This window comes from Pimephales promelas, chromosome 8 (assembly GCF_988280905.1).
Source record: "Pimephales promelas chromosome 8, fPimPro1.hap1.1, whole genome shotgun sequence".
Lineage (NCBI taxonomy): Eukaryota > Metazoa > Chordata > Actinopteri > Cypriniformes > Leuciscidae > Pimephales > Pimephales promelas.
The window spans coordinates 985,980-1,129,034 of record NC_142776.1 but is presented as its reverse complement, the minus strand read 5'-3'; the positions used below and the strand labels follow the sequence as shown (position 1 = coordinate 1,129,034).

General features: G+C 38.7%; 10 protein-coding genes across 19 annotated transcripts in view; 4 read left to right on the top strand and 6 right to left on the bottom strand.

Annotated features, from left to right (window-relative positions):
• Window positions 1-22,085: 22,085 nt before the first annotated feature.
• On the bottom strand, window positions 22,086-31,194 carry LOC120467916 (GTPase IMAP family member 8). The gene is made up of 6 exons (XM_089133688.1): window positions 30,837-31,194; window positions 29,085-29,632; window positions 27,581-27,857; window positions 27,279-27,347; window positions 25,848-26,083; window positions 22,086-24,363 (listed from the first exon to the last, which is right to left on the bottom strand). Exons 1-6 carry the CDS (start codon window positions 30,853-30,855, stop codon window positions 23,584-23,586), a joined length of 1,929 nt encoding a protein of 642 aa, XP_088989814.1. The 5' UTR covers window positions 30,856-31,194; the 3' UTR covers window positions 22,086-23,583.
• A 964-nt stretch (window positions 31,195-32,158) lies between these two features.
• On the bottom strand, window positions 32,159-44,712 carry hmgxb4b (HMG box domain containing 4b). Its single transcript, XM_039656596.2, has 12 exons — window positions 43,711-44,712; window positions 43,021-43,149; window positions 42,863-42,935; window positions 41,217-41,552; window positions 40,265-40,462; window positions 39,669-39,772; window positions 39,502-39,580; window positions 38,215-38,279; window positions 38,028-38,145; window positions 36,445-36,656; window positions 34,547-34,669; window positions 32,159-32,425 (listed from the first exon to the last, which is right to left on the bottom strand). Exons 1-12 carry the CDS (start codon window positions 43,714-43,716, stop codon window positions 32,381-32,383), a joined length of 1,488 nt encoding a protein of 495 aa, XP_039512530.2. The 5' UTR covers window positions 43,717-44,712; the 3' UTR covers window positions 32,159-32,380.
• Window positions 44,713-44,953: 241 nt separating this feature from the next.
• Window positions 44,954-50,370, top strand: hmox1b (heme oxygenase 1b). Its single transcript, XM_039656609.2, has 7 exons — window positions 44,954-45,052; window positions 45,968-46,012; window positions 46,171-46,282; window positions 47,209-47,424; window positions 48,440-48,712; window positions 49,900-50,002; window positions 50,081-50,370. Exons 2-7 carry the CDS (start codon window positions 45,972-45,974, stop codon window positions 50,191-50,193), a joined length of 858 nt encoding a protein of 285 aa, XP_039512543.2. The 5' UTR covers window positions 44,954-45,052; window positions 45,968-45,971; the 3' UTR covers window positions 50,194-50,370.
• A 374-nt stretch (window positions 50,371-50,744) lies between these two features.
• On the bottom strand, window positions 50,745-66,244 carry LOC120467960 (target of Myb1 membrane trafficking protein). Of its 5 annotated transcripts, none has more exons than XM_039656584.2 (16): window positions 66,092-66,244; window positions 64,467-64,551; window positions 62,290-62,368; window positions 61,725-61,874; window positions 60,490-60,624; window positions 59,631-59,762; window positions 58,387-58,503; window positions 58,163-58,296; window positions 56,190-56,244; window positions 55,818-55,935; window positions 55,657-55,726; window positions 55,492-55,567; window positions 55,355-55,408; window positions 52,548-52,607; window positions 51,427-51,463; window positions 50,745-51,335 (listed from the first exon to the last, which is right to left on the bottom strand). In XM_039656584.2, exons 1-16 carry the CDS (start codon window positions 66,198-66,200, stop codon window positions 51,193-51,195), a joined length of 1,554 nt encoding a protein of 517 aa, XP_039512518.2. In that variant the 5' UTR covers window positions 66,201-66,244; the 3' UTR covers window positions 50,745-51,192. The 5 variants fall into 5 exon arrangements, with proteins under 5 accessions (XP_039512518.2, XP_088989811.1, XP_039512519.2 ...); XM_089133685.1 differs by having other exon boundaries at window positions 55,504-55,567; XM_039656585.2 differs by having other exon boundaries at window positions 59,631-59,738.
• Window positions 66,245-66,344: 100 nt separating this feature from the next.
• On the bottom strand, window positions 66,345-72,315 carry bglapl (bone gamma-carboxyglutamate (gla) protein, like). The gene is made up of 6 exons (XM_089133683.1): window positions 72,247-72,315; window positions 72,027-72,127; window positions 67,688-67,912; window positions 67,396-67,608; window positions 67,204-67,312; window positions 66,345-67,086 (listed from the first exon to the last, which is right to left on the bottom strand). Exons 3-6 carry the CDS (start codon window positions 67,746-67,748, stop codon window positions 66,984-66,986), a joined length of 486 nt encoding a protein of 161 aa, XP_088989809.1. The 5' UTR covers window positions 67,749-67,912; window positions 72,027-72,127; window positions 72,247-72,315; the 3' UTR covers window positions 66,345-66,983.
• A 3,535-nt stretch (window positions 72,316-75,850) lies between these two features.
• On the bottom strand, window positions 75,851-82,863 carry erp27 (endoplasmic reticulum protein 27). 2 transcript variants are annotated; one of them, XM_039656610.2, is made up of 7 exons: window positions 82,759-82,863; window positions 81,072-81,157; window positions 79,809-79,946; window positions 77,758-77,874; window positions 76,788-76,913; window positions 76,011-76,208; window positions 75,851-75,934 (listed from the first exon to the last, which is right to left on the bottom strand). In XM_039656610.2, exons 1-7 carry the CDS (start codon window positions 82,814-82,816, stop codon window positions 75,893-75,895), a joined length of 765 nt encoding a protein of 254 aa, XP_039512544.2. In that variant the 5' UTR covers window positions 82,817-82,863; the 3' UTR covers window positions 75,851-75,892. The 2 variants fall into 2 exon arrangements, with proteins under 2 accessions (XP_039512544.2, XP_088989808.1); XM_089133682.1 differs by having other exon boundaries at window positions 75,851-75,937; window positions 82,759-82,831.
• A 3,312-nt stretch (window positions 82,864-86,175) lies between these two features.
• On the top strand, window positions 86,176-87,966 carry LOC120467979 (retinal cone rhodopsin-sensitive cGMP 3',5'-cyclic phosphodiesterase subunit gamma-like). Its single transcript, XM_039656617.2, has 3 exons — window positions 86,176-86,581; window positions 87,283-87,436; window positions 87,530-87,966. Exons 2-3 carry the CDS (start codon window positions 87,295-87,297, stop codon window positions 87,604-87,606), a joined length of 219 nt encoding a protein of 72 aa, XP_039512551.1. The 5' UTR covers window positions 86,176-86,581; window positions 87,283-87,294; the 3' UTR covers window positions 87,607-87,966.
• A 6,048-nt stretch (window positions 87,967-94,014) lies between these two features.
• LOC120467980 (retinal cone rhodopsin-sensitive cGMP 3',5'-cyclic phosphodiesterase subunit gamma) lies at window positions 94,015-94,646 on the top strand. Its single transcript, XM_039656618.2, has 2 exons — window positions 94,015-94,165; window positions 94,259-94,646. Exons 1-2 carry the CDS (start codon window positions 94,024-94,026, stop codon window positions 94,333-94,335), a joined length of 219 nt encoding a protein of 72 aa, XP_039512552.1. The 5' UTR covers window positions 94,015-94,023; the 3' UTR covers window positions 94,336-94,646.
• A 2,444-nt stretch (window positions 94,647-97,090) lies between these two features.
• Window positions 97,091-138,861, bottom strand: rbfox2 (RNA binding fox-1 homolog 2). Of its 4 annotated transcripts, none has more exons than XM_039656598.2 (12): window positions 137,919-138,861; window positions 118,525-118,719; window positions 116,070-116,222; window positions 115,705-115,758; window positions 113,787-113,879; window positions 105,305-105,392; window positions 105,152-105,208; window positions 103,401-103,554; window positions 102,544-102,586; window positions 99,327-99,418; window positions 97,581-97,671; window positions 97,091-97,292 (listed from the first exon to the last, which is right to left on the bottom strand). In XM_039656598.2, exons 1-12 carry the CDS (start codon window positions 138,123-138,125, stop codon window positions 97,248-97,250), a joined length of 1,272 nt encoding a protein of 423 aa, XP_039512532.1. In that variant the 5' UTR covers window positions 138,126-138,861; the 3' UTR covers window positions 97,091-97,247. The 4 variants fall into 4 exon arrangements, 3 of the variants coding, with proteins under 3 accessions (XP_039512532.1, XP_039512531.1, XP_039512535.1); XM_039656597.2 differs by lacking the exon at window positions 102,544-102,586 and adding an exon at window positions 102,869-102,911 and having other exon boundaries at window positions 137,919-138,853; XR_016169419.1 differs by lacking the exon at window positions 97,091-97,292 and adding an exon at window positions 102,869-102,911 and having other exon boundaries at window positions 97,653-97,671; window positions 137,919-138,858.
• A 1,980-nt stretch (window positions 138,862-140,841) lies between these two features.
• LOC120467969 (G protein-coupled receptor 35) overlaps window positions 140,842-143,055 on the top strand; it is a 7,131-nt gene continuing 4,917 nt past the window's right edge. Inside the window, exons 1-2 of one of the 2 annotated variants that reach the window (XM_039656607.2) lie at window positions 140,842-141,165; window positions 141,296-141,368. The gene's annotated coding sequence lies outside the window, so the exon portion shown is untranslated. Of the gene's footprint in view, window positions 141,166-141,295; window positions 141,379-143,055 lie in introns of both variants that reach the window. The other variant, XM_039656606.2, reaches the window with a different exon arrangement.

The following is a 143,055-nucleotide window of genomic DNA, read 5'->3' as shown; positions in this document are numbered from 1 at the left end:
CAAATTTCGACCCGAAAAAAAAACGACAGTGTTACCCCTTTCGTTTTTTTTCATTTTTGGGCGAAAAATTAAGTTTCTCCAATCTTCTCAAAACTCTGGATTATGATAGAGGGCCACGAGACTTTGACCTGAGTGCAAAAATGGAGGCTCTAGACCCTTCCAGAGCTGAGATATCAAAATTCAAAATTTCGACCCGAAAAAAAAACGACAGTGTTACCCCTTTCGTTTTTTTTCATTTTTGGGCGAAAAATTAAGTTTCTCCAATCTTCTCAAAACTCTGGATTATGATAGAGGGCCACGAGACTTTGACCTGAGTGCAAAAATGGAGGCTCTAGACCCTTCCAGAGCTGAGATATCAAAATTCAAAATTTCGACCCGAAAAAAAAACGACAGTGTTACCCCTTTCGTTTTTTTTCATTTTTGGGCGAAAAATTAAGTTTCTCCAATCTTCTCAAAACTCTGGATTATGATAGAGGGCCACGAGACTTTGACCTGAGTGCAAAAATGGAGGCTCTAGACCCTTCCAGAGCTGAGATATCAAAATTCAAAATTTCGACCCGAAAAAAAAACGACAGTGTTACCCCTTTCGTTTTTTTTCATTTTTGGGCGAAAAATTAAGTTTCTCCAATCTTCTCAAAACTCTTGATTATGATAGAGGGCCACGAGACTTTGACCTGAGTGCAAAAATGGAGGCTCTAGACCCTTCCAGAGCTGAGATATCAAAATTCAAAATTTCGACCCCAAAAAAAAAAACGACAGTGTTACCCCTTTCGTTTTTTTTCGTTTTCGGCCGAAAAATTAAGTTTCTCCAATCTTCTCAAAACTCTGGATTATGATAGAGGGCTGTGAGACTTTGACCTGAGTGCAAAAATGGAGGCTCTAGACCCTTCCAGAGCTGAGATATCGAAACTCAAAATTTCGACCCGAAAAAAAAACGACAGTGTTACCCCTTTCGTTTTTTTTCATTTTTGGGCGAAAAATTAAGTTTCTCCAATCTTCTCAAAACTCTGGATTATGATAGAGGGCCACGAGACTTTGACCTGAGTGCAAAAATTGAGGCTCTAGACCCTTCCAGAGCTGAGATATCAAAATTCCAAATTTCGACCCGAAAAAAAAAACACAGTGTTACCCCTTTCGTTTTTTTTCATTTTTGGGCGAAAAATTAAGTTTCTCCAATCTTCTCAAAACTCTGGATTATGATAGAGGGCCACGAGACTTTGACCTGAGTGCAAAAACGGAGGCTCTAGACCCTTCCAGAGCTGAGATATCAAAATTCAAAATTTCGACCCGAAAAAAAACGACAATGTTACCCCTTTCGTTTTTTTTCATTTTTGGGCGAAAAATTAAGTTTCTCCAATCTTCTCAAAACTCTGGATTATGATAGAGGGCCACGAGACTTTGACCTGAGTGCAAAAATGGAGGCTCTAGACCCTTCCAGAGCTGAGATATCAAAATTCAAAATTTCGACCCGAAAAAAAAAACGACAGTGTTACCCCTTTCGTTTTTTTTCATTTTTGGGAGAAAAATTAAGTTTCTCCAATCTTCTCAAAACTCTGGATTCTGATAGAGGGCTGTGAGACTTTGACCTGAGTGCAAAAATGGAGGCTCTAGACCCTTCCAGAGCTGAGATATCAAAATTCAAAATTTCGACCCGAAAAAAAAAACGACAGTGTTACCCCTTTCGTTTTTTTTCATTTTTGGGCGAAAAATTAAGTTTCTCCAATCTTCTCAAAACTCTGGATTATGATAGAGGGCCACGAGACTTTGACCTGAGTGCAAAAATGGAGGCTCTAGACCCTTCCAGAGCTGAGATATCAAAATTCAAAATTTCGACCCGAAAAAAAAACGACAGTGTTACCCCCTTGCGTTTTTTTTCATTTTTGGGCGAAAAATTAAGTTTCTCCAATCTTCTCAAAACTCTGGATTATGATAGAGGGCCACGAGACTTTGACCTGAGTGCAAAAATGGAGGCTCTAGACCCTTCCAGAGCTGAGATATCAAAATTCAAAATTTCGACCCGAAAAAAAAAACGACAGTGTTACCCCTTTCGTTTTTTTTCATTTTTGGGCGAAAAATTAAGTTTCTCCAATCTTCTCAAAACTCTGGATTATGATAGAGGGCTGTGAGACTTTGACCTGAGTGCAAAAATGGAGGCTCTAGACCCTTCCAGAGCTGAGATATCAAAATTCCAAATTTCGACCCGAAAAAAAAAACGACAGTGTTACCCCTTTCGTTTTTTTTCATTTTTGGGCGAAAAATTAAGTTTCTCCAATCTTCTCAAAACTCTGGATTATGATAGAGGGCCACGAGACTTTGACCTGAGTGCAAAAATGGAGGCTCTAGACCCTTCCAGAGCTGAGATATCAAAATTCAAAATTTCGACCCGAAAAAAAAACGACAGTGTTACCCCTTTCGTTTTTTTTTCATTTTTGGGCGCAAAATTAAGTTTCTCCAATCTTCTCAAAACTCTGGATTATGATAGAGGGCCACGAGACTTTGACCTGAGTGCAAAAATGGAGGCTCTAGACCCTTCCAGAGCTGAGATATCAAAATTCAAAATTTCGACCCGAAAAAAAAAACGACAGTGTTACCCCTCCCGTTTTTTTTCATTTTTGGGCGAAAAATTAAGTTTCTCCAATCTTCTCAAAACTCTGGATTCTGATAGAGGGCTGTGAGACTTTGACCTGAGTGAAAAAATGGAGGCTCTAGACCCTTCCAGAGCTGAGATATCAAAATTCAAAATTTCGACCCGAAAAAAAAAACGACAGTGTTACCCCTTTCGTTTTTTTTCATTTTTGGGCGAAAAATTAAGTTTCTCCAATCTTCTCAAAACTCTGGATTATGATAGAGGGCCACGAGACTTTGACCTGAGTGCAAAAATGGAGGCTCTAGACCCTTCCAGAGCTGAGATATCAAAATTCAAAATTTCGACCCGAAAAAAAAACGACAGTGTTACCCCTTTCGTTTTTTTTCATTTTTGGGCGAAAAATTAAGTTTCTCCAATCTTCTCAAAACTCTGGATTATGATAGAGGGCTGTGAGACTTTGACCTGAGTGCAAAAATGGAGGCTCTAGACCCTTCCAGAGCTGAGATATCAAAATTCAAAATTTCGACCCGAAAAAAAAAACGACAGTGTTACCCCTTTCGTTTTTTTTCATTTTTGGGCGAAAAATTAAGTTTCTCCAATCTTCTCAAAACTCTGGATTATGATAGAGGGCCACGAGACTTTGACCTGAGTGCAAAAATGGAGGCTCTAGACCCTTCCAGAGCTGAGATATCAAAATTCAAAATTTCGACCCGAAAAAAAAACGACAATGTTACCCCTTTCGTTTTTTTTCATTTTTGGGCGAAAAATTAAGTTTCTCCAATCTTCTCAAAACTCTGGATTATGATAGAGGGCCACGAGACTTTGACCTGAGTGCAAAAATGGAGGCTCTAGACCCTTCCAGAGCTGAGATATCAAAATTCAAAATTTCGACCCGAAAAAAAAACGACAGTGTTACCCCTTTCGTTTTTTTTCATTTTTGGGCGAAAAATTAAGTTTCTCCAATCTTCTCAAAACTCTTGATTATGATAGAGGGCCACGAGACTTTGACCTGAGTGCAAAAATGGAGGCTCTAGACCCTTCCAGAGCTGAGATATCAAAATTCAAAATTTCGACCCAAAAAAAAAAACGACAGTGTTACCCCTTTCGTTTTTTTTCGTTTTCGGCCGAAAAATTAAGTTTCTCCAATCTTCTCAAAACTCTGGATTATGATAGAGGGCTGTGAGACTTTGACCTGAGTGCAAAAATGGAGGCTCTAGACCCTTCCAGAGCTGAGATATCAAAATTCAAAATTTCGACCCGAAAAAAAAACGACAGTGTTACCCCTTTCGTTTTTTTTCATTTTTGGGCGAAAAATTAAGTTTCTCCAATCTTCTCAAAACTTTGGATTATGATAGAGGGCCACGAGACTTTGACCTGAGTGCAAAAATGGAGGCTCTAGACCCTTCCAGAGCTGAGATATCAAAATTCCAAATTTCGACCCGAAAAAAAACCGACAGTGTTACCCCTTTCGTTTTTTTTCATTTTTGGGCGAAAAATTAAGTTTCTCCAATCTTCTCAAAACTCTGGATTATGATAGAGGGCCACGAGACTTTGACCTGAGTGCAAAAACGGAGGCTCTAGACCCTTCCAGAGCTGAGATATCAAAATTCAAAATTTCGACCCGAAAAAAAAAACGACAATGTTACCCCTTTCGTTTTTTTTCATTTTTGGGCGAAAAATTAAGTTTCTCCAATCTTCTCAAAACTCTGGATTATGATAGAGGGCCACGAGACTTTGACCTGAGTGCAAAAATGGAGGCTCTAGACCCTTCCAGAGCTGAGATATCAAAATTCAAAATTTCGACCCGAAAAAAAAAACGACAGTGTTACCCCTTTCGTTTTTTTTCATTTTTGGGCGAAAAATTAAGTTTCTCCAATCTTCTCAAAACTCTGGATTATGATAGAGGGCTGTGAGACTTTGACCTGAGTGCAAAAATGGAGGCTCTAGACCCTTCCAGAGCTGAGATATCAAAATTCAAAATTTCGACCCGAAAAAAAAAACGACAGTGTTACCCCTTTCGTTTTTTTTCATTTTTGGGCGAAAAATTAAGTTTCTCCAATCTTCTCAAAACTCTGGATTATGATAGAGGGCCACAAGACTTTGACCTGAGTGCAAAAATGGAGGCTCTAGACCCTTCCAGAGCTGAGATATCAAAATTCAAAATTTCGACCCGAAAAAAAAACGACAGTGTTACCCCTTTCGTTTTTTTTCATTTTTGGGCGAAAAATTAAGTTTCTCCAATCTTCGCAAAACTCTGGATTATGATAGAGGGCCACGAGACTTTGACCTGAGTGCAAAAATGGAGGCTCTAGACACTTCCAGAGCTGAGATATCACAATTCAAAATTTCGACCCGAAAAAAAAACGACAGTGTTACCCCTTTCGTTTTTTTTCATTTTTGGGCGAAAAATTAAGTTTCTCCAATCTTCTCAAAACTCTTGATTATGATAGAGGGCCACGAGACTTTGACCTGAGTGCAAAAATGGAGGCTCTAGACCCTTCCAGAGCTGAGATATCAAAATTCAAAATTTCGACCCAAAAAAAAAAAAAACGACAGTGTTACCCCTTTCGTTTTTTTTCGTTTTCGGCCGAAAAATTAAGTTTCTCCAATCTTCTCAAAACTCTGGATTATGATAGAGGGCCACGAGACTTTGACCTGAGTGCAAAAATTGAGGCTCTAGACCCTTCCAGAGCTGAGATATCAAAATTCCAAATTTCGACCCGAAAAAAAAACGACAGTGTTACCCCTTTCGTTTTTTTTCATTTTTGGGCGAAAAATTAAGTTTCTCCAATCTTCTCAAAACTCTGGATTATGATAGAGGGCCACGAGACTTTGACCTGAGTGCAAAAACGGAGGCTCTAGACCCTTCCAGAGCTGAGATATCAAAATTCCAAATTTCGACCCGAAAAAAAAACGACAATGTTACCCCTTTCGTTTTTTTTCATTTTTGGGCGAAAAATTAAGTTTCTCCAATCTTCTTAAAACTCTGGATTATGATAGAGGGCCACGAGACTTTGACCTGAGTGCAAAAACGGAGGCTCTAGACCCTTCCAGAGCTGAGATATCAAAATTCAAAATTTCGACCCGAAAAAAAAAACGACAATGTTACCCCTTTCGTTTTTTTTCATTTTTGGGCGAAAAATTAAGTTTCTCCAATCTTCTCAAAACTCTGGATTATGATAGAGGGCCACGAGACTTTGACCTGAGTGCAAAAATGGAGGCTCTAGACCCTTCCAGAGCTGAGATATCAAAATTCAAAATTTCGACCCGAAAAAAAAAACGACAGTGTTACCCCTTTCGTTTTTTTTCATTTTTGGGCGAAAAATTAAGTTTCTCCAATCTTCTCAAAACTCTGGATTATGATAGAGGGCTGTGAGACTTTGACCTGAGTGCAAAAATGGAGGCTCTAGACCCTTCCAGAGCTGAGATATCAAAATTCAAAATTTCGACCCGAAAAAAAAACGACAATGTTACCCCTTTCGTTTTTTTTTTTCATTTTTGGGCGAAAAATTAAGTTTCTCCAATCTTCTCAAAACTCTGGATTATGATAGAGGGCCACGAGACTTTGACCTGAGTGCAAAAATGGAGGCTCTAGACCCTTCCAGAGCTGAGATATCAAAATTCAAAATTTCGACCCGAAAAAAAAAACGACAGTGTTACCCCTTTCGTTTTTTTTCATTTTTGGGCGAAAAATTAAGTTTCTCCAATCTTCTCAAAACTCTGGATTATGATAGAGGGCTGTGAGACTTTGACCTGAGTGCAAAAATGGAGGCTCTAGACCCTTCCAGAGCTGAGATATCAAAATTCAAAATTTCGACCCGAAAAAAAAAACGACAGTGTTACCCGTTTCGTTTTTTTTCATTTTTGGGCGAAAAATTAAGTTTCTCCAATCTTCTCAAAACTCTGGATTATGATAGAGGGCCACGAGACTTTGACCTGAGTGCAAAAATGGAGGCTCTAGACCCTTCCAGAGCTGAGATATCAAAATTCAAAATTTCGACCCGAAAAAAAAACGACAGTGTTACCCCTTTCGTTTTTTTTCATTTTTGGGCGAAAAATTAAGTTTCTCCAATCTTCTCAAAACTCTGGATTATGATAGAGGGCCACGAGACTTTGACCTGAGTGCAAAAATGGAGGCTCTAGACCCTTCCAGAGCTGAGATATCAAAATTCAAAATTTCGACCCAAAAAAAAAAAAACGACAGTGTTACCCCTTTCGTTTTTTTTCGTTTTCGGCCGAAAAATTAAGTTTCTCCAATCTTCTCAAAACTCTGGATTATGATAGAGGGCTGTGAGACTTTGACCTGAGTGCAAAAATGGAGGCTCTAGACCCTTCCAGAGCTGAGATATCGAAACTCAAAATTTCGACCCGAAAAAAAAACGACAGTGTTACCCCTTTCGTTTTTTTTTCATTTTTGGGCGAAAAATTAAGTTTCTCCAATCTTCTTAAAACTCTGGATTATGATAGAGGGCCACGAGACTTTGACCTGAGTGCAAAAATGGAGGCTCTAGACCCTTCCAGAGCTGAGATATCGAAACTCAAAATTTCGACCCGAAAAAAAAACGACAGTGTTACCCCTTTCGTTTTTTTTCATTTTTGGGCGAAAAATTAAGTTTCTCCAATCTTCTCAAAACTCTGGATTATGATAGAGGGCCACGAGACTTTGACCTGAGTGCAAAAATTGAGGCTCTAGACCCTTCCAGAGCTGAGATATCAAAATTCCAAATTTCGACCCCAAAAAAAAACGACAGTGTTACCCCTTTCGTTTTTTTTCATTTTTGGGCGAAAAATTAAGTTTCTCCAATCTTCTCAAAACTCTGGATTATGATAGAGGGCCACGAGACTTTGACCTGAGTGCAAAAACGGAGGCTCTAGACCCTTCCAGAGCTGAGATATCAAAATTCAAAATTTCGACCCGAAAAAAAAACGACAATGTTACCCCTTTCGTTTTTTTTCATTTTTGGGCGAAAAATTAAGTTTCTCCAATCTTCTCAAAACTCTGGATTATGATAGAGGGCCACGAGACTTTGACCTGAGTGCAAAAATGGAGGCTCTAGACCCTTCCAGAGCTGAGATATCAAAATTCAAAATTTCGACCCGAAAAAAAAAACGACAGTGTTACCCCTTTCGTTTTTTTTTCATTTTTGGGCGAAAAATTAAGTTTCTCCAATCTTCTCAAAACTCTGGATTACGATAGAGGGCCACGAGACTTTGACCTGAGTGCAAAAATGGAGGCTCTAGACCCTTCCAGAGCTGAGATATCAAAATTCAAAATTTCGACCCGAAAAAAAAACGACAGTGTTACCCCTTTCGTTTTTTTTCATTTTTGGGCGAAAAATTAAGTTTCTCCAATCTTCTCAAAACTCTGGATTATGATAGAGGGCCACGAGACTTTGACCTGAGTGCAAAAATGGAGGCTCTAGACCCTTCCAGAGCTGAGATATCAAAATTCAAAATTTCGACCCGAAAAAAAAACGACAGTGTTACCCCTTTCGTTTTTTTTCATTTTTGGGCGAAAAATTAAGTTTCTCCAATCTTCTCAAAACTCTTGATTATGATAGAGGGCCACGAGACTTTGACCTGAGTGCAAAAATGGAGGCTCTAGACCCTTCCAGAGCTGAGATATCAAAATTCAAAATTTCGACCCAAAAAAAAAAAAACGACAGTGTTACCCCTTTCGTTTTTTTTCGTTTTCGGCCGAAAAATTAAGTTTCTCCAATCTTCTCAAAACTCTGGATTATGATAGAGGGCTGTGAGACTTTGACCTGAGTGCAAAAATGGAGGCTCTAGACCCTTCCAGAGCTGAGATATCGAAACTCAAAATTTCGACCCGAAAAAAAAACGACAGTGTTACCCCTTTCGTTTTTTTTCATTTTTGGGCGAAAAATTAAGTTTCTCCAATCTTCTCAAAACTCTGGATTATGATAGAGGGCCACGAGACTTTGACCTGAGTGCAAAAATTGAGGCTCTAGACCCTTCCAGAGCTGAGATATCAAAATTCCAAATTTCGACCCGAAAAAAAAACGACAGTGTTACCCCTTTCGTTTTTTTTCATTTTTGGGCGAAAAATTAAGTTTCTCCAATCTTCTCAAAACTCTGGATTATGATAGAGGGCCACGAGACTTTGACCTGAGTGCAAAAATGGAGGCTCTAGACCCTTCCAGAGCTGAGATATCAAAATTCAAAATTTCGACCCGAAAAAAAAACGACAGTGTTACCCCTTTCGTTTTTTTTCATTTTTGGGCGAAAAATTAAGTTTCTCCAATCTTCTCAAAACTCTGGATTATGATAGAGGGCCACGAGACTTTGACCTGAGTGCAAAAATGGAGGCTCTAGACCCTTCCAGAGCTGAGATATCAAAATTCAAAATTTCGACCCGAAAAAAAAACGACAGTGTTACCCCTTTCGTTTTTTTTCATTTTTGGGCGAAAAATTAAGTTTCTCCAATCTTCTCAAAACTCTGGATTATGATAGAGGGCCACGAGACTTTGACCTGAGTGCAAAAATGGAGGCTCTAGACCCTTCCAGAGCTGAGATATCAAAATTCAAAATTTCGACCCGAAAAAAAAACGACAGTGTTACCCCTTTCGTTTTTTTTCATTTTTGGGCGAAAAATTAAGTTTCTCCAATCTTCTCAAAACTCTTGATTATGATAGAGGGCCACGAGACTTTGACCTGAGTGCAAAAATGGAGGCTCTAGACCCTTCCAGAGCTGAGATATCAAAATTCAAAATTTCGACCCCAAAAAAAAAAAACGACAGTGTTACCCCTTTCGTTTTTTTTCGTTTTCGGCCGAAAAATTAAGTTTCTCCAATCTTCTCAAAACTCTGGATTATGATAGAGGGCTGTGAGACTTTGACCTGAGTGCAAAAATGGAGGCTCTAGACCCTTCCAGAGCTGAGATATCGAAACTCAAAATTTCGACCCGAAAAAAAAACGACAGTGTTACCCCTTTCGTTTTTTTTCATTTTTGGGCGAAAAATTAAGTTTCTCCAATCTTCTCAAAACTCTGGATTATGATAGAGGGCCACGAGACTTTGACCTGAGTGCAAAAATTGAGGCTCTAGACCCTTCCAGAGCTGAGATATCAAAATTCCAAATTTCGACCCGAAAAAAAAACCACAGTGTTACCCCTTTCGTTTTTTTTCATTTTTGGGCGAAAAATTAAGTTTCTCCAATCTTCTCAAAACTCTGGATTATGATAGAGGGCCACGAGACTTTGACCTGAGTGCAAAAACGGAGGCTCTAGACCCTTCCAGAGCTGAGATATCAAAATTCAAAATTTCGACCCGAAAAAAAACGACAATGTTACCCCTTTCGTTTTTTTTCATTTTTGGGCGAAAAATTAAGTTTCTCCAATCTTCTCAAAACTCTGGATTATGATAGAGGGCCACGAGACTTTGACCTGAGTGCAAAAATGGAGGCTCTAGACCCTTCCAGAGCTGAGATATCAAAATTCAAAATTTCGACCCGAAAAAAAAAACGACAGTGTTACCCCTTTCGTTTTTTTTCATTTTTGGGAGAAAAATTAAGTTTCTCCAATCTTCTCAAAACTCTGGATTCTGATAGAGGGCTGTGAGACTTTGACCTGAGTGCAAAAATGGAGGCTCTAGACCCTTCCAGAGCTGAGATATCAAAATTCAAAATTTCGACCCGAAAAAAAAAACGACAGTGTTACCCCTTTCGTTTTTTTTCATTTTTGGGCGAAAAATTAAGTTTCTCCAATCTTCTCAAAACTCTGGATTATGATAGAGGGCCACGAGACTTTGACCTGAGTGCAAAAATGGAGGCTCTAGACCCTTCCAGAGCTGAGATATCAAAATTCAAAATTTCGACCCGAAAAAAAAACGACAGTGTTACCCCCTTGCGTTTTTTTTCATTTTTGGGCGAAAAATTAAGTTTCTCCAATCTTCTCAAAACTCTGGATTATGATAGAGGGCCACGAGACTTTGACCTGAGTGCAAAAATGGAGGCTCTAGACCCTTCCAGAGCTGAGATATCAAAATTCAAAATTTCGACCCGAAAAAAAAAACGACAGTGTTACCCCTTTCGTTTTTTTTCATTTTTGGGCGAAAAATTAAGTTTCTCCAATCTTCTCAAAACTCTGGATTATGATAGAGGGCTGTGAGACTTTGACCTGAGTGCAAAAATGGAGGCTCTAGACCCTTCCAGAGCTGAGATATCAAAATTCCAAATTTCGACCCGAAAAAAAAAACGACAGTGTTACCCCTTTCGTTTTTTTTCATTTTTGGGCGAAAAATTAAGTTTCTCCAATCTTCTCAAAACTCTGGATTATGATAGAGGGCCACGAGACTTTGACCTGAGTGCAAAAATGGAGGCTCTAGACCCTTCCAGAGCTGAGATATCAAAATTCAAAATTTCGACCCGAAAAAAAAACGACAGTGTTACCCCTTTCGTTTTTTTTTCATTTTTGGGCGCAAAATTAAGTTTCTCCAATCTTCTCAAAACTCTGGATTATGATAGAGGGCCACGAGACTTTGACCTGAGTGCAAAAATGGAGGCTCTAGACCCTTCCAGAGCTGAGATATCAAAATTCAAAATTTCGACCCGAAAAAAAAAACGACAGTGTTACCCCTTTCGTTTTTTTTCATTTTTGGGCGAAAAATTAAGTTTCTCCAATCTTCTCAAAACTCTGGATTATGATAGAGGGCCACGAGACTTTGACCTGAGTGCAAAAATGGAGGCTCTAGACCCTTCCAGAGCTGAGATATCAAAATTCTAAATTTCGACCCGAAAAAAAAAAACGACAGTGTTACCCCTTTCGTTTTTTTTCATTTTCGGGCGAAAAATTAAGTTTCTCCAATCTTCTCAAAACTCTGGATTCTGATAGAAGGCCATGAGACTTTCACCTGAGTGCAAAAATGGAGGCTCTAGACCCTTCCAGCGCTGAGATATCAAAATTCAAAATTTCGACCCGAAAAAAAAAACGACAGTGTTACCCCTTTCGTTTTTTTTTTTCATTTTTGGGCGAAAAATTAAGTTTCTCCAATCTTCTCAAAACTCTGGATTATGATAGAGGGCCACGAGACTTTGACCTGAGTGCAAAAATGGAGGCTCTAGACCCTTCCAGAGCTGAGATATCAAAATTCAAAATTTCGACCCGAAAAAAAAAAAACGACAGTGTTACCCCTTTCGTTTTTTTTCATTTTCGGGCGAAAAATGAAGTTTCCCCAATCTTCTCAAAACTCTGGATTCTGATAGAAGGCCATGAGACTTTCACCTGAGTGCAAAAATGGAGGCTCTAGACCCTTCCAGAGCTGAGATATCAAAATTCAAAATTTCGACCCGAAAAAAAAAACGACAGTGTTACCCCTTTCGTTTTTTTTCATTTTTGGGCGAAAAATTAAGTTTCTCCAATCTTCTCAAAACTTTGGATTATGATAGAGGGCCACGAGACTTTGACCTGAGTGCAAAAATGGAGGCTCTAGACCCTTCCAGAGCTGAGATATCAAAATTCCAAATTTCGACCCGAAAAAAAACCGACAGTGTTACCCCTTTCGTTTTTTTTTCATTTTTGGGCGAAAAATTAAGTTTCTCCAATCTTCTCAAAACTCTGGATTATGATAGAGGGCCACGAGACTTTGACCTGAGTGCAAAAACGGAGGCTCTAGACCCTTCCAGAGCTGAGATATCAAAATTCAAAATTTCGACCCGAAAAAAAAAACGACAATGTTACCCCTTTCGTTTTTTTTCATTTTTGGGCGAAAAATTAAGTTTCTCCAATCTTCTCAAAACTCTGGATTATGATAGAGGGCCACGAGACTTTGACCTGAGTGCAAAAATGGAGGCTCTAGACCCTTCCAGAGCTGAGATATCAAAATTCAAAATTTCGACCCGAAAAAAAAAACGACAGTGTTACCCCTTTCGTTTTTTTTCATTTTTGGGCGAAAAATTAAGTTTCTCCAATCTTCTCAAAACTCTGGATTATGATAGAGGGCTGTGAGACTTTGACCTGAGTGCAAAAATGGAGGCTCTAGACCCTTCCAGAGCTGAGATATCAAAATTCAAAATTTCGACCCGAAAAAAAAAACGACAGTGTTACCCCTTTCGTTTTTTTTCATTTTTGGGCGAAAAATTAAGTTTCTCCAATCTTCTCAAAACTCTGGATTATGATAGAGGGCCACAAGACTTTGACCTGAGTGCAAAAATGGAGGCTCTAGACCCTTCCAGAGCTGAGATATCAAAATTCAAAATTTCGACCCGAAAAAAAAACGACAGTGTTACCCCTTTCGTTTTTTTTCATTTTTGGGCGAAAAATTAAGTTTCTCCAATCTTCGCAAAACTCTGGATTATGATAGAGGGCCACGAGACTTTGACCTGAGTGCAAAAATGGAGGCTCTAGACACTTCCAGAGCTGAGATATCACAATTCAAAATTTCGACCCGAAAAAAAAACGACAGTGTTACCCCTTTCGTTTTTTTTCATTTTTGGGCGAAAAATTAAGTTTCTCCAATCTTCTCAAAACTCTTGATTATGATAGAGGGCCACGAGACTTTGACCTGAGTGCAAAAATGGAGGCTCTAGACCCTTCCAGAGCTGAGATATCAAAATTCAAAATTTCGACCCAAAAAAAAAAAAACGACAGTGTTACCCCTTTCGTTTTTTTTCGTTTTCGGCCGAAAAATTAAGTTTCTCCAATCTTCTCAAAACTCTGGATTATGATAGAGGGCCACGAGACTTTGACCTGAGTGCAAAAATTGAGGCTCTAGACCCTTCCAGAGCTGAGATATCAAAATTCCAAATTTCGACCCGAAAAAAAAACGACAGTGTTACCCCTTTCGTTTTTTTTCATTTTTGGGCGAAAAATTAAGTTTCTCCAATCTTCTCAAAACTCTGGATTATGATAGAGGGCCACGAGACTTTGACCTGAGTGCAAAAACGGAGGCTCTAGACCCTTCCAGAGCTGAGATATCAAAATTCCAAATTTCGACCCGAAAAAAAAACGACAATGTTACCCCTTTCGTTTTTTTTCATTTTTGGGCGAAAAATTAAGTTTCTCCAATCTTCTTAAAACTCTGGATTATGATAGAGGGCCACGAGACTTTGACCTGAGTGCAAAAACGGAGGCTCTAGACCCTTCCAGAGCTGAGATATCAAAATTCAAAATTTCGACCCGAAAAAAAAAACGACAATGTTACCCCTTTCGTTTTTTTTCATTTTTGGGCGAAAAATTAAGTTTCTCCAATCTTCTCAAAACTCTGGATTATGATAGAGGGCCACGAGACTTTGACCTGAGTGCAAAAATGGAGGCTCTAGACCCTTCCAGAGCTGAGATATCAAAATTCAAAATTTCGACCCGAAAAAAAAAACGACAGTGTTACCCCTTTCGTTTTTTTTCATTTTTGGGCGAAAAATTAAGTTTCTCCAATCTTCTCAAAACTCTGGATTATGATAGAGGGCTGTGAGACTTTGACCTGAGTGCAAAAATGGAGGCTCTAGACCCTTCCAGAGCTGAGATATCAAAATTCAAAATTTCGACCCGAAAAAAAAACGACAATGTTACCCCTTTCGTTTTTTTTTTTCATTTTTGGGCGAAAAATTAAGTTTCTCCAATCTTCTCAAAACTCTGGATTATGATAGAGGGCCACGAGACTTTGACCTGAGTGCAAAAATGGAGGCTCTAGACCCTTCCAGAGCTGAGATATCAAAATTCAAAATTTCGACCCGAAAAAAAAAACGACAGTGTTACCCCTTTCGTTTTTTTTCATTTTTGGGCGAAAAATTAAGTTTCTCCAATCTTCTCAAAACTCTGGATTATGATAGAGGGCTGTGAGACTTTGACCTGAGTGCAAAAATGGAGGCTCTAGACCCTTCCAGAGCTGAGATATCAAAATTCAAAATTTCGACCCGAAAAAAAAAACGACAGTGTTACCCGTTTCGTTTTTTTTCATTTTTGGGCGAAAAATTAAGTTTCTCCAATCTTCTCAAAACTCTGGATTATGATAGAGGGCCACGAGACTTTGACCTGAGTGCAAAAATGGAGGCTCTAGACCCTTCCAGAGCTGAGATATCAAAATTCAAAATTTCGACCCGAAAAAAAAACGACAGTGTTACCCCTTTCGTTTTTTTTCATTTTTGGGCGAAAAATTAAGTTTCTCCAATCTTCTCAAAACTCTGGATTATGATAGAGGGCCACGAGACTTTGACCTGAGTGCAAAAATGGAGGCTCTAGACCCTTCCAGAGCTGAGATATCAAAATTCAAAATTTCGACCCAAAAAAAAAAAACGACAGTGTTACCCCTTTCGTTTTTTTTCGTTTTCGGCCGAAAAATTAAGTTTCTCCAATCTTCTCAAAACTCTGGATTATGATAGAGGGCTGTGAGACTTTGACCTGAGTGCAAAAATGGAGGCTCTAGACCCTTCCAGAGCTGAGATATCGAAACTCAAAATTTCGACCCGAAAAAAAAACGACAGTGTTACCCCTTTCGTTTTTTTTTCATTTTTGGGCGAAAAATTAAGTTTCTCCAATCTTCTTAAAACTCTGGATTATGATAGAGGGCCACGAGACTTTGACCTGAGTGCAAAAATGGAGGCTCTAGACCCTTCCAGAGCTGAGATATCGAAACTCAAAATTTCGACCCGAAAAAAAAACGACAGTGTTACCCCTTTCGTTTTTTTTCATTTTTGGGCGAAAAATTAAGTTTCTCCAATCTTCTCAAAACTCTGGATTATGATAGAGGGCCACGAGACTTTGACCTGAGTGCAAAAATTGAGGCTCTAGACCCTTCCAGAGCTGAGATATCAAAATTCAAAATTTCGACCCGAAAAAAAAACGACAGTGTTACCCCTTTCGTTTTTTTTCATTTTTGGGCGAAAAATTAAGTTTCTCCAATCTTCTCAAAACTCTGGATTATGATAGAGGGCCACGAGACTTTGACCTGAGTGCAAAAATGGAGGCTCTAGACCCTTCCAGAGCTGAGATATCAAAATTCAAAATTTCGACCCAAAAAAAAAAAAACGACAGTGTTACCCCTTTCGTTTTTTTTCGTTTTCGGCCGAAAAATTAAGTTTCTCCAATCTTCTCAAAACTCTGGATTATGATAGAGGGCTGTGAGACTTTGACCTGAGTGCAAAAATGGAGGCTCTAGACCCTTCCAGAGCTGAGATATCGAAACTCAAAATTTCGACCCGAAAAAAAAACGACAGTGTTACCCCTTTCGTTTTTTTTTCATTTTTGGGCGAAAAATTAAGTTTCTCCAATCTTCTTAAAACTCTGGATTATGATAGAGGGCCACGAGACTTTGACCTGAGTGCAAAAATGGAGGCTCTAGACCCTTCCAGAGCTGAGATATCGAAACTCAAAATTTCGACCCGAAAAAAAAACGACAGTGTTACCCCTTTCGTTTTTTTTCATTTTTGGGCGAAAAATTAAGTTTCTCCAATCTTCTCAAAACTCTGGATTATGATAGAGGGCCACGAGACTTTGACCTGAGTGCAAAAATTGAGGCTCTAGACCCTTCCAGAGCTGAGATATCAAAATTCCAAATTTCGACCCCAAAAAAAAACGACAGTGTTACCCCTTTCGTTTTTTTTCATTTTTGGGCGAAAAATTAAGTTTCTCCAATCTTCTCAAAACTCTGGATTATGATAGAGGGCCACGAGACTTTGACCTGAGTGCAAAAACGGAGGCTCTAGACCCTTCCAGAGCTGAGATATCAAAATTCAAAATTTCGACCCGAAAAAAAAACGACAATGTTACCCCTTTCGTTTTTTTTCATTTTTGGGCGAAAAATTAAGTTTCTCCAATCTTCTCAAAACTCTGGATTATGATAGAGGGCCACGAGACTTTGACCTGAGTGCAAAAATGGAGGCTCTAGACCCTTCCAGAGCTGAGATATCAAAATTCAAAATTTCGACCCGAAAAAAAAAACGACAGTGTTACCCCTTTCGTTTTTTTTTTCATTTTTGGGCGAAAAATTAAGTTTCTCCAATCTTCTCAAAACTCTGGATTACGATAGAGGGCCACGAGACTTTGACCTGAGTGCAAAAATGGAGGCTCTAGACCCTTCCAGAGCTGAGATATCAAAATTCAAAATTTCGACCCGAAAAAAAAACGACAGTGTTACCCCTTTCGTTTTTTTTCATTTTTGGGCGAAAAATTAAGTTTCTCCAATCTTCTCAAAACTCTGGATTATGATAGAGGGCCACGAGACTTTGACCTGAGTGCAAAAATGGAGGCTCTAGACCCTTCCAGAGCTGAGATATCAAAATTCAAAATTTCGACCCGAAAAAAAAACGACAGTGTTACCCCTTTCGTTTTTTTTCATTTTTGGGCGAAAAATTAAGTTTCTCCAATCTTCTCAAAACTCTTGATTATGATAGAGGGCCACGAGACTTTGACCTGAGTGCAAAAATGGAGGCTCTAGACCCTTCCAGAGCTGAGATATCAAAATTCAAAATTTCGACCCAAAAAAAAAAAACGACAGTGTTACCCCTTTCGTTTTTTTTCGTTTTCGGCCGAAAAATTAAGTTTCTCCAATCTTCTCAAAACTCTGGATTATGATAGAGGGCTGTGAGACTTTGACCTGAGTGCAAAAATGGAGGCTCTAGACCCTTCCAGAGCTGAGATATCGAAACTCAAAATTTCGACCCGAAAAAAAAACGACAGTGTTACCCCTTTCGTTTTTTTTCATTTTTGGGCGAAAAATTAAGTTTCTCCAATCTTCTCAAAACTCTGGATTATGATAGAGGGCCACGAGACTTTGACCTGAGTGCAAAAATTGAGGCTCTAGACCCTTCCAGAGCTGAGATATCAAAATTCCAAATTTCGACCCGAAAAAAAAACGACAGTGTTACCCCTTTCGTTTTTTTTCATTTTTGGGCGAAAAATTAAGTTTCTCCAATCTTCTCAAAACTCTGGATTATGATAGAGGGCCACGAGACTTTGACCTGAGTGCAAAAATGGAGGCTCTAGACCCTTCCAGAGCTGAGATATCAAAATTCAAAATTTCGACCCGAAAAAAAAACGACAGTGTTACCCCTTTCGTTTTTTTTCATTTTTGGGCGAAAAATTAAGTTTCTCCAATCTTCTCAAAACTCTGGATTATGATAGAGGGCCACGAGACTTTGACCTGAGTGCAAAAATGGAGGCTCTAGACCCTTCCAGAGCTGAGATATCAAAATTCAAAATTTCGACCCGAAAAAAAAACGACAGTGTTACCCCTTTCGTTTTTTTTCATTTTTGGGCGAAAAATTAAGTTTCTCCAATCTTCTCAAAACTCTGGATTATGATAGAGGGCCACGAGACTTTGACCTGAGTGCAAAAATGGAGGCTCTAGACCCTTCCAGAGCTGAGATATCAAAATTCAAAATTTCGACCCGAAAAAAAAACGACAGTGTTACCCCTTTCGTTTTTTTTCATTTTTGGGCGAAAAATTAAGTTTCTCCAATCTTCTCAAAACTCTTGATTATGATAGAGGGCCACGAGACTTTGACCTGAGTGCAAAAATGGAGGCTCTAGACCCTTCCAGAGCTGAGATATCAAAATTCAAAATTTCGACCCCAAAAAAAAAAAACGACAGTGTTACCCCTTTCGTTTTTTTTCGTTTTCGGCCGAAAAATTAAGTTTCTCCAATCTTCTCAAAACTCTGGATTATGATAGAGGGCTGTGAGACTTTGACCTGAGTGCAAAAATGGAGGCTCTAGACCCTTCCAGAGCTGAGATATCGAAACTCAAAATTTCGACCCGAAAAAAAAACGACAGTGTTACCCCTTTCGTTTTTTTTCATTTTTGGGCGAAAAATTAAGTTTCTCCAATCTTCTCAAAACTCTGGATTATGATAGAGGGCCACGAGACTTTGACCTGAGTGCAAAAATTGAGGCTCTAGACCCTTCCAGAGCTGAGATATCAAAATTCCAAATTTCGACCCGAAAAAAAAACCACAGTGTTACCCCTTTCGTTTTTTTTCATTTTTGGGCGAAAAATTAAGTTTCTCCAATCTTCTCAAAACTCTGGATTATGATAGAGGGCCACGAGACTTTGACCTGAGTGCAAAAACGGAGGCTCTAGACCCTTCCAGAGCTGAGATATCAAAATTCAAAATTTCGACCCGAAAAAAAACGACAATGTTACCCCTTTCGTTTTTTTTCATTTTTGGGCGAAAAATTAAGTTTCTCCAATCTTCTCAAAACTCTGGATTATGATAGAGGGCCACGAGACTTTGACCTGAGTGCAAAAATGGAGGCTCTAGACCCTTCCAGAGCTGAGATATCAAAATTCAAAATTTCGACCCGAAAAAAAAAACGACAGTGTTACCCCTTTCGTTTTTTTTCATTTTTGGGAGAAAAATTAAGTTTCTCCAATCTTCTCAAAACTCTGGATTCTGATAGAGGGCTGTGAGACTTTGACCTGAGTGCAAAAATGGAGGCTCTAGACCCTTCCAGAGCTGAGATATCAAAATTCAAAATTTCGACCCGAAAAAAAAAACGACAGTGTTACCCCTTTCGTTTTTTTTCATTTTTGGGCGAAAAATTAAGTTTCTCCAATCTTCTCAAAACTCTGGATTATGATAGAGGGCCACGAGACTTTGACCTGAGTGCAAAAATGGAGGCTCTAGACCCTTCCAGAGCTGAGATATCAAAATTCAAAATTTCGACCCGAAAAAAAAACGACAGTGTTACCCCCTTGCGTTTTTTTTCATTTTTGGGCGAAAAATTAAGTTTCTCCAATCTTCTCAAAACTCTGGATTATGATAGAGGGCCACGAGACTTTGACCTGAGTGCAAAAATGGAGGCTCTAGACCCTTCCAGAGCTGAGATATCAAAATTCAAAATTTCGACCCGAAAAAAAAAACGACAGTGTTACCCCTTTCGTTTTTTTTCATTTTTGGGCGAAAAATTAAGTTTCTCCAATCTTCTCAAAACTCTGGATTATGATAGAGGGCTGTGAGACTTTGACCTGAGTGCAAAAATGGAGGCTCTAGACCCTTCCAGAGCTGAGATATCAAAATTCCAAATTTCGACCCGAAAAAAAAAACGACAGTGTTACCCCTTTCGTTTTTTTTCATTTTTGGGCGAAAAATTAAGTTTCTCCAATCTTCTCAAAACTCTGGATTATGATAGAGGGCCACGAGACTTTGACCTGAGTGCAAAAATGGAGGCTCTAGACCCTTCCAGAGCTGAGATATCAAAATTCAAAATTTCGACCCGAAAAAAAAACGACAGTGTTACCCCTTTCGTTTTTTTTTCATTTTTGGGCGCAAAATTAAGTTTCTCCAATCTTCTCAAAACTCTGGATTATGATAGAGGGCCACGAGACTTTGACCTGAGTGCAAAAATGGAGGCTCTAGACCCTTCCAGAGCTGAGATATCAAAATTCAAAATTTCGACCCGAAAAAAAAAACGACAGTGTTACCCCTTTCGTTTTTTTTCATTTTTGGGCGAAAAATTAAGTTTCTCCAATCTTCTCAAAACTCTGGATTATGATAGAGGGCCACGAGACTTTGACCTGAGTGCAAAAATGGAGGCTCTAGACCCTTCCAGAGCTGAGATATCAAAATTCTAAATTTCGACCCGAAAAAAAAAAACGACAGTGTTACCCCTTTCGTTTTTTTTCATTTTCGGGCGAAAAATTAAGTTTCTCCAATCTTCTCAAAACTCTGGATTCTGATAGAAGGCCATGAGACTTTCACCTGAGTGCAAAAATGGAGGCTCTAGACCCTTCCAGAGCTGAGATATCAAAATTCAAAATTTCGACCCGAAAAAAAAAACGACAGTGTTACCCCTTTCGTTTTTTTTTTTCATTTTTGGGCGAAAAATTAAGTTTCTCCAATCTTCTCAAAACTCTGGATTATGATAGAGGGCCACGAGACTTTGACCTGAGTGCAAAAATGGAGGCTCTAGACCCTTCCAGAGCTGAGATATCAAAATTCAAAATTTCGACCCGAAAAAAAAAAAACGACAGTGTTACCCCTTTCGTTTTTTTTCATTTTCGGGCGAAAAATGAAGTTTCCCCAATCTTCTCAAAACTCTGGATTCTGATAGAGGGCCATGAGACTTAGACCTGAGTGCAAAAACGGAGGCTCTAGACCCTTCCAGAGCTGAGATATCGAAACTCAAAATTTCGACCAGAAAAAAAACGACAGTGTTACCCCTTACGTTTTTTTTTGGTGGGCTAAAAATTAAGTTTCCCCAATCTTCTCAAAACTCTGGATTCTGATAGAGGCCTGTGAGACTTTGACCTGAGTGCAAAAATGGAGGCTCTAGACCCTTCCAGAGCTGAGATATCAAAATTCAAAATTTCGACCCGAAAAAAAACGACAGTGTTACCCCTTTCGTTTTTTTTTTCATTTTCGGGCGAAAAATTAACTTTCTCCAATCTTCTCAAAACTATGGATTATGATAGAGGGCCACGAGACTTTCACCTGAGTGCAAAAATTGAGGCTCTAGACCCTTCCAGAGCTGAGATATCGAAATTCAAAATTTCGACCCGAAAAAAAAACGACAGTGTTACCCCTTTCGTTTTCGGGCGAAAAATTACGTTTCTCCAATCTTCTCAAAACTCTGGATTCTGATAGAGGGCCATGAGACTTAGACCTGAGTGCAAAAATGGAGGCTCTAGACCCTTCCAGAGCTGGGATATTGAGATATTTATAATGGCATAAATGTTACGTGGGATGTCAATATCTCAGCTCTGGAAGGGTCTAGAGCCTCCATTTTGGCACTCAGGTCTAAGTCCCATGGCCCTCTATCAGAATCCAGAGTTTCAAGAAGATTGGAGAAACTTATTTTTTCGCACAAAAAAAATAATGAAAGGGGTAAACTGTCGTTTTTTTTTTTCAGGTCAAAATTTTGAGTTTCTCTAATCTTCTTGAAACTCTGGATTCTGATAGAGGGCCTTGAGACTTAGACCTGAGTGCAAAAAAGGAGGCTTTATACCCTTCCAGAGCTGAGATATTGAGACCCGTCCACCTGCCTCGCCGCCTTGCCCCTTTTGGCGAGGCCCAGGGGCGCCATCGGCCGGTCCCCCAAAAATTTCGGAGGGCCGCCGCGCTCGTCCGCCAACCCACATCCGTTTGCCTATGGCCCAAGGACGGAATGGACCTTTTTTTCGGCCTTGGACTAGTTAGAGTAACTGGAAATCGATATACAGTGACTTTCTGGCAACCGTCCTGCCAGTACTGTAAAACTAAAAGAAAACACAGGATGCACACATGAAATGACTCTAACATGAATGCATTGATTGATTCCTAGGTTTATTTTGTTATGAATAAACAAATGTGCAATATAAAGGAAAAACCTTACGATTAAAGTTATAATGTTATAATGTTTAAGTTTTTGTTCTAAAAAAAGAAAGATGCACACAGAAAATGACTCTAATATGACCAGATTGATTGATTTGAATATATTTAGTTCGTTACAAACAATGTGCAATCTGTAAAACGAAAACCTAAAATTATAGTTGAAATGGTATACTGCTGGAATTTTGTTGACCTTGAGAAAAAGCCTAAAGTATAGACCAAAAAATTATTAATTATTAGTTTATTAATTTATTTCATTTTGGTACATCTTTGGGAAGTACACCTGTTTTGACCTGATGTCCATTGGAACGGACAAAAAAAAAATCACAATGAAAGGAATTATATATATATATAAAAAAATTTCATTTGTTTTCATTTATAGAAATCTCATGAGCTTGGAAAATGTACTTTTATATTTTTCAGAAACTTGAAACATAATTCAGGTCTGAGGGGGTTAATCTGCACGTTCACACACACCAGCGACATTGGGTTCAGCGAGCGCCAACAGAGACCAGTTCTAACGCACTGGAGAAGATCCACTTTTTTTTCTTCTCTATTCCCAGTCTGTCTGAAACGCTCTGACTCCTACAAAGCCCCGCCTTCTGACGAGCCCACAGTGCTCTGATTGGCCAGCTGACCCCAGTGTGCTGTGATTGGCCACAACTCAAGTGTGTCGGAAATGTAACGCTCCTTACAATAATCAGTTTTCAAGGCTTCTAAAGCAAGCGTAAACACAGTTACAATACACCAGACATTGTTTGGATATCGAGGCTGAATGTCATGATTATAAAAACCTTTGACTGAAATCACACTGAGGATTAGTTTCTGAGACAAATGAAAATAATTGTACTTGCATGAGAGTCGCATTAGAAAACTAAAATTTTTATTTTTTTAAATCAGAAACAGCTGAGCATCATTGGAATGCAAAGTTGAGAGAACATCCATCCATCAGAAGACACTCAAATATAAAGTTTTATGTATAATTTTATTTTTTGGTCACTACATAATTTCCAAAATGACTGTTTTTTTATATAAATAATATTATTACTGCAAGACCCAGAAGCATATGAATGATGTTGTTTTAAAATAAATGTCCTCCTTTTATCAGGACACAGAAATGTTTCTTTAACATATGCTTATATTCCTGTTCATTATATATTTTAATAGTGTGATCAGCTGGTTCAGGCGAAGGGAAAGATCTACATGTGCATGTGAGCATAAATTAAGTTTTATGACAATATAAATATTGCTTTGTTAGGTTGGAACACATTTAGCGATATATTAGTGTCCTTTCAAGAAACAGACATTTAATTTTTAGTGCACATAAATTTATGGTTAGAGATCTGAAAAAAAAGTTTTTGCAGTACATATGTTTTGTTCTTGTGTTCATAAAAATGTTGTTACAGATTCACCTGAATTTGAGTGGTACGGAAACATTTAAAGGTGCAGTGTGTAATTTTTACCAGCATCTAGTGGTGAGTTTATGAACTGCACCCAACAGAAGTTATTGTGGCTGACAGGAAGTGATGTAGCCAGTTAAACAATGAGATTAGCAGCTTCTTATCATGAAGAACAACATATGTATATCATATTGCATATCCTCCTAAAAATGACACAATGCACCTTTAAAACTCAAAATGCTATTGCGTTTGTGCAGATTTGACTGATGCAAGAAACCACGAATTTGTGGAATGATTTTACAGTTCACAGAGCAGATCAAACCGTCTATTTCCGGAATCACTGTGTTTTCTGTTTGACGAATCTCCGTCTCCCGACCTCAGTGGCCGCAGTCCCCAGCACGGCACCGACAGCGCCCCCTACAGCGCCCGAGAGGAACAGGCCTAGCGCCGCGCCGGCCAGCGCTCCGGCGTACAGCAGCTTCGGCACACGGCTCGCTCCCGACCTCGCCGTCTCCCACGCGGAGCGCAGCAGCGAGCGATCGGGAACAGACGAATCCAAGCGGATGCTCTTCTCCACCGTCATCAGCTCCTCCTCTTCCTCAGTCTCTCGCACGGCGTCCAGAGAAGGAGACGAGTGGCTCAGTCGGTCTCTCCTCACGCTCTTCGTCTGGTTCTCCTGGAAAAGCGAGACGCTGTAGAAAGTCCCTCCGCTCTCCTTGACCGTCTGCTTCACCTTCTCCAGGAGCTCGGGCACGTTCTCCGGTGCGGCGGTGAGGATGTGGTAGCGGTCTCCGCATCTCTGCACCAGCTCCAGCATCTCGGGCCGCCGGGAGCTGATGTGGTCCTCCACCGCCTCCACGCCGGACGGGCCCTTGGGAAGCAGGTCGGAGCGCGTGAAGAGGACGATGGTGTGCCGGCGGACGCTCTCGGGTCCGAACGCTCCCTCGAGGGCCTTCAGCGCCGGGAGCTCGCAGCGAGTGGGCCGGTCCACGGGGACACAGAGCAGGAACACGTGAGGGCCCGGGGCCGACAGGGCCACACATGAGGACATCTGAGCTTTCACCTCCTCGGGAGATCTCTCCGACTCAAACCAGTCCGGCGTGTCGACCACAGACACCTGAAGGAGACAGAAGAGGTTCAAACAGCTTCAGAACGTGAAGTTCACATTTCAAATAATCCAGGGTCAGTCCTCGGCTGGTATTAAGACGCGTTTTGGTGGATCGGTTGGAAAAGGGACAAATCTTTCACACAGTACACACAGAAAAACCTAAAAATGCTCAAATTTCAAGCTAAAAATCCCAAATGTCAAGCTAAAATACGTGTATCTGAATGCATACTGAAGTGAAATCACTTTAGGACCCAGCAGATCAGCTCATTTGCTCCATATAGAGCTGTAACGCCATCTAGTGGCAAGAGTCATGATAGATCATGTTATACTATTATTTTTCCACAAGAGGTCGACAGAGACACCCAATGTAAGATATTTTGAGCTGAATTAAAAGGTTTATTAAAAGGAATGTGCTTAAATGACTATTTAGTGATTAAATCTAGTAATTTAAAGGAAAATAAAAAAAGAAAATCTCCTAAAAAAATATCAAAATGAAATAAATTAAGCTTTCTAGACAAAAAAAGAAAAGAAATTAAGTATAATTTTAGGGTTTCGGGTCATTTTGACCCACGAGGGAAAGATTTGTTCCAGGACGCGAGGGTCGCTAATTGTGTTTTGGAGTTTCCTAAAATAGTTTTAAACGCACACCCAAAAAAGCTCTAAAACACTTTAGTTTCCTCATAATCTTTTCTCTCAGTGTCTGAAACGCTTTGATCGAAGATTAATTCTCTCTAAGCCCCGCCTCTCTGAGAGCTGCTCTGCTCTGATTGGTCAGATGCCCTAGTTTGCTGCGATTGGTCCACCGCTTACAGCTAGTGCCGGAAATCAAGTTTTCATTATCATATCTAAGTTTTAACCTTTCTATTCCAGCATGAGTCAAAGTTGTGAACTGAATTTAAAGGCTCTGTTTCCTGCTGGCATTAAGATCAGATCACGAGCACCTGGTGTTTTAATCCGTCTCTTTCGTCCACTGTCACACACTTCTGTCCTGATTTCTTCAAGGGAGGGTCTATGGGCGGGAAAATGCGTTTTCTCAGATCTTTCGATCTAATGGACGAATAAGCTCACGCAATTTACATATGAACACGACCAGAGACGACGGAAAAACACACAGAGCATCAGCTTCAGTTTCTGCTCCGACACACACAAGACCCGGCGGACGTTGCTGGGAATGATCTGAGAACATTGAGCTCGGTCCGTGTTTCATCTTCTAACCAAACTTGGGTCTCGATCGGACAGATTAAATCCCGTCTGGTTAGTGCTCTTCCCATAATGTTAGCAATAGATCAGTAGTCGTTGTGTAGAGGCTGTTAAAACACATTCGTCACATGACATGAGCGTTTACACTACGATCCGGTCGAATGCGGTTTCGACTCCCTCTGGAAGTGGTGAAAGTGGACGAACTCGAAGCGTTTAGACCCCGTTTAACCAAAACGCTTCCAGGTGTAAACAACTGCAATAATCCGAGTAAGGACTGAGATGTTGGCACTGACCCGCGTGTCGCCCACGAGCGCTCCGGCCTTCACACACTCCTGATGCGCCGCTCCGACACGATCCTCTCCATGAAGCTCGAACTCCTCTCGGCCCAGAATGATGTTCCCGGCCGCACTCTTCCCAGAACCACGACGGCCCAGCAGAACCATCCTCAGCTCGACCAGAGGAGAGTCCAGACGGTCCGAGGACGACACCGGAGAGAGAGTCTGCGAGACCTTCTGGAAACTGTGATGGACTTCAGTGAGAAACAGAAGCAAATATATCAGCATTAGGACCAACGGAAACTGAAACTAAAACGATTGGTCAAAAAACATTTTCATAAACTCAAATAAGATAAAAAATTCAGGTTACACTTTGTTTTACAGTGTCCTTGTTACGTACATATGTTTCAAGTACTTACAATAGTAATAACAGTAAATTATTACGTGCAACTAACCCTAAACCAAACCCTAACCGTATAATAAGTACACGTAGTTGCTTAATATTATTCAGTTCTTAAATACATAATTAATGACACCTTAAAATAAAGTGTAACCCTGTATTATAAGCTGTCATGGTTACAGTGTAATTATTTAAGTTCTGAGAATAATTAACTACATTAACTGGTTGGATGTAATTATGCATAATTAATACTATGGTAAGTACATGTAACAAGGACACTGTAAATAAAGTGTTACCAAAAAACTAAATATAACTAACAGCAGCTACTGAAATAAAATAATAATTAGCACAAATAAATAATCGGTTTCGTAATTGTATATAACGCTTCAGGCGATCAACCGCTGATGTTTTCATCATTTTTACTTTTAAGTTGCATTATTTGGTGCTTTGTTCAATCTCAAACCATGAACTTATTATTATTACGAAGAGTTAACTAATCTGTGCAAACATTAAACTCTCCTGAGATCAACCGTCATGCTTTGGTCAGCTCTGCTAAACTAAACAGAAATGTGTCCACAAAATATAAAAAATAGAGTAAAACTAACTAATTAAACATTAACTAACCTTGATTAAGACACAGATTTCACGAACTGACTAAGTTGTGCATCGTCAGCAATCGAGCTTAAGACACGCACGAGTCCTCAAATGTGTGTGTGTTGAGGAGAGTGCAACTTTCCTAAGTGGTCAGATGAAGCGTTTTCATCTTTTGAACCATTAAACAGGAGCAAAAATCCCAGCGATGCGCATTCAAGGAGGCCAAACACTCATAATTATGAGTCTTTATATCAACAGAATGATCAATTGAGTTGTTTTATGTATGTGCGTAGCATATATGCGCTGGTGCTTGCAACGCTAAGGTCACGGGTTCGATTCCCAGGGAAAGCAAGAACTGATAAAAATTCAAAATGCAATGATAAAAGTGTCTGCAAAATGCATAAATGTACACTTAAATGTGTGTAGTATGCATTAAAAAGTGATAATGAACCTACTAGTGTTGATGAAGCTCTGGCTGTGCTGAAGCTCCGCCTCCTCCATCATCTGACTGAGAAGAGCGCCCTCTAGAGTCACACACCAGCACATCTCAAACAAACAGTTCTCTTGTCATCAAAATATATTTACTTTTACATTTACATCGTGTTAATGCTCCTAAATTATCCCGATATCTCATCTGTGGCGACATCCAAAACTAAAAACATATCTATTTGACATGTATTTTGGATAATGTGACTGTAATGTGTGAGTAAATGTATTGTAATGTACAAGATGGATTAGTTCTGGTTTATTTCAGCACCTTTGTTGAGTTTGTAGCTCGGGCTTCTCTCCAGAAGTGCATGTGTGCGGTGTGTGTGTTCATCCTCTCGCTGCTGTGACTGAACCCCATTGATCAGGTGTCTCTCGATCACTCCATCACTCGCGGTTTCCTCTGTTTGTTTGTCAGATTTGTTGATTTGTGTTAGTTTTCCTCCGTTCCACATCGTGTCTCTCGCTGCACTGAGCTTCATCTCCGTTTTCTCCTCCTCTTCCTCGAGCAGGTGAAATCCTCCGTTCCTCTGCACCATCTGCTCCACCTGACACACCAGAAACATCTCAAAATCAGACAGTTTGTACTTTGTCATAATACATCATCCCATTACAGTGTGCCCCTTAAAGGGGTGGTATAATGCGCTTTTCACAAGATGTAAAATAAGTATTTGATGTCCCCAGTGTGTGTTTGTGAAGTTTTAGCTCAAATACCCCATAGATATTTTTATATAGCATGTTAACCCTCAAACCGTATTCACTTTATAGCCCTTAATCCTGTAATTGTGGACAAATGTGGGCACAGAGGACACTTTTTATTTATTATAAATGTTATATCACTGTCTTCGATAAAGTTTTGTCTATCGATTTATGGTGTTTTTTTTATTTTGGGGGTATTTTTGAATTTATTTACTTCAAAAAGTACCATATTTTCTATGTAAATTATGCCTATTTTTATGTTGTTGTTTTTTTAACTACATTAAAATGTCATTCCAATAAGTTCTTAGAGCTAAAACCTAAAGATGAAGTGACTGGTATTTTGGCTTATTTTAGAACGCTCTAAATTACAGTTTTTCCCATTCATTTCTATGGGTGCCCATTTTTCACCCACTTAACATTGTAGAATTGAGTCAAAAAATTGTTTGTTCAGGAGGCAAACTTAGGAAAAGTAGCCAAGTCTTGTACCGCTCAGATCAAGGGAAGTATTTTTTTTTTTAATTAAATCAAAACTATTTTGTCCACATTTGTCCAGAATACAGTTTTAGGGTTATAGTTGTCCCTTTTTGAGGGTGAGCAAAAACACACAGTTTTTGTGTATGTCCCTTTAAATGCAAATGAGCTGCTGCTCCCGGCACAGGGGGCGGAGCTTTAAGACATTTACATTCAAATTAAATGACAGAGCAATTCATCACCTCAAATATACTCTTTAATGTTATATTTCAAAATTACAATAAAAATAACAAATTGCTATAACAAATTTCATTTACACAACAGTGTTTGGGGTTCGACAACGCAAGGCGTTGAAAAATTTTCAAAAACATTATCATCTCCATGTAAACTTCAAAAACGCAAACCTATGAAAACTGCACACGCGCACCAGGTGTTCAGTCTATAGGTATGCGCATTTGAAAATGTCACCGTTTACTTTATTTTGCTATCCTAACTATAATGTCCTGGACCCACTAGAAATTCTAAAAATTATATCTGGTGTCTAAATAATTTTTGGTTTGACTGTATGAGCCAATGAGCTTTCAGTCGGACATCTGTAGCCTCACCTTCTCCAGTAGAGAGACGACTTGCTGTCTGTCGTCAGATCTGCGGTTTCTGATCACATGACACTGTCCTCGGCACCTCCTCACCACCTCCCGAAGCCCCTCCTCCTTGTTCAGGTACTCGTCCAGACTGCGGTCCATCAGGTATTCTCCACAGGTGAGTAGCACCAGCGTGTGACCCAGCACCGCTTGCCCAAACATGTGCTCCAGCTGATCCGGGATGCACCGCTCCATCTCCGTGAACTCCCCGATGGGAATAAGGAAGAGGAAGACGAAGGGCCCGGAGGCACACAAGCGGAGGGAACGCCGGGTCTCCTTCTGAATGTCGGCCTCCAACTCCTTGCCCCGCCAGTACCAGCGAGGGGTTTCCACGACACACAGCCGCCGGCCCTCCGAAAGCCCTCGCCGGATCTGGCTCACACGGGGAGAGGCCGGCGATCCCAGATCCGAAGTCTGACGCAGGAGTGTGTCCGCCGTCAGGGTCTTTCCACAGCCGATGCTGCCGACCAACACCAAACACAGCTCAGAGCGGGAGCCGCGCGGACCGATGCCTGCAGGAACAAGACAGAAATCAGCCACTATAGCCGCGTTTCCACCGTGACTAGGGACTTTGGGCTGGTACTGGTAAGTTCTAAATGAATATTTCCCACTCCGAAAGTCCCTGTTTGCGAGGTTTTAAAGTTCAGGAACTTTCAGAGGTGGGATTGGGCGCTGAACATGCTGATTGGTTGAGTTCATGCTGCTATACACGTAAATTTGAGCCAATCACCTGAGCAGTACCTGAGCTATAGGTCTATACACACCTGAGCTGTAGATGTCAAGTGACTATTAACTAATGGATGCTGTGAAATGACATCAAAGCAACACTGGTCGACTGATGACATCACAAGAACACAGTGTCAAAGGTACACCCGGTGTTAGGAAGCGTTTTGGTTGATCGGATCACAAGTGAACGAGACTAAATACAGGTGTAAACAGGGTCTAAAACGCTTCAAGCTTGTCCACTTAGTACAACGGCGTTGAAAACGCATTAGACTGGATTGCTTTCGTAGTGCTCATGTCATGTGGACAAATGTGTTTGAACAGCCTCTAAAGAACGACTACTGAGCTAATGCTAACATTATGGGAAGAGCGCTAATCGAGACCCAAGTTTGGTTTGAAGATGAAAAATATACCAAGCACAATGTTCTCTGATAATTCCTGATTTGTAACACACACTCAGCGTCCGTTGTGTTCTTGTTCTCCTTATGGCATCTCTGGTCGTGTTCATATGTAAATTGCGCGAGCTTATTTGTCCATTAGATCTAAAGATCTGCTAAAACACATTTTCCCGCCCATAGACCCTCGCTTGAAATCAGGACAGAAGTGTGTGAAAGTGGACGGATTAAAACACCAGGTGTAAACAGGAATGTGTCCCTCGCTTGCTTGTGAACCGATCCACCAAACGCATCTTAATACCAGCAGGAAACAGAGCCAAAGCTCCAGAAGTGACGTCACAGACACATAAGAGCATCACACACTCAAATCAGACACTGAGAAGAGTAGGAATACAAGAAATACATTTACACAGCTTCAGACTAAATTTTTAGGTTTTTGTGATTAATATCTTGAGTTGAACTACAACATTACAACATATGGGACACCTGTCAGTCCAGTTACACAGCATTCAGCAGAACACACACAAACACACACACACATGCATTAGTAATAGAAGTTATAACTTGCACTAGATTATGAATGGGAATTTAGTCTTACCCTGATTAGAGATATCCATGTGATTGTGTGTGTCAGTGTCTCTCTCTCAGTGATTCAGGAGTGAAGCGACTCTGTGTGAGAGTGAAGAGGCTCGTGTCCCGTCAGAGATGCGCCACACCCCTCATCTTGTCTCCTGCAGTTGGGGTGGAGGAAGGATCCTCGGCATGCGTGTGAATCACACTGATGCTGACACACCCAGAAAAAACTGGTTTGCTGGCGTTCAATGTTTTTTAAGTTTGAATAGTTGGTTTCCAAACCTGAAACCCCCTCTAAAGGCTTCTTTGCACTGCAGTTAAAGCTGGTTTTGTTACAGTAAATGTGTAGTAACCATGTTTTTTTTTTTTGGTGGATTGATTATCATTTGTAAATTATCGTTAAATTATGGTTAGTGTTGCAAAACCATGCTTTATTTGTGGACTATATTTACGACCAATAAAACCATTGTTAATTTTTGTAAAGACATCATGATGTCTCACGGTTTCAAAATCATCCTTTCAAGACGTGTTTGAATTCATTTTATTCACGTCTATAGACCTCATTAGTTCATTTTTGTCTAGATTTTGTTACCCTGTGTGAACACACTGTACTTGATCTGATAATTTTACTTGGATAGTTATGGTTAACTTTCGATTAACCCGCTCAGCAAGATTCTCTGCATCATGACACATGAAAGAGACTGGGAATTCAACCGTATATCGAGTGAAACGCTTCTGGAACAAGAACAAATGTGGGCGGGGCTTGATTGAGTCTAAGGGGAGTTGATTGGATGGTTGTGGTTTGCTATTGGCTGATCTCATGTGAGTGACAGGTTATAGCCACGCCCACATCATCATAGAAGAGACGCTGCTGTGATTAAACATTTACAATAAACGCTACAAAATTCCATTTAAAAAAAAAATAATTTCATGGTGAGTTCAAAATATTTAAAAAAAATTAGGGCTGTGCAAAAGTTAATTGCGATTAATCGCATCCAAAATAAAAGTCTGTGTTTACATAGTATATTTGTGTGTGCTGTATATAATTATTTTGTATATATAAATACCCACACATGCATGTATATGTTTAAGAAAATGTGTTATTCATATATAAAATATTTATATTTATATAATATAGATTATGTATTTATATATATATACAGAATTTAAGCGCAAATAATTCTTAAATATATACATGCATGCATAGGTATTTATATATACAAAATAATTATATACAGCACACTCAAATATATTATGTAAAACAGACTTTTATTTTGGATGCGATTAATCGCAATTAACTTTTGCACAGCCCTAAAAAAAATACTAAAAAACAGTCCACTCCAAGAGTTAAAAGAACATACTAAAATGGATTTTATTGAGAGATTGAGAAAAACAACAGAAATACAAAATTAACATCAGATCAGATCAGATAAAAAAAAATGGAGCGCAGGTTTAAGAAGCAGGTTAAAAGTTGAAGTGTCTGTGAGTTTGTCCAGTGCAAAACTGTGCAAGTCTTAAAGTCTTTTGTCGATGGTTTCGGGTGGAGACGCCGCCGGAGGTCCGAGTCCCTCATAAACCCGGCATCACGTAGGCGATGTTATCCAGAGTGTTCGACTGATCACAGACAGACAGTTATTATTATTATCATGTCCTTTATTTAACCAGGAGAATCACACTGAGATATTAAAGCAACACCAGGTAACGTTTGCGCTGCGGTCGCCCTACAGGTTGGAAGCGGAATTGTCCATTACCGCTGTCATAAATAATTTGATGAAATTTGATAATTTGATAAAATGATTTCATGAAAGTATGATGTATTGTATTGTATCAAACGAAGGAAAAACAAAATAATAGGGATGGGCAACGATTAATCTTATCCAAAATAAAAGTTTGTGTTTACATAATATATGTGTGTAGTGTGTAGAATTAATTTGTATATATAAATACACACTCATGCATGTATATATTTAAGAAATATTTGCTTGTATATACTTTATATTTATTTACACCTAATTAATATTATATAAATTAGGGCTGTGCAAAAATTAATTGCGATTAATCGCATCCAAAATAAAAGTCTGTGTTTACATAATATATTTGTGTGTGCTGTATATAATTATTTTGTATATATAAATACCCATGCATGCATGTATATACTTAAGAATTATTTGTGCTTAAATTAAAAAATAAATGTATATATATATATATATATATATACATAATCTATATTATATAAATATAAATATTTTATGAATGAATAACACATTTTCTTAAATATATACATGCATGTGTGTGTATTTATATATGCAAAATAATTATATACAGCACACACAAGTATATTATGTAAACAGACTTTTATTTTGGAAGCGATTAATCGCAATTAATTTTTGCACAGCCCTAATATAAATATAAATATTTGATATATTAATAACACATTTTTCTTAAATATACACATACATGTGTGGTTATTTATATATACAAATTAATTATACACACTACACACTACATCGTTGCCCATCCCTAATGACTATTGTAACGCTTGACGTAAAGCAAGTCAAATTTGTAGTTTTCTTATGTCTCATTAGAACTACAGAAACGCGACCCAGTCTGGCAATCCTACATAGCGTGGTTATAGCAGATACCGAATCCAGAAGTGCCTTTCACACTGTTACGACTTAATGAACCACTGAAATCATTATTTTAAGGTAAAAAAATCTTACTTAGTGCTGCTTTAATTTAAAAATAAAACTGGTCAAGACGGAGACACAGATAGTTTCACAAAAAAATAATCACAAAATGACAATACCACAATTTACACATCCAAGAACTGAATAAATAATGACAAATCAAGAAAAACAATTGCATGTGTCCTTTAAAACATTGTGTAAGAGACGTTTAAAAGTGCTGACAAGTCGAATCTGAGAACCAGATATAGTGCAAGAGTGATTTGAATAGTCATAATTCTACGTAAAAAAGCATGTCCTGGCGAGTATTCACGTAAATACAATCAGGTATGTCTTTGCTGAACATAAACCGTTTGTAAAAAGAAATCGTGTGCGTACCAACATGCAGGTCTAATTATGTGTGTCTAATTAGGTGACTAATGTTAATCAAACAACTAAAGAAAGAGAATACATTTAATCTATTTATTAAGAATCAGTCTATAGTTCATTTGTAGAAAGAAGGCTTTATTCTTTCAGCTACAGTAGGTCTATTTAACAGAAGCATTAAAAAACATTTATTAAAGATAAAATCTAATTAATTATCTATATTGTAATTATAAAAAGACATTTAAAAAAAAATGAAATGACTCTTATATTGAAAAAAGATTTTGGTTATGTTTAAGCAAATATTAGCATGATTGATAATAATGTCAATGTTGCAAACATCTCTGTAAGGACGCACACACCGGCGTGTAATTATTATAATTTTATTTAATAAAGGGGAGTGTATGGTCAAAAAGCAGGGCAGGAACATCCTGGTCAAGTATTTTTAAATTAATTTATAAAGCAATGAATTGTAAGTTCTATTATATATTTCTATTACTGTTCGTTTTTTTCCCGTGGTCTGGTTCAGTATCGGGATCGAGGTGTTTTTTGTCTGGTATCGTATCGAAGTCGTCATTTGTGTATGGTGACAGCACTGAAGTAGAGATGCAGCTGCATGCATGTGTAAGTTGATTCGTTTGGCTCACTGATGTGTGTGTAATTAAAGTAACGAGCGGTCAGTACGCACCAGCACGTGATGTGGGCAGCCGTTGAGTTCTGGGACCTGAGTGGTGAGGCAGGCCAGCGGACCCAGAGCACACAACACCGAGTCCAGGAGAACCGACAGAGAACCCGACACCGTCACCATGCCCTGAAACACACACACACACACACACACACATACACTTCAGCAGGGGTTTAACGGCTGCTCTCTGCAGGACCGTTTTTTTTAAATGATTGTACTACATTTTAGTTTGATAATGTTTTTTTTTATTTAATATTTTGTATTTTTAGAGGATTTTATGGTTGTAAATTTTAATTTATGCAGTATTTATAATCCATTTATTCACTTTTTGAGTATGGACCTGAAAATAACATTTCCAACTTAAATATTCATAAATCTTTGGATCACAGACTGAAGTTTGGTCTCTTTTAAAAGACGACACGTGGCAGATTATTGCTGAAGTGAAAAAAGTTTTAAAAAAGTTTACAATTTTACATTTATTATAAAAAACTTTACTTTTTTATATGAAATATACACTACCGGTCAAAAGTTTTAGATAAAGTCCCTTCTGCTCACCAAGGCTGCATTTTTTTATTACAAAACAACAGTAATATTGTGAAATATTATGACAATTTAAAATGATTGTTTTCTATTTTAATATATATTAAAATGTCCTCATGTATTACTCTCAAAAAAGCTGAATTTTCAGCATCATTACTCCAGTTTTCAGTGTCACATGATCCTTCAGAAATCATTCAAACATGCTGATTTTATGCTCAAAAAGCATTCATTAATACTTTCAATGTTGAAAACAGTTGTGCACATTTTTTTTTTCAAAAATTCTTTGATGAATAGAAAGTTCAAAGAACAGCATTTATTCAAAATAGAATCTTTTTCTAACATTATAAATGTCTTTACTGTAACTTTTGATCAATGTAACTCATCCTTGATGAATGGAAGTATTGATTTCTTATTTTCTCGCCCCCAAAAATAAAATATAAATTCTTACTAACCCCAAACTTTTTAAAGGGTAGTGTTTAATGTTAAAAAAGCTTTCCATTTCAGATAAAAGCTGTTATTTTTAACTTTCTAATCATCAAAGAATCCTGAAATAAAAATGTAAAAAACTGTTTTCAACACTGATAATAATCATACATGTTTCTTGAGCAGTAAATCATCCTATTAGACTGATTTCTGTAGGATCATGTGACAGTGAAGATTGGAGTAATGATGCTGAAAATTCAGGAATAATCACACTTTACTGTATATATTCACAAAGAAAACAGACGTTTTAAATTGTAATAATATTTCGCAATATTAATGTTTTTTTTTTGTATTTTTAATCATATAAATGCAGCCTTGGGGAGAAGAGAGTTTTAAAAACATTAAAATCTTACCGATCTAAAACTTTTGACCGGTAGAGTATATTTTCAAAACACATTTTACAATTTGAGGTTGACATCTCATAAAATGGGCGTTTAGTGAGAATGTGTTTGTCCGCAGTACCAAACGCTTCCACTAGAAAACTCGTCTGCCATTCATTTCCTTTTTTGAACAAAACAAGTGTTTTTTTTCAGGACAATCTAACATTTATGAATCATGTACATGATTTTGTGTGTTCACACAGCAAGTGCCAAAACTTTTTTAGTTTAGTTTTTTAGAATTTTTTTAATTCATACGTACAATAAAGGGGCGGGGCCTGATTAAGTTAGTTAGTAGAGTGTTGAAACTGGTTGTTATGGTAAGCAGTGTGACTAATGTTTGTGTGTGTATGCGTGTGCTGTGATGGCAGCCTTGCGGTGTGGCATAAGTGATGCTTTATGTACCCTTGAATGTCAAAGCTGGGTTATCTCTGAGAATATTTGAACCCTTTCTGTAAGAAATTTGATTGGCGGATTCAAATAAAGAAATCAAATGTGTACCTCAGTCTCCTGCAGCCGGCGCCCGATCAGAGACAGAGACTCCCCCAGGAGCTGCAGGTGAGCGGCCGCATCTATCGGGTCCACGTCCGGGTCTCTGAGCGGAGAGAAAGCGGGAGCGTTTGCCGACCCGTTCTGGACGGGGGTCACCGGCACTTCGGGTCTCTTCAACACGACGACTCCTCCGGCTGGAGCCACTGCACACGGCGGAGGACCTGACCAAACACACAGCGCTGACAGTCACGTCACTGCTACGTTTACACGCAACCAAATAATCCGCTAGTAATGAGATCGACGGCTCAATCGGCCTTCATGTAAACGCCTTAATCAGCTCGTTATTCTTATTCTAATCCGATCCAGAGAACATGGGAACACTTGATCGGATTGGAAACCGAAACTGAAAGGACTGCGCATGATAGCATAGTGAAAATAGCGTAATGACATGTGACGAGCTGTTCTCCTGATGAATAAAGTGTCGTATAAAAGGGGAGTCCACCAGTGATGGATTCAGACTACTGTGTGATCAATATAAGCAGCGGCACAGCGGTTCATACGCTCAATGTCTCCAAAACACGACCAGAAATGGATTAAATATATTTAGTCTGCTGTTTAAAACAAATAAAGAACCGATGTAGGAGGATAGTTATGTGCAAACAGCGGGAAACTCTGTATATTCCACCAGTGTGCGCATGACAAAAAATATATCCAGATTTAACCCTCAGGTGCTCTTCGGTCATTTCTGACCAAAACATTTTCTGTTTTGAAATTTTAAAAATCACAGCTTCATCACAATGTTACAAAACTTGGTGACTTTTATGGCATTATGTATGTGAACACACAAAAAAATTGAGGTCATGATCTGAGCATGCTAAGCGGTCTTAAAAAAAATAGTCACACTTGTGGTCTTTGGTCAAAAATGACCCCCATAGGAAATGAATGGGAAATTGTAAAAAAAAAGGAAAAAAAAAATATTTGTTTGTCATTTTTTTTTATAAAAAATAGTTTTTGAGATTGTTTCAACTATATATACAAATCCACCAACAAAAAAAAAAATGTGTGTTCATAAACAGCTGGGGAATTCACATGCTTCTCCATAGAGAGCTGTACATGCCATCTAGTGGTTACACCATGATTCTACGCTTTTTCTCTATACTGTAACCAGATGGTGCTAATTTTCTTCAAAAAAAAAGGCCTAGACTCTATATTAAACTAAAATACTGCATTAATATTTTTTTGAAAAAAATAATATATTTTTCCATGGCAAAAATAAACCATAAATATTAATAAATTCAATGAAATTGTCTCAAAATACTAAATTAAAAAGAATAAATATTATAGAACAAAAATAAATTGCATTGGTTTTACTGGGATGGAGAAATTTTCATTTTTAGGTGTCCGGTCACTTTTGACCGGGAAGATAACAAGTGTGACTCCGAAACGAAGAGCACCTGAGGGTTAAAGCTGGCGACATAAACCCGATCAGGTTTAGCGTTCACGTTAACACTACATTCAGATTCATCAATCAGGACGAGTTCAGTACGAATGAAACAGAAGTTTTGCATGTAAACGCAGTGCTGAGCGCTGACCTTTGACCCTGCTGCTGTCTTTGAGCGGCCGCGGCGCTTGCTGCTGTTTGACGTGCTTGACGTGTTTGACGCTCTCCTTCTGCTTGCGCTGCAGGTACTCCGATCTCTCCCGCCACACCTGCAAACATCCATCCGTCAGCAAACACATGTTACACAGGTGCATGATGGGTAATGATGCTGTTCGCACCTGTTTGTCTCCCTCGGGCAGCTGCTTCCAGGCATCAGCGAGTCTTTTGCTCAAGTCCCCAAAATCTACAAACACACACACGATAAATATTCACATGGTCTATACCATTTCTATCGTGTTTGAAAGAGCCTCTTCTGCTCACCAAAGCTGCATTTATTTGATAAAAAATACAGTAAGAACTGTGAAATATTATTCCAATGTAAATCATCTGTTTCTATGTCAAGTGGAATTTATTCCTGAGTTTATCATCATTACTCCAGTCTTCAGTGTCACATGACCCTTCAGAAATCACTCTAATATGAGGATCTGATGATCAAGAAACATTTATGATTATTATCAGTGTTGAAAACTGTTGCAGATTTTTGCAGGATTTAGGGTTCTTATTTCTGTTTGTGCAAAAAAAAATTTAAATATAGAAATATTTTTATTCAGCAAGGACGCATTAAACTGGTCAAAAGTGACAGTAAAAACATTTATAATGTTACAAAATATTCCATTTCAAATAAATGCTGTTCTTTTGAACTTTCTATAAATCAAAGAATCAAATAAAAAGTATGACGGTTTCCACAGAAATCTGAAGCAGCAAAACTGTTCAACACTGATAATAATAATCATAACTGTTTCTTGATCATCAGATCCTCATATTAGAGTGATTTCATGTGACACTGAAGACTGGAGTAAAATACAGGAATAAATTACACTTCATTGTATATTCACAGTTCAGTAACACTGTATACAAGTATACAACACTAAAGTACTTACAGTTTATCAATCTGTAAACTATTAGGTTACAGTTAATTCATAGTTTATATACAGTAATATACTTAAATACATCAAAAGGCTATATACAAATAGTTCTTCATTCATTGCCACTGTAATTAACACATTTATTATTGGTTAATTTGCTCATGTGTAAAGAGTTTTTTTAGATGTTAAAAACTGAATTATTCAAAAACCCCAAATTATTTTGTCCACCATTGTAAAAATAAATGTTTAAAAGTTGACATCATGGTTTGTAATTGCTCTCAGGGTGAGTTTCTGCTACTGTATCAAATAGATCACTGTTAAAACAACTCATACTGTGACAAGCAAACAGCAAGCTCCAATCTGATTGGCTGATCTGTTTTAATTGAGATGCTTGACAGTGATAAGAGATCCCTGTGCATGTTTCAGGAGCAAACAGACTCAGCTGTGTTTGCTCACTTTAGTCATGACTGAAGCTGATAATCAAACATCTACATACAGAGACACACACAGGCTGACTGATGAAGATGAAGATGAACCCACCGAGGCCCGGCTCTTCCTCCAGAATGCTGTTTCTGTACTCCTTATAAAAGATCTGATACGCCGTCAAGACCTTCTTCTTCTGCGCATACACACACACACACACACACACACGTGAGTGAGACGGTCTCTGTGTTTAGGCTCATCTGGAGTGTCAGTGGTTTCCTCACCTTGTCTTTGCTCTTGCGTTTGCCTCCTTCCTTACTCTTCCTCCTCTTCTCCTCGTGGCTGTGATGACCTGTAGTGAACGCGCTCCATTCTGTGCTGCCATTGGCTGAGAGAGGGGTCAAAGGTCAGCATAAGAGCAGCACAGACGTTAAAGGTGCAGTGTGTAATTTTTAGCAGCATCTAGTGGTGAGGTTGTGAACTGCACCCAACAGAAGTTACGGCGGCCGACAGGAAGTGATGTCGTTGTCTGAGATTTTATCTTAACTAAGGTAAATTAAGAAATTATGTTTATTGTGAATATTATTGTAACTTGTCCATCATTGTGTGAGTGTTTTATTCGCTTCTTTACACAAAGAACAACATAGTGACGAAACGCGTTTGTCCGTTCAGGGCCACCGTAGAAACATGGATGTAAGCGGACCCGCGGTGTGTGTGTGTGTAGAGAAACGCTCATTCTAAGCTAATAAAAACGTAACGGTTCGTTATGTAAGACCACTGAACACACAGTTATGTTTATGATATTGCATTTCTGTCAACAGATGCTCCTGAATAATCACACACTGCACCTTTAAGACACACAGAGGCGTTTGGTTTGCACCTGCTGTTATTCTCTTGGCTGATTTACTGCTGTGCTTCTTCTCACGCGGCCGGTCTCGCTCTTTCTTCTTCTTGCTCTTTTTGCTCTTCTTCTTCTTCCTGCTGCCGTGTTGAGACGAGGAATCGTGGATCAGGAGTTTCCCTCCTTCACTGTCGTCAGCGGAGGACGAGCCGCTGCTGTCGGCGCCGTCGTGACACCCTGAGGGACACATCATTACACACACACACACACACACACACCTTTAGGCTGATCAAACTCTCACTGAGGAGAACGGTGTTTGCAGACATGATTGATTCGTTTTATCAGGTATTGCATTTGGCTGAAACAATCTGAACTGTATAAAGAGCTATAGACCATTTCACAAGATGTAAACAACACTGGCCCAGAAGCACTTCCTGTTTCAGTTTTTTAACACTACATAAAAGCTGGGATAAAATACAACCAACAGAACATTTAAAACTGAATCAAAAAGTTAAACCAACATCTTTAAGATGAATTCTTTACATGTGAAATAAAGAAAACGGTTACAAACTGAAACAGGAAGTGTTTCTGGACCAGTGTTGTTTACATCTTGTGAAATGGTCTATAGAAATAAAGCTGTTTTTTTCTAGACAGATCTCACTCTGACATTTTCATGCATAGAAAACAATGGCCAGTTTTTTTTAAATTCAACGAATATTCGAAAATCCAATTTTTATTTGACAGCCCTATTAGACATGATCAAAAACAACTTTCTGTCATAGTTTAGATTTAATTTTTTTGTTTTTAAGTGTTGAATATTCTTCAACTGATCCTTAGATCTCACTTCGACGTTTTCGCAAACCGCTTTTCGGGACAAAATGCTTGTGTATATGCATAGAAAACAATGCCTCTAATAAAATGTTCCCAAGCATGAAAACATCAACTTCCTGTTGGGTTCCCGAGATCGGGGATGACGCGAGTATCTCCTCACCTTCTAGCTCCACCTCCTGGCCCACCACAGGAAGCCCCTCCCGCACCACATGTGGCTGCTTCCTGGAGGAGGCGGAGTCTCGGGGGTCCTTCCTGCAGGAGGGGGCGGAGTCTCTGATGTCCTTCCTGCAGGGGGCGGAGTCTCTGATGTCCTTCCTGCGCTCCTTTGACGAGGGGAACAGCGTCTCTGTGCCCACCGCTGTGGGAGAGGTGATGGCCTGCAGGAGACCCATGGCTGTCTGAGGTGACCCGGCCGGCTCCACGGCCGTCAGGAGCGAGCGCTGGCTCTCCGAGGGACGCTTCTTCTTTTTGTGGTGAGAACCGGAGCTGTGATGATCTACACGAGAGACACATGGACAACTCAACGCTAGGCTGGCAACGATAGTCGGTGTTCAGAAGCAAGAGCGGTTACACCGCTTGCCCACCGTCGATTAAAATAATAATAATAATTTAACAGTTAGAGAACAGACACTACAATTAAACACTGAACGGTGTCTGCTGAATAGATAAGCGAATTTGTCTTTGTACTGTTTTCATTTCAGTTTATTGCCATATCAGCATCACCAGCAGATTAAACTTTTAACAACTTAATACCATGATTACAATATAGTGAAAACAAAAAGTACATCGATTCTATAAAAGATTTTTTAAATGTGCTAAAAATTGTAAAAAATAAATAATAATCTGGACCAATAAACAAGTCCTTAAAAGTTTGTCCTGATAAAAAAGCGCCGTCTTGTAACAATAAAAACTGGGCAGGCCAAAAGAATATGTTTTATAGACAAGTTGGAACTAAAGTATTCGTAATTTGAATGGTTTGTTTGCAACACTGATTCTGTTATTTTCTGTGAAACTGCTTTGAAACAATCTAAATTGTATAAAGCGCAATGGAAATGAAGCTGATTTGGTGATATATGATCCAGAGGGACTAATTCTGAATCCTAAGTCGCAGAACTACATTACCCATAATCCTGAAAAGTGATCCGCCAATCAAATCAAGTCTCTGTTACGCCTATTCTCATGAAGTGTTGCGAATTGAACCGAGTCAATCTTTATTTCTATAGGGCTTTATTCAAAACAGATTATTTCAAAGGCAGCTTCATGGAAAATAATGATGCAAACAGAATTCAATTCTGTGTTAAAAGACAATAGTGCCATTATTCAGCTAAAGTCAGTTCAGTTCAATAACTGTGTAAAGTCAATATATTATGAAATATATAGTGAAATTCAGCTATAATCTATAATAATTCAAAAATGTTGATGCTGCCAAATTCATCAATTGTGAGACAGTGATATATATGAGAAAACAGTGATATCATCATCAAAATCATATATCAATATTACTGAATATTAAGTGTGTTTTAAACGCCAAAAAAGCAACACCAAAGGTGACAGTGGCAAGACACATTAACTCCATCAGACGACAGAACGAAGGAAAAACTCTCAAACTACTGATTAACTTACATTTTGTTAAACTTTATGTATTAATCATTTGCAATTCTTCATGGGATAAGTAATTCATTCCCTTTTTCAATAACAGACAAGGTAGTAATTCAACCTCAAAGTTTCTGGAATATCGCATGGGGGAAAATTAATGGGGGAAAAAACACTTATAGAATTGAAAGGCGAGCGACTGTTGTCACACACCTCTGTAGAAATGATCCTCATAATGCTTCTTTTTCTTGTGAAAGTCGCTGGCAGGGTAAAAGTCATCAGCGTCCTGTAGAGAGCAGAGATCAGTTACTACACAACACACACGGATGATGATGATGATGATGTCAGTGATGCGAGTCTTTCATCGATACCTTCAGCCGTTTCTTGGAGGTCTTTCGAACCTCTGCGTCGATGATCTCTTCTTCTCTCAGCAGATCTTTGTAGGATCTTCTTTTTTCTCTCTGACTGCGGCCGGCGACCAGACTCACCTCACCCTCCATCTACACACACACACACACACACACACATTATACAGTGGCAAGAATAAGTTTGTGAACCCTTTGAGGGCATCTGGATTTCTCCATTAATTATTAATAAAATGTGGTCTGATCTTGAGTCACGGTTACAGACACAATCTGACTAAACTAGTAATAACACACAAACGATTGTACTTTTCACAACTAAAGATGGTGTAGGATCATTGACAGGGCAGATGTGTTCACAAACTTATTTTTACAGCTGTAAATAGAAACATATATTGTGTTACTGGTTTGTGTGTGTTTACATGTATAGGTTTGCAAGTTAAATTATAGTACGTATATAAATATGAATGAACGTGTTCCTAGTGTGTACTGGAGCATGTATGAATATGTGTTTGTGTTGTTGTTATTAGCCCTGTGTATGCTAACACGCTAACTGGCAAAACTTTAAACCCTATTAGTGATTCACAGTGTAATTCAGACAAAGCGAAGCATGTTCAATTGAGAATCAAAACATTAAACATGCGTACAATCGTGTGATAAAATGTAGTTTCATTCATTCGATCAATTTCCACATATTACCTTCATCAAATTTCATGCGTCTCCTGTCGCCATCTTGGCTCCGCGCTGCGCGGTCAGTTTCTCTCGCGACGGTTCGAGAGTGTGGCGTAATCACGCACTCGGGCGCCTCTAGCGGACAGGAGGAACGAGTCGAGCGTGAATCTCATCTCGGTGAGCTGACTGACAAAGAGTACTCGTATATCTCCATCTATTCTAAATATGAATGTGACTGTATTTTGGCATATAGATTATAATATCCCTGCTGTTTGAGTCCAAACAACCCCGACTGGAAAAGGCGAGAGATCTGAACTGATCGTTATTTGATCACGCGCACAGACTGAATCAGACAGGTTTCATTCTGAGTATCAAAACATTCCCTGTGAACTATATGTGTGTGAGTATAATGTTTACATAATGAATCACCCCGAAGTGTTGAAATCACAAACTGTAAAAAAGAGCAAGTTTCGGGTTCAGAGTTCTGGATTGTGTCGAGTCACGTTTAACCGTTCTGCTCGCTCATGTTAAGCGCGCTCCCTCTCTCTCCGCTCGCTCATGGTTAGCGCGTTCATGCTGACTCACGGTTTCAACATCGGGCTCCAGATTACTGCTGCGTTTCTTATCGCTACTCGACAAATCACAGCCAATAATAATAAATCACGCGACTTTATTATCCTGCAGCTCTTATGTAAGATGGTCTTCATAACAGACGCGCATTATTCGGACTCTTGATCTTATATTATAAGGTTTTTTAGAGCTAACCAGTGAACTATTCTTTTTTTTCCACCACTAAACTTTACTGATCACATTCAGAGAACAGACAATCCCATATATCCCAATGTCACGTGAACACCTGTAGCTCAGCAAGCAATTTTGCGCTCAAAAGACGTCTAATAGACGTCCAAACACAGCCCAGAAGTCTAACTAAAACTTGGACTTTCAGTGAAAATATAATGGACGTGTAAGAATAGACATCAGTTAATCAAATAAATATAACACTTTATAATGACTGTTTACTTTGAGTACATGATGGAATATCAAACATCATTTGGTCAAAAATATGTAACCAGGTTACTTTGTCTGGAAGTGTGTTACTCATAGCCGGACTACATCGGGTCGATAGTTAACCTGGACGGTCAAATGACGGCTATTGCTTGCTGAAAGGTGGACGTGATTGAATTTGTTCCTCAGTCATGTTTTCCACATCTCTGCTCCTCCTCCTGAATGTGTCGTGTCATGTTTAGCTCTGCTCCTCCTCCTCCCTGCCTTTGTTTGAGTTCCTGTTTCTCAGAGAGTATAAAACAGGAGAGAGCCGGACTCCAGTTCAGATCCCGAGACCCGCTGAGGACCGACACACACAGGCCGAGTGAGTAAACCTGGAGTTCATTTCTGCTGTTGAATCTTAAAGAATACTGCAAACCAGACCGTTGACGACGGCACCCATTGACTGCCACAGAAAACAAAATACAATGGAAGTCAATGGGTGCCGTCAAATGAAATTATTTTGGGGTGAACTATCCCCTTAAAGGAGTAGTTCACTTTTAAGAAAACTTTTGCTGATAATTTACTCACCACCATGTCATACAAGATATCCATGTCTTTCTTTCTTCAGTCGAAAAGAAATTAAGGTTTTTGATGAAAACGTTCCAGGATTTTCTCCATATAATGGACTTCAATGGGGACCAAACGGTTCAAGGTCCAAAAGACGTTCGTGACTCTCTTGTTCGAACTCGTTCATCAAAATGAACGAATCTTTTCCCGAGTCAACTCGTTCATTTCGTTCGTTGAATGAACCAAATGACACGAAAAAAGATTCGTTCATTTTGATGAATGAGTTCGAACAGGAGAGTCACAAAGAACAGCGCAAGGCGAGCATTTGAGCTCATAAACTTAAACTTTGTTATTTATTTATTAAATGAGCGATCGTTTCGCTTGATAACACCCTTATTCATCGTCTGGAGTCGTTTAAAGCCCTTTGAACAGTTTGCACTGAAACTGTCTTTTGGACCCCATTGAAGTCCATTATATGGAGAAAAATCCTGGAATGTTTTCATCAAAAACCTTAATTTCTTTTCGACTGAAGAAAGAAAGACATGGACATCTTGGATGACATGGGGGTGAGTAAATTATCAGCAAATGTTTTTTTTTTTAAAGTGAACTACTCATTTAAGAGATTTTTAATGCACTGTCTGCTTCATGAGAGGATTATATTGACATGAGCAGCTCCAGGATGCACTTTATTAACCCGTGCAAAGTTTCATAGTGTTGATTTGTTTTTCAGAGAAATGGAGACGATTGAGAAAACACAGACAGCAATCACAGACAGGTAATACTGACATCTATCTATCTATCTATCTATCTATCTATCTATCTATCTATCTATCTATCTATCTATCTATCTATCTATCTATCTATCTATCTATCTATCTATCTGTGCTTAGTGTGTGTTACTGACTTCATCATTCTGATTGTGTGTTTCCTCAGTGATCTCTCAGAGCTGATCAAAGCTGCGACTAAAGACAGTCACGTGCGCGCGGAAAACACCGAGCTGATGCTGAGCTACCAGAGAGGACACGTGTCGCTTCAACAGTACCAGGTAATGCGACCCGCAGTGTGTCCAACACACACACAGCGAGTGACTATATCACTATATTCAACTAACGTTAGAAGTTGGTATTAACCGTAGTTTATTATTATTACTATATTATTACTAGTTTATTATTTATTATTACACAGTTCTGTGGAATACTTGATTCTGATTGGTCAAAAACACAGGCCCATCCGGGTCACTGAAATCATTAGCGCTATACACTCGCTTTACTGATGTGGCAAGTATCGGTGTAATAAACGGGATAGTGTACATCCAGCCGGTTGTTATCTCAGTGTAGACATCTTCAGACCTGCCGTCAGTTCCAGAAACCGCTAGACTAGTCTTTCAAGTTGCAAAATAAATAAATAAATAAATATGCAAAAAAAAAAAAAAAAAAAAACTTGGATTTGCATACACCAAAATTTTACAAGTTAGTCATAAAATTTTTTCTTTAAATTTTCATAAAACGTAAAAACGTACATTTATGGGCTAATTTGATTCTGAAAAGTAAGTCTGCTAGTTTATCATTCTAGACCTTAAGACACTGTCTGTCTGAGTTTATGCAAAATCCTGATCACCCGTCGGGGTTTATTCTGAGATAACAATCTTTTCTTTCTTTTTTCTATTGCAGAACAGACACACACACACACACACACACACGATCAGGGAAATGAAACATGGTTGTATCTCTTTCAAAGACGGGATCCCAAATAACTATCCCAAACAATAACGACAAAAACAAAACAAAAAAAAAAATCTTGGATTTGCATACACCAAAATATAGGCTATAATTACTCTGAAAGAAACAAAAGATGAAATTAAGAGAAAACACTCTTGCAAAAAAAAGAAGAAAATGCAAATCGGTCTGAGATTTGGTCTTCGTGATGATTCCCTGTATATCTAACCTGGTTTGCTTCTGCTGTGTGTTTCAGCTGCTCTTGTGTTCGCTGTATAAGATATACGAGGCGCTGGAGGAAGAGCTGGACAGGAACGCTTCCCATGATGCCGTGGCTCCCATATACTTCCCTCAGGAGCTGGGCCGGCTGGAGTCCGTCGGGAAAGACCTGGAGCACTTCTACGGCCAGGACTGGAAGGAGAAGATCACGGTGCCGGCCGCCACGCTGAGATACGCCCGCAGACTGAGAGAGGTGAACACACACAACACATCCGTAGACGCTTTTACGTTACCCTTTTAAAAATACGCTCAATTTCACAAAAAAGTTTTTATACTCGCATGTATTCGAAAAATAAATATTGCGCAAAACTGCAATGGAAACGCATTTCCAGTCACCTGATTGTGTTTGGACAGAATATGAGATTAAATTCATAAAAGACAAAAGAATTACAGGAATACTGGATTCTAAACCTCAAAGAAACGCCAGTCACGAGCTAATTAACTCGTTAATTCAGAAAAGCAGAAAAATGAACTTGTTAATTCAGAAAAACAGAGCAAAAATAAATTCCATGAAAAATTAACTCATTAATTCAGAAAAACAGTGAAAAACTTTTTTTCTCATGAAAAATTAACTCGTAAATTCAGAAAAACAGAGTCGATTTTTTTTCTTCAAGTGAATGCAATAGCCTACGCCTCTGTAAATGTCTGTCGCCATGATGTTTGGAATGACTTATCGCATGTGGAAAAAAATGACGTTTTAATCGCATAACATCGGTCAATGCAAACGCTGTAATTTCGCAATCGTTTTTTAACAATATTTAGATAAAATCGCAAAAGTTTTACGCAAATCTGTAATGGAAACGCATTGATATCTGGCCATTGTGAGATTATCGGCATTGAGAATCATGTTAAAAATTAAAATGCAGAAGTATTTTTAATTGTTAGTTCATCTGAACTAATGCAGATAATGTATGTTTACTAATGTTAACAAATGCTGTCGCAGAGATAGTGTTTCTATTCTGAGGAAAATGAGTATTGGAAGCATTTCAGAAATTTCAGTATCGATATGTTCAAACACTACAGTGCATTATTTCAGGCTTTTTAAAATAATACAATTGAGAAATGTATTTATTATATGTCAAATTTAACCAAATGTGTGACAAATGCACCCGCGTTTGTCAATGTCGCGTTTGAGATGTTATGTCATTTCCACCTCTGGCGTTGGAGGGTCCCTCCGTGGCTCTGAATGTGTGTGTTGTGTCTCTCAGGTGGGCAGAGATCACCCCGAGCGTCTGGTGGCGCACGCGTACACACGCTACCTGGGCGACCTGTCGGGGGGGCAGGTCCTGGCCCGCATCACGCAGAAGTCATTAGGCCTGAGCAACGGAGAGGGCTTGTCGTTCTTCTCGTTTCCGGGCGTGAGCAGCCCGAACCTCTTCAAGCAGCTGTACAGGAGTCGCATGAACAGCATCGAGCTGACGGAGGAGCAGAGGAGCGGCGTCCTGAGCGAGGCCGTCCACGCATTCGAGCTCAACGTCCAGGTGAGCGCTCCTCCTCACCTTTATACCGCACTTTTCAAAGTGAAAACAGGAAAATAATGCAACAAAGTTTGTTTCTAGAAGGAAAATAGCATCAGTAATGGTTCATTTTTGTTGTAAAAAAAGTCATTAAGTTAGTTCTTATATAAATATATATATGAAGAGTTCAGATGCAAAAGCCTCTAAATGCCATTTGAAATTTTCTTCTTTAATGATAATTTTTATCAAACTTGTATATTTAAGTTCAGTAATTTCACTTAAATAACAATTAATAGGTAATTATCATTGCCATTTAAGTGAAATTACTGAACTTAAATATACAAGTTTGATAAAAATCATCATTAAAGAAGAAAATTTCAAATGGCATTTAGAGGCTTTTGCATCTGAACTCTTCATATGTATATATATATATATATATACATATTGCCGGCCGCTCTGGAGAAAACAGTGATGTCATCGTCCAGTTCAGTTCTCGTAATAATATTGTTGAATATTAAAGGGTTAGTTCACCCCAAAATGAAAGTTCTGTCAGTAATGACTCTCCCTCGTGTCGTTCAACCCCGTAAGACTTTCGTTCATCTTCAGAACACAAATTAAGATATTTCTGATTAAATCTGAGAGCTGGATCACTCCTCCATAGGCTTCTATTGTATTTGAAACTTGCCGGCCCAGAAAGTTATTAAAGACATTGTTTAAATAGTCCGAGTGACTACAGAGGTTCAAACTTAGGATTATCAAATGATGCAAATCCTTTTTGTGCGCAAAAAAAAAAAAACGATTTTATTCAAATATTCATTTCCTTCTCTGTGGGCCTCGAGTGAGTTCAACAGCGTACGTCACACGCAGGCTCACTATTGGCCGACGCTGGTCATGTGTGTGATTAATAGTTGAATAACGTAGTTATTTTTGTTTGTTTTTTTGCGCAGATTTAATCAAAAATATCTTCATTTGTGTTTCGAAGATGAACAAAAGTCTCACGGGGTTGAACAACAACATGATGGAGAGTCATTACTGACAGAGTTTACATTTTTGGGCGAACTATCCTTTTAAATGGCCGGCGTTCAGCTGACTTCTTCGATATTCGAGTACATCGGGTGTTATAAAAAGTGTTCCGGTCCAATAACAGCAGCTCCCGGACGAGTGACTGGCGCTGCCGTGGATGAGCTGATCGTTTGTTCTCGTCTCCTCAGGTCTTTAACGAGCTTCAGGACTCGGTGAGCCGCGTGTCAGAGACAGAACCGGAAATAAGACAGAGACACACACAACACCAGCACAACACGACGACCACAGCAGGTAAACACCGGCTCGCGTCGGCTCTCGTGATTCGTGTTTCGGCGCGCCGTGTTTTAAGCGTGTTTGTGTTCTCCTCAGGCGCCGGAGTGTGTGAGTCACCGCAGGGATCCTCGTCGCTGATGCCCCGGCTCCTGCGGGCGCTGCTCGGCGTGTTCGTGGTTCTGGCCGTCGGGATGGTCTACGCCTTTTAAAGCGGAAATCAGTAGCACTCTGAAAACATAACGGCAACTAAATGTGTTATTTTATCATATCAGTAATAATTACCATGATTGTAGTTCATTTATTCAAATGACCTCTTGAGAAATTCCTGTCAGAATTATTTTGTAACCATTTGTATATATTTTTATAATAAAATTTTAAATATTGTACCTGAGTGTTGCATAATTTGGCAAACGTATTTCTGTTAGCTTCTCTGTGCCATTGTGTGGATTACTATTCCAAAACGTAAATTATAACGAAGGCACGTTCATTTAAAAATAATGACGGATAAATCACTTAGCCTTTAAATAATACTGCAATATTCTACACACATTTGAATATTAATTGGTGACTTTAAACACACACACACTGGCTTTGGAACAGAAATTGTGCCATAAGTGCAATTTCTGAGAACTATCCCTCGAGTGATGAAACTCAAACTAGACACACTGGTTTTGCTGCTTATGTGGGGGAAAAAAATCAAATTTTAACATACTTACAGATCCAGCTTAACAACCATCAAACCACACAATCTGAAACAAAATGAATATTATAATGTCTATTTATTCAGTCAGAGGTAAGACAAGTCATTCTTATCATCACGGTTAATTCACAACATAAATTAATGCTTTTTACACTCAGTGAATACACACATGTTAATACAAATTACCTTACAAATGCAACAAACAGCTTATCGGTTGTTTTTATGAGTGATCAAAAGGTACAAACACAATCACTCTCACACACACAGTGTACTCTCACTTACACAATCATTCTCTCTCTCTCTCTCTCATTCTCTCTCTCTCTCTCTCTCTCTCTCTCTCTCTCTCACACACACACACACTCTCTCTCTCTCACACACATGGCCAAATTCAGTATTAGAAACAAAACTAAAGTGAAATGAAGATGAGGATCTGCAGTGGGAGTCTTCCTTAAGGACCATGAGGATTTGAGCACAGGAAGTGATGCGTTCGGGACTTCCTGTGTGATGCTCAGAGCGTGAAGATGTGCTCGTGGTTTTGCTCCTGCGTCGCCTGTCGAGGGCTTGAGTGAGCGACGCCGGCAGACGAGACGTTGTTCATCAAGGGAAGATGATCTGCAGCTTCAGCTCTGCCCGCTAAAAACTTATCAAACTCTGTCAGCGAGAAGAAAACACGACGGATGACTCACTGTGTGTGTGTGTGTGTGTGTGATATAATGAGCAATAAACATCAGCACAGACTCACCTTCACTGGTCACACCCTCACTCTCATCAACGTCAGGCTGAAAAACATCATCAATGTGTTTAAATGACAATTTCATTTCAACAATTTAAAAAAAATTGTATGGCAAATAATAGTGAATCAATCACGGCTGATGTGGAAGGTCAAGCAAACTCCTGATGTGTTTCAGGCTCTACTAGAACAGGTTTTCCTGCTTGAATGTTGATTATTCTCCTCATATTCTCCATTGTTGCGGCTCCTCTCTTCCCAGTCTGTCAGTAACGCTCTGTTTACTTCCTGTCTCTATGAAGCCCCTCCTCCTGAGAAGCACACTGTGCTCTGATTGGTCGGCTGGAGCAGTGTGTTGTGATTGGTCGAGTGTGTTTAGGAAATGTCCCGCCCCTTTCCATAACCACCAGTTTAACACACCACTAACTAACTCAACCAGGCCCCGCCCCTTTATTCAGCGTATGAATTATTATAATGAGGAATATTGTGACATGTTCGTTACCAAACATACACTGCAAAAAAATATGGGCGTAGTGTGCGTGATGTCACCCGTTGGTTTCTAAAGAGCATTTTTGATGCCCAGAGTGGGCGGAGCCAGCCGTCGCCATCTTGGCAGCGCGTCACTCATTGGATAAACGTAAATGTGCAGCGAGGTGGATTAGCTGAGGTGACGCTAACACTAGCAGAAAAACGGCTAGAAGTGACATCAGTGGCAATCCACCTGTCACTCAAGTGGCCACGCCCTTAATTATGCAGAACTTGAAGGCTTAATATAATTTAAACGGATGAGTTATAGAAATATTCACCCCCTCACAGTCGTCATGAAGGGCAAAATTAGCAATATAGACCAAAACCACTTTTAGCACCAGACTGTAAACATGTTTTATTCTGCTGTAAAGTTGGCCATTTTAACATGCGGGTCTATGGGAGTGAGTCTCTTCTGCAGCGCCTCTAGTGGCCAGTGGAGGAACTGCAGGCTAACTCACTCAGAGTTGATTCGAGAGAGACTGGAAGGTTGGTTAAAAGCAGAATAGATCCTCATCAGTGTGTGCTGTGCTGTGACTCCAGCAGGTGGCGCTGCTGATCAGCATTACACACACATATATTGATCAGAGTAAAAACAGATCTTTCCTTACCATCTCTGCACACAACCACCTCTCGATGTCATCCATGGCGGAGCTGCGTGGAGCCGGAGCCTGACGGACACAAAACAACACAAACGTTCCTCACAACATCTCAGTGTGTGATGCTGATCCATCAGTGTGATTGGAAAGTTTCCCTTATGCAGATCACACACACAACGGGCAACGGCCGACCATCACCGACGGCGGAGACACACCCCACAAACATGCTGTGATTATTGATTCATCATCATTATTTGATCTAATCACAATTATTTGAGATAACCGCTATTAATGTGCAGATTCAATTCTGCCATCCAAATTTAAGCTCTTAGAGAAATGACGTCCTCCTTTTCCAGTATAGAAATAAATATTAAAAAGCACCGTTATAAAGTGCACAGAGATATCTCGAGTTTAATCAGTATGGAAGCTTGTTTCTGCCACGGTATAAAACTATTTATAAGATAATTGGGACTTTTTAATCTCACAACTCGGATTTTATTCTCCTCAATATTGCGGGATATTACGGAGGCGTATTGCATTCACTTGAAGAAAAAAAAATCTACTCTTTTTTTCTGAATTAACGAGTTAATTTTTCATGAGAAAAAAAATTGCTCTGTTTTTCTGAATTAATGAGTTAATTTTTCATGAGAAAAATTTTTTTTGCTCTGTTTTTCTGAATTAACGAGTTAATTTTTCATGAGAAAAATTTTTTTTCCTGTTTTTCTGAATTAATGAGTTAATTTTTCATGAGAAAAAAATTTGCTCTGTTTTTCTGAATTAATGAGTTTGTTTTTCTTGAGGAAAAAAAGTTTTTGCTCTGTTTTTCTGAATTAATGAGTTAATTTTTCATGAGAAAATTTATTTTTGCTGTTTTTCTGAATTAACTCGTTAATTCAGAAAAACAGAGCAAAAAAAAAATCCATTAAAAATTAACTCATTAATTCAGAAAAACATAGCAAAAAAAGTTTTTTCTCATGAAAAATTAACTCGTTAATTCAGAAAAACAGAGCAATTTTTTTTTTCTCATGAAAAATGAACTCGTTAATTCAGAAAAACAGAGTATATTTTTTTTCTTCAAGTGAATGCAATACGCCTCCGTAGGATATAAAGTCAGAATTGTTTTTTTTTTCATCAGAATCACACAATTGTGAGATTAAAAAATAATAATAATTACTTTTATTTTTTATTTGCATGCAAAGTACTCTGTCCATCACTGTGTATTATATGAAATGGTTGGTTGGCCCTCACTTAACACAAGAAGGCTCAAACATTGGTTGACCTTTGTGTACAAAGCAATAACTGGACACACTCCTTCATATTGAACTACACTTTTAGCACCTAGTAAATCGAAATACAATCTAAGATCAAGTGGATACATACTGTACTGTATGATGTTCCACAAACTAAAAGTGCTTTTAGTTACAGTGCTCCAACTTCATGGAATGAATTGCAAAATGCAGGTTTTTATTTCACATACTGAGTTCAAGTCCAGCTGGGTCAAATTTGTCAAAATGTTTGTGATTGTTTTAAAAAGTGATTTTCTGTTTTTATATTCTTGTGCATCCCAGTATGTCTGTGTAAGTTATCCTCTATGTGCTGCCTTCTTGGCCAGGGCTCACTTGTAAAAGAGATTGTAATAATCTCAATGTGATTTTATTCCCTGGTAAAATAAAGGTTAAATAAAATTAAAAAAAATTCTGTGGCGGAAATAAACTTCCATGAATCAGACTGCATTATACATATTACAATTACTTATACACAGTGATGTGAATAAGTTTGGACACCCATGCTAAAGTCGCCTAAAAAGAGGAATAAAAAATCATCTTTTGGATATTGATCTTAATGCCTTAATTAGAAAAATGAGGAAAACTCCAACCTTTAAGGACACCAATTTTCTTTGTGAATGAATAATGTATCATAAATAAATAAATGTTTTTCCTTAAAATACAGGGTGCATAAGTCAGGACACCCCTATGTTAAATTCCCATAGAGCCAGGCAGATTTTTATTTTTAAAAGCCAGTTATTTCATGGATCCAGGATAATATGCATCCTGATAAAGTTCCCTTGGCCTTTGGGATTAAAATTTAATTTTTATTTTTAACATGGGGGTGTCCTGACTAATGCACCTTGTATTTTAAGGAAAAACATTTGAAGAGTTCAGATGCAAAAGCCTCTAAACGCCATTTGAAATTTTCTTCTTTAATAATGATTTTTATCAAACTTGTATATTTAAGTTCAGTAATTTCACTTAAATAACAATTAATAGGTAATTATCATTGCCATTTAAGTGAAATCACTGAACTTAAATATACAAGTTTGATAAAAATGATCATCATTCTAGAAGAAAATTTCAAATGGCACTTAGAGGCTTTTGCATCTGAACTCTTCATTTATTTATTTATAATACATTATTCATTCACAAAGAAAATTGGTGTCCTTAAAGGTTGGAGTTTTCCTCATTTCTAATTAAGGCATTAAGATCAATATCCAAAAGATGATTTTTTATTCCTCTTTTTAGGCAACTTTAGCATGGGTGCCAACACTGTACATATTAATTTTCACAGCATTAAAGTAAATCATTTAGGCCTATTTTAGTACACTTTTTATTATTATATTATGATTCACGTGTCACAAGTGACATGAACAAAATTATATTTTTTAAAATTATTATTATTTTTTTTTTTAAATAATAAAACCCAAAGCATGCTCTTCTACATTTACAGAAACTGTTGAGTGTGTGTGTGTGTGTTCTGAAGTGTTTCAGTGCTGATATTTGCTGCAGTTCGGAAGTGTGTGTCGGCGACTCCGTGAAACCCACCAGACCCTCACTGTAAATCCACTGAGACTGACGGACCCAGTCGCTCTCGCCGTCCTTCACACACAAACACACTCCTGCACGTCAGACACAGTACTGTACACGTGTGATCATGTGTGTGTGTGTGTGTGTGTACTGACCCCTGCCGTCACCTGCAGTCGCGTGTCCAGAGCTTCAGCCAGACCCTCCACTGCACCCGGATCCTCGTACCGAACACTACACACACACACACACACACACACACACACACGTCTCACTTCACATGCCCTATAAAGACCTTCAGATGAACTGTGTCAAACACAAACCTCTTCCTCTGTTCGGCCAGAGAACTGCTCCTCGTCTGAGCAAACATGTCAAACTCCTCGTCTTCAGGCGCTGACACACACACACACACACACACACACACACACAGGTTATGTCCATGGCTCTTACACTCAATGAAACCACATAACTGGATCTCTCTCACCTGAGCGGTTTGTGAGGTCGGATGGAGGGCGGGGCCCGTGTTGATTGACAGCTGGGGGAGTGTTCTGATTGGGTGATGGAGACTCAGGGCTGAGGTCAATAAGGTTTCCATTCTCAGTCTGGTCACATAAATTATTGCGTAGATATGTGGATAAATGTCAATATGCCCCGCCCCTGTATTTTATTTATATAATATCTATATTTTCCAAAACACATTTTACTCTAAAACTGTGAAAGTCAAAGCCATACATCTAAACACGTTGTGTTCCAAATCTGAGGTTAATATCAGTAAACGAGCGTTCAGTGAGTGTGAGTGTGTGTGTGTGTGTTCGGCTGCAGTACCGAACGCCTCCACTAGAGGAGATGTGCTAACCTGCGATTCCTGCTGTCCTTCTGTGTGTGATTTCTGCATGTTCAAGCGGTCAAACCTTCAACCACAGAGGAGAGAGAGAGAGACTTTTGAGGTTTCTTATATATATGAAGAGCTCTTTTCCAAACCGCGATAAACGCCATTTTAAAAAAAAATGAGTTTGTCGTGTCATTCTGCTGTGGACAGAACCCTTTCACTGCTCCATCAACGTTTCATGCCAAATCGGTATATTTCCTTGTTTAAAATGTACTGCAAGATACAGTTTCTTTCCAAAACGCAATAAGCGCCAGCCCTGTTTTTAGGCTAAATGCGATAAATCATCAAATTCAATGAGCGCTCTACGCAATCCAGCACGGCGGCACTCTGAACAGAGGTTTATTATGTTCATTTATTCCTCAAAATGAGTCCTAGTAGTCGACTAGTAGATCATTTAAGCCATTTGTATTATCAGTAATCACATATATTGATTTAATTAAATGGGAGAGAAACCATATGAGCGTTTTTAATTGCCTATTCCGCATCTCAACGTATGCATAAAGCTTGCCACAAAGAACCGGCAAAAGTAATGATTATCCATGAAACATTTGAATTGTTTATTATTAAACTAGTGTTTTCTGTCAGTGTCAGCAACAAAGATAAAGTTGATGATACTCGCCATCTTCGCAGTGAACGCGCATGTAGGCCTATAGAGAGAAACGCATACTTCGAATTAGCCTACATACGCAGAGAGTTGCCAATTTATTTTAGTTTTTAATTGTTTTGTTTAAAAGTAGATATTTAAAGCTTTCTGTAGCTTAGTTCTCAGGCCTGTGTGAGGCAAGCATCGCGGTGTTTCGGTTCATATATGAGACGCGCTCCGGTTCACCTGCGCGCCTCTGTGTCCTGATTATATTGTCTGATATTTACTTCTAATGTATTAATCCAGTCAATTTGTCGATGAAACCTTTATAAAAATTTAGATACAATTTATATGAAACGAAATTTACAAGCTTTCTACAAAACAAAACTTAATAAGTGGTCAAAATCATGTCTGACGCACTCCAAATATTTTCCGATCTTGGGCAGCTTTTGAATTTTGATCCTATCTTACTAATCTCATGCGGTTCCCTTTTCATAGTCTCAACATAGATGAAATAATAGAAATAAGTAATGTAATATTATTAAACACAAATGTGAAACGTAGCCTATGTTTATTTTGTTTTTTGTTTTTTTTTACTTATATTTAAGCGTCATGCTGCTCTGCTTTGCTCACATGTTATGTAGCCTGTGTGTGTGTGCATGTGCTGGAGGGGTGCCCATCCCTTTTTTGAACATCGTTATCATATATTGATAATTTTTAATAATTCGTTTTTTTTTTCATGCATATGTTGAAATTGGTACTATTTGTTTGAGGTTTGACACTTTACTAAAAATGACTTTACTAAAAGTGATGCAAAAAAAGGATGTATTTATAGCGTTTTGGAAAAAAATAAAATTAACTTTTAAATTATCATTAACAATATTGTTGTTTGATTTAGTAATTATTGTTCAAAATGTTCAGACTGAACCAATAAAACATTTAAACAGGATAATTTGAATATTCACAAAATGTGTGGGTCTAGGTAAAAAATGTAGTTTTCCTGAAAACTATTGAAATGGATTTATAGCGTTTTGGAAAAGAGCTCTTCATATATTTCTCAATTTCAAAAATATATGTCATTTATACATCTCAAACATTAACTTGCAGGTTACCATCAATATCAACTTCACACACACATTGATTTACTTCCCATTTACATTTAAAAGTCTCAAGATTATCAACTAGCATACTCTATTTTAACACGTGATAAAACATCAGTTGACCCCGTGTCATTCAATCCTGCTTTACGTGACAACCATATTATTATATTGCCATTATGCAGAGAGAGAGTGATACTGAAGATCTGGACACTGGATTATACTGGAACGCCACCTGTGTGTGTGTGTGTGTGTCACACCTCTCATAGCGGATGAACGCGTTGTTGAGGTCATCATTGATCAGCAGAAGTTCTCCGATCATCTCGTCCTCTGATAGATTAGGAATCAACTCCACAACCCTCTGTTGCATCTGCTTACACACCGAATGCAGCTGCTGCTCTCACACACACACACACACACACACACAGGTTAGTCATGATCAAAACGCGACTAGTAAAGCGCAGGCTAACACACACACACACACCTGCAGCAGTTCTGCGTCCGATGCTGAAGTTTCTCCAGGTTGGACGTGATTCAGCATGTCAGTCATGACGGTCAGATTTCCTTTGACCAGATCCAGTTCAGATCTCAGCTTCTGCTTCTGGAGAACAACCAGTCAGAACCAACACACACACATACTGAGCAACCCAAACCTCTGACCTTTAACCCCTGAGCATCCCAAAGCCCTGACCTTTAACCCCTGAGCACCCCAAACCCCTTACCTTTAACCCCTGAGCAACTAAAAGCCCTGACTTTTACCCCCTGAGCACCCCAAACCCCTGACCTTTAACCCCTGTACAATCCAAAGCCCTGACCTTTAACCCCTGAGCACCCAAAACCCCTGACCTTTAACCCCCAAGCCCCCCAAAGCCCTGACCTTTAACCCCTGAGCACCCCAAACACCTGACCTTTAACCCCTGAGCACCAGTGTGCACCTTAATCCTTCCTCTGCTCTCATGTTCCTGCTTTTGCATCACACACATGACCAGCATCGACCAATAGGGAGCCTGCGTTCTGATGCACATCCCAGAAGCGCTGCGCTGTTACGCTACGCTAACTCACTCGAGGCCCACAGAGAAGGAAATGAAGAGTAGAATAAAGTCATTATTTTTGTGTTTTTTTGCACACAGAAAGTATTCGCATCGCTTGATAATCTTAAGGTTGAGCCACTGTAGTCACTCGGACTATTTAAACGATGTCTTTAATAACTTTCTGGTCCTTTCAATTATATAATTTTAAATTTAATAATCAATTTAACTTTCGATTTAATAATCATTTGTGTTCTGAAGATGAACGAAAGTCTTACGGGGTTGAACGACACGAGGGAGAGTCATTACTGACAGAGGTCACATCTTTGGGTGAACTATCCCTCGTTACATAATCGTCAGAGTTAACTAGAGTTACAGATTTACAAGCAGCCTATAAAGTGTGTGACATTCATTCTGGACTAAGATGAATTTAAAATAACAGTATGCGTAATCTTGAATGAGAATCAGTTCCTCTTGCAGCGTCTCTTCTCTGATGACGAGGGCGGGGCTATAACCTGTCACTCACATGAGCTCAGCCAATCGCAAACCACAACCATCCAATCAACTCCCCACAGACACAATCAAGCCCCGCCCACATTTGTTCTCGTTCCAGAAGCGATTCACTCGATATACGACACACTAGAGGAGACCAGCGCAACTTCACTTTCATGACGACGCACGAGAGCGTGTGTGTTTGTACCTCCTCAGGTGACACAGGGGTCAGTTGTCCGTTGGATGACGAGTTAGTGCGTGTCCTGGAAGCAGACGGAGACACGGATGAGGGAGACGTCCCGTTGTCTGGAATACTCTGAGAGAGATGATGACGAGTCAGCTGTTACACGACAGGATCATTTACTGATCATTCCAACATTACATGTGCATTGAAGCATAAAGAAGACGTTCAGCAGAATGTTCACGCTGCTCTTCTATATATTCACCATAGAAAACTACTAGACTTTTTATTAAAGTGCCCCTTTGTGGGATAATCCCTTTCATGTAGTGTGTAATAAAGCATAAAAGCTCTGCAAAGTTTAAAAAGATCAAAGTGCAGATAAATGAGGGATTCTGAACTGAAGCGAGTCGTCAGTTATTACAGTCTCACTTCCTGCTGATCCTGCCTTGGTTTGAAACTCATTTGCATAATGCTCTTGATTGGCTGAACAGCGTCTCTTAGCCCCGCCCTCAATCACTGTAGTGAATCTGAGACTGGAAGAGTTTGGTTCGTGTTGTTTGAGATTGATACGGTAAAACACACGCCATCGTTAGTGTTGTTCGTATCACTGTGATCAAGAGCTGAGATTCAGATATGATAATGAGCGCTTGCTTTCTGACCAATCGCGGAGAGAGGCGGAGCTTAGAGAGAGCTGACGCTGCAGTGCAGATTATGAGGAAACTAAAGTGTTTTCTGATCTTTGATGCATTTAAAACTATTGTAGGAACCTCTAAAACAACATTAGGAACCTTTAAAAATAGCATAATAGGTCTGGAAAACGTAAAATTCACTGATAATTAAAAGAGCAATGTTTGACACTGGACGACGGCGTGTGTGTGAGATTTACCCGGTTGGGTGTGTGGATGGGAGAGAGAGAGTCTAGATCCGTCATGGGGAACTCCAGGCCTCTCCGCCTCAAATCCTCATATACGCTCACCACTCCAGACAGAGCCGGACTGTTCCTGAAGGCATCGGCCCACGCCTGGAGCACAGAGGAGCGTTAATAACAGGCAACACACACTGTACGATCAAATCCAAGGAGCTTTCAAGCACTACTGGGGGTTTTCAGGACAAAAAGGTACATAGATAAACTAATAAAATGCAGTGGATGCAATGACTGTGGAACCAAAGATATCGCTTTCCTTATTCAAACTGATTTATTCTCCTATGAATATATGATTGACCTTAAGAATGAAATCTGTATCATATACTCTGAGCAATATCACACTCACAGTCATGAGAAACGCCTCTATATCTGTATCAGACGGACTGCAGATTCATTATGAGTGGAAAGATTGTTTTATCGATTGAATTACACACTAATTTCACATATATTGTCTTTCAATAATTCAAGTGCTTTTTAAGTACATTTTCATAAACATGGCTGATTTAAAGGGTTTTCCAGGATTTACATTTCACAAATTCAAGCATTTTAAAGGAGTCGTTCACTTTTTAAAAAAACTTTTGCTGATAATTTACTCACCCCCATGTCATCCAAGATGGCCATGTCTTTCTTTTTTCAGTCGAAAAGTAATTAAGGTTTTTGATGAAAACATTCCAGGATTTTTCTCCATATAATGGACTTCAATGGGAACCAAAAGAGAGTTTCAGTGCAAACTGTTCAAAGGGCTTTAAACGATTCCAGATGGCATCTGTTGAATGAACGAAATGACTCGAAAAAAGATTTGTTCGTTTTGATGAACAGGAGAGTCACGAACGCGCATCACAGAACAGAGCAAGGCGAGCATTTGAGCTTATAAAACTTAAACTTTGTTATTTATTTATTAAATGAGCGATCGTTTCGCTTGATAAGACCCTTATTCATCGTCTGGAATTGTTTAAAGACATTTGAACTGTTTGCACTGAAACTCTCATTTGGACCTTGAACCGTTTGGACCCCATTGAAGTCCATTATATGGAGAAAATCCTGGAATGTTTTCATCAAAAACCTTAATTTCTTCTTGGATGACATGGGGGTGAGTAAATTATCAGCAAAAGTTTTTTTTTAAAAGTGAACTAGTAACACCTGTGATATGCAGGTGTGTGTATCACATGTGATACGCACACCTGCATGAGACGCACCTGGATGAGGCTCAGCACTCGGTCGTGGAGGATCATGGGAGGGTTGTATTTGGGCAGGATCGATCGGACCAGGACGCCCTCCACGAACTCTTTAGCGCAGACGTACACATGGAAGCGCTGGCCGCAGTTCTTCACACACGTCTCCAGAACCTGAAACACACACCGGCATTATGGGATCAATCGTGACTGATTGGCTAGAGGAGGAGCTGTCAATCTAGAACTAGAGGACCAATGGGGAAGCTTAATCCCGCCCTAATTTACATAAAACTCGAACCGCAACATTTGGAAAAGCAAGTGGAGAATGTAGAAAGAAAAACAAAATAAATTTTAATGTGTTTAAAGTTTTTATTTTTGACTCACGCTTATTGTATTTTGTATCCGTGACCACATTGTTGGCTATTCTGATCATTTTGCATTCTTTTTTTCAGTTTGTGTAATATATTTTTACATTGATTGATTCACGCCTATCAGTGGCCGCAATACTGATCCATCGGCAGCCGTCTCATGATGGAGACACACATTGGCGATTCGCTCCTGTAGAGGAAGTGATGTAACGGACACTCACGGTCAGAGCCAGCATCACCTCCCTGAAGTTCTTATTACCCACAATCCTCTTCTTTAAAGCCTTCACTGCATCTTTGGGCCTGAAACACAACACAATCAGTCAGATGATAGGCAGAGACAGACGTCAGTGCAGTGCATCCGGAGAGGGTTCACAGCGTTGTGTTACAGCCTTATTCCAAAATGGATTAAAGTCATTATTTTCTTCAAAATCCTAAAAAAAAAAGTGGTGGTTCCAAACCATTTACAATATTGGAGGCCAAAGAAATTCAGTTTTTTGAGGAAAACATTTCAGGATTTTTCTCCACACAGGTTATTACCAATTGAGGATTAGGGTCTTTATATAGTGAAACCATCAGCCTTTTTCTAAAAAAAATAAAAATGTATATACTTTTTAACCACAATTGTAGGTCTTGTGCTGGACAGGCATTACGTCATCACATTGGAAAGGTCAAGCTGGACGTAGGTGCAAGTCACGCCCCATTGATGTAAAGATCCAGGATACGCACACGAAAAGGACCATTTTAAACAACAAACTGACACACAAATGTCAATTCAATAAAATTTGAACGATCCTCCTTCTTCAGACTTGTAAACAATGGGGCGGTACTTCTACCTACGTCCAGCGTGACCTTTCCAACGTGATGACGTAATGCCTGGCGCGTCGCAGACCAGCACAAGACGAACAATTGTGGTTGAAAAGTATAAAATATTTTTTTTTTTTTGAAAATGGCCGATAATTTCGCTAGATCCTCAGCTGGGGTCATGCAGAGCCGTATGAAGCTCTTTGAAACTGCATTGATTTGGACTTCAACAATTTGGTTACCATTGAAGTCCATTGTGTGGAGAAAAATCCTAAAATGTTTTCCTCTAAAAACTTAATTTCTTTTCCACTGAAGAAAGAAAGACATGAACATCTTGATTGGCACTGGGGTGAGTACATTATCTGGAAATTTTCATTTTCAGGTGAACTACTCCTTTAAATGGGCAGTCTGTAAGAATGACAGCTAGTGGTCGGAATCGGTACTGCAGTCCAAATTCAAAATATCAGAGATCGTTCTTTCCCCGCCTCCTCAGACTCGACGCTCACGCGGGTTGCCAGTTTGAGGACACGCGACCGGAAAAGAGCGCAATTGAAAACGAAAGCCGAGAAGACTTGTTGAGTTGATTTATTCGAGTTTTAATATGCTCTCGTTCGTAGAGATTTTCAGATGGATATCAAGGCTTTTTGGGTCGTGTGGAATCTGCGATCTTTGACCCAAGTTTGTTTGCTCGTTTCCATGGATCCATCAAGCTGTGTTTCCCGCCAAATGGCATCCCGGGTTCGAAACACTATTGGCTGAACTGGCAGTGGGCGGAGTCACACAGACCAAAACGTTAACAAATAAGTGGCTGTAGAAGTGTTTTTCAGAGAAACGAGTATGTGAACTTAGCATGTTTCATACAATTTCTGCAAACATGTTATTTTTATGCTTTAGTAGAGTAAAAAAAGTTACATACAGCACCTTTAACAGATGGACCTTATATAGATCGGTGTGTGTCTTTCCAAATCATGTCCAATCAACTGAGTTAACGAAACATCTCAAGCACCGGAGCTCAATTTTGAGTGTCAATGGCTGTAAATACTAATGTTTTATTTTTAATAAATCTGCAAAGATTTCAAACTTCTTTCACGTTGTCATTATGGGGTAGGGATGGGCAACGATTAATCGCGATTAATCGCATTCCAAAATAAAAGTTTGTGTTTACATAATATAATGTGTGTGTAGTGTGTATAATTAATTTGTATATATAAAAACCCACACATGCATGTATATATTTAAGAAATATGTGCATGTATATATTTTATATATATTTATTCACAATTAATATTATATATAAATATTTGATATATTAATAACACATTTTTCTTAAATATATACATGCATGTGTGGGTTTTTATATATACAAATTAATTATACACACTACACACACATATATTATGTAAACACAAACTTTTATTTTGGATGCGATTAATCGTTGCCCATCCCTATTATGGGGTATTATTGTTTGTAGAATTTTGGGAAAATAATGAACTTAATCCATTTTAGAATAAGCCTTTAAAATAGCAAAATGTGTAAAAGGCGCTGTGAATACTGCCCGCGTGCCCTGTATAATAACAGGAAGTGATGCGAGTCGCACCCGTCTTCGGTCTCGCTGATGATGTCACAGATCTCCAGGTTGAGGCTCCAGTCCTCCGTCTGCAGGGCGGCGCTGGTGGCCTTCTCTGACACACAAACAACCAATGAGCACCACGTGGAAAACGTTTAATTCATACGACAAAGGCAAAGTACCGAAATAAAATCCCCAGAATTACATAGGGGTTTTCAGCTAGATAATGTCAGGAGAAATTTGACCTTCAATACTGATGATTCAACCTTATTTTCGGTATAATGAAACTGCAGTGCATGCATCTGTAACTTTAAAGAGCGAGGCTTCCCATCGCATTCGCTTCCAGTTAATCTAGCTGGATAATAGTGATGCTTGATACTGGGAACTGGAATTTGTCATCATATTATTTTTAATTTATTATCACACTAGTTTTATAGAACAAAATAGTTTTACCGTTTACTGCACTTCTGTTGTTTAGCCATTAGCACATTCACAGAAAATAGCTTACTTTTGTGCACAGGCAGTCAAAAGTTGGAATAATTAGGATTTTCTATATTTTGAAAGAATCCTCTTCTTTTCACCAATACAGTAAAAACACTGAAATATTATTACAATTTTAAATAGCTGTTTTCTATGTGAATATATAATCAAATGCATGTTATTCAAGCTGAATTTCAGCATCATTACTCCAGTCTTCAGTGTCACATGACCCTTCAGAAATCACTCTAATATGACGATTTACAGGTGAAACTTGAAAAATTAAAATATTGTGCAAAAAGTCATTTGTTTAATTAATTCAACTTAAAAGGTGAAACTAATATTTTGACTCGTTCCATGCAAAGTGAGACATTTCAAGCCTTTATTTGTTATAATTTTGATGATTATGGCTTTTTAACCTCATGCCCCAAACATAATACACCAAGACAAACACATTTCCCAAGTACCATCTCAGACACACCTAAACTCACATATTTACAGGGAGAAACGCCCTAATGTGAAATAATTCCTGCAAAATATCTCCTCACGCCATGAAATGAGGACAACCTGTGCAAACAAATCTTAATGAATTTATTTAAGTTTTTAAACTCTATTTCTCTGCCTCACAGTTGATCCAAACCACGTGAACACAGCAAACATGAGCTTCACCCTGAGACCTCACAAACACACACACTCTTTCATGTGACTGTCAGCTGCCTTTAACCACATTCTTCAGATGAGCTTTTGTTATATTAACGTGAAAACGAGAAAAAATACTGTAAAGAAAGTGAAAAGAGGAAGAGTCATAATTTAGTTAAAAAGTAACCAAGCTTTCCGACACGGTTATCGTTACAACAGCACAATGAACTTTGTCCGTTTTACACACAGGCATCACCATGATTACACCTGAAACTACAGTCCCGTCTGACCCCAATTAAACACCAGCCTGACTTCATCATACTTAAAAACACATTCTGATTAACGGACAGAATCGCTTCACTCTTCTATTTTGATAATCTTACGCCCTAGTTTTCACGCATCACTCGGTTCTGCGCGTGAGACGCGACAGATCACTCCGCGACGTCACGCGCGCGCCACTTAAAAAAGTTATTAAGCCGCGAATCCACACACACACACAGTCTAACGAAGTAGGCCTATTATTACTGTACAACACTTACGGATCCGCTGTCCGACAGGAGACGAAAACGCGCTGCCGATGAGAAACTCCATCTGTGAGGTAAAATGTGTGTGTGAGTGGCACGGCGCGCTCACGTCAGACTGAACCATGAACGCGCGCTCTCGTGAAGGAAGTGCGAATCTGCGATCGATCAGAGCGAATGTCAAATATCGCGTGAATAATGAAGTGCCATCATTTTTTAAACGTTCAAATCGTAACACAAGAAACAATCTGACAATATCATATATTTTTTATTATTTTTATTACAGTATACGCTCTATACAAGTATTATGTGCACAAAAAAATAAAGTATCATTGACAAAAAAAATGTCAACAGAACATGTGTTTTATATACAGAACACGACAAATAATTTGTGTGTAATAGCACCTTTGAATCGCAACACTAACATGATCCACTACTGAAATCTTTTTAAAGTGTCTAATGAAGTTATCCTAACTGTGATTTTATTCTATACATATGCATAATAAGAATATAAAGGAGTTTAACACACTTCAATAACACAGAGTCTAATTGAAGAGTTCAGATGCAAAAGCCTCTAAAAATGCCATTTGAAATTTTCTTCGTTAATGATGATTTTTTTTATCAAACTTGTATATTTAAGTTCAGTAATTTCACTTAAATGGCAATGATAATTATTTAAGTGAAATTACTGAAATCATCATTGAAGAAGAAAATTTCAAATGGCATTTGGAGGCTTTTCAATTCAATTGCACTCATATCTCAATCACTAAAACATGAGGAATTGTGACAGCAAAACCTGAAACATTAAGTTGCATGGCAGGCGTTAAAAAACACACACGTCCTGACAAAAAAAAAAAGGGGGTTTGGGGGTAAAACATATCAGTCAGATAGGATCAGATGTCAGTGTGTGTTAGTATGGGATTGGTCCATAATATGCCGTATAGGCCGCCACGATCCCAGCCGTCTCAGCCATGTGTTCACAGGCCAGATTCGCTTCACACACCTCTCGCAAACTGGAGGACAGAAAGACAAAAACATCACCATGAGAATCATGAGTGTCCGCGTGTGTGTATATATCCATGTGGGTGTGTTTCCGTGTGGGTGTGTCTGTGTGTGTACGTGTGCTTCACCTCTCCAGCTGTTGAAGACTCAGATCGGCCGCCGGTGCTCCCGCTCTCCGGTGTCTCAGGAGTGAAGCCGCCACGTCTCTCTTCAGCAGGACATGAGTGGCAGGCGTGCCTGAAAACACACACACACACTCTTTCACTTCACCGAACTGACTGAATAATACACAGATCGACACAAGACGGGTTATTTCTCACCTTCAGCGCTAACAGAGTTTGATTCAGACGAGGAAGAGGATGAATCTGAGGCCGAATCAGACGTGGAGTCGGATGCGGAGTCGGATGCGGAGTCGGACTCGGAGGAAGAGGAAGATGAAGAGGAATCTGAGGCAGATGAGGATGAAGAGGCCGTTTCAGTAGGAGCCAGGGATGGAGGAACCACCACATCTGCAGGTTCAGGCTCTGTGTACACTATCACACGCAGAACACACTGTTAAGGGCTCACACACACACACTTACACCACGAGAGGTTATAATGAGCGTGTCTCACCTCCCATAGACGCGCAGACAGACAGCAGAGCGCAGACAGACAGGAGCCCCAGAGTCTTCATGCTTCCTCAGGTCTCGGTTCTTCTCTCAGTCGACGGTGTTCGTTTCTTCTGTGTGTGTGTCGTCCGTTCGGCCGCCGGCGTGTTTATACTCTCTCCGTCACCCACACACACGGCTGCTTGAGTTTGTGATTGGTTTGAGAATGGAGAAACGTCCTTGCCCCTTTCTGCATTCCAATGACAACACACACACACACACACACACACACACACATGTGTTCCAGCAACCGCAGGCTGGCAAACAGACACACATGCACCTAAACCTGCGAGACTGAGCCAAACCACTAACACACACACATGCCCTGTGACCCGTCGCTGGCTGACTTTACCCAAGCGCTCGCCATATCTGTGGGAAATGTAGGCGATGCTTCTAAATGTAAAACGTATATTTTTCCTCCAAACTCTCCAGGGTCCAAATGTTCCTGGATCGGGTCAGATGGACACTCAAAAGGGAAATCTCACGTGTGTGTGTGTGTGTGTGTGTTACGCACGAGTCGATTCTGCAGATATTAGTCAAAGATGCAATAAAACCCATTTGCTTCCTTTCTATCTAAATATATACACTGACTTAGTAAACACAATGGTGGTCACATCACATGAAACATGTCATTAGGATTTACAGGGATCCCCCATAATGCTCTGCTTCAGTTGTGGGCCCGATACATATATGGTATATCGGATGTTTGTGTGATCGAGAACATACCATAGAGTTGATTTTTATTTAAAGCTCATTATAATGACTAACCTAAACTGCAAAAGCCACTTTTCTTTTTGAGCCTGTGCCCGAATCGAGCCATATTTAACTAACATCTGGGGACGTATATCAATAAATTTGTCCCCAAACCACCAACCGGTTACTATTTAAAGGGGCCATTCTGGGGCCAGGTGTGCTTTAAGAGGCAATTATGTTTGCCTTAAAGGCATGCAAATGTTTAAATTGCACATAGAAGGCTTTAATATTGAGCTGTTGGCTCATGGGGATCGGGTTCGAGTCTCACCTGTGTCATATTCTCCTTCTGTCTGCTCTACTAATAAAGGCAAAAGACCTGAAAGTAGACAGAGCAATAATCCACGAGTTTGAGTTACCCGTGTACTTTGCAGATGTGACTGAAAAATGCGTGCAATCGTCAATTTATACGTGAAAATTAGTTTTAGAGACGCATTTAGTGTGATTGGGTTGCACATTGACCATCTGAAGAACGTTCATCAGAAATGACTGTAGACACATAGCTATGTTATGGAAGCTTGTTTCCACCACTGAATAAAAAAATTATAATAATTGCAACTTTTTGTCACACAATTGCGTGTTATAAAGTCAGAATTGTGAGATATAAAGTCAGATTTGTGAGATATAACGTCAGAATTGAAAGATATAACGTCAGAATTGAAAGATATAAAGTCAGAATTGAAAGATATAAAGTCAGAATTGTGTGATATAAAGTCAGAATTGCGAGATATAAAGTCAGAATTGTGTGATATAACGTCAGAATTGAAAGATATAAAGTCAGAATTGCGAGATAAAAAGTAAGAATTGCGAGATAAAAAGTCAGAATTGTGAGATATAAAGTCAGAATTGTGAGATATAAAGTCAGAATTGTGAGATATAAAGTCAGAATTGTGAGATATAAAGTCAGAATTGTGAGATATAAAGTCAGAATTGTGAGATATAAAGTCAGAATTGCGAGATATAAAGTCAGAATTGTGAGATATAAAGTCAGAATTGCGTGTTATAAAGTCAGAATTGTGAGATATAAAGTCAGATTTGTGAGATATAAAGTCAGAATTGCGAGATATAAAGTCAGAATTGCGAGATATAAAGTCAGAATTGCGAGATATAAAGTCAGAATTGTGAGATATAAAGTCAGAATTGTGTGATATAACGTCAGAATTGAAAGATATAAAGTCAGAATTGAAAGATATAAAGTCAGAATTGCGAGATAAAAAGTAAGAATTGCGAGATAAAAAGTCAGAATTGTGTGATATAACGTCAGAATTGCGAGATATAAAGTCAGAATTGTGTGATATAACGTCAGAATTGCGAGATATAAAGTCAGAATTGGAAGATATAAAGTCAGAATTGCGAGATAAAAAGTAAGAATTGCGTGATATACTTTCTATTCTCATTCAGTTTATATCACGCAATTCTGACTTTATATCTCGCAAGTCTGACTTTATATCTCACGACTTTATATCTCGCAATTCTGACTTTATATCTCGCAATTGTGAGAAAAAAAGTCAGAATTGTGAAATAAAAAGTCGCAATTACCTTTTTTTATTTTTCATTCTATGGCGAAACAAGCTTCCATACTATGTCGATCTGCTAAATAAAACACATGAACAAGAAAAAATCCCGAAATGAGAAAGTGACAGCTCTGAATATTTCCTTATTTTGATTGTACTAATTAAAAATCGTGTTGGGAGAAGTTGTTTGAGTTATAGACGGTAGCACTATTGTGTGATGTTGCTTATAGTTTAATAAACCATGTTAAAATTGAGTAACTTACATTTTAGATACAAAAAGTTTCCACGAAAATAGTTCCAAACAAAGTCAGATGTGTTTCACTTCAGAATGAATCAGTGAGTTGGTTGAGTGAATGATTCAATATATGATTCAATGACTCATTGTTTTCCATGTTGTTAAATGAACCAGTTTAAGAATCAGTCGCTTACTTGTGATGTTCATAAATTTTTACTGAATTCTGAACCACATACTAGCATTCTACTCTTATTTCTGCCATAGAAAGATATGGTAAACGTTGAAGTATGCTAGTATGCAGTTTCAAATTCAACATTATGTTTTTGAACGAATCAATTAATGACTCTCTGGTTTTGTTCCTAAATGATTCAATGACTCACTCACAGTCACTTGTTTTGATCCTGAATTAACGAGTGTCTTTGAACTAATCGGTTCAATGAATAATTAAAATAATTCTCTTACAGAAACAGTCACGTGTCGCCCCCTACTGGTGGAACTATGCGTCATAAATCGCAGCACTACACAGACACACAAGCTTTCAAATGCAATATACAAATGACAACACACAGGCAGCAGAGATGCGACCTGCCCTAACCTGACCTGTGTGTGTGTGTGTGTGTGTGTGTGTCATACAGAGGGAAATGAGCTTTGGCCGGTCTGCTGTGTAATTTCCATGTCTAGGTTCTGTTTAGTCCACTGGGTTTGTGTCTCTGTGGAAATACGACAGCGCTGTGTGTTGTGTTCAGGACTGCTCATCCGCCTTATAATTTTCATGGTTGTGTTGTATAGATGGATGTTTTCTATGTTTGAAAGCTTCACCAGTGCAAAAAGCTGCAGGACAAGGTCATCCAGAAGCAAACGGAAAGAGAATATACAGAGAGTTTGATGAAGGATCTGGCCGATGAACAGGCCGAAGAGATCCATACACACAGTCCACAGAGTCAAGAGAGAGAGAGAGAGAGAGTTCATGTAGTGCAGTGTCTGATGTGGCTCAACTCTGGTATCCACCATCACAGCAGACACCACAAACACAACCACAGAATGTGTGTGTGTGTGTGTGTGTGCGCGTGTTATATAAAAGCCGTATAAAAAAAGGTCGTATAGATAGTTTTGAATGTTTCTGAGCCGTATGTCTGCAAACTTCCGATAATTACAGTGAGAGTTTTTCTGTTTTTAGCTTGTAATGTTTTTAGCAGAACGAGTTCTTGACTCGTCCATGAACCAACCCTGATCATCTCCTTCTGTTCAGCGTGCAATACAGAATCAATTTTAATTACAATTCCACTTTGTTTTCTTAAAATCGCATTGATAAATTGCCCTTTGTCCTGCAAATTCATGACATGTGTCGTTATAAACGTCTTTCAATCTTGTTCAAACAGACTTCATAAGTGTGTGATGTTTACTCTGACATCATCAAATTCAGGATTTCAATGGGGAAAATCATAAATAATAATATGAGTAAATAAAGCCTTGTGACATGTTGAATGTAAGAGAAAGAGAAAAGAATACTATCGATAAATCATGTCGAACTAAAGACATCTTTCAGTAAGGAATAAGATTAGTGTGTAACTAACAACACGTTCTCTAAGAATATTTAGCTTATTTCTGAATGTTTTGGGAATGTAAATGTTAAGGGAATAATTTTGCCGATGTTACAAATGTTTTTTTTGGAACGTTACTTTTTGAGTGTTTCGACAACAAGTGACATTTAAAAAAAAACATTAGACAAACAAGCTGCTAAAATGATTCAGGAATGTGTAATTAATGTTTAAAGGGATAGTTCACTTTGAAATGTTTTATCTTACCTCAAGGGCATCCAAGATGTAGGTGTCTTTGTTTCCACAGTATTTTCAATTTTGACATTTTTCAGTCAAACCGTTGTTGTCTATCAGTCATACACTGGAGGCTAAGGGGGTCCACCAAAGAGAAGTCCAAATTAAACATGATTTAATGACTCGTGAATGTAAGTACACATTGATGGCCTAAGACACGAAACGAAAACCAACAGTATTTATATCGTTTTACCTCGTGTAATCACAGCCATGACAAAATGATCTGACGGCACGGGCGCTTCGGTCTGGAAGTGATCGCTACGTCACTCTTTGTTTACAGAGATTTGGGAACTTTTACCTTTCACTAAACATATTTAGATATACAGGAAACCGCAATGGAAGACGATTTCGGGATATCTAAATATGTTTAGTAAAACGTAAAACTTCCGAAATCTCCGTGTAAATATTGAGTGACGTCACACGCAAGCGATCACTTCCGGCGTAACATTGAACTGATTCAGTTCGGTTCAGTTGGACATTGAACAACTGATTCAGATCACTGTGATTACACGAGGTAAAACGATATAAATACTTTTAGTTTTTGTTTCGTGTCTTAGGCCATCAATGTGTACTTACATTTACGAGTCATTAAATCATGTTTAATTTGGACTTCTCTTTGGTGGACCCCCTTAGCCTCCAGTGTATGACTGATAGACAACAACGGTTTGACTGAAAAATGTCAAAATTGAAAATACTGTGGAAACAAAGACGCCTACATCTTGGATGCCCTTGAGGTAAGATAAAACATATCAAAAATTAATTTCAAAGTGAACTATCCCTTTAAATATACATGATCTGCTCACTGTTAAAGACAACTGAACACATGTTCTATTAATATCGCAGAAGGATTCTTTGATGTGAACTGTACCTGCCAAACATATTTCTGTTGTTTTATCTATTGTCTTATTATATGTATTGTCTCACTCATCCATTCACTACCATTGTGATGTTTTGATATAGTCACATATGATTCTGGAGATGTCTGTAACCCCCCACCCCCCCACCAAGAAAACAATAAAAATGTTGATCACAAAAAAAAATATCGCAGAAGGATGTTCACAACTGTGAGATAACGTTTGAGTATTTTCACAGCGTTCTGACACACACACTCTCACACACACGATGCTTCAGTCTATGCAGTGCTGACTCCTCTTCATGTATGAATGTGAATAATAAACACACGTGAGCAGAAATAAACTCATTATCAGCTGATCATCGTGTGTGTGTGTGTGTGTCTGACCTCGCTCTGAGGACACATCCCTTCACCGAATCTCCAGTTCACACAAATAAACACACACACACTCATACTGTGTTTGCTGTCCAAGGCTGTGAGAGATTGCGAACCGCTCATTATCCGCATCCGGCCGGCTCCGGCATCCAGACGCGCTCTAACATCGAGCGAAGCCCAGCCGTTTACAGCCTCGCAGAGCGGCGTGGACACTGTATTTCTCACAGACAGACTCAGGGCTTCTCGTTACGTGTGAGAAAAGTACATATAATCGCTTGTAATTCTGTTGTTCAGAGCTGTTTTGAGTCTTACAGCCGGGTGAATACGGTGATTCTGCCGTCTGAGACTAATTAAAAATCCTAAAAGATTCCTCAAATCTTGAGCCGAAATCAGAAGTCTTTAATCATTATTTAATGTTCTCCAACAGCCGATTAATGACCGTTCTGGCTGTGGTTTAGGTTCGGGGTGACAATATACGCTCTTCAGACCCAGACAGCTGAGCAAACTGACAATGAATCAACGTGGAAACGACGTCTCTCATATCGAAACAACGTTGATTTTGCTCATCGAATTAACGTTGAACCAACGTCAGACGCGGCATTCTTCAAATCTAAATGAAAATCGAAAATTGGTTTGCTTTCATAACGTTGAAACAACGTTGATTTAAAGTTGATTTTCCGTTAGTTTTGAAAGAATGACGAGTCTGACGTTGGTTCAACGTTAATTCGATGAGCAAAACAATGTCAGATCAACGTTGTTTCGATGTCATGTTTCCACGTTGATTCAATGTCAGTTTGCTATCTGGGGAACGTTCTGGTAAGGTTATGGTGACATATTAGTGCTCTTTTCGTAATATAAATCTATGGCGTCCCCAGAATGTGTGTGTGAAATTTCAGCTCAGAATACCAGATCATTTACTAAAGCTTGTCATATTTGGGCTGTTTTGGCTGTGAGCAAAAATGCTCCGGTTTTGTGTGTGTCCCTTTAAATGTAAATGAGCTTTAGCTCCACCTCCGTTCAGAAGAGGGCGGAGCCTTTACATGAGCGTCAGAGACTCTGGTGTTGTGCGGAATTTAGACCCCGCCAAATTATTAACCCCCTATCACTGTTAGGTTTAAGTTAGTTGTGGGGGAGGGGTAGGATTAGGGGCGGGGTTGGGATTAGGCAATCAGGTACTGGGTAATAATTTAGCGAAATCTGATCAGCTTGTTTTTTGGCATGCTTGCAGAGAAAGACTCACCAGAACAGAGTTACTGGGTTTCACGGTGTCAGGGTTAGTAGAAGCAGCCGATTACAGCACGCGAAAAGTCAGATGTTCATGATATTTCCCCTTCCAATAATGTTAATTCATTAACCCTCTGGGGTTGTTCGGCCCAAATGGACCCGAAGAATTTAAATAAAGTTTTTTTTTAAAGTCACAGCTTCCTCGGAATGGTCTGAAATTTGGTGACTTTGTTGGTATTTGGTATTTGAACACCCAAAAAATTGGGGACAGGATGTGAACAGTCTAAGTGGTTGTAAAAAAAATAGTCACACTTGGGGTGTTTGGGTCCAAATGGACCCGCATGTTAAATAAATGGGAAATTGGCAAAAATGTGAAAATACTGAGTTTTTTTGTGCGTACAATCTACAAATCAGCCACGATCTTGAAAAAAAGCACACAACAGTGAAGGAGTGAATCTATAAAACATCAAGAGTGCAAAACGGACACATCTAGACACACACAAACACACACAAACACACTTTTATACACAAACACACCAAAAAAATTCAGATTATACATGTGTTTTGCATTTTTAAAATGCTCAGTTTGTCCACCAGATGGTATCCATCTCATTTCAAAAATTGCTTTTATGAGGCCTAGGCTTGACTCTAAAATGAAATACAGCTTTAAAAAAAATAAAAAAATATATTTTTTTAAATATTTTTTCTATGATGTTCAATGGGGGGAAATTTTGTCATAACTATTGCATTAATACTAATTATATATTTTTTTATTTTTGAAATTTTCTCAAAACAATATTATAAAAAATGAGTAAAAAAAAAAAAATCATAATTTTTTTTTTTTTAAATATAAATCCCGCCCTTTGGGTCCATTTGGACCCGAACACCCCGAGTGTGACTCTGAAACGAACGACCCCAGAGGGTTAAACGTACATTCAAAGTTTGGTCTTAATAATGTAGCATAAAAACATTATTTATTCATCGTTTATGAGTTTAGAGTTTTTTTTGCTGAAATGTTTCAGTTGGATGTTTGTTATTTCTTAAATGTAAAACATTCTGAGAACATTAAAAAGTAACGTTCCATAATGTTTGAACGTTCAAATAAAGTTTTTTTTTTAAAAATGAAACGTTTTGAACATTCAGGGGACATTCAGAAATAACGTTTTCGTGACATAATGGGAACATTTTTAGAGCATATTTCTATTAAATACGCACAAAGCTCCATTCTAAACGTGCATAGATAAAAAAATGAAAAAAGCTATTAATAGTCATGTTGTTTATCACAGATTGACAGCCTAATCAATGATAAAAAGCTCCTATAATGAACCACAAACAGGATCCACTGTATTTCATTTAATATTTTTATTGAAGAGAATGAAGGATGGTATTATAGTTCGGTCTTGTCTTCGGATGTTCCCGCCTCTTTCTGCTTCTGTGGAGAGGAGACGCTCAGTGTTCACACAGTGTTGATAACAGCAGTGATTGTGCTTCAGTCTCGGCCTCACCTGCAGCTCTCCGGCCAGGAACGAGTCACAGAAGCTCTGCACGCGCTCAGCGGTGATCTCACCCGACGGCATGAGCCACTTCTCATCCAGGGTGCCATCATAGATGCCGACCCGTGGCAGGTCACGTGACTCCAGGCCGAAGTACTCCAGCACGCGCGCGTTTGACTTCTCGCTTCCGTTGACCAGCACAAACAACATCTGCGTTCCACAAAAACATTCATCATCACGTCTCTAGCAAACTGTTCAACCCGTTTAAATCAAATGAGAAGTCACGATTCATTTTGTTAATTTTTTTTAATAGGACTCAGCTATAGTTTATTAATTTGCACGTTTCAAGATTTATGTTCAGTATCTGCACAGTTTTCCATCCCTAAGATCCTCAGTTGTTTTTGTGACAGATAAATATTACTCTCAGTGTAAAATGGAGACCCTAATTATCTTGTAATTACATGAAAAAGTTTGGGTTTTGTTCAAAATTCATGCATGAATATAACTTTAATGAAAGGTTTTGATCCACTTCAAATGTTGTATATATCAGTCTGTCGCTTTAAACTAAAAGATTTCTAATATACACTCGTATACACTATTTCTGAAAGTTCTGGAAGAATCCTGGCGTGACCTGGAGAATATTAGGGTCAATGGGCGGAGCGCTTGAGTAATCAGCTCAGAAGCTCTTAATCCCATTAGAGAGTAAAACAGCGCGACTTTACCTCATCGTCCTCTTAAATAACACTCTCTCCATCGGCTCCACGCGGGAAAATCGCTCGTTTATATTACCTTGCCGGTGTATTTTGGCGCGAGATCCCTGAAGCGCTCCTGAAGCGGGTCTGAGTCCGTGCGCCCTCTGTTGGCGAACAGCAGCACGTGCGTCTTCACCTCGGACTGGAACAGACCCACGGCAGACTGACACACACACACACACACGAGGAATCATACTGTGATTCGGCTTCCTTTATTCAGTCGACGATTTCTCCATGCAGCGACAGCTATCATATATCGCAAAGAGACATCATAAGGAATGCCGAACCTGACATAATAATAAATAAATGAATAAATATACAAAGAAATGTATATAAAAACAAAAACAAATAATTATTTATACTTTCATTTCTTCACTCTAAAAAAATGCTGGGTTGTTTTAACCCAATTTTGGGTTAAATTTGTACAAACCCAGCCATTGGGTTAAATTTTTAAATTATATTTAAATGGCTGGGTTTAGGGTTAGGGTTAAAACAACCCAGCATTTTTTAGAGTGTTTATTTAGGCTGTGTTTAATTGTATTTTTTCCCACAAAAATTATTTATTTATCTATTTATTAGTGCATTTATTTATGCATATGTTTTAATGTCTTTTATTATCTTGTCTATATTAGATCATTAGATCGTTTCCTCGCAGTTATGTTTTCTGATCACACAAAAATCATGAAAAGAATTGCACAGAGTTGCTGAATGCAGAATTTCAAAAATAATGTTATGAAGCGATAATAAATCAACATCAATCATATCATTATTTATCGTGTTCATTTAATTAAAAAACAGAGTGGAAAATAGCTCATGCGTTGAATAATTCAACAGATTTGTTGGCATATTTAATTTTATTATTTTACAGATTTTTATTCTGCATCACGATGTTGGTCTACTAGTTATTGCACAATTATTTTAATTATAATTATATATAAAATCAGATTAACATTACAAAGAAGAGACGAGACAAGAAGTTGAGGTGTGTGTGTGTGTGTGTTCAGTACCGCTTGATTATACTCTGTGACGTAGCGAATGTTATTCATGGTCATAAAGCGCACGAGTCCATCAGCATCAACTTTCTTGGCCTCAGAGAGATTCAGGTGCTCCTGATGAAGATCAGCCTGTAACACACACACACACACACACACACACACACACACACACACACACACATTAGGAGTTTTCCAGCTAAACGGTGAACGTTAATGGAACATTGTATCATTCTTCAAACATTATGGAAATGTTACTTTTGAATGTTCTCTGAACGTTCTGAAACAATTTGTTACATTATTATTATTATTTTTTTGATGAACTGAAACTTTAAGAACTTACATGAACTATGTATAAATATGTTTTTGTGCTAATGTTTTGAGAACATTATTAAAGTCCAGATAACTTTATTTACTTTACTGTAAGAACTTTTTTATTTTTTATTTTGCTGGGTACAAAAACATGACAAGTAAACAAATTTGCACAAAAACAACAAAAAACAAATACACTTAACTCTAAACTCACGTTATTTAAATAAACTCACATTATTTATTTACCTTAAACGTATAATAAATCGAATCTATTCACACCTTTGATTATATGCATTATTTCATAATTGAAATTGCTCCATATTTTATATATCAATATTTTTCAAAAGCAGTGGTTTTGTTTCTATGCGAGTCATTTTCTCAAGCGCTGATGAGTCTACTAATAAATTGAACCATTGGGTGAGATATTTTTGTTCTACTTCCAATTTAATATTAGTCTACTTTTTTATGTTTTTATTTCTTTTGAAGCACTTCAAGGGCCGTACCATGATAGTAGTTGAACAAACCCCGGGTTACAGGATTAGTTGAGTCAAAACCAAACCAATCCAACCAGGCTTTAACTTATACTGAGTTTAGGAGTGACATCATCAGTAGCGAACAGCCAATCACACGCTGAGAAAGAGTGAAACTCATTCAAAACACATTTAAATGAATTTCTCGCGAGAGAAGCAGCGCAATTCACTTATTAAATAAAAGTATTCAAATATTACGAATTTAAACAAATTTACACAGCAGCCGTCTATGAAAGAGAACAACTAAAAGAAAAGGTCTCGCTACTGTATATCAGTGCAAGTAAAAGTTGTGAAGTTAGTTTACACAGTTGCTCACATATAGTTATTTTATAGCTAAATCTATTGATTATATTGATTTATTTGACCTTTATTCATTTCAAATATGCGTTATAATAAACGATGAACTAAAACCGTACATGTGTGATTGATTAAGGGTAAAATAATTACATAAATAATTTCTAAATCAAATGTATCATTCTAAATAAGTATTATTAAACGCCAGACAATTTTGTCTTTAAAAATCATTTGCTATGTAGTGACCTTTAAAGCTACACTGTGTGATTTTTAACCCCATCTAGTGGTGAACCAGTGAATATTAGTTTCTGTTCCTCTCAATTCCGATTTCGTTTTAACTCCTACGGTGGCCAATGTAGTCCAAGATTAACACGGCTTCCAGTTCGACCTCGTCCATGAGTGTTAGCTAAAACGCGAAAGGCGAAGCTTGAATTAACGGGTGTGTCCCTCTTTGGCTAATGTACTTTCAAGATGGCGACCGACATTAGAACCCCTTACCCGTATGCATTTTCAATGGCATATAATATACACTCACGAAAATACTTTATTACTTTAACGAAGTAAATATACATTAATGAGCACGTATATTTTTGAAAGAACTGTTTTTAGCTAAGAATAAACTAAACGAGTTACACAGTGTAGCTTTAATGTGGAGTAGAAACAGTTCATCGTGTCAGACATGTGACATTTTGCTCACAGCTGATTGGTCCAAGTTTGGTTTGGAACCTCTCATCGCGAGCATCACCAGGTTAGCCGCGGTGCGCGAGTTACTATGGCGATGAGCACGCTAAAAGCCAAACCACTGTCATGATGCGGATGCCTAAACCCAGGGTTGACGAACTAACCTGCGGGCCCCTGGGAGAGCTTCGAGTGCCCGTTCCCTGTGTGTGTGTGTGTGTGTGTGTGTGTGTGTGTGTGTGCGGGGTTTACCTTCCTGAAGATGGAGATGGTGTCGGAGGCGATGCCGTATCTGGCCCACACCTCCTGTTCCCCGCACACCGCGACCGGGAGAGACGTCATCTGTGCAGCGGCGGACAGGAACTCCTTGTACCCGCGAGCGGCGTCCGTCTGACGCAGAGACGGAGACACTGATGTTAACACTCGTCATACTTACACCTTAGAAGTGTGTACTCTTTTTGTGAAGAAAAAGTAGATACTTTTGAGCGTGTAGCAAAACAAGCGTAGGGACACAATTTCACGTCATACAACTGCTCTCTTATTACAGTAAACTGGCCTGTCAATCATCTTTGCTTCTGGTAAACTCTCTTCTACACACTAGTACGCTTTGAGACACACTTATTCTGATCTCACAGACCGTTGAGGATGGATGGACATTGAGACTCGGGGTGTAACGACAGCTCATGTTTGCCGGATCTGTGGCTCTGGTTGTGTGTGTGTGTGTGTGTGTGTGTGTATGTGTGTGTGTTTATGGAGCGCTGGACGTGCCAATCCCACAATCCCAGATCCCGGCCTCGTCCTCCTCACACACAGACGGCCAGAGGACTCGGCATTCTGGGATTCCACAACTGGACTATCCTGAGACTCATCTGGGAACTTGTCCAGCTATACTGACTAACACACACACACACACACACACACTCACTAACCCGACCCCTAAACTTACTCATCACACACACACACACACACACACACACACACTCACTCACTCACTAACCCGACCCCTAAACTTACTCATCACACACACACACACACACACACACACACACACTCACTAACCCGACCCCTAAACTTACTCATCACACACACACACACACACACACACACACACACACTCACTAACCCGACCCCTAAACTTACTCATCACACACACACACACACACACACACACACTCACTAACCCGACCCCTAAACTTACTCATCACACACACACACACACACACAAACCCGACCCCTAAACTTACTCATCACACACACACACACACACACACACTAACCCGACCCCTAAACTTACTCATCACACACACACACACACACACGCACACACACACACACACAAACCCGACCCCTAAACTTACTCATCACACACACACACACACACACACACACACACACACACACACACACTAACCCGACCCCTAAACTTACTCATCACACACACACACACACGCACACACACACAAACCCGACCCCTAAACTTACTCATCACACACACACACACACACACACACACACCTGGAAGAACCCGATGACGGCCACTTCAGTGGAGTTGATGAAGGCCTCGGCCGCAGGAACATCCTTCAGTCTGAGGACGCCGTTCTCTGAACATCAACACACATACACACACACACACACACACACACATTAATATCAAGTCTAGCGCTTCTCACAACATTGTTTCAAAAGCAGCTTTATAAAGAAATCATGTTAATGTTTAGAATTTCTTAATTTCTTCATGCATTATAGTGGGAATTTATCAGATTACAGCTGTTGTGATCAATAGTTTACAGTTTTTCTCGATTGTTTACACACATTTTCTGAAAGAATCCCTCATATTCTCAGAACTCTACACACAAATCTAAAAACACTCACACACTTGGCAAAACCCCCCAATTCTCCTGCAAAATGAAACTTTACATTCAAAACAATGTTATTTCTTCTCAAAATGGTATTTTGTTTTCAAATGACGCACACAAACCATCATATGAATAGACATTTATAAGAATCAGTTGAACACTGATGTGCTCAATGTAAAACACTATGATCAATGGAAAACACTTCTTCTCCATTCATCATAATGACTTGGGCCTTTTTTTGTTCAGTGTTACACTTACTACAGACATTACATACATAAGTGTGTTGTAAAATATTTGAGAATATTGTTTTTATACCCAGAACATACAAATACACGGTAACAAATATATTTTATTTTTCCCACAAAATCAATGGGAGATAGATCCCACATTTTGTACACCCCAACCAACACAAAGTTGCACATACAGTGGCCTACATACAAAACAACAGAATTTTTTATGTTATGTTACAGTAAAAAAAGAAATAAAAAAAAAATATCTATGCTGCATTCTCTCTTTGGTTTTGGTATTTTATGCTAAAGCTCTGATTGCTAATTGTAAAACTGTGTGACGGGTGTTTGCCCATGTGACGAGTCAGTGTGAATATTTGAATGGCAGTGTGTTCCTCGTGAAAACAAGAGATTTTCTGCATGAAAATTGTGCCAAATGCAGAGAATTGTGTGTAGTGTTTTGAAAAACGTGTGTTTTAGAACTGCAATTCGAGTGTAAAGCAGGAATTGTGCTTGTAGTTCAGCAGAATTGGTTCAGGGGGTTGGTCAATGAGTTACATGTTGTGGTCATTGTGTCTCAAGTACCAGAAAATGTGTGTAAACAATCGAGAAAAACTGTAATAAAAGCAATCGAGGCCACGGCCGACAGTGATCGAGAACATCAGGTTACACACACTCAGAACATCCCGTTCCAAAACACCTCTTCTTTAATAGAACATTGTATCATTCTTCACACATTATGAAATGTTACTTTTGAATGTTCTTTGAACTTTCTGAAACAAGTCGTTACATTTAAAAAAAAAATAGATGAACTGAAACTTTAACATTTAAAAAAATGTTAGTCCAACTACAAAGTTTCAGAAACAAAAGTTGTAGAAACAAAAATATTTTTGGCACAAACATTATTAAACATAACTTTTAATGAACTGTCTATTAATGTTAAGAATGTTTGTTCATAACCTTCTTTAGGCATCTAACAGACAAAAACGTGTAAACATTAACAATATTTAATTTAGTTAGTTATTAGAGTTAGTTTGAGGCTTATTTAAAGCATATAATTTTATGCAAGATATTTGAAGATATTTCTCATATTAATATTTGAGGATATTAAAGTCTTACCTGGATCTTCTGCTGTCACACACACAGTCAATAAAGAAAAAACAATGAGAAACATCATGACTACACTAAATATGGACAAACTGTGTGAAGAAAGAAAGAGAAGAAGCCCACCGGTTGTGCTCGTGTGAGGGGTCCGAGCGTGGGTCACGTGACCGTCTCAAGGCTGATGCTGATTGGCTGAGGTGTGTGAAACGGACAGGTGTGCGGTCAGACGCTTTAGATTACGTGTCACTGAACACACACGTGTTGGTTTTCCTCCAGAAGGAAACTCAGTATGGAAATTACAATAACACAATATTGTAAAATGCAATCGGTGGTAAAGAGATTTTCATTGAAACTCAAGGATCCAAACAGACAACAGAAGAAACCTGCTTCATGTGTCATTAAGAAATATAAATTGTATATAAATTGTCATATAATTCCATATTAAGAAATGATATATTTTTATATAAGGGTCCATAATGTTTTTAAGAAAAATGTATTTTGAATTATATATTTTAACAATAAAACAAAACGGCAATGACCACAGACCACAAACAAATCAAAACACATAATAATAATAATAATTAAATAATAATAATAATAATAATACAATGAAAAAATAAGTAGCCTAAATAAAAATATACAAAATTTAAAAATAAATAAATAAATAAATCATACTTTTATCAATTTTAGGTTAAAGGTTTTGAAAAAAAAAAAAAAAAAACCCTTGTTAAATCCTGGGACTATATAAGGAACTGTTGTAATATCCAGCAAAAGAAAATTAGGCTTATGAAATATTTTTGACATCTTTTGAATTGATTATCATAAAACACACCACAGAGATTTGGATGTGTGTTTGAGAGTGTGTGTTGTGCCAGTCAGGAGTCATGTGACCGTCGACCGGGAATTTTTTTACGAGCCGTTCAAATCTATGCAAGATCGCTGTGAAAATACAGGCCGGAAGTCAAAAGACAACGAGCGCAGCGCTGAAAAGGGGCGGGGCTACATAAGGACTATACATGAATATAGTTGAGGAAATAAAAGTTGCTGAAAATTATTATTAAGCCGTCACCCATTACCAGCCCCTCCAGTAGCGGTTTTGGGTGCCAGCTCAGCTCGTGGCTTGATTGGAGCTTGTCAAGGGACCGTTTACATATCGCGTATTTTGCGCGCTAAAGTTCGTTCAAATGTAGGCGCGCTCATTATTCACGCAACGCGCTCATTTTTTTACATGCGCAGTAAAATTAAAAAGTCAACATGAAGGATGGGGGATCTTCTCCGTAATTAAATCTTTTATCACAGCTACATCAAGCGTTTTTCGCTGGTGGAAATCCATCGAACTATGCAACCAAACGAAATGGTTGCATAGTTTACTAAAATATTTGATAATGTGCATTATAAATGTCAGTAATTTATCTTTTTTTGACGCATTATTTTTATTAAAAAAAATTTAATGCTGAAATATGCGAGGTTTATCTTTTTATAAACCGCCAATGAGCCCCTCATTTAATTTGAATCATTAGCTAAATTATTTCACAATATTAAATGTAAAGAAATACATATATCAGCAGAACATGGATGTGTTTAACCGATATTCCCTGCTGCCATTTAATATTCATCAAGATGTGAAATAATTCTATTTCCCGCAAACGAAAACATTCTGGCTATATTATGAACAAACATACTTCCTGTAATGTTGATAAAACGCTCTTTCAAAGTTATATGTTTTTTAATAATGTTCTTAGGAGTGATCCAGCTCTCAGATTTAATCAAAAATATCTTTAATTGTGTCCCAAAGATGAACGAAAGTCTTGGTTGAACAACATGAGGGAGAGTAAAAACCGAGTTTTCATTTTTGGGTGAACTAACCCTTTAATATTCACATAAACAAGATTTTTTTTTTTTTTTAACGTTCAGAGAACAATCAAAAATAAAGTTTTCATAGCCTAGCTTATTGTGAACATTAGCTAAATTATTTTTCTACACATGTTGTGCTCGTCTGTAATTGGTTAAACCGGTTCACATCGGGGTGGATTAAGAGCTGTCTCTTCTCAACACGAGAGAGTCCGGGTTCAAGATAGAGCTAATGCTTAGCTAAGAGTTAAAAACAAACTGTGTTCATACAGACACAAGTCATGCAACGTGTAACAGTGTGTGTTTATGCTAATGACTAGCGATTTTCATTTCTAGATTTGCCACAAAGATCAGACCTCAGAAGATGTTAATGAAAGTCTCATCTTATTTTGATTCCCGAGTATTATAAACAACAAGCCTATTGTATGCATTTTACACAGTGAAAACACAATTTATTTGCCTAAAACCTAAAACTGGTTGCCAATGAATAGGACGCTAATAAAATTTGTTGGATATTGACTTCAATATCTTTTGGCTTTACTAAGATTTCCCCCCAAATTAGGCAAGAATGAACCCGGTGTTCTTCATATTTTTGCCGAAAACAAAAACACTTGAATCCAACAAACTCATGAATACGATTTTCAACCGCAGACTAACTCTCATTAGCTATATAAACTCATAGATGTGTTTGAATACGTGTCACAGCGAATAAACAAACACACGAGAACATTACAGCACATGTTAATGAGCAGATTATGCAATAACTAAATGACTGTGGATTAGAGCTGCTTACTCTTGAATTAGCAAAGGTCAGATATAACCGTGTGTTTAGGATCAGGGTAGATCAGGTGTGTGTTTCTCAGATTAGCAGCTTAAGCTAAAAACAGATAGCAGTCGCAGGTTAGAGACTTAAAGAGCCTGACCTGAGATCAGACACATGAAATCAACATGAACTAGAACATTCAAAGTAGAGCCCGACCGATACCGATACAAATATTTTTGGGTTTTAAAATCCGATATTCCGATATATCGGCCGATATTTTTTTTTATTTATTAAATATTGTTGGAATTCACACACTTTTCTGCACAAGATACGTTTGATACTTTTTCTCTATGTCTAAATGTTCACTCCTCGCAAGTTTAACTTACATTTTACAATGCAGGGACTGTAACTAGAGATATGCTAGTTATAAATAAAGTAATAATTACTTTATTTAGCCAGAAAAAGTTAATTGTGGTTTCCAAGCTCATTAATGTTAACGTTAGCGGTCTTCCACTGATGATAGTGGTATTAGCTAGCTTTGTGGTTAGCTAGTCTATGATGAGCCATAAGATGACATCACACTGCAAATTGTAAAACATACATTTTCAATATAACAGGCCAAGGAGAGATGATTGAAGCGCGTTACGTCCATTTTTATTTTATTTTTTAAATATTCATTTATCGGCCATTATAACTGCTGATACCGATATTATGGAAAATGCCTAATATCGGCCGATATATCGGTTTGGCTCTAATTCAAAGTAATGTAATGTTTGTAAAATTGTAATTCCCTTAACGTATGTAAAACATTTAAACTTTCAGAGAACATGCAGAAAATGTTTTCATAACCGAATAGGAACGTGAGCACAACGTTCTTCCAATATATTTTGTCATCTGGGATGTGTTGATAATATGAAAATTAGATTAAAACTGGGGATAGAGAAAGTGTTAATCGACTAATGAGCATAAAGGTGTTCGAACGCACATTCATCATATCTGGTGTTCATGTCTGCAGATGTTCTGAATAAACCACACGCGTGTCCTCCGCTGTAAGAGCCTGAAGTCCTTAAAATACTCCGTGTCAATCTCCTGATCCTTCTATCTGCTTCTGTCGGAGGCGTTTGAGGATCAGAAGATTAGTCGAGCGCTATAAAAGAGTCCGGCAGCAACACTGGACACGAGCTGAAGCGAGACACCGCAGAAGAGCCAGAGACTCCAGCACAGGTAAGAGATACGCCTCACCTGAGAACGAAGAGAGAAAGACTTCGATTTATTTATTTTTAGACATTCTACTGACTTACTTTGCAACTACATGTAAACTAACTCTCATTAGAGTATTAGTAGACTGTTGGGTTATGGTTAGGTGCTCGGGTTCGGGTTAGGAGAATAAGTTGACTTGTACTTGCCAAGTTACTCATATTTTGTTGGGGGAGCATCACAATAAAGTGTTGGCAGATATCATGCAGTCGACTAATAATCTAATGAGAGTTAGCTGAAGTGGACTGTAGAAATAAAGTGTAACAGATAAAGAACAGACAGATTTAGTGATTGTAATGCGAGTCAAAATTACACCAGTTGAACTACAGGTGAAGTGCCGAGATTTCCATGGATGCTTGTTTACGCCATGGAATATAAAGTTTGGATTTGGAAACTCGCCATTACTGTAGACTTCATAGATTACAGACGACAGCGAATGAGAGCGCTGGGCATCTCCTCTACGAGATTAGCATGATTATGTAAAGAGCTTATCATTCACACTGTCCGTATCACAAGGAAAACAGATGTTGGTAAATTAACTCGTTGTGTAACCAGCAGATTAGGATTAACACAATCCCAAAATTAGAAGATTAACAGCTAACCTGTTGAGGACATCAGTAAAGGGGACGGTAGAGACACTTTTTAAGGTAAACCTGTTTATGTTTCAGTGAGAGAGAGAAATGGACGCCCCAGCACCCGTTGAGAAGAGAGGACCACCAAAGTTCAAGCAGAGGGCCGCTCGTACCTTCAAGAGCAAGGCTCCCAAACCCGGCCAGAAAGGCTTCGGAGACGACATCCCTGGGATGGAGGGTCTCGGCACAGGTAAAGACTGGCGTCTCAGTCGCCTTCGTCACGCTAATATTGTTTCAGTGTTTTGAATGAGTCTGACCACCTTCTCTCTCTGGGTTTCAACAGACATCACTGTGGTTTGCCCCTGGGAAGCTTTCGGTGACATGGAGCTCAGCGATCTGGCCAAATATGGCATTTTGTAGAAACTTTCCTTCTGAAGAATCTTTCTTTTGGATATCAGCCAAGATGATCATGTAATATTACTCACACCAAGCCTAACCTAGGCCGCGGACGCTTCAGCCCAACACACAACGAGGAAACGACATGATTCGCATTGTTTTTGGAGGGAAATAATGTCACAGTGACTCTTGAATGGATCTCAGAGCTGCAATATCACGCTATGATCATCTCTCTGCTAAATGTTGTGGTAAAATATAGAACTATGAACAAATCGACTATTTTTTTGAACTGTACTTGATTGTGTCTGTGTCAGAATCTACACCATGGTTAATTAAAACCCTTGATTTGGCAGTAGAACACAATAAAACATTTATTTTCCCAAATGTGTGTAGTTTGTCTGTTCTCTTTCACAACTGGAAGATAATCTATAAACTGGGTCCATTTTGAAACAAGTTAATTTCACTTATTTGGTCAAATATGAACCTCTAAATAAGTCTCAAAGTGTAAAATCTTGTTTTCATATTCATTGGTCATAGGCATCGCCACTAACAAAATAACGTTACAATCTGAGAAATATGGTATTAATTCAGATAAATACCTATGGCTTTATATAAAACTACTAATTCGCTTTTGTAGGGTTTATAAATTTCTTTAAAGCTGTACATGATCTGTAAAGTGTAGCGTTTAATTTGTTTTTATTTTTCCACACCACATGTCAATTATTGGTAAACCACGATTACTTCAACACTTTTAACTCATTCCAGTTATGTATGTTTTTAACTAGAATTTCGCGATCTCTGGATTCGGGATTTCACTTTAACTTCACTACATATTTCAATCAAAAAAACAAAAAAACTTCAAAATAACATTCATTACGACGTTAAGTTTACGTGCTGGTAAGTCGAAATACAACTTCTTTTCTTTAAATATTCCGGGTTTCGAGTTTCCTCAGAGACTGACAAAAACACTTGGATTTTTTGTTTCCTCTAGTTCTCGTTGGCCACAATTATTGCAACTTACTTTTCTTCTCCTTTAATGCCGGATGAGTTTTCTATTCCTCCTCCAAACAAAAATCTCTCCCGGTCCTTCATCCTCAACGCCGAATCTCCCTCAGATCCTCCATTCTCAGATCCACGTTGGCGCTTTTCATTTTAAAGGAGTAGTTCACTTAAAAAAAAAAAAAAAGATATCCAAGATAACCATGTCTTTCTTTCTTCAGTTGAAAAGAAATTAAGGTTTTTCATGAAAACATTCCAGGATTTTTCTCCATAATGCACTTTACTGGTGTTTAAGGTCCAAATGAGAGTTTCAGTGCAGCGTTAAACGACACCAGACGACGAATAAGGGTCTAATCTAGCGAAACCATCGGTCATTTCAAAAATAAAATAAATAAAAAAGTTTAAGTTTTATAAGCACAAATGCTCGCCTTGCTCTGTTCTGAGTTTGTGACTCTCCTGTTCGAACTCGTTCGTCAAAATAAACAAATATTTTTTTCTAGTCATTTCGTTCATTCAACAGACGTTGTCTGGTGTCATTTAAAGCTGCACTGAAACTCTCATTTGGAGCTTGAATCGTTTGGTGCCCAATGAGGTCCATTATATGGAGAAAAATTCTGGAATGTTTTCATCAAAAACCTTAATTTGTGACTTAAGAAAGAAAGACATGGACATCTTGGATGACATAGGGGTTAGTAAATTATCAGCAAACGTTTTTTTTAAAAGTGATCTTTTAAGTTCACACACTCATCTTCCACAGGGTTCAGGGACAAAAAAAAACATATTTAATCGTGAGCCTTGGGGTAGGCCTTTTGATCACATCTGGAGAGTTTGCTGCCAAAAAACTCTTTTTTAGAGTCATCTGATCACAGAATCCAGTCCATTTAAAGATCCAGTCGATTCTGACCACTGAAAATGCTTGGGTTTGTTTTTGGAGGATTTCTCTTGTCTTGAAACCCTCCCGAACAGCATGTGGTGATATAGTGCTGTTTGATATTAGTCTTTAGTCCCTCAAACTCCCCTCACACTCTACCAGCCAGATTTGTAACATCTTGAGTAGTTTGAAACTTTTTAATTATTGCTCTGATGGTGGAAATGGGGATTTTCAATGCTTTAGCTAATTTATTAAATACATGTTTAATCAATATTACATTCAATTAAATATTTGCAATGTAATGAATGCATTTTTGTTTAACACATTGATGTTCATTTAATTTTTACTTTTTATTTTCTTTGTTCATAAAACAGTCATCATGAAATAGTTTATAATAAATGCTGCAATATTCCATAAAAAAACATTTTGGTTTCACAGTGACTGTAATGGTTTATCAGTCTAGTGTTATTACAGCATCATCCGCCAGAGGGCGACAAACACAAACAGCCACACGTGAGAATGAAAGAGCGGGAAACAGATTTTCATCTACAACACTATTAACACACTCACTATATGCTTTATAAAACTCTGGTTTACTGTTCCCCATATCACGAGCTCTAGCTATATGATCAGACACTAATACTTTTGATCTCATTAGCATGTCATGGTTTACAGTATTAGTGGACTTGGAACTTGGAATTAGGGATACTTGTATGAAATTTTGTATTAAATACATTTCCTCACACCAATATAATAAAGCCTTTTTACTGATAAAATTGAAGAGTAAGTATTTGTAATTCGTAACAAAACTTTGTAATGTATCTATAATTACAAACCATTTCATTTACAGACCAACTAGACCTGCTCAAGCTTTTCTCCAAAATAATACCACTTTTTTGGCACACACATATGTTTTTACAAGTTGGTCTCAGACTCATTTTATAGTTTGTTATATTAAAGTTGCATCTTTTGAAATGGTTCTGCCATTGACAGATTTTGTAGCTGTATAAATCCCACAAGCTCCTCGTCAGCTATGGTGTGTGAATAAACAAACACACATGAGAACATTACAGCATATGTTAATGAGCAGATTATATAATAACCTAAATGACTGTCAGGACAGCCGATCGGGATTGTGGATTAGAGCAGCTTGATCTTGAATTAGTAAAGGTCAGATATAACCGTATGTTTAGGATCAGGATAGAGAAGAGACTTAAAGAGCCTGACCTGAGATCAGAAACATGAAATCAACATGAACTCACAAGTATTTGTGAGTTTGATTTTGTTGACAAGAAGCATTTAATGCTATTTAATCATTTAAACATAAAGTTGAACTGGCACAGCATCAAAATAAAACATACTGATTGATTTTTAGATTTAAATTAAATTTGTTTACAATTCAGTTGATTGGTTATTTGGTTACAAACTTTCTTAGTAAAATTAATAGAATGTTCGTTCAGAGTTTACTTATGTTCTCAAAACGTTAGCAGAAAAAGATTATTTATACATCATTCATAGACGTTTTAGTTTGTTTATGTTGTTTAGAGAACATTTAAAAGTAGCGTTCCCGTAATGTTTGGAAAATGGTAAAAAATGAATGTAAAAAGGAATTGTAAAACATTTACATTTTGAGAGATCTTTCAGAAAAAGTGTTCCAAACCTAATGGGAACGTGAGCACAATGTTCTTCCAATATATTTTGTCAGCTGGGATGTTTATAATATGAAAGATGAGAACTAAAGATAGAGAAAATAATTATCGTGATTTTAATGGTAAAAGACCGTAAAATTGCTACAGTGAAAACTGTTAGTTATTTTACAGAAAGATTCCGCATTATACAGTGAATAACCGTGATAGATCTAACCGTACATTTAATGTAATTTTACACTATTACATTTACCGTGTACCGTTTCATTTACAGTACCGTTAAATTTACAGTTTTTGGAAGTGAAAAAGAACAAGTCATTGTATAATTACAGTGAAAAAAAAGTAAATTTACCTTCCTACAATTCTCTGTGTTTTACATTTTATATATATTTTTGTTGAAATAACTGTTTATTCATAGCTTTTTCTAATCATTTATGTACATTAGGGTTTTATGTTACATTTAATGTTGTTAAAATAATGTCTATTGCATTTTAAAATAATAATTTGTGTTACCATTAGTGTTTGTGCGAATATTACTATTAACAATCTTGTGTGATGAGATTTGATTGATCATGTGACATGAGTACTTCAATTGGTCGGGAAATAAATTTCAAATAAAATACATATATATATTTTTTTAAGTCTGTAAAACCTAAATTATTGCTACCATATTTTTTTGCAGTAGATTTCTGACAACCAAAGCTGCTAATTTTTTACCGTAAATTGAGCAGATTTTTTTTGTGTACACTAGTGTACATATTTGTCCATATTTGTTCATGAGCAAAAAGGTGTTTGAACACACATTCAACATATTTCATCATATCTGATGTTCAAGTCTGTGTCTGTTAGACAAACTGCAGATGTTCTGAATAAACTATGACTGTTACCACACGCGTGTCCTCCGCTGTAAGAGCCTGAAGTCCTTAAAATACTCCGTGTCAATCTCCTGATCCTTCTATCTGCTTCTGTCGGAGGCGTTTGAGGATCAGAAGATTAGTCGAGCGCTATAAAAGAGTCCGGCAGCAACACTGGACACGAGCTGAAGCGAGACACCGCAGAAGAGCCAGAGACTCCAGCACAGGTAAGAGATACGCCTCACCTGAGAACGAAGAGAGAAAGACTTTCATGGGCTGGTAAAGAACAGACAGATTTAGTGATGGAGAGGAAAAACAGAATGTGAGTCAAAATGACAATCCTGGATGTCCAGTTAAACATTATCCCTCCGTTGCTGTTCGCATGTCGAATGAATGAAATTATTGTACTATTTTAGTTCAATAATGTTTTTTATTTAATATTTTGTATTTGGAGGGGATTTTGAGGTACTAAATTATACTTATTGGCAGATTATTACTGAGGTGAAAAAAAGTTTTAAAGAGTGACATTAAAAAAATTATTAAAAAATGAAAGTCTTATATATGAAAAATTGATTTTCCAAAACACATTATACTCTAAAACGGTGAGAAAATCAAAGCCATACATTTAAACAAGCTGTGTTCCAGATTTAAGGTTTATATCTTGAGGTTAATATCTAGAGGTTGATATCTTGAGGTTGATATTTTTTGAGGTTAATATCTTGAGGTTGATATCTTGAGGTTTATATCTTGAGGTTGATATCTTAAAGTTAATATCTTGAGATTAATATGTTGAAGTTTATATCTTGAGATTAATATGTTAAGGGTTAATATCTTGAGGTTAATATCTAGAGGTTAATATCTTGAGGTTGATATTTTTTGAGGTAAATATCTTGAGGTTTATATCTAGAGGTTAATATCTTGGGGTTTATATCTTGAGGTTGATATCTTGAGGTTTATATCTTAAAGTTAATATCTTGAGGTTGATATCTTGAGGTTGATATCTTGAGGTTGATATCTTGAGGTTTATATCTAGAGGTTAATATCTTGAGGTTGATATTTTTTGAGGTAAATATCTTGAGGTTTATATCTAGAGGTTAATATCTTGAGGTTTATATCTTAAAGTTAATATCTTGAGGTTGATATCTTGAGGTTAATATCCTGAGGTTTATATCTTGAGGTTGATATCTTAAAGTTAATATAGATGTTGATATTTTTGAGGTTTGTATCTTGAGGTTGATATCTTGAGGTTAATATCCTGAGGTTTATATCTTGAGGTTGATATCTTAAAGTTAATATAGATGTTGATATTTTTGAGGTTTGTATCTTGAGGTTGATATCTTGAGATTAATATGTTGAAGTTTATATCTTGAGATTAATATCTTGAGGTTGATATCTTGAGATTGATATCTTGAGGTTGAAAGCTTCCACTAGATCTCCCATTCATTTACAATGCGCTCCTTTTTGACCAAGAAACAATATAAAGGGTCACTATTTTCGAATCTAACCTTTTCGAATCATATCCATGATTTTTTTTGGGTTCACACAGCGAGTTCCAAAACCATAACCAAGTTTCGTACCATTCCGATTAAGTAAAAAATAACAAAATAAATACTATAAATATAAAGTTGGAATTGTGAGATAAAAAACTCAACCATTTCTGTACCTTTCTTTATTTGTATTCAATGGTGGAAACAAGCTTCCATATATTACAGCCTTAGAGACTCGAGTTTACTCCATGCTTCTTTAGGTGAAGCTCAAATATACAAAGACATTCAACAGCGAAAGCCAATTCAGGTAAAAACAGACTAAGAACAGAAACACATTTCTCCTCGGACTCCAGAAGTAGGGAAGGCTAAACGTGATGGACTGATGCATCTCCTCTACAAGATTAGCAAGATTATATAAAGAGCAACAGATGTTGGTAAATAAACTAATTGTGTAACCAGCAGATTAGGATTAACACAATCCCAAAATGAGAAGATTAACAGCTAACCTGTTGAGGACATCAGTAAAGGGGACGATAGAGACACTTTTTAAGGTAAACCTGTTTATGTTTCAGTGAGAGAGAGAAATGGACGCCCCAGCACCCGTTGAGAAGAGAGGACCACCAAAGTTCAAGCAGAGGGCCGCTCGTACCTTCAAGAGCAAGGCTCCCAAACCCGGCCAGAAAGGCTTCGGAGACGACATCCCTGGGATGGAGGGTCTCGGCACAGGTAAATCCTGGCGTTTCAATTGCATTCACAACGCTAATATAGTTTCAGTGTTTTGAATGAGTCTGACCCCCTTCTCTCTCTGGGTTTCAACAGACATCACTGTGGTTTGCCCCTGGGAAGCTTTCGGTGACATGGAGCTCAGCGATCTGGCCAAATATGGCATTTTGTAGAAACTTTCCTTCTGATCAAGTAATATTACCCACACCGAGACTGAACAAGCAGATGCTTTCAGTCCAACACACAACTAGGAAACGATATGATTAATATTTAATAACATTAAATTATACGATTTTTTTTTCGGGAAAAAAGTACAAACGGCACAGTGACTCTTAGCAGGAGGAATCGATCTCAGAGACACATGAACTATGTACAAACCAACGTTTTGAAATGTACATGTGATTGTGTCTGTGTCAGAATCAACTCGGTTCATCAAAACCCTTGATTTGGCGGTAGAACACAATAAAAAACGTATTTTCCCAAATTCGTGTGATTATTCTTTTATCTTTCAGAATAATAAAGAATCTTCAAACTGGGTCCATTTTGAAACAAGTTCATTAATTTCACTTTGTTCAAATATGAACCTCTAGCTATAAAAGTAATCATGTACTTAAAGTAAAAAAATAAATACTTAAGGACAGTAAATATTAAGTGGGAACCTTTTTTTTTTAGTGTGTATATTTATAACACTATACTTTGCATTATATTATGTTTGCATAAAATAAAAACAAAAAACGAGTTAATGCTAGGTCAAAAACTAGGTAATGTTAACATCTTTCTTCTGACTGCCGTTATCAATCTCTCTTTTTCACTTTGTGAAAACACTGTTGTGGAGTGTTTCTTCTGTTTGAGCAAATGACAACACAATATATATATTTAATGAATTCTCTCATTCACCGCTAAAGAAGTTCGCCAAACTATGATGACTTTTGGTTTTGAAAAACCATGTAAATGTGTTAAATGTGTCATTCAGAGTGCTTTTACATCAATATAACAACATACTGTAGATGCAACCTTTCACAACATACACCCGTGTTATATTTGATAACCTCTCCTTATGCCATCTACACTTTTAATAACACACAATGAACTGAAATCAAACACCCATCGAGTGATTGTTTAAAAAAAACAGTTTATATGGACATTCAGATACAAATTACATCACAAATGGAATCAGAATATGTAGAGAGAGAGAGAGAAATAGTTCAACTCAAAAACACGGTTACACTGTAAACCAAAGGAGAGTATGTGGAACAGGGATCATATTCATAAGGTGCGAGAATGGAGAATAAAAGAGACGCCATCTTTAATCCTTTACGAATGGAGGGATCTCAAACTTCTCACTCCATCACCAGAAGACAAACGTCATGCAAGAATTCAGTCGAAGACCTCCGAGCCGTCGGCGTGCGAGAGAAAGAGAAACTAGCAAATCCGCCGTGTCTTTGCAAAAGCATCTTTAAAAGCCAGAAGATCAGAATGTAGATATTTCAATCTCTTTTAATACTGTGTAAAGTGTATGCATAGACTGCAAGTACCATTTAAACATAAAAAAAACTAAAGAAAGCTGTCTGGTTTAGTGTTCAGACTGTGGTTTTTCATTCTCTTAGTGTCAATGAAACTCAACCACACACACACACACACGCACACGCGCACACACACACGACAGCTGAACTCCGAAACTTTAAAATGGCGAAAAAGTTTTCAGTCCTGGACCCGATTACAATTACATGCACCTAAAGTCTACAGTCCTGCAAAACAAAAGAAGAAATCACAGACAGAGAAACCGCAGTTCCTTCTCCAGCCACTGGGAAATCATGAACGAGCCACTTCAAACAATATCAAAAACCTATTGATAAAAAATAAAAAAAAAGAAACCAAACAATAGAATTACAAACATGTTTACACACACACACACACACACAAATCAAAAATGTGCTTGACTCTTCTTTGGAACCAAAATTCAAAGAAAGCAAAATACCAATATACTAAAGGGAAAGAGACACTCTCTGCAAAACAAAAAAATACTATGTAGTTTTCCTTTAAAAAGACATTTTTTTTAATCCGCTTCTCAGAAAGTTGGGCTGAAACTTGCATATTTTACAAAAACTATGCTAATAAAAGAGCTTGTCGATATTCCACAAGAGGGGCTTTTTTTTAAATCCCAAAATCTGGAAAAAACAAAAATATTTCATAGCATAATTTAAATACTTGCTATAGTCATTATGCCGGTGTTTGTGTATTAATGTGGTCCTGCCCTTCATCAAAGCCAACACACAACCATGAGAAACTAATGACGATAATAATTAATAATAATAATAATAATAATAATAATGTTTGGTAAAATTTTGTGTCTATTCTAGTTTACTTGCATATAATGACTATTTAATTTTAAAGGTACGCCTCTTGAAAATGGTCTGAACGGAGGTACTGTTTAAAGAACACAAAGCTTTCAGCAAGACGGATTTTATCAGGACAGTCCCGGCGCGTCACGACATCTCTCCAGAGAAAGGAAAAGCATGATGTAGTCTCTCGTCACGTCGCTGTATTTGGGATAATAGCATCATCGTCCTCCCGTACAGAGCGGATGGGATCCACGCACTTCAAACCGAGACGAGAGCGGTCCGGATGAACGAGTCTATGTTTCTTAAAGAATATTGATCATTATTGTAGTGTGGAACAGTGAGGGTGACGTGACGTGTTCACTGGTCCTGCGCTCTGAGCACATGTAGTTCAATGGCCACTAGAGGCAGTCTAGAGCCGTTACTGCATGCATATGTGCAGAGAGACGAGCCGAAGGAAGAAATGATTTGAGCTTCTCAGTCGAGCAGTTTCAGTCAGAGATCTGTTACGATTTAGTGTTCATGATGTCAGGTTTCCTTAAAAAAAAAAAAAATCCACCTTCTTCGAACTGATTTAGAGTTGCATTCCTTTTTCAGAGTTCGTAACAGACGCCGCGTTATGCGTGGTTTTTTTTGTTGTTGTTGTTGTTGTTTTTTTTTGTCCAAAAGTGTGATTAGGATTTCCCCTCCGAGGTCAGCAGCGGTGTAAGGATCAGGGACCGCACATCTGGAAGTGTGTGAAGGTGTTAGTATGGCGAGAACCGGCTGTATCCTCCTCTGTAGAGCGTGGCCTGTGGAAGAGAGGCTGTTAGAACCGCTAGAACACACACCGTCAAGAGGATCAGTGCTTTTAGAAAACGGCTAGTCCATAAACATGTTCATTTTATTCATAAAATAGACACCAGAACACAGAGAACACATTTCTTCCTCCGCCAAGCAGTGTAGTTCCAGAGCGGTTGCCAAGCAACACTGATGCAGTGCGCTCACAGGTGTGTGTGTGTGTGTGGTCATTTACAACGGCTTTGAGCGCGGCTCAACCAATCAGAATCAAGTACGGGAATGTTCCGTGTGAAACTCACCATCGCCCCGACTCCATACGCCGCTGCCGCCGCCGCCGCGGGGGTCGCTAGTGCTGCCGCGTACGGATCCGCCGCATACACGCGCCCGTAGCTGGACACACACATTTCAGAGAGAAAAAAAACATGATTACACTCATAATCAGAGACACGTTCAGGTAATCATGTGATCGATGAAAATCAGCAACAGCAATATCCAGTGTTAAAACGATTTTTTTTTTTGTCAAAATTTGCCATTTTATTATGAAAATATTTTGTCTGAATCATTTACATGATTTATAACTGGTAAAAGGTGATGAGATGAAAAACATCCTTTAATTCCTTTAACCCTAGAGAAGAGTTTCTTTTTCCTGCTAATGCTAATGCTATCGCGTCTGACCATTGTCATCAGTTTTGTGCTTTTTTGACCTTGCTGCATTTGTGGCTATGAATTGAAAATCTGGATATTTGTAATAAAATAAAAGATTTGATTCCTCTTATTGGAATCGTGGACCGGCCTACTAAAGATGTAGTTATGCTGTTATTGCCAAATACTGGATTCAATCTTTTGATGAAGTAGTTTTGTCAGTTAGCACAGGTTTGGGATTTCTATTTGGATCTGATGATCTCGAGCGCCACACTTTTTTATTTCTTAGGTGAATAAGATTTTTGCACTCAAAAACTTTGTATAACTGTTAAAAAAACAATGGTGATAATCTAGCATGATAGATTTACAAAGGAATTTAAAGGCTGGTTTGTTGCCGACACATTAGATATAGGATGTTCAACACGTTACAAGAGTTAGATAACCAGACATTACAACATATGGGTTTGCTCATAATCAGGGCTTGAAATTCACTTTCACTCAGAACTACTACTAGCCAGAAATAAATAAATCAGATTACATATGTCACAGCTTATCTATACACCAATATATATGAAATAAAATTAGTATTTTGTACATTCATTTCTTATTCAAACAAAATCCTGTCATCCTCATCGCCCAAAATGTGTTTTAAATGGACAGATCAATACAGCACATCAAAAAATATATGAATATTAGGGCTGTCAAACAATTAATCGCATCCAAAATAAAACTGTGTGTTGACATAATATATGTGGGTGCACTGTGTACAATTATTTTATTATATATATATATATATATATATATATATATATATAAAAAATACACACACATGCATATATATATTAAGAAAATATTATTTATATATAAAATATTTATATTTATATATAATATAAATTGTATATAAATCTATATACATGAAAATATTTCTTAAATATATACAAGCATGTGTGTGTATTTATATTTATAAAATAATTATACACAGTGCACCCGAATATATTATGTACACACAAACTTTTATTTTGGATGCGATTAATCGCGATTAATCGTTTTGACTGCCCCAATAAATACAGTAAATAATAAATAAACGTAAGTGAACAAGCGTGCCGTTATTTGTTGTGTAGTGTGACGTGTGTGTTGAAGTGAGCAGATATGAGCAGATTCTGTGCAATACGCTGTATTTAATATATCATGAAGACTCACGAGTATTTGCGCTAAATCTGCACAGTTAGGCTTACACGAACTGCCACAGCAAAGTGAGTAAACATAAGTAACCCGCCACATTGCTGGTGTTTTGACCGTTTCCCGCCACCGCTGATTTATAGCCACATCTGGCGCGTGTTAATTTCAAACCCTGCTCATAATAAACTGCGCTCGCAACACACGTCCACCGCTGAATGTCTAACCTGTCGCTGTAAGCGGCCGCCGCTGCCGCCGCCGCCGCCGTTGGACTCGCTACGGCCGTCGGCTGGGTGTAGCGATACGCGGTGTAGCCGCTCTACAAACACAGAAACACACATTTGTTTAAAATCAACACAGTGAGAGGAGGCAGGTGAGGTGGTGAGTTAGCAGGGAAAGGACATGAAAACGTTTAAGGAAAGCAAACCTAAAATCCATTAACAAGCAATCTGCCACTGATGTTCAGTCAAACAAACCGCATTCGGAGAACCGTAATCTGTTACGCACTGTGAATCTTCCTCAGTGGCAAACAACGCACAATCATGGTGAGATAGGAGTCATTCGCATAATGATTAAGAATCAATTGTTTGTTTGTCAAAGAGGGAGACACAAGCAGAAATGGGGATCGTGAGTGCATTAGCGTCAGTGTCATCTTCACCCCCCAAACGCAACCAGGGGTGATCAAATCCATTACTGGTGCCATATTCAGACAGACAGACAGACAGATAGTGAGATTAGAGAACATCCACACGACCACACAGACTGCATGCACCCCAAACTCAAAATAACAAGCCATTTCCGCCATTCTCTCCTCAGCATTCTACCCTACGGCCAATCAGAGAACTCGATCCACGGGAGGGAGAGAAAGAGGGGGGGGAGGGGGGGTGAGGGAGGGAGAGAGAGAGAGAGAGAGGAGGGGGAGGGGGGAGAGTGAGGGGCAGAGAGAGAGGAGGGGGGAGGGGGAGTGAGGGAGAGGGGCAGAGAGAGAGAAAGAGGGAGAGAGAGAGAGAGAGAGGGGGGGGGAGGGTGAAAAGAAGCAGGTGATTTGAAAATGAAAAGGTCAAACGAAAAACGGTGAATCATTGCTGAAAAATCAAGTAACTAGAGAGAGAGAGAGAGAGAGAGAGAGAGAGAGAGATCTACGAGGAATTAAGTGTGATTGCATGCCAACACAGATCGAGTTAACATGCCATATAGAGAGAGACAGGGACTCTGGGAAGGGGACAGAATCAGATCCAGTCTGACAAAACCCGAAACATCCAGAGTCCTTATAAAGCTATCGTCTCAGACGCCTGAGCTGCACAGAACAGACATTCGGTTCGAGAACAGAGCCAGACAATTATTTACATTCTCCGAGTGTAAATAACCCCCGCCGAGAGCTGGGCGGCGCGGCCTCACGGGTTCTCACGCCCTCATGGGTTCTCACAAATTCTCACAGGCTCTAAAGGCCTCATGAGTTCTCACGGGTTCACACTAGGGCTGTCAATTTTCCTCTATAATATTATTCGAATTCCATTCCTTATTTTATGTAATATTCGAATAATATTCGAATATTAAATGCTCAAATTTATCCTATTATTAATATTTACGACGTTACACATTCTTATGGATCGCCAATGCCACTATAGCCTGTGGTTGTTGTTACACGTTCGGCCCACTAGAGGGACATCTAACATTACTACAATAAACATTTAGGGGCCGTTTACACAGATCGGATAGCTCTGATTTATCAAAACGATTCCATTTACACCTGCTCACATAAATGTGTTTTTGCAAAACAGATATTAATCCGATCTTCAATTCCCGCGCTATACAGATGTAATGAAGTGCACGTCACCGAAAGCGAAAGATTTGAGCTGCATTTTATTGATCATCGGCTAATTTCAAAATCAGCAAAGACACCAATAAGGGAGAGCGGCAACAGCCCTGGTAATATTTCATTTCTTTAATTTCAATGAAGATGGTAGTGTTTAGCGTCTGCGACTTACTTTCACTTTGATTTACGATAGATTGCAGCGCGTTGGCTTGATGAATAGGCTCAGATCTGAGGTGATGTGATCGTCATATCGCGTCGGAAGTTTCGGGAGTCTCCCGCATATTGATAGCGTCTCCCTGATGGCCGCAAATTAGTTAAAATCTCCCGGAATCCGCGCGTAACATACATAGCGTGCGGCGCGATGGCAGAGAGGGAGTGAACGAGAGCTTGCGAATGTGCCACGCGAAAGCTATTCCCGCGCTCTCCTATTGTTAATAAGAAAGCGATAAGGGGCCGTTTACACCTGGTCACTTCGGAAGTATATATTTATTTTTAAATATATATAAAAGCAATATTCGAATAGTAACTTTAGCATTCGAATAGTATTGATTTTTTTAACGAATTTCGGAATTCGTTCCAACAGCCCTAGTTGACACGGGTTCACACGCCCTCACGAGTTCTCATGGCCTCACAAGTTCTCACGGTCTCACGAATTTTCACGGGTTCTCAGGGCCTCACGAGTACAAGCATTCTCGCGGCCTCACGGGTTCTCACGCTGATGAGGAATGCGGGCGTTACACACCGGTCAGGTAGACGAGACCCTCCTTTAGGGGTGTTTATATTGGGGTGTGTTGTTCACAGTTGTGCTTCAGTTGACTTAATTCAGTCTAATTTTTACCAAAAAAGTGAGTCCTGGTCCGCTTTGGTCCATCTCTCTCACACACACAGCGAGGAGAATCGGTTCTGACGCCTGTACTGAACTGTGATGGGTAACATCGCGACTATAATGAGAAACAGGTGCGCTTAAGCATTCTGTGCTTTTCATCTTCCTGTCTTCGGTCCGTATTGCGTTCATATTTCAGTCGAAACGCACCAGAGTTTGTCTGGAAGCGGATCGAGAACCATCTTTTCAGCTCTCGGTGCGCTAGTTTGGTTCAGATGGCAGCGTTCACACTTATTCGTATGAAGATAGAGTTAGTTTGATCCAAGCAAACATGCCACGAGTGAACACAGCCTCAGATAAGGGTTTGGCAAAACTTTTCAAAAACGGTTTTCAAACGCTGTTCATCCAATCAAAATCAGTTTTATATTAAAAGTTTGAATAATCTGACGACCTGGTAGTTTGTCCAAACAAAACGGATAATCAAACAAATTCCCTTCTACCGTGATATAAAGCTAAGATAACTCGTACTGTGATGTCGGTGTGTGTTCCCTCCACCGCTGTTTAATGTGTGTTTTCCCTAGTAAGAGTTGCTGTGCCGCCGCCAATTTTTCTCATGCGCCCGGAATCATTTAAAGAGGAAAATGTGCAGAAATCAAGCAGAATTTCTTTCTCCCCCTTCCAGCCCTCACTCCTGTCAGATTACTGTGAGTTAGTAGGGAAACAGAGACAGCAATCTCACACGATCAATATCAAACAGATGTATTAATCAGAAGGAGAGATGCACACTATCCGTCTGTGAGCCTACCTGAGGCATTCTGCTACTAACCAGAGTGTCCTGAAACACTATTCTACAGAGAAAACAGAAAAAGCTATCGTCAACCTGGACACACACACACACACACACAGACACACACACACACTCTGGCACACACAGAGCCGCACAACAAATCGAGCGATTCATTTACTGATTCAATCGCAACACGCTTTTTATTCACGCGTGAGTTGTGTTGTCTCATTCAGAATTGAACGGCTCTGCGTGGCTTCAGTTTTCACACGGTAAAGCACTCGGAAAAGAGAGAAGGAAAGAGAGAGGAAGTGAAAAACCGAGAGACAGTAAGTGTCATACTTACATACAGTTCTGTAGCTCCATAAAACCCATCCTGGTACACCACACTGAGAGACAGAAAAACAAAATGACAGCCAAGAGAAAGGAAGGAAGAAAGAGAGATGGAAGAACAAAATAAAAAAAAAATGGATAGGGCGCCACCATGTGGCGGTGGAAGGAAACACAGGAGATGATGGCAGGACAGGTGTAGACCACGGAAAAGAGAAAGTGAAAACATTAATTCACACACATGCAGTGCATTTGGTCATTAAACAGAAAAGAAAATGCCACTTTGATCCAGTTTCGTCACATCATAACAGATTTACACTTATTAAACGGGTCATGTGTTTGGAGAAAATGGCATTTTTGGTGTCACTGATTGCATAATTACATCATTGTGTGAGCAGAAGCAGCATGCAGCATGCAGACAACCTAGAGCATCATCACATCTGCTGCATCTGTGTGTGTGTGTGTTCATGAGTGTGTATGAGTGAGTGTGTGCGAGCGCAGGTGTTTCCCGAGATAGGCCTGTATGTGTGAGTGTGTAGGAGTGTTACCCAGGGTAGGCCTGTATGGTGGGCTGGGGAACAGCAGCTCGCACGGCCCCGTACACCGGTCGGCCCCGGCCCCGCAGGTGATGGGCTCCTCTGAAGGTGGCGGCGGCTGAGGCGGCGGCTGCGGAGGCGGCTGTGGGATACGGGAACCCTGGAACTACAGGAGCCACAGGATCACACACACACTCACAGTGGTTTCAGGTCGTTTACACCGCTGCTCACCGCTTCAGCTCCGGCACAGCGCCCCGAAACGCTCGTCCGTCATAAACATGGATCGGGTTGCGTTTTTTGCATTGTATTTAGAGCGATGTTTTGACCATTCAGAGCCACCGAATGACGAATACAAAAAACGCACACAGAAATTTCAGACCTGTAGATGGGAGAATGAACGAACGAACGAACTGGGAACGCATCTCTGTGGAAAGCGAGACGGTGATCTTCTTACTTCACTCACAACATCACAAACTAACGTCAGTACTAGGTAGGGTTGGGTATCGAGAATAGAGTATCGATTGGAACCGAGACTAACTTTTCGTTTTTCCCGGGATCGTTCAAAAGTTAAAATTTCGATTCCTAGTTTCGATATTCACAGTCCGCCGAGCGGAAGAAGAAACCGCTGAACAACACCAACGAAGAAGCGTCTACCGGAAGTGTTGGCATAACCGCGCGAGTCGAACATGAGTAGCTTACGTCGGCGATCCAAAGTGTGGCTTCACTTTTCTAAAAATAACGAAATCTCTGCAAAATGCAAAATTTGTGACAAAAGGAGTATTTCCTTCAGAAAGACCGTTGGTTAGCAAGGTTAGCTAAACTTTTTTGACCCTGCCTCTTAAAAGAATCGAAATCGAGAATTGTTAGGAACCGGAATCGAAACAAGGAATCGCAATCGGAATCAGAATCGTTCAAATTCAAACGATACCCAACCCTAGTACTAGGGCTGTCACGATTCCTCGATTTGAAAAAATCCTCAATTGCAAATTACCCACGTCAATTAACCGGTAAAACGCCAGAAGTGACGCATTCCATGATTGCGAATCTGCATTATAACGGTACGTTCACACCGGACGCGAATAGCGCGTCAGGCGCGAATGATTTCAATATTAAGTCAATGCAAAGACGCGTTACGCGCGTGAAAAATTTCTGCGGCGCGAATTAGACGAGGAGCGCCTAATATGTAAATGATATTTACATATCATTTGATTTGTAACTATTGTTTAAATGTATTTAATGTTAATTGTTCAGTCAAAGATAGTTTATTTATATGGCAATAAAAAGTTTTTCACTTTCTTTAAATTGTACAGAACAAAACAAGCGAAAACAAAAGTGTTCGTACGGGATCGTACGGGAATTCGTACGGGATTTTTAACGGTTCGATCCTCGATATCAAGAACACATCCGGATACTTCATACTAGGGCTGTCAGTTAAACGCGTTATTAACGGCGTTAACCCATTTTAACGCACGATTAACAGCCTTTTTGGCCTAGCAAACTTTGTAGTTTTTTTTTCCCACATGCTTTTGCAACAGGACGCGGCACACGCGTAATAGATAAAAATGTGCGATTAATCGCGAGTTAACTACGACATTAATGCGATTAATCGCGATTAAATATTTTAATCGTTTGACAGCACTACTTCTGGAATGATTTATATTATATATATATATATATATATGACGATGGCGTGGAACGAGAACAACCACGCGACACTTCAACAGGAAAATGAACATTACTTTGTACGATGCCAAACGTCTCACCTGCGTAGAGCTCCGGTCCATACATGGCGCCCATCATGGGACTCAGTTTCCACCCGGCTGAACCCAAACACAGAGAAAAGCCTCCGATTATCTGCCTAGCTTCATCGCTAACAACTGAAGAAGAAGTGAAAGACCGAGGTGAGGTGGTTTTACCGTAGGGCAGTGTACTGAGACCCTCGCCGTTAGCATACGGGCTAACCAACTTCTTATTGGTCATCACTCGAGCTGTAGCGTTATTGACCTGTTCGACAGAGACAGAAGGACAATCTGATCAGAGACAGAGACGCAAAAGCACTGGTGCATTCACAACTAAAGCCGTTTTAATCCAAACGTCACTCTGCAAACAGTTAGACGACTAAATCTGAATTACGGTATTTACATGTAGTGAAGTTCACAGATCACCCAAATCTCAAAATAAAAGACATTCGATAATCAATTCTTTGAACTAGATTTAAAGCAGAAATTGTGGACTCATTGATATTCCCTTATATTGCTTCATGCATCAAAAAACTCCCACTGATCTTCAAACATTCAACACAAAAACCCAGAAATCAATGCGTCAAAGCAAAATGAAAAACAGGGCATTCCATTGCTAAAATGGAGGAGAGAGATAAACAGAGAGAAACAAAGAGATCACACATGACGAAATCAATACACTGTGCACAGCTCTTAGCAAAATCACATTCAGCCAATTACAGTCCATTAACCAGAAATGAGCATATCAGCCAATCAGCAAGCATCAGATGCAGCCTATGGACCAATCCAAATACTCTGCAGCTTAATCCCGCCCCCTCGTGAAAACAACACATCATACCGAGAGAGAAGGGGGGGGGGATGTTCGGAAACAGAGGGATGCAGGAGAGAAAAGAAAAAAAGAGCCAGTCGACATTCAATGGAACCACAAAAACGGGAGAAGAAAAGAGAGAGACAGAGAGAGAGAGAACAATCCACCCAATCAGAAACGTCAAACTCAAAAAGCCATCCAGTTTGTCATGAACAAGTACAACAAAGTGCGTCAAATGAAAGGAAGCCTGTGATTGGTTGTTGTCAGACCTTGTGAGGAGTGACGGAGTTTATGGGTGAGAGAGAAAGAGAGAGAGAGAGAGATGCATATGCTACATGTCACAATAAATGAAATCATGAAGACGGAAAACACCGGCAGGCATCAACACGGTTCTTTCACACGCTGAAGACCAATATGCAAACACCGTCACACACACACTCACTCACACACACACACTGTCCATAACCAAAGACCAAAACAAGCTTGAGTCGCTCATCCTCACATGAATATAAGGGCAGAAATATCGTCTGAGGAACAATTTCGATGTGTGTGTGTATTTAGGGACGTTTTTGGCTCATAGGCTGTGCAATAATCAGCAGATATCTGGGCCTGAACTGGAGAAGCATGATGGAGTGATTCAAACAACCACAAATGAGATGAAAGATGCGTGTTAGGGCCGGGCGCCATGACCATGAGAAATGTGTCGATCGGTATAGAGACTTTTCCCAACCAAACCCAACAGAAGAGAGTGGCGTGACCTCCAGACGCCCTTTTTAGAGATCGGGTCGCTCCCGCGGTTTGTTTGAGATCTCACTTAAGTAGGGCCCGATCACGGAATCGCGGAATTGGGCAATTAACGCGGAATCTAGTGTTAACGCGGAATCTCGCGGAATTTTACATATTTGGAATGAAATTCGTTTTTTGTGTGGGAGAAGAATGCAGAGAGACGGGGAAGCAAATCTGGGCGATATAATTTATTTTACAGGACAGTTTAAAGCTCATGACCATATTTTGTTGTTACTTGAAGTACTTAGAGTGCAGTGTTATGTTGCATCATGCAGTATTTGTCGTTTTAAGAGTAAATGCCTATTTTATTTGTGTACATTTTAATCATTAACATTAAAAGCAACATTAAATGGTCTTTTTACAACTAAAATAACAGTAAAGGGTAAAAAAAACTGAATTCCCAAAAATTCAAACGGAAAAAACGGAATTTGCAAAAATTAAAACGGAAAAAACGGAATTTGGGAAAAAATAAAAAGGATTTTATAGGGCCCAACTTAAGTCCACATTTAACGGATTCTCTACTCAATTTGGTTCATTCAGTCACACAATATCCCATGATTTCCTTCAATGATCCAATCGCGGCCTTTCACGTTCGCAGGAAACGCAGTTTAGCCTCAATTATTTGGCCTCACATAACTGGTAAATATAGTTTCACACTGAAATCGAATGTATTTTTACGACGTTCGGCCACTGTATTTTAACATTAAGGAGCAATGACATCACATATTTTGATTTAGATCGCTTGTATTGATGCAGAATGTAAACTATATCATCGCTCGGCTCTTTAATCTGCTAAATGCGACTAAGGCATGACGGTATTATAGAAATTATCAGGATTTTCTGTGAAGCTGCTTTGAAACGATGTGTATTGTAAGCGCTTGCATACATAATTAGTTTACATTAATGCAGGGTTCAGACTTACAATAATCACCGTGTCAAATTGTGCGATTTCAACGCATAAATCCTTGTTGTGTCCATAAAAAATGGCAGACTTCACGTTGCTTTCGATCGCTAGCCGTTTTAAACGATGTGCGCTGTAGAGTAATTTAGTCTATAAAAATACATTTAGAAATCCCTCAATATTATGACTTTAGCTTTTCAGTATATTTAGTTGATACTGATTTCTTTTGATTGGTAACAGCCCTATTGTGTCTTATTAGTATTATAATTAAATTTGATTAAATGTAAGAATAGAGTGCCGAAGTGTTGACGTCTCTTCGGAAGCTAGCGGCGCATGGGTTCCCTCGATCGAAAAGCTATGCATTTTCCCCATAGACTTTTGGAAAATCGCAAAAAATAAGATCTGTGTTTAACAAAGAGTTGTGACCCTTACACGTTTTGTCTATCAAGATAATCTTTACAAGTTAATTGAAAATGTATACATTTTGAAGCCTATACAAAGTTTTAAAAAAAACACAAGCAGGTTATAACTGTGTGTTCTATGTCATAGATCAAAATGTGAAAATATTTAGAGGCTTTGTTCACCACAGACCTTATTTCAGGCGTTTTAGCAAAAACCCATTCAAAAATCCCATAGACTTTTGCTAAAATGCTAACTCACTTCCGAATTTTGGCCTACAAAGTGATGTGATAACGTCGGCACTCCATTTGACAAAAGATGATGCATATATTTAATATATATAAAAAACATTAACGTTAATTGGCATTTTAACCTTTCTAAAGCAAAGTCCCCCTTTGGTGGAAATCCAGCGTTTAATGTTGTTTTTAATACGCTAAACCATGTGTAAATTCATAAGTCGACAGCATTGCTGTTTCTGTCACAAACGACCTTGTAACCAATCAGATCAACGCGTGATCGCCAACCAGTGTGAGTGAGTGAGTGAGTGGAGGCGGGGCTCATTTGTATATTCAGAGAGCAAAATATACTAAATGAGGCCAGGGTGTCGAGTTACATTCAAGATATTTTAAGGCATGAAGACATTTTTTCCAAGGAAAAAATATGTAATTTTGGTTATCAAAGATGAGTTTTATGGGATATATTTATTGACTTTAAAAAAACTAAAACAAACATTTAAACTAGGGCTGGGCAACGTTTAATCGCATCCAAAATAAAAGTTTGTCTTTACATAATATATGTTTGTGTACTGTGTATAATTATTTTGTATATATATGTTTAAGAAAATTTTGTTAATATATAAAATATTAATATTTATATTTAATATAAATCATGTATAAATATATATACAGTCTATTCATGCAAATATTTCTTAAATATACACATGCATGTGTGTGTATTTATATATGCAAAATAATTATACACAATACACACACATATATTATGTAAACACAAACTTTTATTTTGGATGCGATTAATCGTAATTTATACTCATTTATACGTAATTTATACTCAAGATTTGTCACTACTGCGAACTGACCTCGGTCCACGGCCGCCCTACACCCGCAAAGGCACAAACACACTCAGCAAAATATCATATTTTTATCTTTATTGATATGATCCCATAAATATAATGCGTCAGTATCGCGCATCACACCCGACGCCCATTGCCGTTTACGACTGATATAGCGCGGGTGCAACCGGCCTCAGGTCTGGTTATAGTCATGTGACGCAGATTCAACATCACTCGTCTGCTAAATGATCTGATGTGTTGGTTTGCACCCATTAAGATCCAAATTAAAATTTGTGACCCACATTGTAAGTGTATACGGCTGGTCATAACGCCCACCCCCCTAACGAGAGCTCATTAGAACCACAGGATAGATCATTGGATGGATGGATGGAGAGAAATGGAGGGGTTTAGTGTGACAGTCTCATATCAGCCATGTCAGTGCGTGGGAAAAGTGTTAATGATCATGAGAGCGATGGAGAAAAGAGGAGCAATGGCGAGCACTGGGAGGGAATATCATTTCTGTCAGCACTCTGTGGTCCTTAGCGACTATAATAGACATGATGATTTCATAAAGCTCTTTTCCCCCATGCCTCTGATGAACAGAAGATCAGGACAGACCTCAGGGAGGAGATGCGATTGCGCTAGCCGCGAACAGACGCCACTAGCTGGATGCGCTCGGCCAAACTTCGTAACGAGGACGAGGGCTGCCGTCGTCTCCGCGAGGGCTTTAACGCATCTCTGATCCCTCAACAAGCTAATCAGTGCAAAAGAGCGAAAGACCACAGTTTGTAAAGCTGGGGAGGGCTGGAGTTTTAGATCTCAGGGGGTTTGAGTTGGTGGGATTGATCAGGGATGAAGCCGTACATACACAAACTTACCATGAGCCAGGAAACGGCGTGACGACACGCGAGCAGTTACCGTGGAGACTGACAACAATAACAACAACACAGAAATCGTCAAGGGAACAGAAAGGAAAAAGGAGAAAACCAAAAAGAGCAAACCAAATGCAAAGAATGAGTGAACAACTAGAAAAGAGGAGAGGAAAACAAAAAGAGCAAAAGTCCAGTGAAGAACCGGACGAGGGAAACTCTGAGGCAGACATTCACACGGACAAGACAAATCTTCAGGTGATCAAATCTGTAGCTTTAGGAGTGCTAAAGAGCCTGCAGCCGCATTCGTCTGTGTCATAGAGGAGGAGGAGAAAGGGACGAATGATTAGAGGAACTCAACAAGCACACACACACACACACACACACACACGTAGTGAAATGCAGCACAGAGCGAATCTGCGACTGAGTCAAAAAAGCGTCTAAGAGAGCAGTCTGTGAGTCTAACATGCCGGACTAATGACATCACCCAGGGGAGGGGCCTAGACAGTGACATCAGAGGGTTTATAAATAGACACAGGGACAGGAAGTGATGCAACAGACAGGAAACACAGTGAGACTGGCCAGAGAGAGAGAGAGAGAGAGAGATGAGTGAAGAGGTTGTGCATCGCTCTCTCCACAGATCTGCTCTCCAGAAAACACAAACAAACATTAGGGTGTCATTACATATTTACATATAGAAATATATATTTCAATGGCATTCAAAAAAAGCAAACCCAAATGAAACTGACTCCGTCTGCCTGTTAAACCCGTTTCCCGATTTCCAATGAATCTGATGGTCTGAAACTAATCAGACTCATGCAAACCCACACGAAGCCGTCGCCGCCGCCGCCGCCGCGCTCCCATGCACACAGCCACGACACCAGGGGGCGCTAGAGCTACAGGCATCATGCATCTACACCAGGGGTGCCAAACACAATCAAAGATGCTACGCTTAAACACAGCTTTGCTTATATGGGTGGAATATCCCTGTTTCTGCCAATTAAGCACAACATGTGAGCGCTTACGTGTGGAACCTGTTTATTTGGTTCGTGTGCACATTTGAAGCCCAATCTGTGGACGACAAATGAAAAATGTTATAATCTCACAAAATCCTCCACTGAAAGAGTCTGGCATGATCTGGAGCTGTTTGTGTCGTAGTAACTGATTTAAATTTAATACTGTTTTTGATGCAGGGCTATCTAACAAACAACAAGAAAACTAAACAAAAAATATGGAATACATTCAGATAGTTAAACATCTCAAGGGTTTGAATGGGATTAATAAATCTGGTTTCACCACAGAACTGGTTATTAAGTGATAACGTTCACTCACGGTCAAAGTTTTCGATCGGTGAGATGTTTGTTTCTTCTGCTCAGCAAGGCGGCGCTTATTTGATTACAAATATTAATATTGTGATTAGATTGTAAATCAGATGTTTTCAATGTGATTATACAGTAAAGTGTAATTTATTCCTGTATTTTCAGCATCTTCAGTGTCACATGATCCTTCAGAAATCACTCTAATATGAGGATCAAGGAGCATTTCTGATTATTATCAATATTTAAAACTGGATAGATAGAATTAGAATTTATAAATAGAATAGAATTTTTTGTAACATTATAAAAGTCTTTACTGTCACTTTTGAGCCATTTAGAATTCGTCCCTGGTGAATAAAAGTATTGATTTATTTTTTTATTTCCCCCAAAAAAATAAAATAAAAATTTGTACTGACCTTCAACTTTTGAGCGGTAGTGTTTAATGCTACAAATGATTGTATTTCAGATTATATTTACTTTCTATCCATCAAAGAATCCAGTTTTAAACACTGATATTTCTTGATCATAATATATCAGATGATCATATTAGAGTGATTTCTGAAGGATCATCTGACACTGAAGACTTATTAATTCAGGAATAAATTACACTTTACTGTGTATTCACACAGAAAACGGCTGATTTACATTCTAATTATATGTCACAATATTAATATTATTGATCAAATAAAAGCCTCCTTGCTGAGCAGAAGAAACATTAAAGGAGTCGTTCACTTTAAAAAAAACTTTTGCTGATAATTTACTCGCCCCCATGTCATCCAAGATGTCCACGTCTTTCTTTCTTCAGTCGAAAAGAAAGGTTTTTGATGAAAACATTCCAGGATTTTCTCCATATAATGGACTTCAATGGGAACCAAACGGTTCAAGGTCCAAAAGACAGTTTCAGTGCAAACTGTTCAAAGGGCTTTAAACGATTTCAAGCGAAACGATCGCTCGTTTGATAAAGTTTTATAAGCACAAATGCTCGCCTTGCACTGTTCTGTGATGCGCGTTCGTGACTCTCCTGTTCGAGTCAATTCGTTCGTTACGTTCGTTGAATGAACCAAATGACTCGGAAATAGATTCGTTCATTTTGACGAACGAGTCCGAACAGGAGTAACGAACGTGCGTCACAGCGAGCTTATAAAACTTAAACTTTGTTATTTATTTATTAAATGAGCGAATCGTTTAAAGCCCTTTGAACAGTTTGCACTGAAACTGTCCCGTTTGGTTCCCATTGAAGTCCATTATATGGAGAAAATCAAAAACCTTAATTTCTTTTCGACTGAAGAAAGAAAGACGTGGACATCTCGGATGACACGGGGCAAGTAAATTATCAGCAAAAGTTTTTTTAAAGTGAACTACTCCTTTAACACCGATCTCACCGACCCCGCAGCGACTGTACATTACCCCCTTAATAAACAGCTACTTACCATGTAGAAAATAAGATAAATGTGCAGTATTGTATTGTTTTATGATCATACTTGTAGAGACGGCAGAGACCGAACGAACGGCGCTTTACTAACGGGTTTCCCAGATGAGCGGTCGGTTATACAGCACTGGACGACGGTCACTGAAACAAAGAAAACATTCGACCCACATGACGCAACACATCCGGCACACTGGAGTTTGACACCCCTGATCTACACACTCACATTACCATTAGCCCGAATTAAAACACACTTCCCAATTAATTTAGAAATGAAAATGACTTAGCCTGAGAGGTGACAAAAAAGAAAGAATAATAACAAACCGAATGATTTCCCCCGGTCTATGAGAGACAAACACAGGCAGCGTCTCAGAGGTCATGCAGGTCAAACCCCTGGAGGAGTTCGAGAACTATTAAACACCCAGAAAAACCAGCACTGCGACACGCTGGGCCTCACGAGGGAAACACACGCGGCTCCATGCTCACACACACACACACACACACACACACAGCAAGCAACAGGCTTCTTCTCATCTCCCAGATTCATAGAACAATCTACAAATGCACTAAAAACAAGAACACAAGCATCTGGAAAGTGAGCCGCTTTCTCACACTATGCACACGAATGCCATATCAAAGGGACAACACCAAATTTGTGAAAAGCATTCAGATCGTCGGACAGTCCTCAAGTGTCGTAAGAGTCCAAGCAAATGTTTTATGAAGCCATTCAAACCAGGAGAAACAGAGACAGCGTCAAACGCACGCATGTGATTGGCTAACTGTGAGCATGCTCAGTACAAAACACAAAGAACTCAAAAACAAACAAACAAATCAATACAAATTAATCACATGCTGTTAATAACCAACACTCAGCCAGACAACAACCAATCAAAAACAGCCGAGAAACTCAGTGGACTGCAGTAGAGATGCAACCATGCATTGCTAAGCTCACACACACACACACACACACACGTTTCCCATAATGCCACACACAGCTGAGCATCTTGAGCAGGTCCAGGACACATTAGGTCAGTAAAGGTGTAAAATGGGACATCAGAGAGAGAGAGAGAGAGAGACACACTCACCTCGATCTTCCGTCCCTCCACGATGGTCCCGTGGAGACGCTCGCGCGCCTTCTCTGCGTCCGCACTCGTCTCAAACGTCACAAACCCAAACCCCTGGAGCACACACACACACACACACACACACACAGATGAAGACACACTCGGAACGATTCACCCACACGTGTGGAAGCACCGAACCAGATGTTTAGTTCAGCGAATAATCATTTAGTCGGTTCGTCACACACACGCGTCATGTGACTTCAGAATACACACGAGTCACAGGGACTGCTACGGTTTTATATTATTCTTGGAGATTTTTTACTTAACCGTCACCGTGGGACTCTTGCCATTATATTTTTAAAACAAAAATATCTTAGAAAAGACCTTAAGTTATATTATTGACAAACTATATATAGCATTTGAAAGCTTACAATCTCTAGTTTCCATATTTGGTGACTGATTTTCAAAATAATTTACACAGAAGCCGTAATTTATCTATTTGCAACAAGAATATTAAAGCGTGTTCAGACCTTTATTTTGAAATACCAATGAACATGAAAAAAAGTTAGAAACCTCAGTTTGATTTCATGCATTCCTTGAATTATTTTAGGAAAAAAAGGGTCTGAAAATGTTTTAAATATTACAAAAAAAAAATTATAAATTCACCATTTGTGTTATGGCAATATGCCAAACTTCCCATACTACTTCTGAAATAGGATTTCTACTTCATAAATTGTGTGAAATTTATGAAAATAATGGTTCAGATCACTCAAAACACTGTAATGGAGTCTGGTTGTGCCCTAGTGAAAAAGTTTGGTACTGCGCCCAAACTAAAGTTAATTTTTTGAGATTGACCTAAAAATTGAAACACAACTTGTTCAGATTTTTGGCTTTGATTTTTCTGCAGTTTTAGAGTAGCCCAGGTTTTGAAAATATATATTTTATATAAAATACTAATAAAAAACTACATTTTTACAACCTAAAATTTCTATAACTTTTTTTCTGTTTCACTTTCTTAATTTATTTCACGCCGAGAAAAATCTGCCAAATGTCTTCTTTAAAACGAGACCAATCTCACGTCTATATTACAAAGCATTCTTGAATTACAACCATTTAAGTTTGAAATGAGCATTTCCATGTCTATTCAAAAAAGGGGGGGGGGGGGGAAATTTTGGGATAAAATAAAAAAAATTAAATTGAAAATTACGATTGAAACACATTTACTGAATAAATCTCGCATGCGCAACAATAAACTGTGATTGGATAACCGGAGTACCCAGAGGACCAATGGCGTCGCAGCGTCTCTAATGTTGGTTTGGTGTTACTGAAAGTGTGTGTGATCAGAATGATTGGGTGTAATTCCCTCCAGAAGCGCCTCACACACACACACACACAAGTGTGTTCCCGAACACCAGAGAACACGACAGCGTTTACTGTGTTTCGCCTGACGCTCGACACACACTCGTTTATGATGGAGGATAATAAAACTTAGCTTTATTAATGATATTTTACACCAATTTCCCAGGATCTGATGATTTTGTTCTCTTGAACACGACTTTATTTGCAAAATCTTTGTACAATATCAAAATTTTGCACGTAAGTTTAATTCACAACACTGGAAGCAAGTGCCTTATCAGGTCAACACACGTCCCACTTTATTACATAGAGCTTTTTCTGTGTTTTTGGAGGTTGGTCGCACAAGTTGTTTGAGTTTATCCCCATATCAGCATCATCAGCTATTACATGGCAGATCCATATTAAACATTTAAACACATAATAAAAACAAACAGACAAAAAAAAAGTGTATGTACAAAATGATTTTTCTAAACATCTCGCAAATGAGGATTTATTTCATTTGGGTGAACGGTTCCTTTTAGTGTAACAACATCCACTATATTATACATTATATTTAAATGCATTCAATTAAAAAGATTATTACCTTTGAGCCTCTCTCATTGAAAATGATCTCCACGTCCAGAATCTTTCCAAATTGCTAACACACACAGAGAGAGAGAGAGAGAGAGAGAGCATAAACACACAGCGGTTTGAGCCTTGCCATTATAAAAGAAGAGCTGCAATTACAACAATCCCTTTAACGACCCGTCGCTGCACTGACGCTATTCTGTTCCTGTTATCTCTGTAAAGCTGCTCTGAAACACTCCGAGTTGTAAAAAGCGCTGTATTAATAAATAAAGCTGGTTGATTTGACTATCAGAGCCGGTCAGCAGGGGGCAGAACTGTCCCTTTTACACGTCACAGAGTGTGTGTGTGTGTGTGATGAATGAGTGTAAGAGCGAGCCGTACCCCGAACATCTGCCGCAGGTCCGGGTCCCTGAAGCGGAAGGGGATGTTGGACACGTGGAGGCGTTTGGGCGTCCCTTTGGCCTCCGAGTCCTCGCTGCCCGAACCGCCGGCGGACACACACTGCCCGTCTGCCTGAGGAGAGCCGTCTGACAGCTGACACACACACACACACAAATATTAGGGTTGGAAGAATATTCAATATTCAATTCAATTCACATTTTTTATCCCTCTTATTAATTACATTTCAATTAGGGCTGTGCAAAAATTAATTGCGATTAATCGCATCCAAAATAAAAGTCTGTGTTTACATAATATATTTGTGTGTGCTGTATATAATTATTTTGTATATATAAATACACACACATGCATGTATATATTTGAGAAAATGTGTTATTCATATATAAAATATTTATATAATATAGATTATGTATTTATATATATATATACAGAATTTAAGCGCAAATAATTCTTAAATATATACATGCATGCACAGGTATTTATATATAAAATAATTATATACAGCACACACAAACATATTATGTAAACACAGACTTTTATTTTGGTTGCGATTAATCGCAATTAATTTTTGCACAGCCCTAATTTCAATACAACTGTAAATAATTTCATTCAATTTGAGGCGACTCGCGCTTTATCGGGCAACTCTTTAAAGTGTCATATAGACTTGTGTAACTATATTTGTAATGTATATTTTATTTTTAAGGTTTGAGTTATTTTACACTTCATACAGTTTCTGGAAATCTTAATTTCAATCGTATCGTTCCTCAGTTGTGTCTATTTATTGCAATTTTTTTAATTTCTGAGTGTTAATAACGCTGGAGGTGTATATTCGTTAAGCTAGTTGGTGTTTTTAAACGTTTCTTGTTGAAAGTGTTCGATTGATTTTTCACAGTTAAATGGTTTGCAAATCAAAATTAAGAATCGATGAGCAGAATCATATCGTTAAAATTCAATATACGAATATACAAATCCCAATGTGAACGACGGTTCCCGAGGAAGTCGTCCGACGCGCTGTTGTTGTTCCAGCTGGACAAATTAAACTACACTGTGTATAGCCCTTAATCCTGTAATTGTGGACAAATGTGGGCACAGAGGACTCAGGTGTGATCCTAATTTTTATTTATTATAAATGTTATATCACTGTCTTCGATAAAGTTTTGTCTATCCATTTATGGTGTTCTTTTTTACTTTGGAGGTATTTTGGAATTTATTTACCTCAAAAAGTACCATATTTTCTATGTAAATTATGCTTATTTTTATGTTTTATTTTTTTAACTACATTAAAATATCATTCCAATAAGTTTTTAGAGCTAAAACCTAAAGATGAAGTGACTTTGCCGTCACCTGGTGTCTTATTTTAGAACGCTCTAAATTACAGTTTTTCCCATTTCTATGGGTGCCCATTTTTGACCCAAATACAAGATTAAGGAGTTTTTTTTCACCCACTTAACATTGTAGAAATGAGTCAAAAAAATGGTGTGTGTTCAGGAGCTACTAATTACTAAGTAATTAGTTACTGTAATTTAATTACTTTTCCCTTGAAAATGTAAAGTAAGGGATTACTCTTAATTTATCTGTAATTTAATTACAGTTACTTCTGATGTAATTGAGGTAAATACTGTGTATAGATCAATCCGATCTCACAGCGATTCGTACGCATTTTATGAGGTGTCTAAATATTACGACCGCACTCGTACAAATTTGTATGAATTATTGTAAATATGTATGAAAAAAGTGTGAAATGTCATGAGATCAGACATTAACATCAGACAATACATTTTGATGTTAAACCCACTATTGTTTAAAGTATGTTTTTATAATGTAACCTTCTCCTTGGTCTGTTTAAGGATAATTCATGCAATTTTATAGTATTTATTTGAAAGAATTAAAACAGATTCATGTCTATCCTTTTATTATTCAGCTGGTTGAGATTGATATGGGATTTTGACAGTAATTAGTAATTAAATACTTTTTAGAGAGAGTAATTAGTACAGTAATCTAATTACACTGTTAAAGAAGTAATTAGTAACTAATTAATTACTTTTCTAGAATAACTTACCCAACACTGTTCAGGAGGCAAACTTAGGAAAAGTAGCCAAGTCTTGCACCGCTCAGATTTATTAACAATAAATCAAAACTATTTTGCCCACATTTGTCCAGAATACGGTTTTAGGGTTAAATTAATAAACGTTGCGCTAACTGTGATTTTGTATATGTACATTTCTGAATTGTTACCTCTGACAACAGATCACTGGAAATTGTACTATGGGCATTTTCTGTACAGCTGTGTTTTGTGAAAAGCGCACTAGCAAATAAACGTGAATTGATGTGAAGTGTTAGCGAGCGCTGCAGAGGACGTGTCGACGCGCGGCTGTGTGTCCAGCTGGCCGGCGGTGTGAGCGCTCCACGCCCGCGTTTGCTCAGCTTTAGCACTTACTTGAGTGCTGGGGTTAGAGATGGGGGTGTTGCTGATAACTCCTGCCGGGGCCTCGCTCGGACCCCCCGCGGGGTAAATTGAGCCGCCCCCGAACTCGAGCGCCAGGCCGTTCTGAGGGGGAGGAGGTGGAGGGGGCGGGAACGAGGAGAACGGGGCGACGACACCCTCCTGAGCTCCCATCGAGTCCTGTGAACCCTGAGGACAAAACACACACAGCGTTAAACACGAGATCCACCGACTCGGACTGGAAAACAGCTCGATTAATACAGGAGGAGTGAAATCAACTGGAACAGAGAGAGAGAGAGAGTTCCTCCTCTCACGGATGAGATGATGCCACTGAGAGATTACGTTTCTCTCCTCTCCTGGTGACGAGCGGATCCAGCAGACGTTCAATATTAATGAGGCGCTCATGCATAATTTAGCGCACGGGCCTCAAACGCATACGCTAGCAGATGAAGCTAGCGCGGCGCACGCAGTTACTGAGCTAAACTCGCACATCGGCTGCAAAACGCATCTTTATAATCGACAAAGATCACGTTTTTAGTTTAATCAGGGTTAATGCACTGGATGATTTAGCTCATATTTCACACCGAATACCAAAAAGGACAAAAAAAAAAAACATTTTGCAAAGAAAATAAAATCTATGTATGGACAGTGTTTGTTTTTGTACATTGTGGCATTATGCTGTATTAATAGGGTAAATAGAATATATTTTAAGCATATATTAGACAATATATCATTCTACCATGTTATTCTTGCATTAATTGTGTTTTTTTTTTTTTTTTTTTTTTTTTACAAATATTTGGGATGTTCTTACAGTAAAATACAAAAAAGCTGCTTTTTTAATTCCAAATACATTCTGCAATACATTTGCATATTTTAGGACGGTTTAGGTTTTGTGGTATCATGCATTTACATATACACAAGCACCGTATAAAACTCTAATTCTGGCATTAATAAGAGTGTAATATTGGAGATGTGCTAGAAGTACAAAACAAAAAAATATATTTTCCATAAAGAAAATAAAAGTATAGTTTTGTTTCATAAATGATGGCAGTTACTGTATTAAATATAATTTTAATCAGCATAAATTAGACAATATAACAAATACTACCGTGATATTCTTGCATTAATGTAATGTACGTCACATCACTGCAGAGAGAGAGAGAGAGAGCGAGCGAGGGAAAACACTGTTCTGTCAAGTGTGCATTCCTCCTCTAGCATCTCTTCCCTACATGGCAGCGGGATGATAGAGAGAGAGAGAGAGAGAGACACACATCCTGGTATTTATAGCTCTGAGATCCTCCTGTGAACCACAACGAACATTTATGAGCTGCATTTCAGATTTCAGCAGCTCGTTCTGTGTCTGTAATTATCCGCGATTATTATTTATCCAAATATTTATGAATCGCCCTGAAGCAAAATGCATTCAGACTCCGCTTCGTAGATCATGTCAGAGTCGTGACGCACTCGAGCGCATGTTCAGCTCTTAAAGGGACAGTAGCCTAATAAACCTCAGAGATGTCAATCAAACTAAACACAGAAACTCACGCGCTGAACTATTGTTCAAAATTTCGATTCCTTCGATTCGATAACTTCATTTGTACTTATTTTTTTACATTTGATTACTGTAGTATTTCTTATCTAAATACTACTGTTAAGCCCCACCAGAAGAATTTAGTCATGTTTAATTTTGTCTCTTTATTTTATTGTATATTATCTGTGCTATTGTTTGCAATTTTGATGATTGTCTGACAGATATGAAAACTTTTTCCACAATATTCTAATTTTGAATGCGGTTTTCACAAGCTTTCATAATCATCAAAATGATAACAAATAAAGGCTTGAAACATCTCACTTTGGATGTAATGAGTCTATATTTGTTATAATTTTGATGATTATTTTACAGCTTATGAAAACTTTTTCCACAATATTCTAATTTTGAATTTGGGGTTTTCATAAGCTTTCATAATCATCAAAATGATAACAAATAAAGGCTTGAAACATCTCACTTTGGATGTAATGAGTCTATATTTGTTATAATTTTGATGATTATGAAATCTTATGAAAACCCCAAATTCAAAATTAGAATATTGTGGAAAAAGTTTTCATAAGCTGTAAAATAATCATCAAAATTATTACAAATATAGGCTTGAAATATCTCGGCCGGAAGATCTTATTACATGCATCACAAATATGCATGTGATGAGTCTATATATAATATATTAGTTTTTTTCAGCTTTTAAGTTGAATTACTGAAATTAACTTTTGCACAATATATATATATATATATATATATATATATATATATATATATATGAAGAGTTCAGATGCAAAAGCCTCTAAGTGCCATTTCAAATTTTCCTCTAAAATTATCATTTTTATCAAGCTTGTATATTTAAGTTCAGTAATTTCACTTAAATGGCAATGAAGATAACCTATTAATTGCCATTTAAGTGAAATTACTGAACTTAAATATATATATATATATATATATATATATATATATATGGCGTGTATAATTATTTTGCATATGTAAATACACACACATGCATGTATGTATTTAAGAAATATTTGCATGTTGTATATATATATTTATATATAATTTATATTAAATATAAATATTGTTTATATTAATAACACATTTTTCTTAAATATATACACATGCATGTGTGTGAATTTTTATATACAAAATAATTATACACCGTACACACACACTTAAGTAGACACAAACTGTTATTTTAGATGAGATTAATCGCGATTAATCGTTGCGCAGCCCTAATATATATATACAAAAGTTAATTTCAGTAATTCAGCTTAAAAGGTGAAACAAAGCCTTTATATATATATATATATATATATATATATATATATATATATATATATATATATATATATGAATAAAAGGCAGATTTCCCTGTCAAAAATGGTATGGAATATCAATATTTTTCAAGGTATCATATCAAAGTACGCCTCCGCATAGATGTTTTTCTGTTCTGATTAACAAACAGTTGACAAGGATTAAGCAGAGCGTTCATGCTCATGACACGATCATCACACACACACGTGTCTAAAACCGATGCACAAACACAGATTCTCTGCAGAAGATGTGTAATATTGTACGAGAGGCGTTTATTAATCCACCTAACGCTGATGTGTGGGTCAGTCTGTGGTCATCAGCGCTGCGAGCGGTTCCCCGAGCGAGGGTTCAGCGTTAGCGACGGGTCAGCTGGCACCAGTGTAGCGGGCCGCTGCTGTACGGCATCTGTGATCACAGCGCTCGGATCAGTCACTGACACAGAAAACTGAAGATCCGTGTGTGTTAGTGGCACTTCAGCAACAACACACGATGATCCTGTTAAAAATATGAATAAATACTAGAGGTGTAACGATGCCCTCATGCCACGGTTCGATATATAATCACGATACTCCAAGACATGATAAAAGGTTAACAAAAAATGAACGGTTTATTAAAATGCTGAATTGGTTTTACATTGTGTGTGTAAGTGAATATTCTTGGACTTGGTGCTGAAACCCAAAACAGGACAATAGAGACACCAGAATAACAATATTCATCATTCTGAAGCTGAAAACTGAATTATTTTATGCTTTACTCCGTCACTGACTAGATATATTTACAATAATGTAGGACACTTTTGACATTATCAGGACACACAAAAATCCCTCATTGCATTATTATACATTATATTCAACATTATATAGTAGTTTAATGTAGAACTGACACTAAAACTTGAATTTTAGTGGGTGAAATATACACTATACACAGTCACTATCCATGATAAATATTGATGCATTTCTGTATTGCGATATATCGTTACACCACTAAGAGATGCTAAAACTGAAAGGATTACGAAGCAGCGGCCCAGAGGTGGATCCAAGATGAGCAAACTGACTTAAAAACACTTTAAATGTAGAACTCGAGTGTTAAACCGTGATCAAACCCTCCTGTATTGATGCATAAAGCATGCTCTGTTCAAACCAGCCTTAAACACCGATGGCCCCGCCCACAGCACTCCCTGATTGGTCGGCTGAAACCTGACCTCTCTTTATGGGGCGTTTCTGTTCATTCTTCCCCAACCAATCAGAGTCCAGCGGGGTCCAAAGGTTTGTGGGTCCAAAACAACCCAGATAAAAGCCTGCAAACGCTCGTGTTTGAGAGAAACACACACACACACACGTGCGAGTGTGAATGTTTGTCTCTCACACACTCCACCCTCGAGCACATGTGCCACCAACGGGAAACTAGTTGATCTAGTTTGGATAGAGGACTGCTCCTTTACACAACACACACACAGACATAAATCAACTCAGTGCCAGAGCTTCACGACAGATGAGCAAAACCCGGGTTTATGGTTTGTGTCGAACACGAGATCTCGACCGGAGCGTCACCTCTGAACTCTCACCATGAGCCGACGCTAGAATAGCAGAGTGTGTAGAGTTTTAGTGTGTAGAGTGTGTAGAGTTACAGTGTGTAGAGTTTTAGTGTGTGTAGTTACAGTGTGTAGAGATATAGTGTGTAGAGTTATAGCATGTAGATTTATAGTGTGTAGAGTTGTAGAGTTATAGTGTGTAGAATGTGTAGAGTTATAGAGTGTGTACAGTTATAGTGTGTAGAGTTAGAGTGTAGAGTGTGTAGAGTTACAGTGTGTAGAGATATAGTGTGGAGAGTGTGTAGAGTTAGAGTGTGTAGAGTTATAGTGTGTAGAGTTAGAGTGTAGAGTGTGTAGAGTTACAGTGTGTAGAGATATAGTGTGGAGAGTGTGTAGAGTTAGAGTGTGTAGAGTTATAGTGTGTGTAGTTACAGTGTGTAGAGATATAGTGTGGAGAGTGTGTAGAGTTAGAGTGTGTAGAGTTATAGTGTGTGTAGTTACAGTGTGTAGAGATATAGTGTGGAGAGTGTGTAGAGTTAGAGTGTGTAGAGTTATAGTGCGTAGAGTTACAGTGTGTAGAGATATAGTGTGCAGAGTTATAGCATGTAGATTTACAGTGTGTAGAGTTGTAGAGTTATAGTGTGTAGAGTTATAGTGTGTAGAATGTGTAGAGTTATAGAGTGTGTAGAGTTATAGTGTGTAGAGTGTGTAGAGTTAGAGTGTGTAGAGTTATAGAGTGTAGAGTCTGTAGAGTTATAATGTGTAGAGTGTGTAGAGTTACAGTGTGTAGAGATTAGGGTTGGGTATCGTTTGAATTTGAACGATTCTGATTCCGATTCCGATTCCTTGTTTCGATTCCGGTTCCTAACGATTCTCGATTCTGATTCTTTTAAGAGGCAGGGTCAAAAAAGTTTAGCTAACCTTGCTAACCAACGGTCTTTCTGAAGGAAATACTCCTGTCACAAATTTTGCATTTTGCCGAGATTTCGTTATTTTTAGAAAAGTGAAGCCACACTTTGGACCGCTGACGTAAGCTACTCATGTTCGACTCGCGCGGTTATGCCAACACTTCCGGTAGACGCTTCTTCGTTGGTGTTGTTCAGCGGTTTCTTCTTCCGCTCGGCGGACTGTGAATATCGAAACTAGGAATCGAAATTTTAACTTTTGAACGATTCCGGGAAAAACTAAAAGTTAGTCTCGGTTCCAATCGATTCTCGATACCCAACCCTAGTAGAGATATAGTGTGGAGAGTGTGTAGTTATAGTATGTAGAGTTATAGTGTGTAGTTATAGTGTGTAGAGTTATAGTGTGTAGAGATATAGTGTGTAGAGTGTGTAGTTATAGTGTGTAGAGTTACAGTGTGTAGAGATATAGTGTGTAGAGTGTAGTTATAGTGTGTAGAGTTATAGTGTGTAGAGTTACAGTGTGTAGCGTTATAGTGTGTAGAGTGTGTAGAGTTATAGTGTGTAGAGTTACAGTGTGTAGATATAGTGTGTACAGTTATAGCGTGTAGATTTATAGCGTGTACAGTGTGTAGAGTTATAGTGTGTAGAGTTACAGTGTGTAGAGTTAGTGTGTAGAGTGTGTAGAGTTATAGTGTGTAGAGTTGTAGAGTTATAGTGTGCAGAGTGTGTAGAGTTACAGTGTGTAGAGATATAGTGTGTAGAGTTATAGTGTGTAGAGTTAGTGTGTAGAGTTATAGTGTGTAGAGTGTGTAGAGTTATAGTGTGTAGAGTTGTAGAGTTATAGTGTGTAGAGTGTGTAGAGTTATAGTGTGTAGCGTTATAGTGTGTAGAGTGTGTATAGTTACAGTGTGTAGAGTTACAGTGTGTAGAGTGTGTAGAGTTATAGTGTGTAGAGTTACAGTGTGTAGAGTGTGTAGAGTTATAGTGTGTAGAGTTGTAGAGTTATAGTGTGTAGAGTGTGTAGAGTTATAGTGTGTAGAGTTACAGTGTGTAGAGTGTGTATAGTTACAGTGTGTAGAGTTACAGTGTGTAGAGTGTGTAGAGTTATAGTGTGTAGAGTTACAGTGTGTAGAGTGTGTAGAGTTATAGTGTGTAGCATCTCGTGTGATCACGAATCGCTTGTGTTGATGTCCATGCTGACACATCTGGCTCTCTGTGAACTAATATTGGGTTAACGTAAGCTCACACACACGTGCACACACACACGCAGACACACATATAAATGCAAATACAGTAATGCGGCATGTTGATTTTACAGCAGGAATGTGTCAATCATGATTTCTAGGTCGATGATATCCTGGTGATGCGTTATAATGCATTTTCTTCATGTGGAGTTTGACACCAGAAAACTTTATGGACCGTCGCTTTTAATGTGTCGGGATTAGACATAAAAAAAATGTAAAAGTTATTGTTTACATTATTTATACTGCTCTGTTGACACATTACACTAGCTAATGGATATATATTTTTAAGCACATCTTGGGATATCGCATTACAAAATGCTTGATGGGAAAAAAGAATTCTTAAAACGCACATTAAAGACGTGCGCTTAATTAAGGCGGATAACTTTATATCCGATAAGAAGACGTACATAAACTACGATTGAAAACATTTACTAAATAAATCCCTCGATGTGCAGCAACAAAAAAAGTGAGTTTCCCTCAGTGTGAGCTGTGATTGGATAACTAGAGTAACCAGTGGACCAATGGCGTCGCAGCATCTCTAATTGGTTTGGTGTGTTCCCGAACACCAGCATCCGAACGCCAGAGAACACGACAGCGTTTACTGTGTTTCGTCTGACGCTCGACACGTGCGCGCTCGCTCTAGATTCCGAGAGAATTAAACGAATTTCCGGCATCACTACACGATCACGAGTGGCTCAACAGGTCGATATATAGAAAAACTCATCTTCCAGGCATTTGGCCGACCAGGTTGACACTTCAGCGTGAGAAATCGGGGGTGTGGCGTGAGCGCGTTAAACCAATCAAATGCGAGTGTCTCACGGCCAATGCGTGACAGTCGGCAGCTCTGTATATTACAGCCACCAACTGGTGCGGGGGTTCACGTTCCAGTGAGAGTTTCAGTGCAAACTGTTCAAAGGGCTTTAAACGATTCCAGACGATGAATAAGGGTCTTATCAAGCGAAACGATCGCTCATTTAATAAATAAATAACAAAGTTTAAGTTTTATAAGCTCAAATGCTCGCCTTCTGTGATGCGCGTATAATGTGAACAAAATGAACAAATCTTTTTTCGTGTCATTTGGTTCATTCAATTCAGATTCGGAAAATGATTCGTTCATTCAACCTTGAACCGTTTGGTCCCCATTGAAGTCCATTATACGGAGAAAATCCTGGAATGTTTTCATCAAAAGCCTTAATTTCTTTTCGACTGAAGAAAGAAAGACATGGACATCTCGGATGACACGGGGGCGAGTAAATTATCAGCGAAAGTTTTTTAAAAAGTGAACGACTCCTTTAAATATATACACGCATGAGTGTGTATTTAATAGATGAAGGGGTGTTAGTGTGTGTTTCAACAAGCATCTATACTCATTCAGATGTGTGTGTGTGTCTCAGATTATATTCTAGTCAACAAAGAGAGTTTTATGGGGAATATAGGCCTGTATTTCTGCGTCCGTGATTTGTAAAGCGAGCGTGCGAGATCATGAGCGGACAGGTACGAGTCTCTCCCAGCCTTCAGGGCAATCGCTGGGTGGAGTTCAGCATACTTTAACCAGCCTCAGTCTGTCCTGGGCTTTACATGTGCAGTGTGAGCCGTGCCATCAGATCCTCACCTGAACACACACACACACACACTTCTCTCAAGATTCTCCCTGAGAGCCACCTTTAAAAATCAATTTCCATTCCCTACACCCCCTCCATCTCATTCCTGCTTTTAAAGGAAAGCACCGAGATAACAGCTGCTCGAGCCCTCGGGAAACAGCAGGAGAGGGGGAGGGCGAGAGAGACGTATAACACACACACGAGAGGGAGAGGGAGGGAGAGAGAGAGATTCCAAGGTATAACACACACTCTACTTTTAACTAATAAAAGACGGATTGTATCACTGCACGTTAAAACTGAAGCTGTGTGTGTGTGTGTGTGTGTGAGAGAGAGAGACACACACACACTGACGGACGAAGGAACAACTGTTCACAACACCTGATCCCGTCAGTCAAGAGAGACAGCTGGAGAAACACACGAGACTTTCCTCACATCCATTAGACCTGCTTTACGCACACACACACACACACACACTAGGCTTGTGCATGTCGATTTGTTCAGGAAATGCAGCAACATGAATGATTGAAGACTCACCGGCCGCACAGGAGTGTAAAAGACTCCCATCATCCTAACGAACACGAGAGAACGGCGACTCCAGCTCTCGATCCGCTCGACCTCTGCAGTGTCTGACACATTCAAAATCTCCCTCGCGCTCCGGCTTTCTGTGTGTGTGTGTGTGTGTGTGTGTTTCTCCTCCCCCTCTAGACACTCTCTCTCTCGCTCTCCTCCCATATAACTCTCTCTCTCTTTTCAATTTTACGATGCATTGCCAAAGCATTTCCAATTTTTACAGTAAACAATCATACATTTACATTGAAATTCTGTTGATTAATTGTTCTACGTTTTTATTATTATATATATATATGAACAATTTAGAATTCTGTGTGCGTGTGCATCACTGATTAGTCGACTCCACAATGTTGAAGATGTGTTTTGTTTAATTGTATTAAGTTGGGGTAAAGTATTTCAAATTTTGTATAAAATATCCCTCTAATGTCTGACATTGATCATTTATAAATCTCTCCACTTTTCTTAAGACAAACTTCCTGATTAGAAATCTAAAAAAAACAATGTTTATGAATGAACTTGGACCCGTCACGATTAGCGGTGGGTATCACGGGATACCTCACGATACGATACATGGCTCGCGATACCGCGATAATTTTTTTTATACAAATAATCGTGATCAATTATTTCTAGAAAGAAGACCACGTGGGTGTTTGAATTGAGATTGCGATCATTTAACGATAAATAGTAAGCCTAATAAATTTTACACTTGCAATTGTATTTAAAATTAAAAATTAAATAAATTAGGCCCATATGATTTACCGAAAATGTATATATTTCATATGAAGAAAGACATTTGACCATCTTCGTGTACTTTGTCGTTTTTTATAATCATTTGCTGCAAAAGTAGACTCATATCATGCATTTGATGGCATTTCTTCAAAAGCTTAAACTATATTTGAATGGTAAAATATAAACTGCACAATTATCTCATGATTACATCACCAAAACAGGCGATCAATCAATAATTCATGTTCAACTGCCCAAAAGTTTATTTTTAGGCATCACAAAAGACTATTATATTATTGATGACATTGAATTGTATGAAACCTCAGAAAAGAGAGCAGAATTGAAGCTCACAGTCAAACGGCTGCCGATAAAAGGATAAAGAGACGGATGGAGGGATTACAGAGAGAAAGAGTGAGATTAACTACACTAACTGAACGAACACACACACACGAGCAGCTGCTCCTGTAATCTACAAGGCTAATCTACAACACTGGGATTATAATCAGTTTAATGCGTTCCTCTCATTTTAAACAGTTGTGCACGTTCTCCTCATTGCCAGAAATCACATCGCTCGTCATGTTTGATTTTAACAGCGTCGAACAATTACAACGTGAATGTGCAACCCTCATCTGACCAAACAAAAGCTTATCAATGGAAAACAGCAACTTTTAAGGGTTTCATATAGATATACGTAATTATACAAAACGCACAAGATAAAAATAATTAGTGATGCACCGATATGAAAATTTAGCAAATACCGATAACTCTATATATTTGAAGGCCGATAAACAATATATTTTGGCAGATAAATCAAAATTAAAATCCTTAGCCTATATAATTTTTGAGAGCCTAATAAAAAAAAGTCTCATGTCCAAATCACACAATTATAATTATGTTCCCATTATTTTCCTTTTCAGTGTTTCCAATCAATGCAAAACTATGTTGAACAGTCGCATCTGAAGAGACTTAGCTGAAGAAAATAATACATTACTAATTGGCTTTAACATAAAGCTAATGTTTTTATATCGGCCGATAGCGATATCAAAAATAATAGCACGTTCTTATTACATCGGCCGATACACAAATGGCGGCTGATATATCGTGCATGCGTCAAAAATAATAGTACTTTTGTATTTTATCAGCCAAAATCGATATGGCGGCCGATATATTGTGCATCCCTCAAAAATAATAGTACGTTTTTATTATATCAGCCGATAGCGATATCAGAAATAATAGTATGTTTTTATTATATCGGCCAATACCGATATGGCGGCTGATATAGCATGCATCCGTCAAAAATAATAGTACGTTTGTATTTTATCAGCCAAAACTGATATGGCGGCCGATATATTGTGCACCCCTCAAAAATAATAGTACGTTTTTATTATATCAGCCGATAACGATATGGCGGCCGATATATCGTGCATCCCTCAAAAATAATAGTACGTTTTTATTATATCAGCCGATAGCGATATCAAAAATAATAGTACATTTTTATTATATCGGCCAATACCGATATGGCCGCCGATATATCGTGCATTCCTCAAAAATAATAGTACGTTTTTATTATATCAGCCGATAACGGTATCAAAAATAATAGTACGTTTTTATTATATCAGCCGATAACGATATCAAAAATAATAGTACGTTTTTATTGTATAAGCCAAAACCAATATGGCGGCCGATCTATCGTGCATCCCTCAAAAATAATAGTACGTTTTTATTATATCAGCCGATAGCGATATCAAAAATAATAGTACATTTTATTATATCGGCCAATACCGATATGGCCGCCGATATATCGTGCATTCCTCAAAAATAATAGTACGTTTTTATTATATTGGCCGATACCTATATTAAAAATAATAGTACGTTTTTATTATATCGGCCGATACCGATATGGCCGCCGGTGCCGATATATTGTGCATCCCTAAAAAATAATAGTACGTTTTTATTATCTGTGAGAAAGTGCATTAGCAAGTAGCAGAGAGCCACAGAGTATTCAGGAGTCAGTTGTAGAGGAAGAGCTGATACTGTATTTCAAAGCGATTGACTGACGCTTGACCTCCATTACTGAACAGAGACGGTCATTTCTGTCACACCAATATGAAGCTTCACTGTCGCACTGAGATCAACTGCACCATTTAAGCACCAGATCTGTGAATAATGAAGGCTTTAATTAAACCTGGGGCAAAAGCTCCAGAAAATGACATCAATTACTGGACTGAGATAGCAGATCAAGGGCGCTCAGCAGTGGACGAGATTAAACCAGCTCTACCTGAGAGAAGGAACACACACACACCGTGATTAACCTCGGAGGGCGCTTGCCGTAGCGCCCGATTCAACAGCGCTGCTCATGGGGAACTTAAAGCGAACACTTGATTGCAATGGTTTGCTGTTAGCACATTCAACACCACAAAATATTGGAAACATGCAAGTGGGTCATTCTGAGTCAACTCAACCTAAAACATGTTGGTGGACGAAATACATAAAAGTAAAGATATATCAATACAATATATCGCGATATGTATTGTGTATAGTTATAAAAATAAAAATTACTGTGTGAAAAATTCAAGTTTACAGAGTTTTAGTGTCAGTACTACATTAGACTACTATAAAATGTAATGTATAATAACGCAATTGGGGATGTTTGTGTGTCGTGATAATGCCAAATGTCTTGTTACCAGTAAAAGTATCCTACATTATTGTAAATATATTTATAGTCAGTGACAGAGTAAAGCATATTCGTCTAAAATAATTCAGTTTTCAGCTTCAGAATCATGAATATTGTTATTCTGGTGTCTCTATTGTCCTGTGTTTTGGGTTTCAGCACCAAGTCCAAGACCATTCACTTATACACACGATGTAAAACCAAATTTACCATTTTAAATCACATGTCTTGGAGTATCACAATGATACTGACAGTAATCCACAGTCAAAATGACATTTTTCACATGAAATTTGGTGCCTTTATGACTTTAGAAAGAAGGCAGCATTATTATTTCAGTTTTACACATTAAGATCTCCATATCTCTGGATTTGAATCATATTAGACCTTTAAAATTAAGACAGCAAAGGAAAAGTTTGATAGGAATCAGAATCTAAAGGGATATTATGATATCTTTAATAGTTCTTGAGTTACAGGCATGCAAACTTGGGGCAAAAACACACAAGAAGTGCTTTTTTCACAATTTCGCACATAATGCAACAAATAATGCTAAAGTCAACAGATTTAACTAATAGACTCTGTGGAAAAATAAAATAATGATCCTTTCGTCTTTCATAAGTCATTTGTATCTGCCCGTAATTTGGCTCCAAAGCTCTGGTGAAAATTGTGATTTTGACCTCCTTATTAAAACAGTGGATAACTCAGTAAATATACATTCATTCCATTTAATACTTTTGGCTTTCATCACTATTTATGTTCATATTTCCTCAGAAAAAATTGTCAAAATTAAAAATTTGCGCCGGGGCATTCTCCCGAATGTGGTTGATTTGACATTTAATGATTCGAACAATCCAACATTTCTCTCCCATCAATCGCCATCTTGGATTTGTCTTCCCTGATCTCAGGGCAATGCATTGTGGGATTGCCTCCACCGTGAAGAATGCAGACGATCCTTAGGATTGGTCCTTCTGTTTGCATCTCTGCGTGTGTAATTGGGCTGCGCGTTTAATGGGTCTATAGCGCAGTATAATCAGATTAGCGCCGGCTCACACGCGCCTCGCTGCTCCGCCAGAGTTCAAGCCGCTCTATTGTTTAAGCATTAAAACAAGAGGATAATCACGACATGAGGGACAAGCGGAGGTGCCGCAGCGCTGCAGTTTAACGGTGACATATTACAGTCCAAAAGATGCGGCCTAGTTAATGTTTACTGGAGACGAGGCGAGTGGATCGGGAGTCTTACACAACACATGACGCGAGCGGGAACGGTTTCACTCTCGCCACAGTACGAGTAGTTGAAGATGATTTTGAGGAGGCCGTGTGTGTGTGTGTGTGTGTGTGAAGAGTGCAGAGAATGAAGGGTTATCTGTGTCTCTCTGAGCTGGAACTAATGTCCTCCTCCAGTCCCCCGAGGGAGCGCTCAGCACTGCGAGAGACGTGATGCTGATCCCAGAAATAATCTGCAGTGCTGAGATTTTGTATACCGCTGAAACTCTGAAAATTCTGCAAAAATTCAGTTATTTAACTTAAAAGGTGACAATAATATATTATATAGACTCTTTACATGCAAAGTGAGATATTTCAAGCCTTTATTTGTAATAATTTGGATGATTATGGCTTACAAATTGGAAACCTTTTCACAACAGTGTAATTTTTAATTTGGGGTTTTCATAAGCTGTAAGCCATAATCATCAAAATTATCATTAATTATTAAATTAAATCCAAAACCTTTCCAGGCATAATCTTACTAAATAAGTCCTTGAAGTGAAGTGAGGTAACTTCATTAAAAAAAAAAAAGCATTCTACTTGTATTAAGTCCAGGACAATCTAATAAAATATGTTAACCATTACAGAGCTTTTTTATGCATTATTATTTTAATGGTCTAATCTCAGTGCTGTAACGCAAAACAAAACAAAAAATTCTAATTTGGTGTTTTAAAGGGTTAGTTCACCCAAAAATGAAAATTCTGTCAGTATTTACCCTCGTGTTGTTCCAACCCCGTAAGACCTTCGTTCATCTTCGCAACACAAATTAAGATATTTAAGATATTAAGATCGCTCCTGCATACTAGTCCATAGGCTTCTTGAGGGAATGACTCTTGCTGTCCTCGAAAAGTCATTAAAGACATCGTTAAAATAGTCCAAGTGACTACAGGGGCTCAATCTAAAGTTTATCAAACGACGAGAACACTTTTGTGCGCAAAAATAAACAAAAATAACGATTTTATTTCAACTATTCACTTCCTTCTCCATGGGCCTGTAGTCAGTTAACGTAGTGTGATTGCGTAGAGCTACGTTACACGTAGGCTCACTATTGGCCGACGCTGGTCATGTGTTTGATGCAAGTGACGTACAATAACAGAAGCTTACGCTATTAAACTAGTTAGCTGACTCACGCAGAGATAGAAGGAAGTGAAGTTGAAATAAAGTCGTTATTTTTGTTGTTTTTGCGCACAAAAAGTGTTCTCGTCGTTTGAGAAAGTTAAGATTGAGCCCCTGTAGTCACTTGGACTATTTTAACGATGTCTTTGAAGAGTCATTCCCTCAAGAAGCCTATGGACTAGTATGCAGGAGCGATCTTAATATCTTAAATATCTTAATTTGTGTCGCGAAGATGAACGAAGGTCTTACGGGGTTGGAACAACATGAGGGTGAGTAAATACTGACAGAATTTTCATTTTTGGGTGAACTAACCCTTCAAGATTTATTCATTCAAATTGGTATACACTCAAAAAAAAGTGCCTTCATTTTTGTTTCCCAGAGAATCTTTCAGCGAACCGTTCTTACACCACTTTTTAAACTATTACAATCCCAAAAACCTTTTGTGCAATGGTTGTTAAAGGTTCTTCATGCAACCATAAATGCCAATAAAGAAGCTTTTTTTTCTCTGCACCATAAAAACGGGAATGAAAAATAATGGAAAAACACTTTAAATGTTCTAAAAGAAGCTTAAACTCTACATTACTGAAAATAAAACTTCCTTTTGGTTTGGGGGTGAAATGTGGGGCAGACATTTTCTTGGCGGGTTAAACGAGATTCAGGCCAGAATCTGCTTCAGACCGAGAGGCTGAAAGAGTTTCTCCTGCTGATATTTGAGGATCGCCTCTGATCTGCAGAGTAAAGACAGAAACATCTGGAGTCCATGTGTGTGAAACAGACGACTGGAGCAGAGAGAGAGACAATGAGTCACACACAACCCCGTCATGTGCCTCATTCCCTTAAGGACTGAGGAGAAACTCTCTGCCAACACACACACACACTCTTTCCTAAAGATCTTCTGAGAACAGAAACGACGAGTCCCTCAAACTCAGGGTAACTCTGCTAAAGGAGAATGGAGATCAGCGAAAGAGAGACGAGAGCGTGAACAGATGGTGGAGCAAAGAGGAGGAGGAGCTCAGCCAACGACGGAGGTGAAGAAGAAAGAACAGATGATTTGCGAATGAGAGGAATTGGGTTTCAAACCTCTCACGTACTTCATGTGTGTCTGCTAGAGTCTGAATGTCTGTCTGGAGTTTAACGCTTCCTGTGTGTGTGTGTGTGTGTGTGTGTGTGTGTAGTCCTGCTGAACACATTTAAGATGGAGGTCTGGCGTCCTGACATAAGCCTCATGGCTGTGTGTGAGTGTGTGTGAGAGAGACTCCCTCAATGAGGTACTGAAAAACAAAGTACCAGAAAATGGAAAACACATTGCTCAACACACACTTTAATAAAAAAAATAAAGTGACGTTAAAGGTCAGTAAATCACTCTAACGGGAAGAGTTAGCCTGAAACAAACTCAATGCAAGTAGATGGAAGAGAAATTCGTATGCTTCGACTTCATGCATCGTTGCTTTCAGAAACACGTCAGACGGACACACGTAACACACACACACTGCATTCTCAGAGCGAACGCAACAGCCGACACTAGCGGGAATGTTTACGACGGTCCATCTATTTATATATATATATAAGTAGATGAAGTCCTTCACAAGGCAGGACTGGCCAAACAATACTTAATTCATTTATTTATTTATTTTTAACGGCTTATAAAACTCGCACACCGGCGGCCCATTGCGTTTAGTTTAGCTTAATTGGCGGTGTAAAGCATTGGACACTGCGTAGGTTTTCTCTCTCTCACGGACCGGTGTTGTGCCGAATTTCGACCCCCGCCAAATTATTACCCCCCTAGTATTGGTAGGTTTAGGATTAGTTGTGGGGGAGGGGTTAAGATTTGGGGTCGAAATTAGGCACAACACCGGCACATGAGACGCGTAGATCAGCGGCCCATTGGTTATTTTCTTGATTGACACCGGGCTGGTCCAATCACATCTTTAAACACCCCCCCCCCTGAGCTCTGAGTGAGCAGTGTCAGTGTGTATCTGTCCAAATAATCCGAGCGAAGTGTTGTGAAAGTAGCCTAGCTCTATTACCACAGTCCTCTGCACTCTCTCATCTCTCCTCAGACACTTCGACGGCCTTTAAAAGGTTTTCCTTTTTTCTCGGCACATTCCTTGCGTTTCTGCAGGAACCCACTAGCCAGTTACGCATTATTTCCACATCTGCATATTTGACGATTACGCATTTTATTCATATTGTAATGAGACGAGTTTCAAAACCATGTTTTTCGCCAACTAAAAAAGATCAAAGTAAAAGTTCATGAGCTTATCTCTTTCAATTAGTACGAAACTAATTATGAAAGTTGCTTTTATTTTTCAGTGCATTTGCTTTACAACATATGGCTATTACTGCCATGGGATAAATATTATAACTATAATGTAGTGTAATGTAGACAGGCACGAACTAAGAGTTTTTCTTTGTTCAATTTGCACACTGAATATGGGTTGGAGATCTTCATTACTCTTAAAGTACACCAGATTTATGAATGAAAAAACACAAAATTTGGGGAGAATACCAAACCTCGAACCCCCCTAGAGGGACAGAGCTGCACTCACCACAGATTTCCCAAAATCCTCTGGGAAAAAAAATTGGTATTGCTATCCCAATGCAGCGTATGGCTTGTTTGGAGTATAGTTCAACATAGTAGTTATTTCATTTGTTAACTCTTACTCAACTCCTATTCACTTATTGCATGGCATTAATGGTTTTAATAGGAGTTGGTATACATAATCAAGGGTGTGCAAAGTTCAGCTGTGTTTATGATCATATGTAGTGGGCCAAAACACCCCGGTCGATTTTTTGTCCCAGTCCAACCCTGGTCCTTCATCTACTTATATATTCATATATGGTCCTTTATCTACTTGTGTGTATGTATATATGGCCTTTATATATACAGTCCTGTAAATACTTTTTGAAGATTTTACATTAGTAGAGATCTTTGCACAGACATTTGAAGTAAACTATTGAGTGTTGAAGACCATGCACTTGAAACGGGGTATTTGTGTACTTCATCAAACATCAAAACCAGCAAAGATGATCATACACCAATATCATAGAGAGATAGACGCGATGCACAGACTAAACCGCGACCCCTGACCTCAGCAGATGCGGACACGCAAAAACACTTTCTTGACTCCATGAGCGCAGAACCGGGTGGAAATCAGACGCATGTGCTTCTATTGTCTGTCGCAATCCCATCAACACCACACCCCGACTTTACTGCTCCGCTCGTGGGGTCAAAGTTCAAAGTTGCCATGGTAACACATGTGTGCAATCCCATAAGGGTAATTACTGGAGACGTGGGCTAAGTAGGGCACGTTACAGCCATGATGTGAGTGTGTGTGATGAGCCCGTGTACGGCAGAATCCTGAGGATATGCAATAAATGCAGCTCTGTGCATGATGTAGAAAAAAAGCAAAGGCTTATCTGCAAATCTCTAATCAGTGTGTGTGTGTGTGTGTGTGTGTGTGTGTGTGTGTGTATTAACCCCCCCAGCAGCCCGCGTCAGGATAAATGGGAGATCAGAGACTAATGCCACTCTGAAACAACTACAGATCTCTTTAGCACAACAAAAAGCCTCTTTACTGTTAGTGATACAGCAAATCCTCTTCTGATGCATGCATGTGTTCGTGTGTGTGTGGCTGCAGTAAACTGATGTGACTTTAATATCAGAGCGTGGGGAACCACGAATGCAACAATGACGTTCCTAAACCTTTTAACCAATGACTTTCACAGATTTCATTCACAAACAACAACTTCTAAAGGAAAGCACAGCACAGACTGAACTAGAAAAACAGAAATGAGGGAAATTCTTCCAGGATTTTCCCAAACTGTGCTCATATTTCACTTGAAATGTGTTTTTAGAAGGGTGGATGAAAGAGCTGTGTTTATAGACGTCTCACTCCTTTAATTTCCTGCATCTCTTGCTTTTCATAAATGCGCGTCTCTTGTTACCGAATGGTTTGATTCCTGCACCCCCACTTCATTCCTGACTCGCTGCAGGCAAATTTCCAGACACACTCTCAGAGCAGGATCAATACCTTTTTTGGGCTACACGGGCAAGCTCACACACACACACACACATTCACATACACACATCTGCTCAGTCTTAATCCCGTCATGGTGCAGTTCAGAGAAACCGTGAGCCATTAGCCAGTGAGAATGAGCCATTAGGACATGCAGCACTTTAGATCACTTACCGGAGAAACAGAAAGAATGAACGGGAAGGAAGAAAGAAAGAAAGAGTGAAAGGGTTGGATAGATGGATAAATGAGAGATGAGATCATGTCTACATGCATGCAGTCTGAGGAATGGAGCAGAAGTGCTCGTGTGAGAGGATGGAAAAGTACCGCAGGATGGAGAGAGAGATGGAGCAAAGGCCTCAGATGAGACTGGGAGATCAACTCCATGATTCAGGAACATCTACTGCACTGAGGATCATAAGCACTGCACACAATGATAGAGTAGAGTCCCTCAGGATCACAGTGGCTGATCCTTAAAATTTCACCTTTGGTGCCCCAATCATCACTCTTTGTTTTCATCTCATATAACAGTATAATATCACAGAACCATATGAGCCTAGACTCTAACAATGCTAGGTTATTTGGACAAAACCAACCGTTGGGTTTAAAAATAAAACCAACCGTTGGGTTTAAAAAATAAAACCAACCGTTGGGTTTAAAATTTTAACTGTAAAACCAAACGGTTGGATTTGGCCGTTTATTTTGTTTGGGCCATATTGACAAAACAAACCGTTGGATTTAAAATGTTAAATACAAACCCAACGGTTGGTTTTGTCCATATTTGACCTAATGGGGAACGTTAAAACAAGCCAGCATTTTTCACAGTGTATATTCTTACATAAACACAAACGCGTCTCTTTCACCACAGCTCAGAATCGTGATTTTAACGCTTACCTGTCCGAGCTCTCCGGTTCCGTCCATCCGCGGTCGTTTGCACTCAGCCCCGACCGAATCCCCCGCCGCCGCGATGCCCTCGGGCTCCGGGTCCCCGCGCTTCATCCCCCGAACCCCCGCAGAACCCGAGTCCAGGTCCCGCTCGCGCTCCAGGATCCCGCGGCTCACGGGCAGCATTACAGATGCGACGTCGGTCGACATTAACATTGAAGAGGGCCGCAGATGTTGCGTATGAAGAGTAACGAAGAACGAGATGTTCTGGCAGAGGATCAGCGGCGCTTTACGGATCAGAACTGACGCTCATCTGACGCGTTAAAACCCGTTACAGACTGACGCGCGCGTGCCGCATTAAAGGCCTTTGAAGAGGAGCGAGTATTTCGGGCCTGGACGCGAATAACAGACTCGAACCACGAGCAGAAACACCTCCGAGCTTCAGAACGCGTAGAATATCCTCTGGTGAGAAACTGAAAACGGTGCAAAAAACGAGTCTAACACACATGGACGGTCAACGCGGAGGAAACGCTTAATGAGTCTGAAGGTTTCAGATCTTCAACGCTCTTCTGTCGATGCCACTTAAATTAAACGCAAAAGCATGAAGTTCGCCTTTAAAAACAGGCGTCGCGGGAAAACGCGAGAGAAACGCGATGCATCATTCCAGTCCTTCGAGCGATATTCAAGCGATTTCCTAAAACAAAGGAGTGGCGTGGAGCTGCTGCTTTTCCTTTCTTCTCCCTCTCTCGCTCTCTCTCTCTCTCTCCCTCTCTCTCTCTCAATGGATTCTTGCTGCGGAGAGGAAACGCGCGCCCCTCCTCTCCGGTTTCCTCGCGCTCGCGTTGCTTTATTCTTGCTGCAGTTTCCCGTTTTCCCTGTTTGAGCACGAAGATGTTTTAGTGTTTAACTTGGAACCGAACGCAAGATCACATCCGACTATATATACGCATTGTATAGGCTATGACTATCCACATTATATCAGCGATTTATTCTCAAATAAACCCACAATGCTGCGACCGGGATACGTCAACAATGTGACGAGCCAATAATGAATGCTCCGTATGAAAAACGAATGGAGAAATACAGATCTGCAACTAAGTAGCAGATCGGCTGGAACTGAAAGGGTGAATTAGCTGTAAATACACACTTATCTGTTCTTATATGTGTGTATATACAGGGAGATTGATAATCAAAGCGCATATATATAATTAGCCTTTTATTATATGATTCATATGCGGTACAGTATGTTCCTGCTGGATTCGCAGTGGAAAATGAAGCCGCCGAAAAGCGAGTCGCTCTTGCGGCGTTTTCCCGACATCTAGCGGCCACGTGGTGCAATGACACCCATCCACCATCAAAAAGTCTCGAATGCCGTTTCAAGGCCATGTTCATTCAACTTCTGAACTTTGTTTTCTTTTGCGCAATACAAGACGGATTTTCATTTAAAAGTTACCTGTTATAAAAACTGTAAATAAAATCTGTTAGAAAAACCATTTACTGATACACAGTGTGTTGTTCTGCTGCGTACGTGCGCCTTGGTTTAATAATCAGACAATCTATATGTAAGTTCAACGTTTGTAACAGTTACAATTACATTTATGTAAATGAATTTGTAATAGTAATCCCTGCATTTGGAGGCACACATCTCACCATCACCGGCCCACTTTACCCCCGTTTTGAGTAAAAAAAAATGCTTCATTCAATAATTCATGACTTTAGATAAATGTATGCATACATGCTTTTGGGTCATTCATGAAAGAAATACATAAATGAAGAAGAAAGCCAAAATAATGAATGTAATCGCTTTATATTTACCGAGAAATTTACTATTTTAATAAAGGGATCGAAATGACAGATTTCATTTCACATAAGATTTAGAGCCAAATTACTGGGGGGTGAAAATGACTTCAGAAACACAACAGCATCAATATTTTATTTTTACACAGAGATTGTAATATTTGTTGCATTATAAGCCAACGGCAAGGGTTCAAAAAATAGGAAAAAGCTTATTTTGCATGAAGTTTGCATGTCTGTAACTCAAGGACTATTAAAGATATCTTAATATTCTTTTAGATTCTGATTCTTAATAAACTTTGCTTTTGATGTCCTAATTTTTAAGACCCAATATGGTTTATTTGCAGAGATATGGAGATCTCAATGCGGCTCCATGAGTAAATTGTACTAATTTCAGTGCTCAAAAACCAAATGTGTGTCACATTACATACAACTGATGCTTATTTTTTCTTTTAAAGAAGAATATCTGAAGAACTACAAATATATCTTGTTTTTTTTTTATCAACACAATTACACAAAAAAATTCTGGGTTGTTTAAACTAAATTTTAGGTCAAATATGGACAAACCCAAACATTGGATTAAAAATAAATGTTATTTAAAAATGTAACGGCTGGGTTTGTCCATATTTGACCCAAAATTGGGTTAAAACAACCCAGCATATTTTAGAGTGTGTATAGAACATACCCGTCTGAGTGCCATAAATGTTCTTTTTCCAAAGTTTGCATGCTTGTAACTCAAGAACTATTAAAGATATCTAAATATCCTTTACAATTCTGATTCTTAATAAACTTTTCTTTTGCTGTCTTACTTTTTAAGACCCAATATGGTTTATTTCCAGAGATATGGAGATCACAATGTGGCTCCATATTCAAAATTGTACCCATTTTCACTGGTCAAAATCCAAAATGTGGGTCACTTTTCAAACAGCTGATATCGTCTGAAGAACAAATAACACTGAAGCTTGAAATATATCGTTTCCTTCTATAAAAACCACTGCATACATCACACCTAAAACCTTTCTGAAATTTGGTTGGTTTGCATAAATGACCATTTCTTGTGATGGACCTTAACTTGAGAAAAGTTCACTGAATAGAAAGTGTGTTTTGGTAAACTGAAATGTGTACAGTCGTAAGCTCATATTATGTTTCCCCACCGCTGTGGACTCGTGGCAGAGAGCCAGAAATGAGTATTTGCAAGATGTTACAGTAGATTTACTCATTTCTTCCTTGCATCACTTGTTGACATGAAGCTCTGCAGTTACATCACAAAACTTTGATCATGCAGAGACTTTATCACAAAACTTTTCCAGCCAATTGCAGACTTGTTGACCCAAAAGAGTCGCAGCAATTGGTTGTGTCCAAAAGTCCCGTGAGAGAGACACTGAACTAAGGACAGGTCGAGTCGGTGGTGGTCAGAGAGACTCGGGCAGAGACGTGGATCGCAGCAGGACGCCTCCGTACTGTGAGTTATCATATCTATCATCATTTAAAGGGGTCATGACAATATTAGGTTCAGGTATGATTTTGGTCAAGTTTTGCACCCACAAAAAAACAACTTATTAATAGCAAAACTGACCCGCTTTCTCTGACAGAAACTCTGGGTTTTACCTTCTGCTGTTCTGATTGGCTACTGTCCCTGCATAGGAGAGAAGATCAGCGGATTGTGTGAGTAACGGTATGTGTCCTCATAGAGTTGGTGTTTTTAATGCATCATATGCACGATTGCTTCTGCATTCAGTCTCTGTGGAAGCTTCTCTGTGCTGGGGAGAAATTGTAGAGTAAATATTAGACACAACAAGAGACAACAGGACAAAGCTATATTGATAAGATCTACCTGAACACTAAAGGTAAAGCTTCTAGAACTCATACTGACAATATTTTAAATGTTAGATTTACAGTAGCGCACTCTTAAAAACAAAGGTTTATTGGCATAAAGAAAGGGTTATTTTAGTGGAAAAAGCTTCTTTAGATAAATAAAATGTAAAATAAAAAACGGTTCTGTTGTTAGTTCGGTTTACATTGGCATTTGAACACCGAACCTAAAGGTAGGATGGTTATTCTCACAACCCGATTGGTCTGCTTTTATCACATATATTTCGAGACTGAACAACCAGAATAACGCTGTGTTGTGGGATTAATGCGCTCGTTGTGAGTGCGTAGCTACATATGATGGTATTCTGACCAGCTAAAACTAGTGAATATACTTTATAACGTGCGGTGGTTCTGACGCCTGTACTGAACTGTGATGGGCAACATCGCGATTATAATGAGAAACAGGCGTGCTTAAGCATTCTGTGCTTTTCATCTTCTTGTGTTTGGTTTCGTTCACGTCTTTGGTCCGTATTGCGTTTAAATTTCAGTCGAAACCCACAAGAGTTTATTTGGAAGTGGATCGAGAACCATCTTTTCAGCTCTTGGTCCGCTTGTTTGGTTCGGATGGCAGCGCTCACACACATTCATATGAACCGCACTAGAGTTCGTCTAATCCATGGTTTCTTGCAAACAATCATTTACAAAACGACGACGCGACGCGAACAGATGTTGTGCCGAATTACTGGGGACTATTTTACACAGTGACACTTTTATTTTGAAGAGTCATATTTGAGTTAGAATTAGAGATATCTGTATACGTTTGAACAGATATCGTCAATTGACGCGTTATGCGGTAGTTGTGTCTCTAATTATATTTTGACTCGTCAAAATGACAAAATTATATCTCGTACCGAAGCCATTAAACGGACAGGCTAGGCTGATTCCCATAAATACTCATTTTACAAGATTTCAACTAAAAAGCATTGACGTTCTCGTAGAGCTGGGAATTTTCTGAGAGCTCCTGTTTGCCATAGAAATGCATAAATCCCACTCCGACAAGGTCATATCAACGTCGCATTATCATCTCGAAAGTACAGTAATTACGACATGACGCAAACACAGAATTGGTCTAATATTAAAGCATGAATTCGATGTAAACAATAGATCTACAATATGCAGTTCATAGGAGGCATGATAACATTTTTATCTCCCAGTCCGGACTTTATAACTCATAATTGCGAGTTTATATCAGAAATTATGTTTATATCTCGCAATTCTGAATTTTCTTCTCTGAATCAGATAAATGTGATAAATATCAGAATTGTGAGATATGAACTCGGAATTGCAAGATAAAAGTCAGAATTGTGATATATAAACTTGCAATAAGCTTTTTAATTATTTTATTCCATGGCTTTCATAGACTGATACTGTGCAACTGTCACTTTCTCACTGCAGAGACAAATGACATAATGGGTGGAGCTTGACGTCGAGCTCCTCCTCTCTAAATGTAATGGGTGGAGCTTGACATCCAGTTCCTTCT

What these genes read in the sequence shown, in the direction of transcription:
- LOC120467916 (XM_089133688.1), bottom strand. An exon ending in TCGTCTCTCTACTGGAGAAG is followed by an intron (nt 27,858 to 29,084) that starts GTGAGGCTACAG and finishes CTGGTGTGTCAG; the next exon opens with GTGGAGCAGATGGTGCAGAG. An exon ending in GAGCTACAAACTCAACAAAG is followed by an intron (nt 27,348 to 27,580) that starts GTGCTGAAATAA and finishes GTGTGACTCTAG; the next exon opens with AGGGCGCTCTTCTCAGTCAG.
- hmgxb4b (XM_039656596.2), bottom strand. An exon ending in TGCCCGAGGGAGACAAACAG is followed by an intron (nt 38,146 to 38,214) that starts GTGCGAACAGCA and finishes GGATGTTTGCAG; the next exon opens with GTGTGGCGGGAGAGATCGGA. An exon ending in GCTGCCCACATCACGTGCTG is followed by an intron (nt 32,426 to 34,546) that starts GTGCGTACTGAC and finishes GTCTGTGATCAG; the next exon opens with TCGAACACTCTGGATAACAT.
- hmox1b (XM_039656609.2), top strand. Translation starts at nt 45,972, where the DNA reads ATGGAGACGATTGAGAAAACACAGACAGCAATCACAGACAG. An exon ending in CAGACAGCAATCACAGACAG is followed by an intron (nt 46,013 to 46,170) that starts GTAATACTGACA and finishes GTGTTTCCTCAG; the next exon opens with TGATCTCTCAGAGCTGATCA. An exon ending in ACGCCCGCAGACTGAGAGAG is followed by an intron (nt 47,425 to 48,439) that starts GTGAACACACAC and finishes TGTGTCTCTCAG; the next exon opens with GTGGGCAGAGATCACCCCGA.
- LOC120467960 (XM_039656584.2), bottom strand. Translation starts at nt 66,200, where the DNA reads ATGGTTCAGTCTGACGTGAGCGCGCCGTGCCACTCACACACACATTTT. An exon ending in ATCAGCGAGACCGAAGACGG is followed by an intron (nt 62,369 to 64,466) that starts GTGCGACTCGCA and finishes GTTGTGTTTCAG; the next exon opens with GCCCAAAGATGCAGTGAAGG. An exon ending in CCCCTGTGTCACCTGAGGAG is followed by an intron (nt 58,504 to 59,630) that starts GTACAAACACAC and finishes GTTGTTCTCCAG; the next exon opens with AAGCAGAAGCTGAGATCTGA.
- bglapl (XM_089133683.1), bottom strand. Translation starts at nt 67,748, where the DNA reads ATGAAGACTCTGGGGCTCCTGTCTGTCTGCGCTCTGCTGTCTGTCTGC. An exon ending in TGTCTGCGCGTCTATGGGAG is followed by an intron (nt 67,609 to 67,687) that starts GTGAGACACGCT and finishes TGCGTGTGATAG; the next exon opens with TGTACACAGAGCCTGAACCT. An exon ending in AGTCTTCAACAGCTGGAGAG is followed by an intron (nt 67,087 to 67,203) that starts GTGAAGCACACG and finishes TCTGTCCTCCAG; the next exon opens with TTTGCGAGAGGTGTGTGAAG.
- erp27 (XM_089133682.1), bottom strand. Translation starts at nt 82,816, where the DNA reads ATGATGTTTCTCATTGTTTTTTCTTTATTGACTGTGTGTGTGACAGCA. An exon ending in TGTGACAGCAGAAGATCCAG is followed by an intron (nt 81,158 to 82,758) that starts GTAAGACTTTAA and finishes GTTGATGTTCAG; the next exon opens with AGAACGGCGTCCTCAGACTG. An exon ending in CGCCAAAATACACCGGCAAG is followed by an intron (nt 76,209 to 76,787) that starts GTAATATAAACG and finishes TGTGGAACGCAG; the next exon opens with ATGTTGTTTGTGCTGGTCAA.
- LOC120467979 (XM_039656617.2), top strand. Translation starts at nt 87,295, where the DNA reads ATGGACGCCCCAGCACCCGTTGAGAAGAGAGGACCACCAAAGTTCAAG. An exon ending in GATGGAGGGTCTCGGCACAG is followed by an intron (nt 87,437 to 87,529) that starts GTAAAGACTGGC and finishes GGGTTTCAACAG; the next exon opens with ACATCACTGTGGTTTGCCCC.
- LOC120467980 (XM_039656618.2), top strand. Translation starts at nt 94,024, where the DNA reads ATGGACGCCCCAGCACCCGTTGAGAAGAGAGGACCACCAAAGTTCAAG. An exon ending in GATGGAGGGTCTCGGCACAG is followed by an intron (nt 94,166 to 94,258) that starts GTAAATCCTGGC and finishes GGGTTTCAACAG; the next exon opens with ACATCACTGTGGTTTGCCCC.
- rbfox2 (XM_039656598.2), bottom strand. Translation starts at nt 138,125, where the DNA reads ATGTTAATGTCGACCGACGTCGCATCTGTAATGCTGCCCGTGAGCCGC. An exon ending in TCTCTAACCCCAGCACTCAA is followed by an intron (nt 116,223 to 118,524) that starts GTAAGTGCTAAA and finishes TGTGTGTGTCAG; the next exon opens with CTGTCAGACGGCTCTCCTCA. An exon ending in ACCTGCGGCAGATGTTCGGG is followed by an intron (nt 115,759 to 116,069) that starts GTACGGCTCGCT and finishes TGTGTGTGTTAG; the next exon opens with CAATTTGGAAAGATTCTGGA.